Source organism: Oncorhynchus gorbuscha, linkage group LG14, assembly GCF_021184085.1.
Source record: "Oncorhynchus gorbuscha isolate QuinsamMale2020 ecotype Even-year linkage group LG14, OgorEven_v1.0, whole genome shotgun sequence".
Classification (NCBI taxonomy): Eukaryota; Metazoa; Chordata; class Actinopteri; order Salmoniformes; family Salmonidae; genus Oncorhynchus; species Oncorhynchus gorbuscha.
Genome location: NC_060186.1, coordinates 55,336,867 through 55,449,899, shown reverse-complemented (window position 1 = coordinate 55,449,899; position 113,033 = coordinate 55,336,867). Strand labels below are relative to the sequence as shown.

The 113,033-nt window shown below is 41.5% G+C and overlaps 1 protein-coding gene across 6 annotated transcripts; it reads left to right on the top strand.

Moving 5' to 3' along the window:
- Nucleotides 1–2,602: 2,602 nt before the first annotated feature.
- On the top strand, nucleotides 2,603–105,502 carry LOC123995140 (CD2-associated protein-like). Of its 6 annotated transcripts, none has more exons than XM_046298520.1 (19): nucleotides 2,603–2,852; nucleotides 39,991–40,151; nucleotides 49,568–49,742; nucleotides 50,681–50,781; nucleotides 52,334–52,454; nucleotides 52,755–52,879; nucleotides 56,073–56,160; nucleotides 56,538–56,632; nucleotides 57,896–57,994; nucleotides 58,183–58,239; nucleotides 65,077–65,113; nucleotides 66,311–66,373; nucleotides 85,740–85,884; nucleotides 86,359–86,468; nucleotides 89,953–90,065; nucleotides 90,505–90,588; nucleotides 94,262–94,521; nucleotides 94,899–94,962; nucleotides 103,025–105,502. In XM_046298520.1, the coding sequence occupies exons 1-19, from the start codon at nucleotides 2,849–2,851 to the stop codon at nucleotides 103,064–103,066; spliced, it is 1,944 nt and encodes a 647-aa protein (XP_046154476.1). In that variant the 5' UTR covers nucleotides 2,603–2,848; the 3' UTR covers nucleotides 103,067–105,502. The 6 variants fall into 6 exon arrangements, with proteins under 6 accessions (XP_046154476.1, XP_046154475.1, XP_046154473.1 ...); XM_046298519.1 differs by having other exon boundaries at nucleotides 2,604–2,852; nucleotides 39,994–40,151; nucleotides 52,692–52,879; XM_046298517.1 differs by having other exon boundaries at nucleotides 2,604–2,852; nucleotides 52,692–52,879.
- The last annotated feature ends 7,531 nt before the right edge of the window (nucleotides 105,503–113,033 follow it).

Here is a 113,033-nt window from a genome sequence, read left to right as displayed (position 1 = left end):
ATTAGACTGGTGGAAATCTGTCCTTTGGTCTGATGAGTCCAAATTTGAGATTTTTGGTTCCAACCGCTGTGTCTTTGTGAGACGCAGAATAGGTGACCGGATGATCTCCACATGTGTAGTTCCCACCGCGAAGCATGGAGGAGGAGGTGTGAGGGTGCTTTGCTGGTGACACTGTTAGTGATTTGTTTAGAATTCAAGGTATACTTAACCAGCAAGGCTACCACAGCATTTTGCAGCGATATACCATCCCATCTGGTTTGCGCTTAGTGGGACTATCATTTGTTTTTCAACAGGACAATGACACAAAACACACCTCCAGGCTGTGTAAGGGCTATTTGACCAAGAAGAGTGACGGAGTGCTGCATAAGATGACCTGGTCTCCACAATCACCCGACCTCAACCCAATTGAGATGGTTTGGGATGAGTTGGACGGCAGAGTGATGGAAAAGCAGCCAACAAATGCTCAGCATATATGGGAACTCCTTTAGACTGTTGGAGAAGCTGGTTGAGAGAATGACAAGAGTGTGCAAAGTTGTCATCAAGGCAAAGGGTGGCAACTTTGAAGAATCTGATTTGTTTAACACTTTTTTGGTTACTACATGATTCCATATGTGTTATTTCATAGTTGTGGTGTCTTCACTATTATTCTACAATGTAGAATATAGTAAAAATAAAGAAAAACCCTTGAATGAGTAGGTGTGTCCAAACTATTAACTGGTAATGTAGGTCTCCTCTGCTTTCAGTTTATGTCTGTTTCTCTGTTAGTTTAATGCTTCTCTAGCCTATGCGTGGTGGGTAGAAACCACTAATGTCCGGTTTTCATGGATACAGTATCTTCAACCTTCAATTACATCTGCTACTTAGGTTAATGTTTCTCTGACCGTGTTCTTCAAGCCAACTGCTGCAATAGGAACACTAAGTTTGACCTCTGCTGGACATCTTGGTCTTCTGAAGTTTTTGACTTTAGCCTATTGTAACTTCTCAGTGCTCAATCACCTATAATAAAACTCTGTGTATTCAGTGTTTATTTAAGTATTTTAGGCTATTGTAATATTTTGTGTGAGATCTTTTTCCAATAGAATTAATATAGACGTGAATTATACATTCTAAAGTCAAGGCAAGGGAGAGTAAGCTACACTGGAGTGACATGTTGTTCCATGGCTCTCTAAAACTAAAATTAATGATTGAATCTTTGCCTTGAAAGCCAGTCATATCTTATTGGCCATCTAGATTGCTGTTATTTTGTAAGTCTACATCTATGTCAGAGTTCATTGACATTCTCTAGTCCAGCCTATAAACCTACATTTTGGATCCAGTTTTATTCACCTTCTGAAATGCTGCACCTGAATCCTGCCTGTACCCTGATGCTTTGCAACCCCCTGACAAGACTGTAGGTTTCACTATTTTACAATTAGATACCATCATTTTCCAATAAGATTTCAGATCTCTCTAAAATATCCTTTATGGAACACTGAATTACTTGTTGTAAATTGATTTTCAACACAAGGTGGCAGCACATTCCACTAAGTGTCAAGGTTCATACTGTAACACAGAGAGGTAATGTAGAAAAGCCAGCAACCAGCAAATACAAATCCATAGTTTTCTGACAGTGGATTAAGTTGCATTAATAATATTACATATTTTGAAGTGATGTTACAGAGCCAGTGCTAATCTTCATTCTGTATTCTGCTCTAAAATAGATCTCTATGCATCATTCTGAGCCGTCCCCGGTGTCCTTCCATGTTTAGCCTTTATGTGGTTAGATTCATTTGCATAGAATTTGTGTTTACGCCGCTTCTTTATAGGATGTTGGAACTCTTGTCAAATTGATCCAATCAAGCAAATTTGTCTTCTGTACTTCATTTTACAGTGCACTTTGCATGTAGTACAGATAGGTCAAACCAGGATGTCTCTGCTAATAGGGGACAGGGGGAGACAGGTGGGAGTCACTGGGCCAATTCTACATCAGAATTTAGGACCAGGGATTTTTTCGGACCAGGAGAAACTTGGGGCCCTAGTCATAACCTGTGGTCAGAAAAAAAGCTTTAATCACAATGCAGTTTAAACTATGCATGTTTCATTACTCCCTGTCAAATTAAAGGTTAAATACCTTTTTAAAAATACCTTGAATCTGCTCCCCGTGATTTATTTTTTTGGCCAGAGTACCAAGCAGTGCCCCCTCTCTCAGTGTCATTCTCAAGTTCAAATATTTATTTCTAAGAAATATAACAATAAACGAGGATTTCTTTGTAGCCTATTTAATACAATGAAAGCATGGAATGACCCTTATAATAATGTCATTCTACCATGACCAACTGGAGAGATAAAAGTAGATCTATTTAATAATAAACATGAACATCAATCATGTTTCTGTCAATTTTGTTGTCTGTCTGATGATGCAAATGTCAAAACTAATGTTCACCAGGAAAGCAATGGTCACTGATGATGCTCAACACGGATTAAAGTGGTGGATAGAGAAAGAAATCTCCTGTCCATCACACTGTTCATGCTGTGTGCTAATGAACGGATGGCATTCCATTAGTTCCTATTTCCTCTCGCGGGACTCACATTTCTAAATATCGCGAATTCTCCTGCTGTTTATACGTGTGGCAGTAGTTTCAGGCAAGTCCAAGAAAGGTGGAGACTTCCCTGCACAATATTCATTTCAAACATAGGTTTGGTAAGCTGCTATTCAAGGCGAATGGCTTAACTTGCATATCGGTAGTGAATTTGCAAAAAGCATCTTGGCTTAGTAAATACACATAGCTAGCTAGCATTCAAGCTGCTAGCTAACGCAAGAAAACGGATAGCAGATTCCAAACATCTGATAGCGATATTGAAGGACATTATGGGTGAGTATTTTAATTTATGTGGTTCTTGTTTATCGTGATGGCTTTCCGATGTTCCCCGCTTCAAATTGCCCGTAGCCAGAAATAGGGATCCATCATCACCAACCGTGCCCGGATTTGGAGTGTGTTCCTTGTGGGATGGATCAATGTACTATCTACGTTTAGCTAGTTAAATTAGCTATTTAACATCAAGCGATAATGTCACCTAGTTAGCTTCCATGCTAACATAAGCTATATTTTGCCGGCAAGTTTGCTCAATTATCTAGCTTTGCTAGCAAGCTAACAAGGCAATTACATGGCCAGGTTTTTGCGTCAGAAGTAATGGTTACTGTATGCCTGATTTTAGATAGTTAACCAGTTAGTAGTAGCACCAGTTAGTAAAAATGTTAATGTTTTTATCGGTCCAGTGGAAAAGCAAATAGCACGCCACCTCTCCACCCCATCGTTGCTACTTATTTGCTAGTTACGCGTTATGGGGTGAAACCTAAATAAGATAAAGAAGCAACGTTTTCCTCCCTCTACTTGTTATTTTTATACAGCATTTCAAGCCAGGTTTGCCCTAGATGATATTACTTGCAAAAGTTATGGTGTCAAACCCGCTTGACACAACTCATTGACAGTCCCAGTTTCACACCCAAAGTCTAAGCAACACAGAAAACCTTCTGATAAGTGTGCGCTTGGGGGAAGGCACCAAACACATCTTCCCCATAATCTTGACATATTGCAAAGTGTGAGTCTCAAACTTGCATGTCATGAAGCCATTTTTAAAAGAGCTGTATTTGGATGTAACATTCCGTGTGAAGTTGTTCACACTGTTATGTTGTAAAAGGTTAACACGTATTTTTAAACATACTGTACACTAGTGCTGAACAAAGTACCCAAATGTCATACTTGAGTAAAAGTATATATACCTTTCATAGAAAATTACTCAAGTGAAAGTCACCCATTAAAATACTACTCGATTAAAAGTCTAAAAGTATTTTGTTCTAAATATACTTAAGTATCAAAAGTAAATATAATTGCTAAAATATACTTAAGTATCAAAAGAGAAAGTATAAATCATTTAAAATTCCTTCTATTAAGTAAAGCAGGCGGCACCATCTTCTTGTTTTTATGTTTGTATAGCCAGGGGCACACTCATTTACAAAAGATGCATTTGTGTTTAGTGAGTCTGCCAGATCAGAGGCAGTAGGGATGATCATGTGTGAATTGGACCATTTTTCTGTCCTGCTAAGCTTTCAAAATGTAACAAGTACTTTTGAGTGTCAGTTAAAATGTATGTAGTAAAAAGTACATTATTTTCTTTCGGAATGTAGTGAAGTAAAAGTAGTCAAAATTATAAATAGTAAAAGTAGTCAAAATTATAAATAGTAAAGTACAGACACCATAAAAAAACTACTTGGTGTCTACGGTTTATCATTGGGTTGTGTGTTTTCTTACCAAGGTTCAGTGTAACTAACTTGCTTTGTAGCAGTTGATATGTTTCAACATGTCAGACAGTTGTGAGCCCCTTACATTTATTGCCTGTGGCATGCTCTCCTTATTTCCATCTCATAGTTTGTATCAGGCTGCCCACTTTAGCCATATCTCTCTCTCACTCACTCACTCACTGACCCCCCCCCCCCCCCCCCAACAAAAGTGTTTCTGATCAGTGGAAATGTATGCAGATATGAGTTTGCTCTATGCTCATATGTCGGCTAGCAGTCAGTCAGTGTTTGTGTACTAGACTCTAGAGGGGTCTGGGTACAGCTGTGTAGAATGCAGGCAGCTTCCTGGCCGTCTGCTGTTTCAATGTGTAGCTTACATAACCCAGTGACATTACCGGAGAGGAGGAAACAGTCAAGGCCACGCTTGCGTGTAAGCTGCACATTGAAACAGCGGCCGGCCAGGAAGTACTTGGGTGAGGGAAACAATATTCTGGAGGTCTTTGATATCCAGCTTTATCTGGCCCAGCCTTGAGAAAATGTCCTCCTTGAGTAACTTTACTCATACACCAGGGCAAGCCCTGTGACAGTATACACTGTCTTTCTCAAAGTATTTGTATTTGTTATGGATCCCCATTAGCTGTGTCAGTTACTTGATGTTGTCATGGCTCTATGTAGTACTGTGTGCCTCCCATAGTCTGTTCTGGACTTGGGGACTGTGAAGAGCTCTTGTGGCATGTCTTGTGGGGTACGCATGGGTGTCCGAGCTGTGTGCCAGTAGTTTAGACAGACAGCTCGGTGCATTCAACATGTCAATACCTCTCCTAAATAAAAGTAGTGATGAAGTCAATCTCTCCTCCACCTTTAGCCAGGAGAGATTGACATGCATATTATTGATTTTAGCTCTCTGTGTACATCCAAGGGCCAGCCGTGCTGCCCTATTCTGAGCCAATTGTCATTTTCCTAAATCCTTTTTTTGTGGCACCTGACCACATGACTGAACAGTAGTCAAGGTGCAACAAAACTAGGGCCTGTAGGACCTGCCTTGTTGATAGTGCTGTTAAGAAGGCAAAGCATCACTTTATTATAGACAGATTTCTCCCCATCTTAGCTAGTACTGCATCAATATGTTTTGACCATGACAGTTTACAATCTAGAGTTACTCCAAGCAGTTTAGTCTTCTCAACTTGCTCAATTTCCACATTATTTATTACATGATTTATTTGAGGTTTAGGGTTTATTGAGTGTTTTGTTCCAAATATAATGCTTTTAGTTTTATAAATATTTAGGGCTAACTTATTCCTTGCCACCCACTCTGAAACTAACTGCAGATCTTTGTTGAGTGTTGCAGTCATTTCAGTCGCTGTTGTAGCTGACGTGTACAGTGTTGAGTCATCCGCCGACGTAGACACTCTGGCTTTACACAAAGTCAGTGGCATGTCATTAGTAAAAATTGATAAAAGCAAGGGGGCCTAAACAGCTATCCTGGGGAATTCCTGATTCTATTTGAGAGGCTTCCATTAAAGAACACCCTCTGTGTTCTGTTAGACAAGTAACTCTTTATCCACATTATAGCAGGGGGTGTAGTAAAGCCATAACACACATGTTTTTCCAGCAGCAGACTATGATCGATAATGTCAAAAGCTGCACTGAAGTCTAACAAGACAGCCCCCACATTCATTTTATCATCAATTTCTCTCAGCCAGTCATCAGCCATTTGTGTAAGTGCTGTGCTTGTTGAGTGTCCTTCCCTATAAGGATGCTGAAATTCTGTTATCAATTTGTTTACTGTGAAATAGCATTGTATCTGGTCAAACAATTTTTTGTTTGTAACAGGCTGATTGGTCGGCTATTTGAGCCAGTAAAGGGGGCTTTACTATTCTTGGGTAGCGGAATTACTTTAGCTTCCCTCCAGGCCGGAGGGCACACGCTCTCTAGTAGGCTTACATTGAAGATGTGGCAATATCATCTGCTATTATCCTGAGTAATTTTCCTTCCAGATTGTCAGATTCTGGTGGCTTGTCATTGTTGATAGACAACAATAATTTTTTCACCTCTTCCACATGGACTACAAATGGAATTCAAAAGTACAATTCTGGGTTAAACAGGTTTGGTGCCAAAGTTTAGGAATGGCTAGATAGGACAGAGATCATTGTCTGGCTCAATATATTTAGACATAAACAACAATCCTATTCACAAAAGCTTTATGATAAGCTAGTGTACATGCTTAATGCACTACTTATAACAGGCAGCTGACATTGACCTTCCGACCCCCATGCTATTGACTAGTTTTATCCCTAATGTGTTTTCATAATGTTAACTATCAAATCAAAGTTTATCGGTCACATACACAGTTTTGCAGATGTTATACCGATTGCAGCAAAATGCACATGTAACTGTCACTTGTCTTTGATTGAGCGCCAGTCTCAGCTGAGACAGCAATAGCTTTTATCCACATTTTCCATTACAATGATTTGGTAAATGGTAGGCTACTACTTTGTGCTTCAAATACGCCCCTCTGTTGAAATTGAAAGCAGAGTCTAATGCAGTCTTCTAGATCTATGCCCTATTCTGCTGTGTGGACCTTTGGCAGACACATCATAAGAGAGGCTTCTAAATCAGGATTACTGGACAGCAGCTCAACATTGGGTTTGGCCCGGGGACAAAAACTCTTGTTATTAGCAATCAATTTAATTGTAAATTGCGTCTCATGGCACAAGCCTAGTCTACAGCCTCCAATGACCCAGCATGCCTGGCTGGCTGTGTCCTGGATGATATTTTTCCCAATATCCCCATTGTCTGATAAACATCTCTTTCTCAAGTAGCACTTTTACAAGCATTTTCACTGGCTAGTTCCCAAGGCATGTGCAGACAGACAAAAAGAGAGAACTGGAGGATATTGAGCAATGGTGGGGGGAAACCAAAAAAGGGAAGGAGAGTTCATCTCCAAGTGCCCTCCATGCCTTGCCTAGCCTCACTTATGAAACTCTGCTGTGGAACGAATTTCTCTGGCTGGAAATACACATGACCAAAAGTATGTGGCCATTAATCATGGGCATTAATATGGTGTTGGTCCCCCCTTTGCTGCTATAACAGCCTCCACTCCTCTGGGAGTTTCTGTGGGGACTTGCTTCCATTCAGCCAAAAGACTATTAGTGAGGTCGGGCACTGATGTTAGGCGATTAAGCCTAGCTCGCAGTCGGTCGTTCAAATTCATCCCAAAGGTGTCCGATGGTTGAGGTCAGGGCTCTGTGCAGGCCAGTCAAGTTTTTCCACACTGATCTTTACAAACAATTTCTGTATGGACCTCATTTGTGCATGGTTGCATTGACATGCTGAAACAGGAAAGGGCCTTTCCCAAACTTTTGCCGAAAAGTTGGAAGCATTCTAGCTATCTAGAATGTCATTGTATGCTGTAGCATCAAGATTTCCCATCACTGGAACTTAGGGCCTTAGTTGTTCCATGAAAAACAGCCCCACACCATTATTCTTCCTCCACCAAATTTACAGTTGGCACTATGCATTGGGGCAGGTAGCGTTCTCCTGGCATCCGCCAAACCTAGATTTGTCCGTCGTACTGCCAGATGGGAATCATGATTCATCACTCCAGAGAACGCGTTTCCACTGCTCCAGAGTCCAATGGCAGCGAGCTTTACACCACTCCAGCCAACGCTTGGCATTGGGCATTGTGATCTTAGGCTTGTGTGCGTGCGGCTGCTCCGCCATTCAAACTAGTCATAAACCGATATGACATTTTTGGCCGATACCGATATCCAATATTTTACTTGCCAAAAAAAACAATAACCAATATTTCAAATTTAGGGGCCTTTTTAAGCATTCTAGTACAGTTAAATAATTAACATACGCACATGGATGCAGCGGTCTAAGGCACTGCAAGAGGTGTCACTACAGTCCCTGGTTTGAATCCAGGCTGTATAACATCCGGCCGTGTTTGGGAGTTCCTTGAGCGGCGCACTATTGGCCCATCGTTGCCCGGGTTTGGCCGGCGTAGGCCGTTATTGTAAATAAGAATTTGTTCTTGACTGACATGCCTAGTTAAATAAAGGTTACACACACCACACTGACCAAAATTTTATTTTGTTGGCATTTACGTATGCCCCCATTACCCGTAATACATAGTCAAAACCTATTTATTTTACTTGCTGTGCTGTTTTGTTGTTAATTTGTTCAGTCGTTTCTTTCTCAACCAGGATTTCTATGGAACATAGTTTGGGTCGTTACGTGTCAAATAACACTTTGACCAATCAGGACCTGAATATGACTGGACGTCACATAATAATTTTACGCGTTCATTCATTTTTTTACGTAGTTATTACTCATTGATTACGCTATCACTCGTATTTCATATGTCACAACGATTCATCGACACGTATGCTATGATGCTGGTAAAGTTGTCTCGCGCACCTACAGTGCTGGTCATTAAAAAAAAGTGAGCTAGCTCATGGATGCAAACAATGTTCTTCCCAAAAACATAGCGAAACGACATCTGTTTCAGTAGCTATAGTTAGCTAACTCACTATATAGAACTAGGTGTCATCATCTAAAATAACCGTAATTTATAAGGCAGTTCTTGTTTGATTAATGGTGGTCGGACCCATCTGTGAAAATAGCCGCAAAGTGAACGTTGCAGTTAGCCTTCAAAATAAAAGTAGGTTATTGACAGTGATGCAAATGAATACAAGTAGTAGAGTTATGCCATAATTGAATAAATCATGCTAAACGAGGTTGGAATGTTGTTATAAAATCAACAAAAGATAATTTTGTTAATTTGACAAAAATCTGAAATCACACTGGATGTGTTATACTTTAGAATTGCGTTGGGGGCATACTTATTTCACTGTACAGCCTTACTTGTGGATCAATGACATGGGGTATCAGTCTACTCAGAGAACATTAGCGTCGTAGCTCTTATTGCGGGACTCTGAAACAACTGTGGATTGAGCCACATTTATTGTCAACCTATGTGTATTGAACGCTATTCCCTAGGAAAAACAATACTGTGTGGATGTTTTTGAGTCTGATAACTCTGAGGAGGACAATGGGGAAAAAATTGCTTGGGTATTGAGTAGACTGATACCCCATTTCATTGATCCCCAATCCTTAGGTAAAGCTGTACAGTGCAATATGAATGTCAATACACACAATAGGATGACTGGGGAGGTGATTTCACACAGTCACAGTCCTGAGATAAGAGCTGCAATGCTAATATTTGTGGAAACTCTTAACAGTTGTGCAGTGTAGACTGATACCCAGTTTCATTGCTTCACATTCCAACCTTGTTTAACATTATCTAGTCTGAATATGGCATGATTCAGTTGAAGTCGGAAATTTACATACTCTTATATTGGAGTCATTAAAATTTGTTTTTCAACCACTCCACAAATTTCTTGTTAACAAACTATAGTTTTAGTAAGTCGGTTAGGACATCTATTTTACGCATGAAACAAGTAATTTTTCCAATAATTGTTTACAGACAGATTATTTCACTTATAATTCACTGTATCACAATTCCAGTGTGTCAGAAGTTTACATTAAGTTGACTGTGCCTTTAAACAGCTTGGAAAATTCCAGAAAATGATGTGATGGCTTTAGAAGCTTCTGATAGGCTAATTTACATAATTTGAGGCAATTGGAGCTGTACCTGTGGATGTATTTCAAGACCTACCTTCAAATTTAGTGCCGCTTTGCTTGACATCATGGGAAAATCAAAAGAAATCAGCCAAGACCTCGGAAGAAAATTGTAGACCTCCACAAGTCTGGTTCAATATTGCAAATCAATCCCAGAACAACAGCAAAGGACCCTGTGAAGATGCTGGAGGAAACAGGTACAAAAGTATCTATATCCACAGTAAAACGAGTCCTATATTGACATAACCTGAAAGGCCGCTCAGCAAGGAAGAAGCCACTGCTCCAAAGCCTCCATAAAAATGCCAGACTACGGTTTGAAACTGCACATGGGGAAAAAGATTGTACTTTTTGGAGAAATGTCCTCTGGTCTGATGAAACAAAAATAGAGCTGTTTGGCCATAATGACCCTCTTTATGTTTGGAGGAAAAAGGGGAAGCTTACAAGCCGAAGAACACCATCCCATCCGGGTTGCTTTGCTGCAGGAGGGACTGGTGCACTTCACAAAATAGATGGCGTCATGAGGAAGGACAATTATGTGGATATATATTGAAGCAACATCTCAAGACCTCAGTCAGGAAGCTAAAGCATGGTCACAAATGGGTCTTCCAAATAGACAATGACCCCAAGCATACATCCAAAGTTGTGGCAAAATGGCTTAGAGACAACAAAGTCAGGGTATTGGAGTGGCCATCACAAAGCCCTGACCTCAATCCTATAGAAAATGTGTGGGTAGAACTGAAAAAGCGTGTGCAAGCATGGAGGCCTACAAACCTGACTCAGTTAAACCAGCCCTGTCAGAAGAAATGGGCCAAACTTCACGCAATTTATTGTGGGAAGCTTGTGGAAGGCTACCAAAAACATTTGACCCAAGTTAAATAATTTAAAGGCAATGTTACCAAATTTTAATTGAGTGTATGTTAACTTCTGACCCACTGGGAATGTGATGAAAGAAATCAAATCTGAAATGAATAATTCTCTATACTATTATTCTGACATTTCACATTCTTAAAATAAAGTAGTGATCCTAACTGACCTAAGACAGGGATTTTGTTTTACCAAGATTAAATGTCAGGAATTGTGAAAAATGTGAGTTTAAATGATTTTGGCTAAGGTGCATGTTGTGTGGTCCTTCTGTAGCTCAGTTGGTAGAGCATGGCGCTTGTAACGCCAGGGTAGTGGGTTCGATTCCCGGGACCACCCATACGTAGAATGTATGCACACATGACTGTAAGTCGCTTTGGATAAAAGCGTCTGCTAAATGGCATTTATTATTATTATTATTATTATTATTATATGTTAACTTCCGACTTCAACAGTATTTAATGTAGGTACATGATGTAATAACGCCATGTAAAATTTTGTCCTGCACGTGCAACACAGCATTCCTAACCTAGCCCACACAATGTCTACTGTGTGGATCGAGCAGCCAACAACTCGCGCCGTCATTTGAAAAACTAAGAAAATTTCAGCGAGACAACTCAAATCCCTTAACGCCAAGAAAATGGACTTCATTGCGCTTGACAGTCAACCATTCTCTGTCTTGGGTGATGTTGGTTTTCGCGACTGGTCGAGCGTACCGGTGCTCGACCAGCACATCGGCGTTAAACTAGACATCGGGGCGATAACTATGTTGTCATTTTTAGCTAATATCAGCCGATTCCGATACGTTCACAGATATTTTGTGCGTCCCTAATTGAAACCCATTTCATGAAGCTCACGACGAACAGTTCTTGTGCTAACGTCCTCTGAAGTGTTGAGTGTTGCAACAGAGTACAGACAATTTTTACGTGCTTCAGCACTCGGCGCAGTCCCGTTATGTCAAATTAAATGTATTCATATAGCCCTTCTTACATCAGCTGATATATCAAAGTGTTGTAAAGAAACCCAGCCTAAAACCCCAAACAGCAAGCAATGCAGGTGTAGTAGCACGGTGGCTAGGAAAATCTCCCTAGAAAGGCCCAAACCTAGGAAGAAACCTAGAGAGGAACCAGGCTATGAGGGGTGGCCAGTCCTCTTCTGACTGTGCCGAGTGGAGATGTTCAAATGTTCATAAATGAATAGCATGGTCAAATAATAATAATCACAGTCGTTGTCGAGGGTGCAGCAAGTCAGCAGGAGTAAATGTCAGTTGGCTTTTCATAGCCGATCATTAAGAGTATCTCTACCGCTCCTGCTGTCTCTAGAGAGTTGAAAACTGCAGGTTTGGGACAGGTAGCACGTCCGGTGAACAGGTCAGGGTTCCATAGCAGCAGCAGAACAGTTGAAACTGGAGCAGCAGCAAGGCCAGGTGGACTGGGGATAGCCAGGAGTCGTCATGCCAGGTAGTCCTGAGGCATGGTCCTAGGGCCCAGGTCCTCAGAGAGAGAATTAGAGACAGCGTACTCCAGATATAACAGACTGACCCTAGCCCCCCGACACAAACTACTGCAGCATAAATACTGGAGGCTGAGACAGGAGGGGTCAGGAGTAGAGGTCGACCGATTATGATTTTTCAACGCCTATACCGATTAATCGGACAACGTTGTTTTTTTGTATTTGTAATAATGACAATTACAACAATACTGAATGAATGCTTATTTTAACTTAATATAATACATCAATAAAATCAATTTAGCCTCAAGTAAATAATGACATGTTCAATTTGGTTTAAATAATGCAAAAACAAAGTGTTGGAGAAGAAAGTAGAAGTGCAATATCTGCTATGTAAGAAAGGTTTCAGTTTCTTGCTCAGAACATGAGAACATATGAAAGCTGGTGGTGCCTTTTAACATGAGTCTTCGATATTCCCAGATAAGAAGTTTTAGGTTGTAGTTATTATAGGAATTATAGGACTATTTCCCTCTATACCATTTGTATTTAATTAACCGTTGACTATTGGATGTTCTTATAGTCACTTTAATATTGCCAGTGTAACCGTATAGCTTCCCTCTCTCTCCTTGCGCCTCCCTGGGCTCGAACCAGCAACACAACGACAATGCTATTAGCGCGCGCTAACTAGCCAGCCATTTCACTTTGATTACACCAGCCTCATCTCGGGAGTTGATAGGCTTGAAGTCATAAACCGCGCAATGCTTGACGCACAATGAAGAGCTCCTGGCAAAACGCACGAGAGTGCTGTTTGAATGAATGTTTACTCGCCTGCTTCTGCCTACCACCGCTCAGTCAAATACTTGTATGCTTGTATGCTCAGCCAGATTATATGCAACGCAGGACACGCTAGATAATATCTAGTAATATCATCAACCATGTGTAGTTAACTAGTGATTATGATTGATTGTTTTTTATAAGATAAGTTTATGCTAGCTAGCAACTTACCTTGGCTTCTACTGCATTTGCGTAAAATGCAGTCTCCTTGTGGAGTGCAATGAGAGAGAGGCAGGTCGTTGTTGCATTGGACTAGTTAACAGTAAAGTTGCAAGATTAAATCCCCCGAGCGTTCTGCCCCCGATCGAGGCAGTTATCCCACCGCCGTCATTGAAAATAGGAATGTGTTCTTAACTGACTTGCCAAGTTAAATAAAGATTAAATAAAGTTAAAAAAAAAAATAATCATCTGCAAATCGGCGCCCTTAAATACCGATTTCCGATTGTTATGAAAACTTGAAATTGGCCCTAATTAATTGGCCATTCCGATGAATCAGTCGACCTCTAGTCAGGAGACACTGTGGCCCCATCCGATGATTATGTGAGCTACTTTGGCCTATCAATTCGCGGCTGAGACGTTTTTGCTCCTAGACATTTCCACTTCACAGTAACAGTACTTACAGTTGACCAGGGAAGCTCTAGCAGGGCAGAAATTTGACGAACTGACTTGTTGGAAAGGTGGCATCCTATGACGGTGCCACGCTGAAATTCACTGAGCTCTTCAGTAAGGCCATTATACTGCCAATGTTTGTCTATGGAGATTGCATTGTGGTATGCTCGATTTTATACACCTGTCAGCAACGGATGTGGCTGAAATAACCAAATCCACAAATTTGATGGTGTCCACATACTTTTGCTGCCTCTACCTTGTGGTGACACACTATGATACTGTGTTTCTTTTGCCAAAGGGCCTGAGTGAGTTACTGAGCCCAGTCTTTTCCCCCTAATCTTCACCTCATTTAGCATATAGCCTTAACTTCCCTATTATGTTAGTTAGAGCTAGGCCTATACTTGGCAATTATGGTGACTCACAAGAATGTGTACACTTACTTGGGGTTATTAATAGTATGTGGAGTTGTTTGGAATGTGATGCTAAGTTTTAAGGCTTTTTCCCCCTTCTACTTCCTGCTTCCAATTGGAGAAACAGACCTGTGTTTATTTGGTGTCCTTGTCAAATCAAATTTGATTTGTCACATACACATGTTTAGCAGATATTAATGCGAGTGTAGTGAAATGCTTGTGCTTCTAGTTCCGTCAGTGCAGTAATATCTAACAAGTAATCAAACAATTCCCCTACAACTACCTAAAACACACAGAGCGCTTCAGGCTTGACTTTCAGAATGTGTGTTGTTTGTTTTATAGGGGGCTCTTGGAATCAACACCCGCTTGTTGCAAATGATTTCAGCCTATGTTTTGTAGACTACATTCACCCCAACTTAAGTCAATCAATGTTTTACATGGCATTTGTTACTATTGTGCTCATAATGTGTGAAAGCAACTGAAGTTTTTTAAAATAAATTTGGTCATTCATGCCTTTCTTACTCAAACTTTAAAATAATATAAGGTACAACCTGGTCTCAGAGCATTTCATATTACTTAATTTAGTATGATATGTTTATGTTATGTATTAATTTGTGGATGTCAATTACCCATTTTGATTGATATGTTACAAATTACAATTCATATTATATGTTATGAATGATCAAAAATTACAATATGTTTCAACATTTTTGAAATGTATAATATGTTACACATTCTAGCTAGCTGGCTAACGTTAGCTAGGCTTGGGGTTAGGTTTAAGGTTAGGGTTAAGTTTAGGACTTAGGTTAAAGGGTTAGGGGAAGCGTTAGGGGTAGGGTTAGCTAACATGCTAAAAAAGTAGCAAGTATTTGAAAAGTTGCTCAAATACTCCATTTGTCCCTGGTGGGATTTGAACTTGCAACCTTTGGTTTGCTAGACGTTCACGTTATACGCTCACCCACCCACACTGACCAACCACCCTACTTTCCAACTGGTGTGCCCATCGGGCAGTTTGTTCACTACGAGGCCAGCACCTGTGGGTCGCTGAAGCTTCCTGTGTGTACCACTGAGTGTGTGCGACGTGTGTATGTTGCCTGCCTTTCTCCTCCCTGAGACGGAGAATAAGGCTGATCACAGAGTGGCAGCCATGGTCCTGTATAATGACACAGTAGTCTAGCTGCAGAGAGATGGCTCTCATTAACTCAACCCAACTTGAAAGCGTTCTCTTCTGTAACGTTCTGTCAGGCTTTCTTCGTTAGAAGACATTGTAACTAGTAGAGCACTGACGATACCACTTCTTTAGGAAAACAGCCATAAGGACTGGAAACAAACATAATTATGTTGTCATCCAGAGTCACATTTATTTTCCAAGCTATAGAATGCAATATTTTACATAAGTAGGTTTGGTCTTCTTCGTGTCTTAATTTTTTCTATGGAAAAAATATTGCGATACTGGTATCGTCCCAGCCCTATTAACTTCTTTCAGATCAGTGGGACGCGTCCCACCTCGACAACATCCAATGAAATTGCAGAGTGCCAAATTCAAGTGAAATTACTATAAATATTTAACTTTCATAAAATCCAAAGTGCAATACATCAAAATAAAGCTTAACTTGTTGTTAATGTCAGATTTCAAAAATGCTTTACGGCGAAAGCAAACCATGTGATTTATCTGAGGACAGCGCCCCGCATACCAACACATGACAATCATATTTCAACCAGCCAGGTGTGACACAAAAGTCATAAATAACAATATAATTCATGCCTTACCTTTAAAGATCTTCTTCTGCTGGCAATCCAAAATGTCCCAGAAACATCACAAATGGTCCTTTTTGTTTGATAAATTCATTCTTTATAATAAATGTCCATTTATTTGGCGCGTTTTGATTCAGAAAATACACCTTTTCCAACTCTCCCAACATGGCTACAAAGTATCTAATGAGTTACCTGTAAACTTAGTCCAAACATTTCAAACAACATTCCTAATCCAACCTTAGGTATCGTAAAGCGTAAATAATCGATCAAATTTAAGACGGGATAAACTGTGTTCAATACCAGATGAAAACAAAGTGAATAGTGTTCCAGGTCGGGTGCACCAAAAGACTTGAGTCCACCTGGAGTGACACATTGGAAGAACAGGACTACTTCTTCATTTCTCAAAAAGAAAAACATCAACCAATTTCTAAAGACTGTTGACATCTAGTGGAATCCATAGGAACTGCAACCAGGTTCCTCATAAATATAGTTTCCCATAGAAAACACAGTGACCACAATTGTTTTTTCCTGGATGGTTTGTCCTCAGGGTTTCGCCTGCCAAATAAATTCTGTTATAATCACGGACATCATTTTAACAGTTTTAGAAACTTTAGAGTGTTTTCTATCTAAATCTACCAAGTATATGCATATCCTATCTTGAGAAACAGGCAGTTTACTTTGGGCACACTTTTCATCCGGATGTGAAAATACTGCACCCTATCCCAATGAAGTTAACTAGCCTGCTGCACAGGGGTTGGAACCAAAGTTATTTTCCAATTGTTTAATTCTGAACATTTCTATTTTTTGTTTTGACCAGCAATATAAAGTTCTCAACCGGTTTCAACCAAAAACAGTTTATAATATTGTTCCTTTTTAAACCTCTGACGTTTAAATGACTTCACCAATCGGTAGAGCAGCTTGCTATGTACATGCATTGGACAGACAAGTGAAGTGTAAGATGCAAGATGTGACTGAAATTTTGTGGGTGAGATTCTGTTCCCTAAACAGAATCTCACACCCCTGCTGCTGCATGACTGACTTTCCATCAGAGAGACAATTACCATACACTGTAGGGTAAAGAAGAGAATAAATAGCCTGACTAACTCTTCAGTGACAGAAATACTTAGAGGGGAAGTTCACCCAAAAACACTTTATAACAATTGCCTGGCTGTTTGTCAGTACTCCCAGACAGGTTTTAGGTCCATTGTTTGAACATTTAGATTTCTGATATAAAAAATATTTAACAAATGATGAATTTCCGAAATGATCTTAAATGCGTTAACTGTATATTTATTGTTACATAAACAATGATTGAATTGCCAAATACATGTGTTTTTAATGTAAAAAATATAATAAACAAAGACTTACTTTATGCTAGCTCAAAAGTCTTCCAGTAGATACTCTTCTTTGTGGTTCTAAGATGGATAATTACAGGAGGTGGGACAAAAGGAGCATTTTACTATTACTTTTCAAGAAAGGAAATCAGAACGAAAGCAAGTAAACAAAGAGATGGTACCTAGCTAGGCTAGCTGTTAGTAATCTCTGAAGTAAAGAAAGGCTGGGTGTGTGTAATATTAGCCAAAAAACTCCAATTTGGACTATCAGGTGTGACATGTCGTTTCCAGTTGATCCTGGGCATTCTGAAGAAAGTTTCCAACTCACCAGGATTGACGAGAGACAAGAAATCGGATCTTCTGTTGCATCGTCAGTCTGATGATCTACCTCCTCCATTATCAGAATTAGCTGGTCCCATTCTCGACAGCCAAAACGTTCACTGTCTGTTGTTAGAGGTATGAATCTCCCGCATCTGTACTACCAGTCACTGTGCGTTCTGGGAAGAGCCTGTGTTTTCTAGACACCGGCTTGCTTCGCTCTCTCTCTAGCGCTTTTCTCTCGGTCCCCTCATGAAAAAGATTGCAGTTAGAGTGCAGTATAGCTGTGGTATGCTGCAAGTATTGTGTACAAAATGTATTTTTTTACTGCAGTAATTTTGCAGTGTAACTACAGCTATTCTGCAATTACTGCATCCAAAATACCACTGTCGACTGCAGTTACTGCAGTTTCAAGAACTGAAGTCTTTTTTTGTAAGGGTCAGCTTGCAAATGGAACAACTCAGCCTCAGTACACTTCGGCTCAAACCGATATGGCCCAAAAGTATCATTCTGAAAATAAGGCAGGTCTCCAATTTCCTCTTCATTCTCGATCTGACATTCTTCACTCTAATAAATTTGACGAGGGCAGCAAATACTGTGAGGGAGTGAGAACAGAAAAGTATTGTTTACATCCTTCAACCATGCCCACCACGCATTAATCTACTTCCTGGATATTAATACGAAAATAACAATCAATACTGAAATAAGTTAGCTTAAAAATTGTGCTGAGAAAGTCATTACAAGGTCTATTGCGGTAATGGAGGTCAGTAGTGTGTTTGGGAGGTATTTATGATGGACTTTGACGTTACATTGGGTTTCTTTGGAAAGGCGGGGTAGAATCGGCTTATTAGGCCTACTGTACCCACATCTAAATACTCAAGCAATGGACAGACAAATGACAAGGCAAGTGTTATAAAGTGCCCAGAAGTGTTTTTGGGTGAACTTCCCGTTTTAAGACTGACTTGTTCAACACTGTTGGTTACATGTTAACAGAATTACAATTTGACTCTGTTTTTTTTTCACTTTAAAATGTATGCTAAACAAAAGCCATTGGTTTCAAAATTTAACAAACCATAACGCTATTCACAAGGACTCTCTTTAACCTTTTGTGACTAGGGGGCAGTACTTTCATTTTTGGAAAAATAACGTTCCCGTAGTAAACGGGATATTTTGTCAGGACAAGATGCTAGAATATGCATATAATTGACAGCTTAGGATAGAAAACACTCTAAAGTTTCCAAAACTGTAAAAATATTATCTGTGAGTATAACAGAACTGGTATTGCAGGCGAAAGCCTGAGAAAAATCCAATCTGGAAGTGACTCATATTTTGAAAGCTCTGCGTTCCAATGCGTCCCTATTGAGCAGTGAATGGGCTATCAACCAGATTACCTTTTCTCCATATTCCCCAAGGTGTCTACAGCATTGTGACGTAGTTTTACGCATTTATGTTGAAGAATACCCGTAAGCGGCTACATTGCGCAAGTGGTCACCTGATGGCTCTCAAAATGATTCTCGCGTAAAATACAGAGGTAGTCATTATTCCAATTGGTCCTACTGAAAAACCAATCGTCCCGGTGGATATATTATCGAATAGATATTTGAAAAACACCTTGAGGATTGATTATAAACAACGTTTGCCATGTTTCTGTCGATATTATGGAGATCATTTTGAATATATTTCGGCGTTTTCATGACTGCAATTTCCGGGCGATTTCTCAGCCAAACGTGAAGAACAAACGGAGCTATTTCGCCTACAAAAATAATATTTTTGGAAAAAAAGAACATTGGCTATCTAACTGGGAGTCTCGTGAGTGAAAACATCCGAAGCTCATCAAAGGTAAACGATTTAATTTGATTGATTTTCTGATTTCCGTGACCAAGTTACCTGCTGCTAGCTGGACAAAATGCTATGCTAGGCTATCGATAAACTTATACAAATGCTTGTCTAGCTTTGGCTGTAAAGCATATTTTGAAAATCTGAGATGACAGGGTGCTTAACAAAAGGCTAAGCTGTGTCTCAATATATTTCACTTGTGATTTTCATGAATAGGAATATTATCTAGGACTATTTATGTCCGTTGCGTTATGCTAATTAGTGTCAGACGATGATTACGCTCCCGGACCCGGGATGGGGAGTCACTAGAGGTTTTTAACAATTTCCACAGAAAAATGTACGAACACGATCTTAGTGGAAGAACTGTGCAGATGCAAACTTTGGTAATGGAATTAAGGTAAAATCTCCCTCTCCTTACAAGAAAAGATAGCAGTTTTAAAACTTCAGTAAAAGTGCAGAAAGTGCAGTCGACTATGGTATTTTGGACACAGTAATTGCAGAATAACTGCAGTGTACTGCAATTGAACAAATTTCCAGAAACTCTGTTAAATATCTGCTCTAAATTATCTGCTCTAAATTATCTGCTCTAAATTAAGATTCAAAGATGTCTGCAGAAAGAATGGGGTGTCAGCTATGACATGGAGTTTGAAAAAAATCTATTTTGGTAAGTGAAGTGGATTTACAACCGGTAACAGAATTACGGTAATGGAATTAGATCATGAGTCCCTGATCTGTACTACACAGAAATGCATAATTATGGATTTGAACGTCATTCTCCTCATGTTTCACAAATGTGCACACTTAGGTTATTTACTACATCTCCCTCCCTCTGTTGCTTTCTATTTTCTCCCTTTTGCACTCTGGTAAAAAAAATGGTGCGTGCCCTATCAAAGTCAACATTTCGGGACTCCAGGTGATCACTGTCTGTGGGGGAAGCGTTTCCTGATCACAACTCGGGTCTGGCAGCTAACACTGGACCCAGGGCGGACCACAGAAAGCACTGCGAGCTTAGTGTTTGCTGGGAACATCTTAAATACCACTGTCAGAGACTCCCGCCACATACACCCTCCCCTCAGACAGGCAGAGAGAGAACGAGTGGTTTGTAGGATGTATGAGATGTTTCAGATAATTTCAGTTGTAACCTGAAATTGAATGTCATGGTCAGTTCACCTGCGTTATCAGAACACTTTTTTTTTTCTGCCTGAGAAATGTTGAATGCTGTGTTAATGTGACCCATGAGTACAGGACAATATACTGTACTCTGCTGTACTATACCCTACATTCCTTTACTGTACTCTACCCTATTGTACTGTACTACTGTATTGGATTCTACTGTACTCTTGTGCTCTACTCACTATTGTCCATTCCAAACTTGTGAAACATACATCTATGGTCGGTGTCAGTAAGAACTGGGAGAGGTGACATTAACTGGAGAGAGAAAGGGGCATAGAGAGAGAAGACGGGGTTGTCCAGACTGTTTTAACTAGAGGTCGACCGATTATGATTTTTCAACGCTGATTCCGATTTTTGGAGGACCCAAAAAAGCCCATACCGATTAATCGGCCAATTTTATGTTTTTTTTTTTTTTTTTTTTTTTTTATATAAATGAAAATATTTTTTATTTTTTTGTATTTATATATAATAATAATGACAATTACAACAATACTGAATAAACACTTATTTTAACTTAATATAATCAAAATCAATTTAGTCTCAAATAAATAATGAAACATGTTTAATTTGGTTTAAACAATGCAAAAACAAAGTGTCGGAGAAAAGTAAAAGTGCATGTAATAGCCATGTAAAAAAATCTAACATTTTAAGTTCCTTGCACAGAACATGAGAACATATGAAAGCTGGTGGTTCCTTTTAATATTCCCAGGTAAGAAGTTTTAGGTTGTAGTTATTATAGGACTATTTCTCTCAATACCATTTGTATTTCATATACCTTTGACGATTGGATGTTATTGCCAGCCTAATCTCCGGAGTTGATAGGCTTGAAGTCATAAACAGCGCAAGGCTTGAAGCACAGCGAAGAGCTCCTGGCAAATGCACGAAAGTGCTGTTTGAATGAATGCTTACGAGCCTACTGCTGCCTACCACCGCTCAGACTGCTCTATCAAATATCAAATCATAGACTTTAATATAACAACACACAGAAATACGAGACTTAATTTCCGGATTTGATCACATTAATGACCTATCAAACAAAACGTTTATTCTTTCGGTGAAATACGTTCCTTATTTTATCTAATGGATGGCATCCCGAAGTCTAAATATTGCTGTTACATTGCACAACCTTCAATGTTACGTCATAATTATGTACAAATCTGGCAAATTAATTACTGTCTTTGTTAGGAAGAAATGGTCTTCACACAGTTTGCAACGAGCCAGGCAGCCCAAACTGCTGCATATTTCCTGACTTTCCTGATTTCTTAACAAGTAGTCAGCCTTCCACGCAGTCTCCTCGTGGAGTGCAATGTAATCGCGCCATAATCGGTGTCCAAAAATGCCGAATACCGATTATGGAAACTTGAAATCGGCCCTAATTAATCGGCCATTCCGATTAATTGGTCGACCTCTAGTTTTAACACTCTTGGTTTGACCACCAGACAACAAAGACCAAAGAAAACAGATATGAGCTAAACATAACAGTATATTTGCAAATGTATTAAAAATATCACATTGCATAAGTATTCAGACCCTTTACTCAGTACTTTGTTGAAGCACCTTTGGCAGCGATTACCACCACGTCTTCTTGGTTATGACGCTACAAGGTTGCCACACCTGTATTTGGGGAGTTTCTCCCATTCTTCTCTGCAGATCCTCTCAAGCTCTGTCAGGTTGAATGGGGAGCGTCGCTGTACCGCTTTTTCCGGGTCTCTCTCGAGATGTTTGATCGAGTTCATGTCCAGGCTCTGGCTGGGCCACTCAAGGACATTCATTGACTTGTCCCGAAGCCACTCCTACGTTCTCTTGGCTCTGCTTAGGGTTGTTGTCCTGTTGGAAGGTGAACCTTCGCCCCAGTCTGAGATCGAGTGCTCTGGAGCAGGTTTTCATCAAGGATCTCTCTGTACTTTGCTCCGTTCATCTTTCCCTCAATCCTGACAAGTCTCTCAGTCCCTGCCGCTGAAAAACATCCCCACAGAATGATGCTGCCACCACCGTGCTTCACCGTAGGGATGGTGCCAGGTTTCCTCCAGATGTGACGCTTGGCATTCAGCCCAAGAGTTCAGTCTTGGTTTCATCAGACCAGAGATTCTTGTTTCTCCATGTATTGTTTGTTGGTTTGGCAATGCCACTGTTAGCAAGAGAAATATGCTGTGAAGGATTATCACCACAGAAAGAGAATTGGAGTGAAATAGACATGCCTGGATGCTCACAAAATCATTTTAGACCCAAGCCACCCCCTGTACCTGGACTTTGAACTAATCACCTCTTGAGGGCAGGTATAGGGCATTTGTGCCAGGTGTGATATCCCACCTAAATAACTTTGGCTAATGTTCTTATCAACCCAGTAAGGTCAACAGGCTAATCTGATTGGTGGAGATGTTTGTCCTTCTGGAATGTTCTCCCATCTCCACAGAGGAGCTATGTCAGTGACTAGCGGGTTCTTGGGCACCTCCCTGACCAAGGCCCTTCTCCACCTATTTCTCAGTTTTGGCGGGGGGGGGGGCAGCTCTAGAAAGAGTCTTGGTGGTTCCAAACTTCTTCCATTTATGAATGATGGAGGCCACTGTGTTCTTGGACTTTCAATGCTGCAGAAATACAGATTTTATTGGTTCGCTTCACCAGATCTGTGCCTCGACACAATCCTGTTACGGAGCTCTACGGACAATTTGTTCGATCTCATGGCTTGGTTTTTGCTCTGACAACTATGGGACCTTATATAGACAGGTGTGTGCCATTGCAAATCTTCTCTGATCAATTGAATTTACCACAGCTCAATTTCGAGTCTCATAGCAAGGGTCTGAATGCATAAGTAAATAACGTATTTGTTTTTTATTTGAATGAATTTGCAAAAATCTCAACCTGTTTTTGCTTTGTTATTATGGGGTATTGTGGGTAGATTGAGGAAGAAAAACAATGTAATCAAATTTAGAATAAGTTTATAAAATGTGGAAAAAGTCAAGGGGTCTGAATACTTTCCGAATACACTATGTATAACAAGTAGTACATTTCATTTCTACAATTTTTGTTTAGTTACGGTAATTTCTACTAATGCATTCAATACGTTGTTAATCCAGTCTTTTACCATTCTCATTGTCGGAGTGGAGACGTTTGCAGCGCGCACAACCTATGCTACACTTGTGAGAAACAAGTTTTAGATTATTTCATTACGTTTATGGGTTTTGTCAATATAGTCATTGTCTTTTGTTTGGAGCGCTCCAGTCAATATTGAGTAAGAAAGTGCACCTGATTACCTGAAGTAGGCCTATAGGCTACCTGGCCTGCGTGCAAATGTAGGCATATAAATATGCCCATTTGGGGAGATGATTCATTGGCTTAACAAATCACCACTACGCTGTGATGCTTCTCAAAGTAATGTTTCTTCACCTCAAACAGCCAGCAAAGTCTGTTTTTACATCCATTGAGAGTGACAATAGTTCCTCAATGTATTTTAAAAATCTTTCCACCTCCTTTTGATAACCACTCGGCGTGAAGGGGAAAAATGTAATGCTCCGATCCACTGGAAATGTCATAAAATAGGCCTACCTGATTACTTTTTATCCCATGCGCAGCTATTTGTAGGTACACTATATTTACAAAAGTATGTGGACACCCCTTTAAATGAGTGGATTTGTCTATTTTAACCACATCCGTTGCTGACAGGTGTGTAAAATTGAGGACACTGCCATGCAATCTCCATAGACAAACATTGACAGTAGAATTACCTTACTGAAGAGCTCAGTGACTTTCAACGTGTCACTTCGTCAAATTTCTAATCTGGATTTGGCAGATGCCAGGAGGACGCTACCTGCCCGACTGCACAGTGTCAACTGTAAAGTTTGGCGGAGGAGGAATAATGGTCTGGGGCTGTTTTTCATGGTTCGGACTAGGCCACCTAACGCTACAGCATACAATTGCATTCTATATAATTCTGTGCTTCCAACTTTGTGGCAATGGTTTGGGGAAGGCCATTTCCTGTTTCAGCATGACAATGCCCCTGTGCATAAATCGAGATCCACACAGAAATGGTTTGCCAAGATCAGTGTGGAAGAACTTGACTGGCCTGCACATAGCCCTGACCTCAACCCCATTGAACACCTTTGGGATGAATTGGAACGCTGACTGCGAGCCAGATCTAATCACCCAACATCAGTGCCCGACCTCACTAATGCAATTGTGGCTGAATTTAAACAAGTCCCCTTAGCAATGTTGCAACATGTAGTGAAACGCTTTCCCAGGAGAGTGGAGGCTGTTATAGCAGCAAAGGGGACCAAATCCATATTAATGCCCATGATTTTGTTTGACAAGCAGGTGTCCATATCTTTGGTCATGTAATGTAGTTAGCAAAATAAGTTCTTTTTTTAGGTTTGGATAGAATTTTGATTAAACACATGACAATGATTTTGAGACACAAAGATGTTATTATAAATTTAATTAAACAGTTACATGAAAATGTGTATATGAAAATGTAACTGCACACAGATCATTAGGAATGGTAATATAAATGGAGTTGTTTTTGCTTTATGTAATCAAACAGTGACTTAAAGCTTCAGACAAGCTCAATGCATATACCTGATTTTATTAAAACAGATAGGGTGTGTCTATATATGGAAAAATACACATTTTAAAATGTCCACCAATCGATTAGTCGAAAGAACGGATGACTTTCGGATGATTTTATGATTGATTTTGGTCGGGATAGCCCTACTTTATAGGCATATCATGTTATGCCATTTTCCCAAACGATTTCATTATATTTAGAAATGCATCTAAAATACCTTAGAACCACACATATCCATGTCCTAATAAACTAATATTACCTGTAAAGACCTTAAGCATAATGTATGATTATTATTATTTTTTAAATCTCCACTTTCGAATTTTGAAAATACACTTAATTACAGTTCTTATGCTGAAATAGCAGGTATTTTTGTCAGTTGCATTAAGATCAGTGAGTTTAGTATTATGCAAGTCATTTGGGATTAACAAATGACAGTGTCTATTGGGTTACTGAATCTAAAAATAACTCCGTTAAAGCTTTAACTAACTACGGATCCTAATATTAGTGATGCAATAAGAATGTTTCTTTTTTTGTCATGTTTTTTGTCAAGTGTCAGTTTCGTGAGAACCAACCTTTTCAGGTATCTGCTATTTACTGGCTAATCAATCTAGTCTAAAGAAGACCACTATGTGGTTCATTGAGGCTCATTGAATACATTGACCACAGTTTCAAAATGATTCTCCTTTAAACAAAATCACTGTCTGCCACTTGACTTTCTTCCGATATCCAGTCATCGTTAGCCGACCACAGCACACAAACACTCCTTGGGGAAAGAAAAGACAGTCATTTGCTAGATGACTGACTTGAATATCGGGGCTGTGTCATGTTGTCTACAGCACCCTTGTAATATGCTATATCTAGTGACTCAGTCATTCATGCACCTGAAAGCCATTTGATTGGTTGTTTGCACACACACACGCAATCTCTGTTGACCGTGGTTATTTACATAGCGATGTGGGAGATAAGTAAGCCAGTACTATAGTGCAGTACAGTGTACCAGCCTGTCTCCTTGTGGAAACAAAGGCAATAGGCTAGCCCGACAGACCGATTGTTACAGACTAACAAGCCTGTAAAAATCTTAGATGAGAGCCTATTGAAATACTTTTTAAAATATGACTAAAATTCTACAATAAGCAGTGATTAAATCTTACAAATGGAAGTGTTGAGAAAATATAAGTAGGGCAGCAGATGAAAATCTTAAATGGAATTGTATAAGACTCATACCAGCCTTCTATCACTTCCTCACAGAGGCCATGTCTGGATCAATGGGACTACACTCTCTCCGTCCTCCGTCATAAAACAAGAGCTGTTAACTCATACAGAGTGAAATCCTCTCCTGTGACCCTATTCTGTCATCTGGTCCACTGTTGTTAGCATTACCATGTTAGCTAATGTGTAAGCCCAGCCACTGCTGGACTGTGCAGTCTGTTCTGCTGCTTGTGTCCTGCCCTCTCATTATGCAGGCCATGATGTTGATGAGGAGGGCAATTCACTTCTATAAATATAGGACTATAGAATAGTTTGTAGCCCAATGAGCAGCCAGCGTGTTAATCGACCTGGAGGAGCGATGCTACGATGCTTGGTGTAAACATAACTTAGCCCACACAAACGGGACCACTATACAACACAGACATACAGGAGAACAAAGAAACACCATGACGGCACACAAGCATGACACACATCAAAGCAGTCAATGATGCACACACGGCAAAACATTGCTCAGTGGCTCTGCTCCTCTGACATCATCAATGTTGGCCCAGCAGCCTGGGCTTGCTCCGAGGGAGAAAATACCGCTAATCACAGATCCATGATCAGCTTTCCCTACCCGGATCCGAACCCTCAACCATTATGACTTGAAACGCCAAGCTGGACTGGGACCTGTATGTGGAACGACTGCCAGCAAGATCCCTCAGCCTCTTTTCCTCAGGCTTCCATCCAGACACTCCGATCCTCATCCTCACTTAGGCTTGGTAAGGACATTCTGCCACTTAGCTGATAGCGAGCTCTCGCGCCTTAATAATCCATCCCACTGGCCAGCAGCCATCAATTCCCCCAGCGCCCATTATTTACCCAGGCACCACAGATAAGGCCACTTCTGCTTACACTAATCAGTGTTAGCGTTGATGGTGTAGCCTACATTGAGAAGGCGCAGCAGGGCATGAGGCAGGGTCCTGACCAGACCAGCAGTCTGTCTGCAGAGCCTCGTTTACCACTGGCCAAAGTCAGACAGTATCTCATCCTGTTGTTACACGAATAGAAATTAGGAGCTCGTCCCTCCCGTTGGGGGCCTCCATAAATTACGTTGTGGTGAAGCAGAGATAAGTGGTGGATGGAGATTGGGGACAAAAGATGCTTTCATACCACCGTGATTTGCCTCCAAGGGTCCTTTGCCAAAGGTGGCCTCGGCGGCCTATTAAAAAGGGGTCTAAAGCTAAATCATCCTCTTTTTGTCTTAGATTGTCCTGGGTTGACTTGTTCTTATTCTGCCAGAGTAATGTTCGCCCTTGAAATACCGGCGCTGCTGGAAAGTAGACAAAGAAAGCCCTCTTAGTTTTTCCTTAGGAGGAAATGCCTTGCTAAACACATTACAGCACACAGGTGGTTAGTGCAGCAGCGAGGCTTTCTTTTTTTTATAGGAAATAGTGCACATAGAACACATCTACCACTTACTTTCAATGAGAATGACATTTCCGATTTCCATGTTAAATTGGTCGGGTCACCCAAGAAGTTACATATTGCAGCTTTAACTTGAGCAAATTAATGCATTTAATAATAAATTCAATACAATTAGTGGATTTCCTTCTATGTTGAATGCATTTTTGGGGGGGGAATTCCGTTTCAATGTCTAGATTCCGTGATTCCGTCGGCATTATTCGCAATTCAGATTTTATAGGACACTTCTATTTTTGTGAAGTAGACTGGGGGCTTTCTGAATACTCCCATTAATGCGCCATGTTGACCAGTGGGTGAAACTTCCTTCCAGTTCGGTTTTATGAGATTTGAGAGTCACCTGCCTGGACTGAAAAACGGGCCAGGAGTGGAGCATGAGTCATGACTTAGGATAGGCCTACGTTACAAACTAAAGTAAATGGCCTATTTCAACCAGCTCAAAAGTATTGTCCTATTATTGGTGTACAGATTAACACACACACACACATGGCTGGATTCAAAACATATGCTCACAGTGGGAGAGAGGTCAGGACTAGCTGTTCCCTGAGTGCTTCTGGAACAAAGTGGGTCCACTGATTAAATGGGTCAGTGGGTTAATTTAATAGCACTACTACCACGTCCAAGACGAGGAAACACTGTAGACTAATACATACAGGGAGAGGTCACACACCAGTCAATACTATACTAGGATGCCAAGACACAATAGTAGTGAGAGCAGCTCATGTTGTTGAGACAGACGGGATGGGGGTGCTTCAGTACAGTACATTCCCAGAGTAGCCTAATTGCATCAAAATCAAATCGTATTTGTCACATGCGCCCGAATACAACAGGTAGACCTTACAGTGAAATGCTTACTTACAAGTCCTTAACCAACAATGCAGTTTTAAGAAAATACTTACAAAATAGTAAGAGTAAAAATTAACAAATAATTAAAGAGCAGCAGTAAAATATCAATAGTGAGACTATATGTATATATACAGGCGGTTCCGGTACAGAGTCAATGTGCGGGGGCACCAGTATTGAGGTAATATGTACATGTAGGTAGAGTTAATGTGACTATACATAGATAACAACAGAGTAGCAGCAGTGTAGAAGAGAGGGGGAAATGCAAATAGTCTGGGTAGCCATTTGATTAGATTTTCAGGAGTCTTATGTATTTGGGGTAGAAACTGTTTAGAAGCCTGTGGGACCTAAACTTGGCGCTTCGGTACAGCTTGCCGTGCGGTAGCAGAGAAAACAGTCTATGACTAGGGTGGCTAGAGTCTTTGACAATTTTTAGGGCCTTCCTCTGACACCACCTGGTATAGAGGTCCTGGATGACAGGAAGCTTGACCCTCTGTAGTGCCTTGCGGTCAGAGGCTAAGCAGTTGCCATACCAGGCAGTGATGCAACCAGTCAGGATGCTCTCGATGGTGCAGCTGTAAAACTTTTTGAGGATCTGTTAGTTTGTTGGTGATGTGGACAGCAAAATAACTTGAAGCTCTCAACCTGCTCCACTACAGCCTCGTCGATGAGAATGGGGTTGTAGTCCAAAATCATCTCCTTTGTCTTGATCACGTTGAGGGAGAAGTTTTTGTCCTTGCACCAAACGGTTAGGTCTCTGACCTCCTCCCTATAGGCTGTCTCATCGTTGTCGGTGTTCAGGCCTGCCACTGTCGTCATCGGCAAACTTTAGGATGTTGTTGATGTCGTGCCTGGCCATGAATTCATGATTGAATAGGGAGTACAGGAGGGGACTAAGCACGCACCCCTGAGGGGCCCCTGTGTTGATCAGCGTGGCAGATGTGTTGTTACCTACCCTTACCACCTGGGGATGGCCCGTCAGAAAGTCCAGGATCCAGTTGCAGAGGGAGGTGTTTAGTCCCAGGTTTCTTAGCTTAGTGATGAGCTTTGAGGGCACTACGGTGTTGAACGCTGATCTGTAGTCGATGAATAGCCTTCTCACAATGTTACCTTGAATAATGTAGGATATGTAACATTATATATCTCATATGCATACGTATATACTGTACTCTATATCATCTACTGCATCCTTATGTAATACATGTATCACTAGCCACTTTAACTATGCCACTTTGTTTACATACTCATCTCATATGTATATACTGTACTCGATACAATCTACTGTATCTTGCCTATGCTGCTCTGTACCATCACTCATTCATATATCTTTATGTACATATTCTTTATCCCCTTACACTGTGTATAAGACAGTAGTTTTGGAATTGTTAGTTAGATTACTTGTTGGTTATTACTGCATTGTCGGAACTAGAAGCACAAGCATTTCGCTACACTCGCATTAACATCTGCTAACCATGTGTATGTGACAAATAACATTTGATTTGATTTTTGTCTAGTTGTGGAGTGCAATAGAGATTGCATCACCTGTTGGTGCGGTTTGAAAATTGGAGAGGGTCTAGGATTTCTGGGATAATGGTGTTGAGAGCCATGACCAGCCTTTCAAAGCACTTTATGGCTACAGACATGAGTGCTACAGGTCGGTTGTCATTTAGGCTGGTTACCTTAGTGTTCTTGGGCACATGGACTATGGTGGTCTGCTTGAAACATGTTGCTATTACAGACAGGGAGAGGTTGAAAATGTCGGTGAAGACTCTTGCCAGTTGGTAAGCTCGTGCTCGGAGTACACATCCTGGTAAACCGTCTGGCCTTGTGATTGGTGACCTGTTTAAAGATCGTACTCACATCGGTTGCGGAGAGCGTGATCCCACAGTTGTGCGGGAACAGCTGATGCTCTCACCCATGTTTCAGTGTTACTTGCCTCGATGCAAGCATAGACGTTATGTAGCTCGTCTTGTAGGCTCGTGTCATTGGGCAGCTCTTGGCTGTGCTTCTCTTTTTGTTGTCTGTAATAGTTTGCAAGCCCTGCCACATCCAATGAGCGTTGGAGCCAGTGTAGTACGATTCGGTCTTCGTCCTGTATTGACGCTTTGCCTGTTTGATGGTTCGTCGCAGCGCATAGCAGGATTTCTTATAAGCTTCCGGGTTAGAGTCCAGCTCCTTGAAAGCGCAGCACTACCCTTTAGCTCAGTGTGAATGTTGCCTGTAATCCATGGCTTCTGGTTGGGGTACGTATTAGAGATCGACCGATTATGATTTTTCAACACCGATACCGATTTTATTGGAGGCCCAAAAAAGCCGATACTGATTAATCGGACAATTTTTTTAATTTATTTTTTATATATTTTTTATTTCTTTGTAATAATGACAATTACAACAATACTGAATTAACACTTATTTTAACTTCATATAAAACATCAATAAAATCAATTTAGCCTAAAATAAATAATGAAAAAGCTAACGTTTAAGTTCCTTGCTCAGAACATGAGAACATATGAAAGTTGGTGGTTCCTTTTAACATGAGACTTCAATATTCCAAGGTAAGAGGTTTTTAGGTTGTAGTTAATATAGTATTTATAGGACTATTTCTCTCTATACCATTTGTATTTCATATACCTTTGACTATTGGATGTTCTTATAGGCACTATAGTATTGCCAGTGTAACAGTATAGCTTCTGTCCACCTCCTCACCCCTACCTGGGCTCGAACCAGGAACACATCGACAACAACCACACTCGAAGCGTCGTTACCCATCGCTCCACAAAAGCGCCGGCCCTTGCAGCGCAAGGGGAATAACTACTCCAAATCTAAAAGCGAGTGACGTTTGAAACAGTATTAGCGCACACCCAGCTAACTAGCCAGTCATTTCACATTGGCTACACCAGCCATTAGGCTGATAGGCTTGAAGTCATCAACAGCGCTGTGCTTGCGAAGAGCAGCTGGCAAAACGCACAAAAGTGCTGTTTGAATGCATGCTTACGAGCCTGCTATTGCCTACCACCGCTCAGTCAGACTGCTCTATCAAATCATAGACTTAATTATAACATAATTACACACAGAAATACGAGCCTTTAATATCATTAATATGATGGAATCCGGAAACTATCATTTAGAAAACAAGACGTTTATTCTTTCAGTGAAATACGGAACCGTTCGGTATTTTATCTAACTGGTGGCAAGTCTAAATATTCTTGTTACATTGCACAACCTTCAATGTATGTCATAATTACGTAAAATTCTGGCAAATTAGTTCAATGAGCCAGGCAGCCCAAACTGTTGCATATACCCTGACTCTGCGTGCAATGAACACAAGATAAATGACACACTTTCACCTGGTTAATATTGCCTGCTAAACTGGATTAGTAGTTATAACTAGTGATTATGATTGATTGATTGTTTTTAATAAGATACGTTTAATGCTAGCTAGCAATTTACCTTGGCTTCTACTGCATTCGCGTAACAGGCTGACTACTCGTGAAGTGCAATGGTTAGAGCGTTGGACTAGTTAACTGTGCGGTTGCAAGATTAGCACCCCTGAGCTGACAAGGTGAAAATCTGTCGTTCTGCCCCTGAACAAGGAAGTTAACCCACCGTTCCTAGGCCGTCATTGAAAATAAGAATGTGTTCTTAACTGACTTGCCTAGTTAAATAAAGGTATAAAAATATATATATATGCCATCGGAAGAATCCCGGATCATATTCCAGTCTGAGCTAGAAAAACAATCCTGTAATTTAGCATCTGCTTCTGCTTCATTTGACCAATTTAATGTTGGCTTGTAAGCAGGACTCAGGAGGATAGAATTATGGTCAGATTTGCCAAATGGAGGATGAGGAAGAGCTTTGTATGCGTCTCTGTATGTGGAGTAAAGGTGGTCTAGAGTTTTTTTTTTTTTTTTTCTTCTTTTCTTTTTTTCCCCCTGGTTGCACATTTAACATGTTGGTCGAAATGAGGGAAAGCTGATTTAAGTTTCCCTGCATTAAAGTTCCCGGCCACTAGGAGCACTGCCTCTGGATAAGCATTTTTCTGTTTGCTTATGGTGATATACAGCTCATTGAGTGCAGTCTTAGTGCCAGCAATGGTCTGTGATGGTATGTAAACATCTACGAAAAATACATATCTCTCTAGGTAGATAGTGTGGTCTACAGCTTATCATGAGATACTCAACCTCTGGCGAGCAAAACCTTACTTAGGTATTGTGCACCAGCTGTTTTTTACAAATATACTTTGCCCGCCACCCCGTGTCTTACCGGAGGCTGCTGTTCTATCCTGCCAATGGAGTGTATTACCCGCCAGCTCTATGTTATTAACATCGTCGTTCAGCCACGCCTCGGTGAAACACAAGATTTCACAGATTTTAATGTCCCGTTGGTAGGATATACATGCTTTTAGTTTGTCCCATTTATTTTCCAGCGATTGAATGTTGGCTAACAGTACGGATGGCAGAGGCAGATTAGCCACTCATCGCCTGATCCTCACAAGGCACCCTGATCTCCTTCCGTGAAATCTGTTTCTTTCTCCTGTGAATGATGGGATGAAGGACTTTTCCTGTGTTTGGAGTATATCCTTCCCGTCCAACTCATTAAAGAAAAAATATTTGTCCAATTTGTGGTGATTAATCCCTGTTCTGATGCCCAGAAGGTCTTTTCTGGCATAAGAGACAGTAGCAGAAACATTATGTACAAAATAAGTTACAAACAAAATAGCACGGTTGGTTAAGAGCGAATAAAACGGCAGCCATCCTCTCCGGCGCCATCATATGTCTAGTCCACTGATCCGAGCCTGGACCTAATCAAAGCACAGGAACCAATGGGGCACAGGAAAGGCTCTGACTCCGATGGTACTGCAATTACCAATAACCTTATGGGGATATCTGCTGAAGTGGCCATCATTATAGACATAAATAATGAGAGGAACGGCCGAAAGCATGGCTGTACATAAAGTGATTTATCAACTGGACGATGAGCCGCCATGAGTCAGTTGAGGCTGTGGCATTTAGCTAGGACATTTCCATGTAAAAGGACCCATGAGCCAAAACGTGAAGTTCATAGGAGCATATCAAATTGGGTGTCAAATGAAAGCTAAGAGTCTATATTTTAGGCAAATGAAAACAAAGATTCATTTTTCAACCATTTTCATCTAAAAAAATCTGGCATAAGTAAAGGCTTTGATTTCTGTTAAACAGATGGACAAGGGCTCTTAAAATATCTACCAGAAAAAGTCTTAATGTATCGTAAATACAATAATGTTGACGTTAACTTCTTGATGACTCAAAATACAGTTCCCATGCAGGAACATCACTCAGCGGAATTTCAGAGCGCCACCTATAGTTTTTGATAAAACTCAAACTTTCATTAAAATACACATTCAAGGTAGTGAATTAAAGCTACACTCGTTGTGAATCTATCCACCAAGTCAGATTTGTAAAATGCTTTTCGGCGAAAGCATGAGAAGCTATTATCTAATAGCATGTACCCCCAAAATACTGCAACGTCACCTAACACGACAGATTTTGCGGTAGCCGGCGCTACCCAAAACTCAGAAATAAAATATAAAACATTCATTACCTTAGACAAGCTTCTTTCTTGGCACTTCTAGATGTCCCATAAACATCACTTTTGGGTCTTTTTTCGATGAAATTGGTCCATATATAGCCAAGATATCGATCTATGAAGACTGTGTAATCAAGGAAAAAACTGAGTTTGATAACGCAACGTCATTTTTTTAAATTAAAAAAGTCGATGATAAACTTTCACAAAACACTTCGAAATACTTTTGTAATACAACTTTAGGTATTAGTAAACGTTAATAATCTTATCAAAATGATCACGGGGCGATGTATATTCAATAGCTCCTCGTCCTGATATCGTGTCCAAATATTCCTCAACCAAAACATCCGGTCGGAGACCGGAGGAAAAGCCTTGCCTTGTGTCGGTTTGACCAAGAAACAAATCCGAGACAAATGACAAGACTGTTGACATCGTGTGTAAGCTGTAGGTATTGCAACCTCGGCCCCATTTAATGTGGTTCACGTTTAACAATTGGTTGAAGTGGCGCATGGATATATTTTCCCATTTTCAGTGATCAGATTTACCTGCGCTTTTCGATGAAACGCACGTTCTGTTATAGTAACAGCCGTGATTTAACCAGTTTTATAAACGTCTGCGTGTTTCCTATCCACACATACTAATCATATGCATATACTATATTCCTGGCATGAGTAGCAGGGCGCTGAAATGTTGCGCGATTTTTAGCAAAAAGCTGCGAAAATTCGCATGAGCCCTAACAACTGTCAACTAATGTTAATTTTGAATAAATTGTGTACCTTCTGTAGGTTTAACAAATATTGCCTTGTAATTGTGTTACTACTAAAACCCAGATACTGTACCTTCTGAGATATTTTCACATTTCTCTCCCTTATGAGGGAGGATAATGAAAGTTCACAGAAGTAATAGTAGACCTACCAATTAGTTATAGTGATTTTACCAATATCATTTTTGTTTGAATTATTAAGTGATTTAAACGGTGTATTCAGACCCCTTCCCTTTTCCACATTTTGTACGTTACAGCCGTATTCTAAAATGGATTAAATAAAAACATTTCCTCATCAATCTACACACAATACCCCATTTAAAAAAACCGAAATGCCTTATTTACATAAGTATTCCGACCCTTTGCTATGAAACTCGAAATTGAGCTCAGGTGCATCCTGTTTCCATTGATCATCCTTAAGATGTTTCTACATCTTGATTGGAGTCCACCTGTGGTATATTCTATTGATTGGTTCATGATTTGGAAAGGCACACACCTGTCTATATAAGGTTCTACAGTTGGCAGTGCATGTCAGAGCAAAAACCAAGCCATGAGGTCAAAAGAATTGTCCGTAGAAGGCTGAGACAGGATTGTGTCAAGGCACAGATCTGGGGAAGGGTACCAAAACATTTCTGCAGCATTGAAGGTTCTCAAAAACACAGTGGCCTCCATCATTCTTAAATGGAAGAATTTTGGAACCGCTAAGACTCCCTAGAGCTGGCCGCCCGGCCAAACCGAGCAATTGGGGGAGAAGTGCCTTGGTCAGGGAGGTGACAAAGAACCCGATGGTCATCCTGACAGCTCCAAAGTTCCTCTGTGGAGATGAGAATGAGATGAGAAAGGACAACTATCTCTGCAGCACTCCACCAATCAGACAATTATGGTAGAGTGGCCAGATGGAAGCCACACCTTCCTTAGTAAAAGGCACATGACAGCCCGCTTGGAGTTTGCCAAAAGGCACCTAAAATACTGACTATGAGAAACAAGATTCTTTGGTCTGATGAAACCAAGATTGAACTCTTTGGCCTGAATGACAATTGTCACATCTGGAGGAAACCTGGCACCATCCCTATGGTGAAGCATAGTGGTGGTGGTGGTGGCAGCATCATGCTGTAGGGATTAGTCAGTATTGAGGGAAAGATGAACGGAGCAAAGTACAGAGATCCTTGATGAAAACCTACTCCAGAGCACTCAGGACATCCGACTGGGGGCGAAGGTTCACCTTCCAACAGGACAATGATCTTAAGTACACAGCCAAGACAATGCAAGAGTGGCTTCGGGACAAGTCTCTGAATGTCCTTGAGTGGCCCAGCCAGAGCCTGGACTTAAACCCGATCGAACATCTCTGGAAAGCCCTGGAAATAGCGGTGCAGCGATGCTCCCCATCCAACCTGACAGAGCTTGAGAGGATCTGCAGAAAAGAATGGGAGAATACGGGTGTTCCAAGCTAGAAGCATCATCCCCAAGAAGACTCAAGTCTGTATTCGCTGCCATAGGTGCTTCAAAAAAGTACTGAACAAAGGGTCTGAATACTTATGTAAGTGTGATATTCTGTATTTTTTTTGCAAACATTTTCTAAAAACCTGTTTTTGCTTTGTCATTATGGGGTATTATGTGTAGATTGATGAGGGGGTAAACAACTGTTTAATCCATTTTAGAATAAGGCTTTAATGTTTAATTTGGAAAAAGCCAAGGTGTCTGAATAATTTCTGAATGCACTGTATGTAATGGGGAATTGTTAGACACTAACAATCAAACGCAAACAATTCACACAATGAAGTTATGAAACAATGATGTGCACAGATTTGCAGGTTCTGCATCTTAGCCACACTCGCCTCGGCAATGGATTAAAGGATCTGCGTGGTCAATCGAATGTCGGCAGTGGCCGTACAGAATTTACTGTAATACCGCCTCTGCAGAAGTCAGGGCATTCATACCTCTTTCATTTCACGTAACAGAGTAGAGCTCTTGTGAAGGATGTTGTCAAGGAACTGAGTTTGTGTTTATACAGGACCCCCCCCCCCCCACCACCTACCACCATCCAGTTATGTCAATGCGGAGCTATACTGAGGCCTCCACATTGGTACAACATTTTGGAAGCACATGGCAATGTGGTACGGAGCTCGATTTGGTCTCTGCGTGCCTGTGGAGGCTCCTCAATTGCATGAACCAAAAACTATCTTGACATATCAAACCACAGTAAAAGTAAGTGCTAATGGTAAACATCCACCATTGTCCCCATTCCCAAGAAAGACTAGCCTCGCTCTCTCAACAACAGCCTTTTGCACTGACCTTTCTTGTGATGAAGGCCCTGCAGCAGCTAGTCAAGGCCCATATCACGTTTGTGGCATGTGCTCTTCTGGATCCCCTCCAGTTTGCATACCGCACTTAAAGGACGACGCCAAGCTGTTCTTGATGGACACCATCCACAGACATCTGGAGGGCAGAAGGGCCTCTGTCAGGCTCTTATTTGTGGACTTCTCATCCGCATTTAACATCACGCAGTCTGCCATCCTTGCCAGACCTTGTCTCACAGTTCAATCACGACCACGGCCACAGAGAGTCTATGCCAATGGTAAGACACGCTACTTGCTTGCGCTGGTTCACCACGGTGTGTACGGTCACTTTTTTTATTCTCTACACCAATGCCTGTCAGAGTGGCCATACCAACCTCCATCTTGTGAAGTTTGCCAATGACACAGTCCTCTCACTCCTCTCAGACCATCAGGACTTCATTGACAGGTGTGACTGTGCTGCTGGAGTTGAATGTTTCCAAGATGAAGGAAATGGTTTTCAGCATCAGGAGGAAGCCAGGATGGACCCGGTGATCATCCAGGGTGAGGAGGTGGACACGTATAAATATATTGCTGCCATCTTTGATAACACTCTGAAGGTTGAGCAAAACAGATGCTGTCATTTTAAATTATAAAAAAAAAAACTTTTTATTTAACAAGGCACCACCTCCAAGCCATTGTGATATGCTCTAAGATCACCAGGGTGCCTCTCAGAAGTCTGGCCTCATTCTTTGAGAAGCAGGCCAGGAGGAAGGCCCATGACATCCTGGGGGACAGCACCCATGTCCTCGACACGCAGTTCCAACTGCTCCCCCCTTTGACGCTGCCTGTCTCAAGTGCCCCACCAATGGGCACAGGGCCTCATATTTTGTGCCCGAGGCTCTTCCTCGTTAAGAGGACCATTAACGAAGACCTAGGGATTATTCTAGACATAGTTTAGTAAGAACTGTAGCAACCACGGTTGTTTAGTTTCATAAATTCCACCATGCACTTAAAACTTTTGCCTTAAATGTTTTATTTATTTTAAAAAGTATACTGTCAGTCTGTGTGTTTATCCTGCCTGAAGCACCCTTTCCATCCCTGAGTAAATTTCCCCTTGGGGATTAATAAAGTTCTATTGTAAAACGGGTACACATGTCAAAATGGGGGATTTACCATACTTCTTTAAGTGGTGGGGTTACTCTTTGCTGAACACAAACTCCAGATTGTGTCTAAGTAAATTACACATTTTTTTGACTCATACTTAATCAAATAACTGTTTTACAAAAGATCTGTCCAATAGGTGTAAGCAGTGGTCCTAGTAAATAATTAACGTTACCTGCACAGCACACCCATTGACTATACATTAGAATTGGCTTATTATCATTATCAAAATGAGGGTTCTCATTACCAAAACTGACCTAAACATGAGGCGATAATGAGACATTTGTGTTTCGGTAATGAGGCCCTTACCTCAATCTGCAAGTAATGGGAGAATGTCAGTGTGGTGGTAGCGTAGCCTAGTGGTTAGAGCGTTGGACTCGTAACCGAAAGGTTGCAAGATCGAATCCCAGAGCTAACAAGGTTCTGCCCTTGAACATGGCAGTTAACCCACTGTTCCTAGGCCCCCATTGAAAATAACTAGGCAAGTCAGAAAATAACTGACTTGCCTAGTAGAATAAAGGTTTAAATACAAAAAAACAATTGAACACATCACTAAAGCCCTTCATCCAACTCTGGTTCTCAGAGTTTTTTCCCATATGAGTTTTTTAGTAATTCCGGTAATGAATAGGTCAAGTGTTGTAAATGGGGTGTTTGAGAATAAGATCCTCATTCTGAAAGCATATAAGTGAAATAATTAAATAAAAGTATGCTCATGTAAGGACTTCTCCTCTAGATTATGCATCATGGGTGAATTAAACCAAATTATTGGAGATGTTACAGCAACTTCAAAAAGTGTTAAGGTAATGAGAAACATGTCCAGAGACAGTTTTTACGCAATAAATATGACTGTTTATTTTAAACTTCAACTAGTAAACAGTTTTTAGAATTTATGGACAAACTACAGCAACATATTTAGTTTTATTCAGATAAATTAGGTTTTTAGAATATTATAAAATGACAGAATTTAATCATGCACCATGATTTTCAAACTCTTTGTTACTGCCATGGTTAAAACTAGTTTCACGAGAATCACCCAATTTAGAGACTTCATATCATAGTAGGTAGGCTTTGTTGTTTGATCCATCCCTGTTTTCTCAAAGAACGCTTTTCTTTCAATTCACACACTTGTAGGCTCAAATGCAAAAACATTCTTCAAATGCAACATGTTCGGGCTCTCGAGTGGCGCAGCGGTCTAAAGCAGTGCATCTCAGTGCTAGAGGTGTCACTACAGAACCTGGTTCGATCCCAGTCTGTATCACAACCGGCCGTGATTGGGAGTCCCATAGGTTGGCGCACAATTGGCCCAAGGTCGTCCGGGTTAGGGCTTGGCTGGGGTAGGCCGTCATTGTAAATAAGAATTTGTTCTTAACTGAGTTGCCTTGTTAAATCAAATACATTTTAACAAGCATGCAAGTATGATCAATGTCATTGAGTGAAGTGTCTGTATGCACATTTGCAGGCTTCAGGACTGTCATACCTCTACATGCCATGACAATGTGTCCAGCGATCTCTATTTTGTTATATTGGTAACTCCCTCTCACTCCCTCTCTCTCCCCCCACTCCCTCTCTCTCCCCCCACTCCCTCTCTCTCCCTCCCTCTCTCTCCCTCAATATCTCCCGCCCTCTCTCCCTCCCGCCCTACCTCCTTCTCTCCAGTAGAGGTTGTGGTTGAGTATGAATATGATGCCCTCCATGAAGATGAGCTGACCCTAAGGCTGGGAGACGTGATCAGGAATGTCCGCAGGATCGAGGAGGAGGGATGGATGGAGGGAGACCTCAACGGGAAGAGAGGACTCTTCCCTGACAACTTCGTCAAGGTGATTTAGAGCCTCTCCCCATTTTAAGCAATATTGAGACACTGACCCAAAACAACTTCCGGGTTGACAGGTACACTAACAGTATTATAATATATGCCATTTAGCAGGCACTTATTTTATCCAAAGTGACATAAGGGTGGTCCTGGGAATTGAACCTGCTATCTTGGCGTTGCAAGCTCCATGCTTTACCAACTACAGAGTACTGGTTGTACACTTGGGACTTGTAAACCCTAGTGCACCATGAAATCTGGTGTTTCTGTTGAAGACATGCGTACACTTCTCTTTCTAATAGGAGTTGTCATGGTACTCATTGCAAATTCTAAGTCACGCTAGTAGTAGAATGTTGTGATGAAGTCACAGAGAGCGGCTGCTCTTCCCTCGTCCCTCCCTCCTGGCTGTAATCCAGAGTAGTGAGATAGGAAGTCTGGCAGCTTTGAAGAGGGATATCTCGCTGTACTGAACTGAACTTTGCTCCCGGACACTGAGACTATTTTTCTTCCTCTATAAGTGCTTCTATGACTGTCTGAGACTAAATTTCTTCCCAGGAAATCATGTCTGAGTTGGAGGAGTCGGTAAGGGATTTACTCGTCTTTACTAAACGTCAACATGACAGGGTGTGTATTATAATCAACAACTGATCTTTGCCAGCGGAGGTCTTGATGTTTTGGGTGTTGGCGGTGCTGTCACAGTTTGCACTTCTGACACCTCAGAGGCTTAAATCTGTTTGTTTAGCTCTCCAAGGAGAGGAGAGAGAAAAGGAAAAAAACTCCTTTTCTCCATATGTGATTGTTGGAAATAGCAGCCAATTATGCTAGAAAAGTTTGGTATTTTTTGTGTCTGATACATTTGCTGTTTGATCAGCTTCACCACAGTGAATTGTACAAGTCAGCGTTACTCTTAGAAAGTGTTGTTGTTTCTGAGAATGGCTGGTTCTCTCTTGGGATAGAGCTGAGAGTCATCCAGAGGAGGATGTCTCTCCTTCTCTCTCCCTAATCTTAGCAGTCTGGCTCCTCCCGAGGACTCTCACCTCCTTGCCGTCACTCTTGACTTGATGGTCTTTATTTTATGGATTGAATGAATCTTAAAATAGTTTTATAGTTCAGGAGTCAGGACACTGGTCGGGATGCTGGTCTCTGTCCTGTTACATGAGTAAAATAAGTGAGATGTGTTGTTTTGTGCCTTGCTCAAGGCCACATCGGTACATTTTTCATCTTGTCAACTCGGGTATTCAAACCGGCAATTTGGATACTGGCCCAGCGCTTTAACTGCTAGGCTACCTGCCGCTTATAAGGTAGAGAAGAGACTTGCTGTCCAGTGTGAGAGAAGCAGCCAGTCAGCAGGACACACACAGCATTCCTGTCTGTCTCCTCTTCCTCTGCTGTGAAAATACCCAGTCAGCATGTGTGAACCAGGAAGCGGATGGAACGGGGATCAGCAGGGGTGAAAGTAGGTTTAATTTCTTACTGGTACGGGACACTCAGATAAATAAAAACAATGTTGGACTTTTGACTGGAGCAGGGGTCGAAGGCACTGCATCTCAGTTGAAGAGGCGTCACTACAGTCCCTGGTACGAATCCAGGCTGTATCACATCCGGCCGTGATTGGGAGTCCCATAGGGTGACGCTCAATTGGCCCAGTGTCGTCCAGGTTTGGCCAGGGTAGGCCATCATTGTAACTAAGAATTTGTTCTTAACTGACTTGCATAGTTAAATAAAGGTTACATTTTAAAAAACAACAACATATAATTGGCTTACAAAAGGGGAGACACAAATACAATATGTGACCGACCGACTCGATTTGGCCTTATGTAGCAAATTTTGAAATTGTGTTTATTATTATTTTTTATTACTTTGGATAGAAGTGGAGACTCGGAAATAGAAAATTGTATATCATACACTACAGTTGAGGAACAACGGGAAAGTAATTCTGCTTTGAAAGTTGATCAACTTGTAACCTTACTTTTGACCCATGACCCTACTGGAGAGCTCTTCTTTGTCTACACCCATTCAGCATCTTTCACACCATTTTAAGCTTTAGCCCCACCCATCTCTTTCAAGATTCACATGTGAGGCTATGTACTAAACAACCAAAGATTTGAAGACTAAAAGCCGGCTTGTACTACAGGTGTGTTCCTAAATTTAATCTGGGATGCCAGAATGCTTTGGGCATTCGTAGACTGAGTGTTGTCAGATTGACCGTTTTGTAAATTCAGAGCGTTTCTCTCTCGGGGGGTTCAGAGCTCACACTAGACGCTCTGGCTGAAAGGTAGGGTTGATCCGAGCGTCCTGGCCTAACGGCAGTCAAGCACCCAGGTTGACTGGCTAACGTTGGCTAGCTTGCTAGTGAATTCCAGACACAAATGAGAGAACAGCTCACTCTGACCATTTTACTCGCTCGAGCAGAGCTGGTTAGGCTGTTTTTATGTTATCCAGAGTGTTGGTGACTGCAACTTTGCTGCTGGCAACTATTTAATTAATATTTTTTTGCCAATGTTTCCTGACACCGGACATATTCAACAGGTGTTGAGCGTTCGTACATTTTGTGCTCAGACGAGAGTGCTCTGAAATCTGAGTAGATAGCCAAAGCGAATTTATAAGCTACGTCTATCGACAGTTCTCAGTGACATAAACATTCTATTGAAATAGTTACTTTCAGAGTGGAGTCTTTTGTTTAGACATGTAGCTAGCTAGCTAAACAATGAACCATAATTCCAACTCATAACATTACTACCCTGCATGAAGGTAGCTCACCAACCAGGCTCAATGTTAGCTAGTTAACATTAGGCTATAACTAGCAATACAAATGGCTCTGGGATTTGAATAATATTACTATACAGATCATACACCTAACGTTAGCTAGCTAGCTAACTTGAAATGAAGATGACTGTCTGACAAAATTAGAAATGTGTAATATCTGAAAATTACCCGCATATATCAATGGACGCTTCTCCCTCTCTTTCATGGATGCTATTGTTGCCCTTTGAAGATGTAATCCGGAGACAGGTGTTTTATTCAACAGCCTTCTGTGTGTCCTCTTTTTGACTCCGTCTGAATATTTGCAATCAAATGCCAGAATTTTCTCCTTCTCCTTAGCTTTCATACTCTAATTCCACTGATTTTCAAAGCTCAGTCCCTCAGAAAGTGGAGAGCAATACTTATGGAGATCTACTACATATTTTTCAAAAAAGCCACGTTAGAAAGGATTACCTACACATACTGACCAACTCATATTATAGACCGAAGCGTGCTACATGGCAGACCAATCTGAACTCCTCTCTAGGCATGTCCAGCCCCTTCATTATCTCAGCCAATCATGACATAGCGGGAAGGTTGCTCGCTTTTTCCATGGCTAAACCAACTAGGCTTGTAATTTTAAGTTGTATTCCTATTTACAGATGGCATACAAGTTTGTTATTAAGGCACATGAAAGTTCACAATGTTCCTTTTCTGAAAGGAGTCACATATGACGTCCATCTAACCTGGAGGAGGAAATTATCGTCCAAAAACTAAGAAAAGTGGCACAGACCCAATGATCAAGACGGTGAATATGCATACCCAGCGGGAATTTGGCCAATGTTCTCCGCTGGTGCAATAGCCATTTGCTTTTTGAACAGTTTTTCTGTGATTATATTTTTTTAAATTCTGATATGCCTGGCTGGGTCTCTCTGCTTTTCATTGACACTCACAACTTAACAATCATCTACACTGAACAAAAATATAAACGCAACATATAAAGTGTTGGTGCCATGTTTCATGAGCTGAAATAAAAAATCTCAGAAATGTTCCATACGCACAAAGTTTATTTCTCTCAAATTTTGAATGCAAATTTGTTTACACCCCTGTTAGTGAGCATTTCTCATTTGCCAATATAATCCATCCACCTGACAGGTGTGGTATATGAAGAAGCTGATTAAACAGCATGATTATTACGCAGGTGTACCTTGGAGTATTTCTGTCTGTAATAAAGCCATTTTGTGGGGGAAAAACTCATTCTGATTGGCTGGGCCTGGCTCCCCAGTGGGAGGCCCACCCATGGCTGCACCCCTGCCCTGTCATGTGAAATCCATAGATTAAGGCCTAATTTATTTATTTAATTTGACTGATTTCCTTATAGGAACTGTAACTCGGTAAAATCTTAGAAGTTGTTTTATATTTTTGTTGAGTGTATTTGGTCATTTACAGCTTCTTGTCATGGTTGGACTTTGCCTCTTGAACTCCAATAGTAGTTGTTCTTTACAACCTTGTAAGTGGAACAGTAGTCGTCTGTAATATGATCATTTGGTTAAAATTCAGCATGTGAAGACTTTGCAAAGCAAGTTTCAAAAGCAGGTTGCCATAGCTCTCATTTGTTCAGTGAGGTGGACGCCACTAGAGACTGGGAGCGATTCCATAGTGATTTCTTACAGCGTTCCTGGGAGTTTCTGGCAGAGTGAGTGGAGCGGGCTCTGACTGGCTGCTGTCCTAGCCCTGCTCAATGGTCTGAGCTGGAGAGGAAAGGAAGCAGGTCTCAACATGAGCAGATAGGTCCACGGAGTAGTAAAGCATACACACACACATTCACTCAGAGCATGTACTATATTGTATCAGTTATTATAGCGGTTAATGCTGTGGAAACGTTAAAGCACACAAGGTGAGAGACCTGTGTCAGCAAACTTTTAGTACAGTCGATCAATAGTGTGTTTGTGTATGAGGAGTCCAGTTGTTGTGAGTTTTTGTATGTTTATGAGGAGTCTGAGGAGGAATGACCATTTGTGCATCCTGCTTCTCAGCTCCGTGAATCATAGCGTTTCGGAGGGCGGGAACTACAAAATAGTTGATTCCATCTGGGCAGTTAAAGGGGAACCTTAGCCTACATGAACATAGCCTTTGGCTGCTTCCCCCCACGACACACTATTCAAATCTTGACATGGTTGGACTTTGTGCCTCTTGAACTCCAAGAGTAGTTGTTCTTTACAACCTTGCAAGTAGAACAGTAGTCGTCAGTAATATGACTTAACGATTTACTAAACTCAACCATTTACGATGGAGTTGCGTAACAACTGGTGTGGGTGGACTGGAGCGGCGATGTAACAGAAGTTACTTTATAGTTCTGCGTTGTTGGGAATGGGCTTGTAAGTAAGCATTTCATGGGGAAGTCTTCACCTGCAGTATTTGTTTCATGTGACCCATAAATTTTTATTTTAAAATCATGTTTTTATCCAAAACGAAGTTTTTGATTAAAACATAATTTTATGTGAAGTCTGAGCTCCAGTCCGACCACGCTAGTTGCCGCTCAACGGAGTCCCTGCCCAGCAACTGAGTTTAATCTGCTAACATAAACTTAAATGTCAGGGTTAGATGAAATGAGAGCCTACACATGGTTTGGCCTGTGAAAGTTACTTTACAAGTTCAATATGAAGGCATCATATATTTTGGCTGTATCAGTTCATGATTGTAGGTGTTGTGTTCAGGGTTGTGGCGATCATTAAATTTTGTCAGGCGGTAAATGTCGTGCAAGTAACTGCTGGTCTCACAGCAATGGACCGTTAATGAACATAAACACGTTTAGCATCTCCAGGCCTCTACACATACAAGCCGCCGATGCGTCAATCCATTTAATATAAAACATCACAATAAGTCCATTATTTATTTTAGGCAGGTCTAAAGAAACATTATGATATGAACAAAATGTATTTCAGAAGAACAGGATAGCATATGAACTAGAGTGAGTGTAAAGGTGATCTACCTCGTACCCCTGCACATTAACTCAGTACTAGTACTCCTTGTATATAGCCTTGTTATTGTTTTATCGTGTTACTCTTTCCTATTTTATTTAGCAAATATTTCTTACTTTTTAACTCTGCATTGTTGAAGGGGCTCGTAGGTAATAAGCATTTCACGGTAAAGTGTACACCTGTTGAGTTAGGCACGTGACCAAATTGTATTTGATCATTTGAAACAAGTCCTATACGCAAGAGTTATTTGACCACTTTTGTTGTGAATGAGATCATCCTTAATGTCGTTAGAAATTAGAAACATATACTGTATGGGCAGCATGATGCAACCCTATTGATGATTTCGAAAAAGTCACAAAAAAAAGCCTGCTCTCTGTTTCTTGCCTCAGGATGCCACTGTTCTCTCATCAAGTGATAATATTCTCACCCATCAGACTATTCTCAATTTAATCTGGTCTTTACTAATATGTGAAATTAATTTCAATTTAGAATATGCCCTTATCAAATGGGCAGGGACAAGGGCAGGGGGAAAAATACATGTCATTTGTATGCACTTGAGTGGCGAATGAAGGCTGCAATTTCCAACGGTTAATTTTGGTTTTACAGCTGAGCAAAGTGCCTAATATTAGCAGCTGATAAATAAATACTTGTGTGTGTGTGTGTGTGTGTGTGTGTGTGTGTGTGTGTGTGTGGGTCGTCATCTTCTTTTTAAATGGCAACCATCATTCTGTAGCTAAAGGTAATGTCAGCCTGTTCATTATGGAAAATATAACAAATGCCATGTTACTAGACTATTCAAAATCAAATACAAATTCACTGTAATTGTAGGCTAAGCCACCCTGCACTATCGATAATGATACAGTCCACACTCCAGGGCTATAACGAGAGTTTGTTTAATTTTGGTGCAGCCTATAGGCTAGACCAATTATGTACCAAAGACATCTTGAATCTTAAAAAATAAAATAATAAATCTGCTGTGCGTAATGTACTAGTAGTAGTCTATTAGGCTATGTATTGTATAATGTGACAATCTGCTTGGGCTCGTATAGGCCTATGCATAATCTCTAATATATGTATGGGGGTTCTACATGTGACATCTTTAAATGCTTTGTTTTAATCATCACCTTAGAAAGCGCTGTCAATTTCGTTGTTTGGCTTTGAAACCAGATCCACAAAAAACATGTTTTCCACTCAGTTGCAACCTTTTGTTAAATGTCAGTCTTCAAATTGTTCAATCACAATGTAGCATAACGGTGGCTTTTTAAAAGCATGATACTGTTTTGACAAGTGTTTGATGTGATTTTAGATTGCATGTGCATTGACATCAGAGTGATTAGAGGGACAATACCGGGCCACTAGTGACCTGACTGTCATTAGCGAGTTGGGTACTTACAACACATCAGCGCCATGTACAGAGCACATAGGAGATTTGACTATTGTCATGACCTGTGACTGCCGGTGTGGCGCAGGTTTTCTGCTAGGAAAGTGTTGCGCCGGACAACGTGACCCGGGGAGATTTTAGTTTACTGTCCATTTTGAGAAATTTAACGGACCCACATGCATTGGGTGCATAATCCATCAGGGCGTCCACCTACGGTGCTCAGAATGACAGAAATCACATTTAGATTATGGTTATTCTTCTTAACAGTACATGCAACTCCTGTAATGAAGCAGCCAATAAAACATCATTTTCAAACATTCACGATAAAACACTATTCTAAACCACGCACCTGATGAGAGTTGTTCCACTTGTGACAGAGATTAAAATCTCTGTTAGAAACTTAGATGCAACTACTAGGATTGTGCCTTTTTGGCTTCTGGACAATGAAAGAAAGTTGATATGAAAAGACCAGGAGAGAAATGGCACATGAGGAAGTCTTTCATAGGTCCAATAGGCTCTGGAAGTACATTTACATTTAAGTCATTTAGCAGACGCTCTTATCCAGAGCGACTTACAAGTAAATTGAAATACATTTGCCAAGTTTATATAATTACTCCTGTCTGTACAGAAACAAATAAAATCATTAGTAATACTTAGCCACAGAGGAATCATGGATCATTAGCTTCTTTAAAATGTTTTGCTGTGGATTGTTTCAAATCACAAGCTTGTAAACCACCACCATGCTTCACCATAGGAATGGTGCCAGTTTCCTCCAGATGTGACGCTTGGCATTCAGGCCAAAGACCAGAGAATCTTGTTTCTCATGGTCTGAGGCCTTTAGGTGCCTTTTGGGAAACACCACGTGGGCTGTCATGTGCTTTTTACTGAGTAGTGGGTTCCGTCTGGCCAATCTACCATAAAGGCCTGATTGGTGGAGTACTGCAGAGATGCTTGTCCTTCTGCAAGGTTCTCCCATCTCCACAGAGGGCCTTGGTCACCTCCCTGACCAAGTCCCTTCTCCCCCGATTGCACAGTTTGGCCAGATGGCCAACTCTTCTTCCATTTAAGAATGGTGGAGGCTGTCTTCCGTGTTATTGGGGACCTTCGCTGCTGTAGCAATGTTTTGGTAACCTTCCCCAGATCTGTGCCTCAACACAATCCTGTCTCGGAGCTCTACGGACAATTCTTTCAACCTCATGGCCTGGTTTTTGCTCTGACATACACGGTCAACTGTGGGATCTTATATAGACAGGTGTGTGGCTTTCCCAAATCATGTCCAATTAATTTAATTTTCCACAGGTGGACTCCAACCATGTTGTAGAAACATCTCATGGATGACCAATGGAAACAGGGTGCGCCTGAGCTTAATTTCAAGTCTCTTAGCAAAGGCTTTGAATGCTTATGAGACCAAGGTATTTTGATTTGTTTTTTTAAAAATAAATTTGCTAACATTTATGAATACTCCATAATTATAGAGCAAAAACATGTGTTGTGTTTAGATTGAGGATTTTTTTTGTATTTAATCCATTTTAGAATACGGCTGTAATGTAACAAAATGTGGAAAAAGTCAAGGGGTCTGAATACTTTCCAAATGCACTGTATGTGTGAAGATAATGTGTCTTGCATATAATTAACATTTTAGACAGGAAAGGGAGGGGTGTGTGGCTAAGATATAGGCGAGTCTCTCTCCAGAATGGTTCAGCTGTCTCTCGACAATTCTTGCGCAGTCATTGTTTCATTGTGTGAATTGTTTGCCCTTTGATTGTTTGTTTGTTTTGATCAATTCCCCATTTCACCAGAAAGTAAACGGGCATAATGGGGAATTGATAAAAAGAGAAACTCGAGTTTAGACAGAATTGTAGGTAGACAGGCTGAGTAGAAAGAACCTGAATTTTCATGTTTTTGTCATCTTTATGTATTTTTACTTAGTTGACAATGGAATTTATTGGCCTACTGCTGCATTGGTCTATAGGCTATGAGTTCCATGCCCTAATGTCTTTAGCTGCCAATAGATCTCAGTGTATCAATGTGTCCACTTGACGGAGGCCGGTGCTCACACTTTAGCTGAATTTTAACTTTTAGTTCATTTTTATCATTAGCCACGTGACAATGATTTTGAGAAACAGAAACGTTATTGAGATGGAACTGTTCCTCTTGTAATATAGCTGAAATGAATCATTGTCCTTTCTGCTGTGTGTGTGTGTGTGTGTGTGTGTGTGTGTGTGTGTGTGTGTGTGTGTGTGTGTGTGTGTGTGTGTGTGTGTGTGTGTGTGTGTGTGTGTGTGTGTGTGTGTGTGTGTGTGTGTGTGTGTGTGGTGGCAGGAGGTAAAGGAGCCCAAGGAGGTGAACGTGACAAAGGAGGAGGCCGAGGAGGAGCTGCCCCAGCGGAGAGAGAAGAGTGCAGGGAACGTGGCCAACCTGGTCCAGAGGATGAGCACCTACGGCTTCCCAGCTGGGGGCTTCCAGCCACACTCACAGCCCCGTGGACTCAAGAAGAGTAAGTTGTGTGTGTGTGTTGGCTGTGCTTTCATATTTATAATCACATGTTGTCTCCAACGAAGCACTAACTGAAACACTAGGAAGAATGCGCAGGGTCTTCCATTCATTTCTGTGAACTTAATCGACCATAGGCTACAGCCTGCTGCACACAGAGGGAACCAACACATGTAACTCTCAGAATAAACTGCTTTCAATTCATGTTTCCCAACACTGTGGGAGGAAGGAAATCAGATGTCTGTCCATTGAATTGTGTCAAATGTATTAAAAGGATTGTAGGTGCATTCTGGATATAGGCTATATTCCCTGCTTCTGTATTTGCATGTCTGGCTGCTAGTCATGGAGGCTTTTCTTCCACATTGAGCCTTTGTATAGCATACACACATTCTCTTGTGTGACATTGGTGAATAGAACTTGATTGACTTGATGTGTCAACAGCAGCAGGGTTACATGAAGGTCAAGTCCCTATCGAAATACAGCATTAAAGTGGAGATGACAAACTTCTGATAATCACATTTGTCTCTGCAGGAAACTGCCACTAGCCCATGCCTCCTCCAATCCAATGCTTTTAGATTTGTGGGAAGAAGTGAATGAGTGTACCCTTCAGAAGAAATTAGATATTATTGGGACTCAACAGCCCCTGTGTGCAGCTGTGCTTGTTCAGAGGGGCGTGTCCTGCCACAGGAGCACCTTGCTGAAAAGTCCCATAGTGCTCCTATCAGGAGAGGAGTGTTCTCCTCCTCCACTTCCTGGATCCAGACACCCTTCCCACACTGCCCTCATGCACACCAGGGTGTGTAAACATATCATAAACAAACACCCGTGCACGCGCTTCCAGGATGTTGACGCCATTAGCCGACCCATTGAGCAGCGAATGGACTGGTGTAACTGGTGTTCCCAGCCTTCTCAGGCTCCTGTCTTTTGTTGTTGTTGTTGCAGTGTCTAAGAAGCGGCAGTGCAAGGCGCTGTTTGATTACATGCCCCAGAACGAGGATGAGCTCGAGCTGAAGATTGGGGATACCATCGACATCGATGAGGAGGTGAGGCTAGTGCTTCGTTACACATTTCCATATGCTGCTCGTAATGACTTCCCTGCATTGGGTTACCTTACCTGTGCTTTATTAAATGTGTCAGACACATTTTTCTGTTTAGAGTTGATTTGTCTGTTTAAGTTGTAGAGGTTAGGATTGCATGGGAGAATGAAAGAGAAATTGCTATGCTCTTTCTGTAACCAACTTACAGCCTAATGGTGTTTACACATGACCATATTTACATTGGATGCAAATCCTAACTCACAGCTAATAGTTCTTTGGGTAGAGCTGAGCGATTAACAACATTTTTGTTGTTCTGCTTTTTGGACAACTAATTGATCTGTTCAATTATCTTAATTCCATTTTAGTTTTTTAGTCAGCTCAATGCACAGTTTTCTCTAGACATAAATTACATCAGAGCAGCTCACAGATTACTGCACCTGTACATAGCCCACCTATAATTTAGCCCAAACAACTACCTCTTTCCCTACTGTATTTATTTATTTATTTAGTTATTTATTTTGTTCCTTTGCACCCCATTATTTCTATCTCTACTTTGCACATTCTTCCACTGCAAATCTACCATTCCAGTGTTTTACTTGCTATATTGTATTTACTTTGCCACCATGGCCTTTTCTTTCCTTTACCTCCCATATCTCACTTAATTTGCTCACATCAGATATACACTTGTTTCTACTGTATTATTGACTGTATGTTTGTTTTACTCCAGGTGTAACTCTGTCGTTGTATGTGTCGAACTGCTTTGCTTTATCTTGGCCAGGTCGCAATTGTAAATGAGAACTTGTTCTCAACTTGCCTACCTGGTTAAATAAAGGTGAAATAATAAATAAACAAACATCAAGCCAAAACTGTAGGGAGTTGTAGTTTCCAACAGGCCAATATTCTGCATAGTTTAGCGTTGAAAACGTGGTAATTAACTACAATGACCATAAACTATTGCACACCTACTTGCCCAGTCTGTGTGGGGCAAAACACTGAGGGGATAGAGAGCAGTTGCTTCGTGAGGTATCTCTACCTGAAAATACATGATCTAAGTGATTGATAGTTGGTATTCAGCAGTCATAAAAGTATACCTTATTTACTTTGAACTACTAAAAAGGGGATTTTGACAGACAGCATAGCCGCAGCTCTGTAGAGGTGGGTGACTTGGAATGAAATAAAACAAGTAATCAAATAAAACAAATGTAATATACACAACAACTGAAATATAAGTCATGTGAATAAACGATTGTTAATACGTAATAACAGTAATGGGCAGTCACTACCATCATGTGACTTTTCTTCATTGTTGTATTCTGTGTTACAGCATTTAACCCACATAATACATAATTAATTGAATGTTTAAAAACAGAATCAAAACAAACAAAAAAATGTGGTTATTTTTTTATAACCAAACCGACCTAAAAAAAAGCACTAATTTCTCAGCACTAACCTTAGGCTATAGGCTAATGTTGGAACTTGGTGATGTATATGGTATATTATTCTAAGGTGATTAGATGTGTACATCAGGTATTCAGAGGGTTCTGATTGGTTGTTCCAGGTAGAGGAAGGCTGGTGGAGTGGAACCATGAATGGAAAATCGGGACTGTTCCCCTCCAACTTCGTCAAAGAGATTGAGACGAACGAAGATGAAGAAACGAACGACGTAACAGATGAAACTGGTAATAACGGAGCTAACGGAGCGTCACTCATGTTCAATCAGAGCATGGCATAACAAGTTAGAGCTGCTAAAGGGTTCTGTTTGTATTATTGTGTCTAGGTAAGAGGCTATAGTGCCTGTCTCTGTTTGTGTATGTGGGCGAGCGTGTTTGTTCTTCTCATGCGCCTATACACATGCACGTGTGTCTGCACGTTTTTGTTTTGTTCCATTCACATTTGACATTGTGTCCTTCCCACAGACGTTAGCGGTAAAGAAGCTCTGCTTCTCCCCACCCCCACCCCCCCCATCCACCCCTCTCCAGGCAACGGAGTGATCGCCCAGCCCAAGAAGATCCGGGGGGTGGGCTTCGGGGACATCTTCAGGGAAGGTTCAGTCAAGCTGAAGGTCCGCCTGCCCAGCTCAGAGGGAGAAGAGAAGAAAGACAAAGTAAGTGAGCTGAGCCAGGACTGAGAGATGCCTGTCTGAGAACTCACTTGCAGGGTGTCATGGACCTCAACAGGTCCCGATAAGGCTTAAATACTTCCCCTTAAAATAGGCCAAAGTCCTCTGAGAACTAATTCACAATTGAGAGGAAGATGGGCATGCTTTTTAAATGTCCAAAAAGTTTCCAACTGTCATATGTTACATAATAAGTATAGTACGAGTAAGGAATGTTTATGATCAGTGGTGGGGAAAAAGTACCCAATTGTCATACTTGAGTAAAAGTAAAGATGCCTTAATAGAAAATGACTCCAGTAAAAGTGGAAGTCACCCAGTAAAATACTACTTGAGTAAAGGTATTTGGTTTTAAATATAGTTAAATATCAAAGTAAATAAAATTGATAAAGTATAAATCATTATAAATTCCTTATATTAAACAAACCAGACGGCACAATTTTTATTTTTTAAATTTACGGATAGCCAGGGGCTCACTCCACTCATAATTTACAAACAAAGCATTTGTGTTTAGTCAATCTGCCAGAACAGATAGTAGGGATGACCAGGGATGTTCTCTTGATAAGTGCGTGAATTGGACCATTTTCCTCTCTTTTTTTGGGTGTCAGGGAAAATGGATGTGTATGGCGTTAAAAGTACATTTTCTTTAGAAATGTAATGAAGTAAAAGTTTTTAAAAAATAAAGTGAAGTACATATACCAAAAATAACTACTTAGGTAGTTCTTCAAAGTATTTTTACTTAAGTACTTTACACCACTGTTTATGGTTAGCATGTTGATACAGAGAGTCATATCACAAAAGTCAGAAATGGATTGCATTGACACCAGTGCTGGTGTACAAAATAATTTTACATGGGATAATATTGGTTTCTTGTTTTACATTAGCTAACATTCGGAGTTCATCCACCGTCACACAGTCAGTATTGTTTAGTGTTGCGTGAAGGAGTATTCATAGGTGTCGCTGGCCTTTTGGAATCCCCTGAGTGTTTCAGTCCTGGGAGAGGTGGCGCAGTGTAGTGTGGGTTGACTTACTTTGTCAACCTTTCCCTCTCTTCAGCTTTGTTTTGTTGGCTAATTGTTTGGGTGGCAGGCAGGCAATTTCCCTGCTCCCTCTGACTGACCTAGTTTCCTGGCGTCATATCTGAGGTAGATGTTTCAGTGTGTCTCTATGGTAGGTATTTCAGTGTTTCTGTGGAAGAAATTTCAGTGTGTTTCTGAATGAGATATTTCTGTGTGTTTCTAAGGGAGATAGACTATATATACAAAAGTATGTGGACACCCCTTCAAATGAGTGGATTCGGCTATTTCAGCCACACACATTGCTGACAGGTGTATAAAATCAAGCACACAGCCATGCAATCTCCATAGACAAACATTGGCAGTAGAATGACCTTACTGAAGAGCTCTGACGTTCAAGTGGCACCGTCATAAGATGCCACCTTTCCGACAAGTCAGTTAGTCAAATTTCTGCCCTGCTAGAGCTGCCCCGGTCAACTGTATGTGCTGTTATTGTGGAGTGGAAACATCTAGGAGCAACAATGGCTCATCCGCGAAGTGGTAGGCCACATAAGCTCACAGAATGGGACCCCCAAGTGCTGAAGCACGTAGCGCGTAAAAAATCTTCTGTCCTCGGTTGCAACACTCACTTCCGAGTTCCAAACTGCCTCTGGAAGCAACGTCAGCACAATAACTGTTCGTCGGGAGCTTCATGAAATGGGTTTCCATGGCTGAGCAGCCACACACAAGCCTAAGATCACCAGGAGCAATGCCAAGTGTCGGCTGGAGTGGTGTAAAGCTCACCGCCATTGGACTCTGGAGCAGTGGAAACGCGTTCTCTGGAGTGATGAATCATGCTTCACCATTTGGCAATCCTACAGATTAATCTTGGTTTGACGGATGTCAGGACAACGCTACCTGCCCCAATGCATAGTGCCAAGTGTAAAGTTTGGTGGAGGAGGAATAATGACCTGGGGCTGTTTTTCATGGTTTGGGCTAGTCTGGGCCCTTAGTTCCAGTGAAAGGAAATATTAATGCTTCAGCTTACAATAACATTGTAGACGCTTCTGTGCTTCCTTCTTTGTGGAAACGGTTTGGGAAGGTCCTTTTCTGTTTCTGCATGACAATGCCCCTGTGCACAAAGCGAGCTCCGTATGGAAAAGGTTTGTTGAGATTGGCGTGGAAGAACTTGACTGGCCTGCACAGAGCCCTGACCTCAACTCCATCGAACACATTTGAGATGAATTGGAACGCCGACTGCAAGCCAGGCCTAATCGCCCAACATCAGTGCCCAACATAACTAATGCTCTTGTGGCTGAAATGGAAGCAAGTCCCCGCAGAGGAAAGCCTTCCCAGAATAGTAGAGGCTGTTTATGGCAGCAAAGGAGAGACCAACTCCATATTTTAATGCCCATGATTTTTTAATGAGATGTTCAAGGAATTGGTGTCCACATACTTTTGCTCATGTATAGTATTTCAGTGCGTTTCTGGGTGAGATGTGTTTCTGAGGGAGATATTTCGGTGTGTTTACAGACAAACTGCAGCTGCACATCCAAATTAATGTTAGATGTTTTTATTTGCATTAATAGCCCTGCTAATAGCACACTGTCGATTACAGCATCCATTTAACCCCCTCTGAAACTCTTCTCTCTTCCCTCCTTCTCCCCCCCCCCCCCCCCCTTTGTCATGGCAGCGTTGGTTCAGTCTTCGTCCCACAGCTTACAAGATGGCATATTCCATTACGCTGTCGTTCACACACACTCCATCTGTAGATGCATCTCTCTCTGCTCTCTCTCTCTCTCCTCGTGACTCAACAGCTTGTGGCTCTCAATTCCTTTCATCCGAGACACAACAGACTACCGTAGGCCTGCCTGGCTCTACCACATGTCTGTCTGCTCGCGCCGCAATTAACAAAGGCTGTTCCATGTCGACTCTTTCCCATCCCAAGCTTTCTGATGTTAGTATATGTTTTAGCGTAACTCTTAACCCATGTGACATAGTCTGTAGTAGACTGGCATCTCTTCAAACACTGACCTGCACGCTGACTGACACACTGTCTGTTGACCAATCAGTGAGTCCGCTGATGGCTCTGTGTTCATTCCGGTCAGGGATCTGGTGGAGACCATCTGGGCATTGTGCTGTGCATCCAATCATGTCAGTAAATCCATCTGTGGTTTGCTTCATTTTAGCCAATCCCATCATTACCATCTGCCGCAAAGCCCGCCCATTCCAACACGACAGATTCACAGAAAGCAGAGGGGGACAGCAAAGCAAAAGGTAAGAGAGAGGGTAAATGTCCCAGTGTTTATGATTAGAAGTGACTGTTCTATTCAAAATGTAATATAGTGTTGCGTTCTCAGACATTACACTTGATCATGATAACACATGTATAGTGTTTTATTGTGATTTTGTTTTTACATTGAGGGTAGGTTTATATTGTGAGGGAATGTGTAACTACAATCACACAGTTGCTACCTAGCTAAGTGTTCAACTTTTAAAGCCAATTTCAGGGTTAGTATTAGCCAATGGGAATGGTATCACTAGGAAAAAACATATCACATCCATTACTTAACATGTGTTCATGTATTCTGTGTGTGTGGTTTGTTTGTCAATGACTTCTTGAGAAATGCAGAGTGTTGTTCCTCCTTCCTCAGTAAAAGAATACTGCAAGGCCACCTTTGCTTTTGAGTCCACAAACGAAGACGAGCTGACACTGAAAGATGGTGACGTAATACAAATATTGAGTAAGGTAAGTAAAAGCCACACTGACCAGCAACAAGCCCGTGGCCCTAGCCTATACTCAGTGGAGGAGCTTAAAGCTACTACTACTGCTACTACTTCAACAGTCTCCATTTGCTAGTCAAAAAGTTTTCAAACAGACTACATGACTGTCCCTCTTGTAAGGGAGAGGGGTAACTAAATAGAGGATCTATATTTCCAGCCATGTGTCTACACTATAAGCCTGGCAAATGGTCCCACAATTTAACACCGGGCATTATCTATTTGGTCCTGGTCAACATGGTCCTTCACAGACCGTGGTCCCCTCAGTGTGTTAATCTCACCCCCAGACCAGACCCAGGTACAGTCATCCATCTTACTGCACACTCTCCAAACCCGGCCTATCTATTTTTCCCTAGTAGCCTAGGTGAATGTTGTGAGCAAAGACTGGACCAGGACCCCAGGGACAGATTTAAGTATTTAGTCCTAATGCTTTGTATTGTGGATTTAGGTAGACCTGGGTAGTTTGTCGGCACAACGACATTTAGAAAAATAAAACTAGTTATCCTCTTATTGGACCAGTTCAGATAGTACCTCTCCATTTCAAAAAGCCCTCTAAACACAACGCTGATCACCAACGAGCACCCTGCTTTGTTTTGGAAGCAGTAGGATGAGAGGAAGCCGTTGTCATAGCAAGTAGGTGATCTACGGCAGTTAGCTTCCCTTGATGTTGGCCAGAGACTGGGGACTTGAATTTCACACCCTGAAGAAAAGCATTAATGCTGAGAACGCGGTCAAGACATAGTGCTCGTCCGTCTGGAGAGGCTGAGTTACCATTAAGAGATGATGTGTTTCTCGAATCATGGTTTGTTATTTAAGGCAGACACATTATGAAAGATCGCGTTTCGCTGTGGGTAAATCAAGATGTTTAAGCGCCATCTAGTGTCCATTAAGCAAATTGATGTTCAAGGGCTGCATTCAACTTGATTTGAAATCTAAAGGCAATGTTTCTTCGTTCGCGGAGACTGCATTCACAGTAAACGCTGCATATGTGAACACTGCATCTAACATGAAGTGAGGCTGATTTATATTGAATGAAAATAATCATTGTTTATTCAGAGGAGATGGGATAATTTATTTTGATTACAAAATGGCCTGATGCAGACATTTTAGAATGTTTCTCAGACTCCCGTCTCCTAACGGTCTATATTATGATGTTCTGTGCTTGTGTCTTAGCCTTTTCATCGTAATGTTTGAGAAGTGCTCCACCAATAAAGTTCTTGTTATGTTTCAGGACACTGGGGAGCCGGGGTGGTGGAGAGGGGAGATCGGAGGTAAAGAGGGTGTCTTTCCTGACAACTTTGTGGCTGTTATGTCAGATGAAGACAAAGAGGTAAGATAAAAGTGGTAGTGAACGCCAGAACCCATGTGTTCCCTAGTTGCCTTTTTTTCCCCTAGTAGCCTGTGTGTGAAGTCAGTCATTTGACTTATGATCATACATGTTTAGTTATAAAAACTGTCTTCATCATGATCATACATGTTTAGTTATTTTTTAAATTAAAAACTGTCTTCATGTTGCAGCCAGCTCCCACATCAAGAGGATCAGTCAAACTGTCTCCCAAGCAGGAAGCAGAAGAGGTACGCTGGGCTGTCCACATGCTTGTGTTAGAGTACATGGTGTATGTTCACAGAATTAATATGGGCCTCTTCCATTGATATAAAACACAGTTATGATGAGAGTGGTTTCCTGGGAATAATCTCCTGATATTGGATCCACCATAATGTGTGGTCTTTGTCAGGGGGCTCTAAGTCATCACTCACTTTATACTGAAACTTATGCTTTCTCTAAATATTCATACATAAGTCTGAAGTTTACATACACCTTAGCCAAATACATTTAAACTAAGTTTTTCACAATTCCTGACATTTAGTCCTAGTAAAAATTCTGTCGTAGGTCAATTGAGATCACCACTTTATTTTAATAATGTGAAATGTCAGAATAATAGTAGAGAACTTTTTCTTTCATCACATTCCCAGTGGGTCAGAAGTTTACATACACTCAATTAGCATTTGGTAGCATTGCCTTTACATTTTTTAACTTGGGTCAAACGTTTCAGGTAGCCTTCCACAAGCTTCCCACACGAAGTTGGGTGAATTTTGGCCCATTCCTCCCGATAGAGCTGGTGTAACTGAGTCAGGTTTGTAGGCCTCTTTGCTCACACACACTTTTTCAGTTCTGCCCACAAATTTTCTATAGGATTGAGGTCAGGGCTTTGTGATGGCCACTCCAAAACCTTGACTTTGTTGTCCTTAAACCATTATTTGGAAGTATGCTTGGGGTCATTGTCCATTTGGAAGACCCATTTGCGACCAAGCTTCTTCCTGACTGATGTCTTGAGATGTTGCTTCAATATATCCACATAAGTTTACTCCCTCATGATGCCATCTATTTTGTGAAGTGCACCAGTCCCTCCTGCAGCAAAGCACCCCCACAACATGATGCTGCCACCCCCATGGTTGACGGATGGGATGGTGTTCTTCGGCTTGTAAGCTTCCCCTTTTTCCTCCAAACATAAAGATGGTCATTATGGCCAAACAGTTCTATTTTTGTTTCATCAGACCAGCGGACATTTCTCCAAAAAATACAATCTTTGTCCCCATGTGCAGTTGCAAACCGTAGTCTGGCTTTTTTATGGCGATTTTGGAGCAGTGGCTTCTTCCTTGCTGAGCGGCCTTTCAGGTTATGTCGAAATAGGACTCGTTTTACTGTGGATATCGATAATTTTGTACCTGTTTCCTCCAGCATCTTCACAAGGTCCTTTGCTGCTGTTCTGGAACTGATTTGCACTTTTCACACCAAAGTACGTTCATCTCTAGGAGACAGATCGCGTCTCCTTCCTGAGCGGTATGACGGCTGTAGGGTCCCGTGGTGTTTATACTTTATACTTCAGGCATTTGGAAATTGCTCACAGGGATGAACCAGACTTTGGGGGTCTACCATTTTTTTTCTGAGGTCTTGGTGGATTTCTTTTGATTTCCCCATGATGTCAAGCAAAGAGGCACTGCGTTTGAAGGTAGGCCTTGAAATACATCCACAGGTACACCTCCAATTGACTCAAATGATGTCAAGTAGCCAATGACATCATTTTCTGGAATTTTCCAAGCTGTTTAAAGGCACGGTCAACTTAATGTAAACTTCTGACCCACTGGAATTGTGATACAGTAAATTATAAGTGAAAAAATCTGTCTGTAAACAATTGTTGGAAAAATTACTTGTCATGCACAAAGTAGATGTCCTAACCGACTTGCCAAAACTATAGTTTGTCAACAAGAAATTTGTTGAGTGGTTGAAAAACTAGTTTTAATGACTCCAACTTAAGTGTATTATAAACTTCTGACTTCAACTGTAGTTACTGAGCTCTCACAGTTTTAATCTTGTCTTTAGCTAAGACCCCTCACAGCAAATGTTCCTTCAAAAAAAATTTGGCACTGAGCAAATGTTGTCTAACTTTTTATTTGATTTAACCAAGTAAGTTCACTGAGAACACATTCTAATTTACAGCAACGACCTGGGGAATACTTACAGGGGAGAGGAGGGGGATGAATGAGCCAATTGTAAGCTGGGGATGATTAGGTGACCATGGTGGTATGAAGGCCAGATTGGGAATTTAGCCAGGACCCCGGGGTTAACACCCCTACTCTTAGGATAAATGCCATGGGATCTTTAGTGACCACAGAGAGTCGGGACACCCATATAACATCCCATCCGAAAGACGGCACCCTACACAGGGCAATGTCCACAATCACTGCCCTGGGACATTTGTATATTTTTTTTAGACCAGAGGAAATGGTGCCTCCTACTGGCCCTCCAACAGCACTTCCAGCAGCATCTGGTCTCCTATCCAGGGACCAACCAAGACAACCCTGCTTGGATTCAAGAGGAAAGCCAGCAGTGGGATGCAGGGTGGTATGCTGCTTGTTGATAGGGGTGTGGGCCACAGAAAAACTGAACTTAACACGAGGGGCCGCAGTGGCTTGCAGGTCTGCGTACCCATAGCCATACCCACACATGCAGTCAGAGACCTAGCCTTTTGGGGGCCCCCCCCGCACCTTGCAAGCAAAACATTTTAGCGGCCGTCCTCTACACATTTTGCCATGGGGCATCCAGAAAACAAGTTTGATGTAAAAGATTTAGTAATTTTATAACTAATTTCATGCATTTCTAATAATTTTGCCATGGGGTGGTGCATTTTTTTCTTCAGTTTTACAGGTAATTTCCTGCAACTCTACAAATTTTGTCATACGGTGGGGAGAAATGTTTGCAGTTTTTAATATGATTTCGGAGTGAGACGGCCTAACAAAATCATTGGGGGCCCCCGGTCGGTAGTTCAACCATTATTACTACAAGTTTAGATAGCTACACTAATTTACCAAAAAAAACATTTAGTTGACATGGCTAATTGAGAGAGAATTTTATGCACAACCAAATGTCGAAATTGCATGTTGTATATTTTACTATTCTAACTCTCAACAGGAAGTTGAGACAACTGAGTTCCCAGAAAATATATATATGTATTTTTTTGCCTGCATTCCTGATATAGGTCTACCAGAATGACATATCATCAAAAACAATGGAGGAAATGCACATTATAACGTTTCTATGATACAGCCTACAGTAGTAACCTATGCGTGTTGTTCAATGTAGCCTACGTTCAATGAGATTTGACAAAAAAAAACGCTTTATAAAATAAAATGTAATATTATCCCCATACCATTATTATAGCGAAATCAGACCCTCTGCCTATTATTCAAGCATGTCTCAAAATTCAACACTGCCCCTTTAAGACATAAAAAAGCTCTATCTGACTCGATTTTCAAGGATGGCTAGAAATGTACACGTTTTTGTGCTGCTGTAGGAAGCAATCACACCCCATTGCAGACTAGAAATGATCTGTAACTGGGCTAATAACCAGCAAAGAATATGAATAAATGTGCACACGTGGTTGTGCTGTCAATAGAATCATCAGACGATGCGCTCTGCCTACATCAAAATCACAGACAGTCTTGTTAGATTTGTTTCGGTATGTTGCATTGAAAGGTGGACAATATGTTGATTTGATCACAATTCCCACAATGGAGGGACGCATTGATTATGTAAACTAACAGGGCAAACTACTAAAGTTGTTCAATCTCGTGCATCTCTTTGCGGGCTGGTATTTCATCTGGGCGGCAGTCCTGGGGAAGCTGCGCCCCCAGCACGCGCACAGCTTAGAGGAAACATTGCTCACAGCTGTTCTGTTCAAAGAGAATTGTACACTATCAATTCCTTCTGGTCAAAAAGTATCCTCCAGCTAAATAGTCATTTGTTAAAGTTGAATTTCGGAGAATATAATTTTTAATCGTAAGTAAAGTTCCTGGTACTTGAACTAAGAGTCCTGCCCGTTGTTGCCTCACCGGCCCACACAGTGGCTGTCGTTGTGTCGTGTTACGGCCCTGTGGAGAGAACACACTGCTCTGCCCCCCCCCCCCCCACATTGGGGCGGCAGAGTAGCCTAGTGGTTAGAGCGTTGGACTAGAAAGGTTGCAATTTCAAACCCCCGAGCTGACAAGTTTACTAATCTGTCGTTCTGCCCCTGAACAAGGCATTTAACCCACTGTTCCTCGGCCATCATTGAAAATAAGAATTTGTTCTTAACTGACTTGCCTAGTTAGATAAATGTTTTTTTAAATGTAGGTCAATGGGTGAAGCAGTGGTGGAGCACAGTCTTCTGGCCCAGAGCGTTGAGAGTTTTTACTCCATAAATTAGCTCAATGTTGCCCTTTGTTTAAGGCCCTGGCCTAGGCAGAGGGAATGTGATGAGCACTGGCTCATGTGACAGTTGAGAAACGCACGCTGGTCAAATGTTCATGAGAGGGAGGGATGTTCTCAGCTCTGCTAGATGCTCAGTAGAGGGCAGCCATAAACAGATATCCATTAAGAGGTTACCAGGCCAGTTACTTTCGCTCTCTCTCTCTCTTCCTCTGTTTTCATTCTTGTTTTCTTTCTCTCCATCTCTCTCTCTCTATTTCTAAATAGTTTTTGCCAGCATGGTATAAACTCCCAGTGTGGATTGTTACAGCATACATATCCCGGTATGCATCTTTTGTGGTGCTGGCAAGGAGCATTATCAATCTGAAATGTTGCAGTATCCATCCTATTATCACTGCATGACGTTTACTTACAGGAGAAAGACTTGAGTTTTAAACCTCCTATTCCACCACTCATAGGTGACCCACTGATGCTGTTGATAAAGATTGCTAGTTCCCTTTTGACTACAACAGTTTGTCTGCAAATAATTCTCAGGTATAGCCTTAACATGGAAAGTTGCCATGGAAGTTGTAATCGCACTATAATAGAATGATCTCATTGGGCTTGTGGAAAGGCTATGAATAGAAAACCACACACTTATTGTCTAGATGCTGTCAGTGTTACTGCAGTGTCTTACTGCTTGGCATCATCTATTAAGGACTTAATGTAATTCCATAGGACAAACATTAAAGTACATTTTAACATGAGCAAGATTGAGATCAGTGTAATAATTGCGTGTTGTGTTCATTTGGAGCATGTGCTTCTCTTCTGACTCATGCTCTGGCCTCCGCATTTGATGCCTGGCATCACTCTTCCTCAGCCCTCTAGTCTCTGACACACTGATGGGCCTGAGCAAGATGCTGTGCAGATTCCTTAATCTTTCTATCTAAGGAGCAAGGTCATTTGTATATCAGTGATTCGGCCCAGTGCATTGCTCAGGCTGGATCCCTGGAACAGCTCACGTGACATCGGAATCTCTGGCACATGACTTTACAGTAAGGAAGCCCTGTGTTGCTATAGATATAACGTTTTAAATTGGAATGATATCAGGTCGACTAAAGTCGAAGCATGTTCAAATGTATTACAAATATTCCGTCAGAAATATTACCATGAATTGGGAACAATTTAAAGAAACGGATGAAGACCAAAATCATCCAAACATTGTTGTAATGGTTACAGCAAAGGGCAGTCATTCTCTGGAGCAACAAACAATTGTTGAACAGACCCTGCCTTTCTTCTTTGTTAAATGTGAAATTCATCTGAGCAATTGCCCCAAAATAATTGAATTTAGTTGCGCGCTTAAAAAAACATGAAAACATTGTCCCCTTGAACAAACAATTAACCCTAGGCATACTGTTTTTCGGTGTTCACAAACCACACCCTCGCCCCTACTAACTCGCTTGGAGGGCGCTCCGTTGTCACATGATGCTGATGGAACTCGGACGGTGACTTCAAGGGTGGCAAGGGATCAAATAAACCAATCAATTTCAGGACACACTCATGACTTGAATAATGCAATTCATGTTCCACTTTTAAATAATAAAACAAGCATGACCTTCAAAATGAGAAAATTCCCCCTGTAGATATAAACCCCCCCAGTAACAGCTAAAATAATTATTTGGGAGGTATTTCATATGTTACATGTATCAAGCCTTGAAATCCGACACATACAGATGCAGGTGACTCATAAGTAGGGATGACTACTATTTTGTGTGAAATGTAAAAATGATGCTTAAAAAAAGATGCAGTGTGTTATGGGATACCACTTCGCTCTGAAGCCTGCAGTGTAGCCGACTCGGTCAAAGTTGTTATCGAAGGGATTAATTAGGGCCTTCACCCTTTCACTCCCTCAGCTTTGGGACACCTGTGCATATGGCGGAAGCGCGTGTGAACGTCCAAATGGAGGGACAAAGGGAAGGGGGTGATTTGACACAAGGAGTAAATAACAAGTAAAAAATAACATGGCTATATACAGGGTGTACCAGTACCAAGTCGTTGTGCAGGGGTACAAGGTAACTTAAGTAGCGATGTGCATATAGTAGGGGTTGCCATACCAGGCCGTGATACAGAATACATAGATCAAACACTAGTATGGAATGGAACAATCTAATATCTCATGACAAATAAAAAATACCTTTGGTTTGACATCTGAGTTTTAATCAAACTAATATTTGAAATGGTATGTGTATTCTTTACATTAATAAGTGGTATATCCTTTTGATAAATGATTAGTCAAAAGAATGAGACTCGTGTTTCATGTCTTAGTTGAATTGGTTTTAATTAATTTCTTCTTCCTTCAATTCAAATGTAATTAAAATTTTGCGTGGTGTGGCCAATTCAAATTAGTTCTGGGTTGTTGGCCTGTCACAAGGTATTCTGGGTTGTTTTTCATCAGCCTTGTTGGCCTGTCACAAGATATCCAGGGTTGCTTTTCTTTCAGAAAAATGCTTGACTTGTTACCTTACTACGTACTGTACTTATTAACATATTCCCTGAATGTTGAACCCAATTCAGTGGGGCAAGAAAGTGCTCTTTCTCTCTGTACTTGTTGGCCATCATGGTGTGTCTGCTGGGAGTCTGATGTTTAAACTGAGGGCTACTGTATTGACCCAATTTGTGTTTTTCAGAGACTCAAGAAGCTGCCGCCACCATCAAAAAGCATAGGTAAGGCCTGTTTCATAAGGAACGTGACCATCATCAATCTCCTGTACATGAACATGTGTGGTAGTAGATCACTATCAGTTAACGGAGAGGCAGGCAGCGGGCGACTTATCTTCAAAACATCCCCACACGAGTCTTCTCTAGTACAGTAGCAAACAATATGGGCAGACAAACATAAAGGTGTACCTGTGCCTGTGTCCATTAGCATGTCCTGTCACCTAATATCATGGGCGGCAGGTAGCCTAGCGAAGGTCACTTGCTCGAATCCCTCAGCCGACAAGGTGAAAACTCCACCAGATAATTGTCATCCTCTCCAGTTCTGAATGCTTGGTTAGGGGATGCTTTATAGATTTAAACGCCACTCAAAGATTTTCATAAGTGGCAATTGCTGTAAATCTCCCGAGAGGATGCCTAAATTGGTGCGTTATTAAGAATGCCTTGAGTTGGGTGTTGTGCTACGACCCCAAGTTCAAGATTCAGGGCTAAAGAAACGAACATCTAAGACTTTCCCAACTTTGTTTTACTACCAAGTAGTACACTCAGTCCAGATCTAAGCCGAACTGCCAAGGCCGACAGAGGCGTGATGCATGTAGGGAGTTAGGATCCTTTGATTCCTGTCTGATAGCACAATGTACTCTCACATAGCACACTCCTAGGACTTTCATCCCTGCGGCTGTTAGAGGAGATACAAGACCTCTGGTATAATGGGTTTTAACTATGCCATAGATCTAGATCTCTGGAGGCAGGGAGACTTCCCTAATGCCCTCAAGGTGTAGGATTAATGACTTGTCCCATTCATTCTAACTGCTCACATATTTGTATTTATATTTGAATTACTTTTCCGAATTGAAGAAGGTACTTGGCTGTTCTATATTGCACCGGCATTCACCTAGATATCTGTCTTGTTTGGAAAAAATCATGTTTTCTCTTCTGAGGTTGTTGTTTCCGAGAGGGGTGCTAAGACTGACATATCTAGAACACCCACATCTGAAGTTACAGGCGCTTGCAAAAAGCACTGCAAAGATTTCTGTACTCTCCCTTTAGTCTGCACAGGAAACACTTGTCTCCACATCCTCCTGCCTGTCTGCAGAATATCTGTTTAGTTTGTTCTGTGTTCGAGTGGCTGTCCTCATAGACTCATGATCCACGGTAAAGAGAGGAGGACGTTACTAAACAACGGAAACATGCTTCGCTTTTCAGCTCGAAAACCCGAGGTCCCGAGCGCCGACAAGAAGCCCCAGCATCCCCATCCTGAGGATAGAGGTAAGGGTCGCCCTCTTCCCTCCCTTCCACCCATCTGCCCTTTCCCATTAAGGGGTGAGAAACCTCTCCCCCCCCTTCCCCAGCACTTGTGCCCCAGCAGATGAGTTGGTGTGAAGAAGGTTGCAGACAACACCTCCCACCTCCCAATCAGCCCCGACAGCTCCAAGGGACATGTGGCTCTCCGGATGAGAGCCCACCCCACCAATCACATCCTCTCCGATATCACATATATATTTTTTTAGCGGTGTTGCAGTTCACCCTGGCCCTATGTGTATGGGGAGTCAGTCTCATCCGTAACACCAAAGGAGAGTTTGCTCTGTTTGCCGATAGACATGCAGGTCTTGATTTACGAAGTGTTCTTCCCAAGTGTCAAGGAGATTGCCGACATTTTGCCTGTGCATTTGGACCCCACATGAATAACTTAATGAATAATATGAATAAATAACTGTGAAGGCTCAGGAAAGCTGTCCTCAAGGGTCTAGACACTAGACAGACACTTGTTGTACAGATAACGGTAGGGATCCACTTTTTGACAGTAGAACAGCATGAAGGGCGATGGTGATTATGCTAATGTGCTTTTGACCTGGTCCTGGTTCCCTCGCTACAGTGGTGACTTTTTTTCCCCTCTTTGTATAAACCTTTACTTGTTAATAATCGATGGACAATTTATCAGATTGGCCACCAGTTCACACATACTATGGATAGTTTTATTTATTTATCATATAGAAATTCTCTGATTTCTTCCCCCTATTGTGTAAGAGACATTATGTACAGTGCCTTCAGAAATAATTCGCACCATTTGACTTTTTACACATTTTGTTGTTACAGCCTGAATTTAAAATTGATTGAGATTTTGTGTCACTGGCCGACACACAGTACCCCATAATGTCAAAGTGGAACTATATTTTTTACAAATTAATAAGAAATGAAAGGCTGAAATGTCTTGAGTCAATAAGTATTCAACCCCTTTGTTATGGTAAGCCTAAATAAGTTCAGGAGTACAAATTTGCTTCACAAGTCACATAAGTTGTATGGACTCACTCTGTGCAATAATAGTGTTTAACTTGACGACTACCTCATCTCTGTACCCCACACATTCAATTAATTATCTGTAAGGTCCCTCAGTCGAGCAGTGAATTTCAAACCCAGGTTCAACCACAAAGACCAGGTTGGATTTCTAATGCCTTTCAAAGAATGGCACCTATTGGTAGATGAGTAAAAAACAGACATTGAATTAGGGCTGACCCCATTTAGTCGACGGGTCGATTGTTTGGTCGATAGGGTGTTGGCCGACCGAGATTTATTTAGTCGAGCAGTAGCAAGAAATGATAATTCATGGTGTACCATACACCGGTCTGAATCACGCCTGTCTGAGTGGACTAATCCATTGTGGAGGCTGTGGGGATGGCATAGTCAATCGCTCTAAGACATGTGCTACTGAAATTGTATATGGTTATATTACGAAAGAACAATGGTGCAAAGCTAATAAAAATAATAATTTCTCCTCCCTTCCTATAGGCAGAAACTCAAACAGGATGTACCCGTTTCAATGCTGGTCTGACCAATTTATAATCCATGCTTCAAGAATATTTTGATCACGCGGACTGACACATATTCCGGTTAGCCTCAGAAAGTAATATTGACGTATACGTTGATTCGGTGAGTTTATCAGGAAGTGCATAGGAGATGTCGTACCCACTGTGAGTATTAAAACCTACCCTAACCAGAAACCGTGGCTGGATGGCGGCATTTGCGCAAAAATGAGATCGTAAACCATCGCAATTAAACATGGGAAGGTGACAAACAAGCAACATGTCAGTATAGAGACAAAGTGGAGTCGCAATTCAACGGCTCAGACACCAGACGTATGTGGCAGAGTCTACAGACAATCACGGACTACAAAAGGAAAACCAGCCATGTCACGGACACTGACATGTTGCTTCCAGACAAACTAAACAACACTTTTGCCAGCTTTGAGGATAATACAGTACCACAGATGCGGCCCGCTACCAAGGACTGTGGGCTCTCCTTCTCCATGGCCGACGTGAGTAAGACATTTAAACGTCTTAACCCTTGCAAGGCTGCCAGCCTAGACAGCATCTTCAGAGCATACGCAGACCACCTGGCTGGTGTGTTTACGGACATATTCAATCTCTCCCTATCCCAGTCTGCTGCCCCACTATGCTTCAAAATGTCCACCATTGTTCCTGTACCCGAGAGGTTAAAGATAACTGAACTAAGTGACTATTGCCATGTAGCACTGACTTCTGTCTTCATGAAGTGCTTTGAGAGTCTAGGATCATATCACCTCCACCTCACCTGTCACCCTAGACCAGGCCTGTGCAACTCCAGTCCACGGGGACCTGATTGTTGTCACACTTTTCCCCCAGCTAACACACCTGACTCCAAAAATCAACTAATTATGATCTTGAGTTAAAAATGCAATTAGTTTAAATCAGGTGTGTTTGCTAGGGATGGGGGGAAAAGTGTAACACGAATCAATCCCCCAAGGACTGCAGTTGCCTAGGCCTGCCCTAGACCCACTTCAATTTGCTTACCACTCGACTAGGTCCACAGACGATGCAATCCCCATAACACTGCACACTGCCCTATCCCATCTGGACAAGAGAAATACTTATGTAAGAATGCTGTTCATTGTCGACAGTGCTTCTTCAACCTCCGGAGGCTGAATAAATTTGTCTTGTCACCTAAAACCCTTACAAACTTTTACAGATGCACAATTGAGAGCATCCTGTCAGGTTGTATCACAGCCTGGTACGGAATCTGCACCGCCCACAACCGCAAGGCTCTCCAGAGGGTGTTGTGGTCTGCAAACTACCTGCCCTCCAGAACAACTACAGTACCCGATGGCACAGGAAGGCCAAAAAGATCATCAAGGACAATCACCCGAGCCAATGCCTGTTCACCCTGCTACCATCCAGAAGGCGAGGTCAGTACAGGTGCATCAAAGCTGGGATCGAGAGACTGAAAAACATCTATCTCACGGCCATCAGACTGTTAAACAGCCATCAGTAACTCAGAGCGACTGCTGCCTACATAGACTTGAAATCATTGGCCATTTTAATAAATGTAATGTAGTCTTAGTATAGCGGCCTTGTATAACCACCATCGAGCTGTAGGCCTAGGAGTGCATCCTGTTTAGTCTTAATACCGTAACTTACTTATGCCTGTATTTCAATACACACTGTATGTAGGCTACTGTATCAATCAATAATGAATTTGTTCCTGTCATCACACAGCATGAGAGTCAATCATGATTTGATATGCAGTCAAGCATTTTAGTTATAAAATAACAAAGCGCCCCTTGAATAATTTGTAAACAATTAATAAACCGTTCCATGTCTACACATGGACACTCAACCTGATGAAGACAGGTTGAGCGTCATTCACTAGCACTGAGCCCAAGAACCCAGTGGAGGGGTTCTGTGTCAGTACCCTGACAGTCAATAATGTAGGAATTGAAGGCAATTTCGACTGCATCCTGTGTTAGATTGTTATTCACCATGATTTCTAGTCTTTTTGTAGTGTTACTATGGTCTTTCCCTGTTAACATTTTTAGATTCTCCCAAATCGATTTAGAATTTCCTTTGGCTTCACTAATTATGTTAATAAAAAAAGTTTGCCTTGGCCTGTCTGATTTCTTTCATCGCCTTATTTCTCAACATGGTAAACCTACGCCTGTCATGCTCCAATTTGGATCTTAGGGCTATTTTTAGAGCATAATCTCGTTCTTTCATCAATTTCCAGATTTCTCCATTTAGCCAAGGAAGAGTGCTCTTTTGGCCAGGTTTGGATTGAATTTTCTTTAGGAAACCATTTATTGTAGTCTGGATTGTGGATAGAAAAACCTGACTATCAGCTTCCACGTCTGTATAGGACAAGAGATCATTCCAGTTAATTCCCTGGGGTGGCAGGGTAGCCTAGTGGTTAGAGTGCTGGGGCGGCAGGGTAGCCTAGTGGTTAGAGCGTTGGACTAGTAACCGGAAGGTAGTCACTCACCCTGGTTGACCCTTTAACTAGCTGTCAAAGGTATTAGTGATCCGTTTGAGGGTTTTCCTACAAGACTTGTCTTCATAATTAATGTTAAAATCTCCCATTTAAGATGACCTCTTTCCCAAAATCACATTCCCTAAGCTAGTTATTAACCTGATAAAAAAACACACTTTTGGTGGAAGGTGGCCTATACATCCCGATAAGGGTAAAAGACATTTGGGGAGACGGTGTAATGTTCAGGTCAATACATTCTAGTTCATTATCACATGACCACTCAATTTGTTTACACCGGATATGTTCTTTAATGTAAATCATCACACCCCCTCCTCTTCCTTCAATCCTGTCTCTCCTGAAAACATTGTAGCCAATCACAATCACAGCAGCATATGGAGAGGTTTTATGGAGCCATGTCTCTGAGAGGCAGAGGAAGTCAAGGTTGGAGTCTGTGAGTAGATGTTGAATTTGATCACTTTTTGGAATGACACTGCGAATGTTCAAGTGCCCCCCTAGTTGTCCCTTGGGTTTAGCTCATGGGTCTCAGATGACTCAAGAGTGATTGACATATTGAAGAAAGTTGTTTTTTTAATTTTCTGTGTTTTCTGGCGGCTGGGTTTAGGCCGTTTTGATTAGGGGCAGTTCGGTAGCGCAATTAACAATCCCGCCTGCACTGGATGCGGGGAACTAATTAAAACAGCTTGCGTACCAGAAGCAGAGTCAGGGATCGCATATAGCGACTTGGGTATGTTTGAAGAGTGAAATTCCATCCTGGAGCCGGGTGAGTCGAGAGAAACCATGGGACCACAGCACTCACCCACTTCCCCAGCGGCCACAATCAGGGGACGAGGCCATCCACTGCTTTACACTACAGTGCGTATCGCTGGCTCGGTGATGTTGAGCCCAGGGTTGAGTTGCACATCCCCGGAGGGTAGTGAACAGGTAGTTTAACAGTTTCCGATAAATGTTGGACTTGTGTTTGTTACGCCTAAGCGGTTCAGTGGAATGGGGAGCGAGGTGGACTTGGTCATTATTCAGAACATTATGGTACGCTGTGTACTGTCCGCTCCACAGTGTGTTTGGTGTTGATATTCTCCGGCAGTAGATTTGTGTCATCCCAGCAAAGACGCACTGACATTATCAGCAGAGCAGCTACATAACTGACAATCATGACAAAGTACTGGAGATAAAACACATAATTGCGCTTTAACTCTTTGCATGAGTTACTTAGCTGGGGTCGGCGTACACCTGATGTTTTAGATAAAATAACAGCATTTGTTTGAGAAGCGGCACCTGCCGCACCACCCTGTCTTCCGTCAGCCATTATCCGATCTTGACTGTGCCTTAGCCAAAACTTTCGACTAATCAACTGGAACAGAATACTCCCGGTTGACCATGATAAAAAAAATAGTTGGGAACAGCCCTACATTGAATATCCCTTTGAGCATGGTGAAGTTTTTAATTACACTTTGGATGGTGTATTAATACACCCAGTCACTACAAAGGTACAGGCATCCTTCCTAACTTGCACTTGTTCCTAAACTTTTTTATAGTCCCGTACCCCTTCAAACATTCAACGTCCAGTTGCGTACCCCCTCTAGCACCAGGGTCAGCGCACTCTCAAATATTGTTTTTTGTCATCATTGTAAGCCTGCCACACACGCATAGAATACGATACATTTATTAAACACGAGTGTGTGTTTTTGTCACAACCGGGCTCATGGGAAGTGACAGAGCTCTTATAGGACCAGGGCACAAATAATAATAATCAATAATTTTGCTCTTTATTTAACCATCTTACATATAAAACCTTATTTGTTCATCGAAAATTGTGACTAACTCACCACAGGTTAATGAGAGGGCTGTGCTTGAAAGGATGCACATAACTGCAATGTTGGGTTGTATTGGGGAAAGTCTCAATCATAAATCATTTCCCACACACACACAATCTGTGCCTGTATTTAGTTGTCATGCTAGGGAGGGCTGAGAATACACTCACATAGGTACGTGGTTGCAAAGGGCATCAGTGTCTTAACAGCGCGATTTGCCAAGGCAGGATACTCTGAGCAAAGCCCAATCCAGAAATCTGACAGTAGCTTCTGATTAAATTAAATTTTCACAGAACCGCTTGTTGCAATTTTGATGAGGCTCTTGTTCAGCTATCGGTAAGTGGACTGGGTGCAGGGCATGAAAGGGATAACAAATCCAATTGTTTGTGTTATCCATTTTGGGAAAGTACCTTCGTAATTGCGCACCCAACTCACTCAGGTGCTTCGCTAGATCACATTTGACATTGTCCCTAAGCTTGAGTTCAGTTGCACCCAAAAAAATCATGCAGTGATGGAAAGACCTGTGTGTTGTCCTTGTTAATGCAGACAGAGAAGAGGTCCAACTTCTTAGCCTCAATTTTGTCCCACACATTGAATATAGTTGCAGAGAGCCCATGTAATCCTAGATTCAGACTATTCAGGTGAGGAAAAACATCACTCAGATAGGCCAGTTGTGTGAGAAACTCGTCTTCAAGTGGTCAGACAAGTGAAAATGATGGTCAGTAAAGAACTTTAAGCTTGTGTCTCAATTTTTTTTAAACTTGTTAATACTTTGCCCCTTTATAACCAGTGCACTTCTGTATGTTGTAAAAGCGTTACAAGCTGCCCATATCATTGCATATTGCAGAAAATACACGAGAGTTCAGGGGCCTTGCTTTAACAAAGTTAACCATTTTCACTGTCGTGTCCAAAACGTCTTTCAAGCTGTCAGGCATTCCCTTGGCAGCAAGAGCCTCTCGGTGGATGCTGCAGTATACCCAAGTATCGTCGGGAGCAACTGCTTGAATGCATGTTACCACTCCACTCTTTCTCCCTGTCATGGCTTTTGCGCCATTAGTACAGATACCAACACATCTTGACCACAAGTCCATTTGATGTCACAAAGCTGTAAAAATATCCTCTCCTGTTGTCCTGGTTTCCAGTTTCCATATTTGCGCCTCTTCAATGGTCCAACGTCCCTGTCTGTTGTTCAGTGCTTTCCCGGTTAAGGGGGCAGTAGCTCTTCGGCTGCATCAGATTCACAACTGTCAGTGTCCATGCTAGCTGAGCTAACAACAAATGTAGAATTACTGATGCTAGCATTGGATGTGCTTGTAGAAGCAGAACAACTTGTGTCGTTGACAGGTGCAGGTGTAGTACTGCTGGTAGTAGCAGTACTACCAACAGAGCTGATATGTGTCTCTATGGACGCGGGCCTTACTTTTTATTTTATTTTTTGCCGTTAATCAATTATCGAGCAGCAGCTACGTTTGGCTACATACAGAACGTTAGTGGAATTCCCGCTAGAGCGCTAGATGGTTGAACTTTATTTTTTGGGAGAGATAAGAGGCTACTCAGGCGAGAGAAAAGCCTCACCCGTTGGAAAATCTAAATAGACTGAAAATGCTAAGAGGGGGAAAAAAAGTACATTTAAAAAATTAGAAAATGTGAATCACATTTTTATTTGGCGTACCCATGACAGCATTGTGCGTACCCCAGTTTGGGAATACCTGCCGTAGAGGAAGGAAACAGCTCAGGGATTTCACCATGAGGCCAATGGTGACTTTAAAACAGTTACAAATGGCTGCGACAGGAGAAAACTGAGGATGGATCAAGAACATTGTCGTTACTCCACAATACTAACCTAAGTGAAAAGAAGGAAGACTGTACAGAATAAAATATTTCAAAACATGCATATGGCACTAAAGTAAAACTGCAAAAAATGTGGCAAAGAAATGTACTTTAAGTCCTGAATAGTTTATGTTTGGGGAAAATCCAACACATCAGTCAGTACCAATCTTCATATTTTCTAGCATGGTGGTGGCTGCATCATGTTATGTGCATCCTTGTCATCGGCAAGAACTTGGTCATTTTTATGATAAAAAGAAACGGAATAGAGCTAACTAAGCACAGACAAATCCAAGAGCAAAACCTGGTTGTCTGCTTTCCAACAGACACTGGGAGACAAATTCAGCTTTCATCAGGACAATAACCTAAAACACAATGTTAAATATACACTGGAGTTGCTTTCCAAGATGTATTGAATGTTCCTGAGTGGCTTAGTTAAGTTTTGACTTAAGGTGGCTCAAATCTAAGGCAAGACATTAAATCAAATCAAATGTTATGTCACGTACACATGGTTAGCAGATGTTAATGTGAGTGTAGCGAAATGCTTGTGCTTCTAGTTCCAACAATGCAGTAATAACCAACGAGTAATCTAACCTAACAATTCCAAAGCTACTACCTTATACACACAAGTGTAAAGGGATAAAGAATATGTGCATAAAGATATATGAATGAGTGATGGTACAGAACGGCGTAGGCAAGATGCAGTAGATGGTATCGAGTACAGTATATACATATGAGATGAGTAATGTAGGGTATGTAAACAAAGTGGCATAGTTTAAAGTGGCTAGTGATACATGTATTACATAAAGATGCAGTAGATGATAGAATATAGTATATACATATACATATGAGATGAATAATGTAGGGTATGTAAACATTATATTAAGTAGCATTGTTTAAAGTGGCTAGTGATATATTTTACATCAATTCCCATGATTAAAGTGGCTGGAGTTGAGTCAGTGTGTTGGCAGCAGCCACTCAATGTTAGTGGTGGCTGTTTAACAGTCTGATGGCCTTGAGATAGAAGCTGTTTTTCAGTCTCTCGGTCCCAGCTTTGATGCACCTGTACTGACCTCGCCTTCTGGATGATAGCGGGGTGAACAGGCAGTGGCTCGGGTGGTTGTTGTCCTTGATGATCTTTATGGCCTTCCTGTGACATCGGGTGGTGTAGGTGTCCTGGAGGGCAGGTAGTTTGCCCCCGGTGATGCGTTGTGCAGACCTCACTACCCTCTGGAGAGCCTTACGGTTGTGGGCGGAGCTGTTGCCGTACCAGGCGGTGATACAGCCCGACAGGATGCTCTCAATTGTGCATGTGTAGAAGTTTGGTGACAAGCCAAATGTCTTCAGCCTCCTGAGGTTGAAGAGGCGCTGCTGCGCCTTCTTCACGATGCTGTCAGTGTGGGTGGACCAATTCAGTTTGTCTGTGATGTGTACGCCGAGGAACTTAAAACTTACTACCCTCTCCACTACTGTTCCATCGATGTGGATAGGGGGGTGTTCCCTCTGCTGTTTCCTGAAGTCCACAATCCTCTCCTTAGTTTTGTTAACGTTGAGTGTGAGGTTATTTTCCTGACACCACATTCCGAGGGACCTCACCTCCTCCCTGTAGGCCGTCTCGTCGTTGTTGGTAATCAAGCCTACCACTGTAGTGTCGTCCGCAAACTTGAGGATTGAGTTGGAGGCGTGCGTGGCCACGCCGTCATGGGTGAACAGGGAATACAGGAGAGGGCTCAGAACGCACCCTTGTGGGGCCCCAGTGTTGAGGATCAGCGGGGTGGAGATGTTGTTACCTACCCTCACCAATGGCTGTCGAGCAATGATCAACAACCAACTTGACAGAGCTTGAAAAATGTTTAATAATATTGTACAACCCAGGTATGCAAAGCTCTTAGAGACTTACCAAGAAAGACTCACAGCTGTAATCGCTGCCAAATGTGGGTCTAACATGTATTGACTCAGCGGTGAGTTCTTATGTAAATGAGATTTCTGTATTTCATTATCAATACATTTGCTACAATTTATAGATATGTTTTCACTTTGTCATTATGGGATACCGTGTGTAGATGGATGTGTGGATAATTATTTTTATTTTTTTATCTATTTAGAATTCAGGCTGTAACACAAAATGTGGAATAAGTCAAGGGGTATGAATACTTTCTGAAGGCACTGTATCTCTCTGGAAGTTTCGTTGTATGTGAGCATCCCTGGTGGTTTCAGAGCAACGTCAGCTGCTGTCTGTCCTTTGAGACACTGTTGCTCGACAGCCCTCATTAAAACGTGGAGCTCGGTTCCACTGCTTTTTTTCTTCCCCTCTAATCAGGGACTGATTCAGACCTGGGATACCAGGTGTGAGCAATCAATTATCAGGTAGAACAGAATACCAGCAAGATTTGAATACTCCTGCTTTACAACAATGTTATTTTACTTGAAAGTTGTGCTGCTTTTCAGCGTCATGTTTTCTAAACAGGCATTCAGCTTCCTGACCTCAACATACTTTTTCTGGGATGTTCATGTTTGCAATTAACACTTCTTCCAGGGTACTAATCAGATAAGTCACCTATAAGTCGCCAAATAAATTAACTCCATGTGGCCTAATCTATGATTGAGAGAGAGAATGAATGGGACCGAGAGACTGAAAAACAGCTTCTATCTCAAGGCCATCAGACTGTTAAACAGCCACCACTAACATTGAGTGGCTGCTGCCAACACACTGACTCAACTCCAGCCACTTTAATAATGGGAATTGATGGGAAATGATGTAAAATATATCACTAGCCACTTTAAACAATGCTACCTAATATAATGTTTACATACCCTACATTATTCATCTCATATGTATATACTGTACTCTAGATCATCTACTGCATCTTTATGTAATACATGTATCACTAGCCACTTTAACTATGCAACTTTGTTTACATACTCATCTCATATGTATATACTGCACTCAATACCATCTACTGTATCTTGCCTATGCCGCTCTGTACCATCACTCACTCATATCTTTATGTACATATTCTTTATCCCCTTACACTTGTGTCTATAATGTAGTAGTTTTGGAATTGTTAGCTAGATTACTTGTTGGTTATTACTGCATTGTCAGAACTAGAAGCACAAGCATTTCGCTACACTCGCATTAACATCTGCTAACCATGTGTATGTGACAAATAAAATTTGATTTGATTTATTTGATTTGAATTGTATAAAATGGCTGAAGGTGCTGTTTACTATCAGTTGTCAGACTGAATGTAGGACAAAGTGTTGTGAGTGTGCTGTTAACACGGTGATGAAGTTGACACCGTGTCACTAATTGACAGCCAAGTCTATCTGGTGAAGATGTCTCAGGCCTCTCTTCTGACCTACTTTTGTGTGTGGTGGACCTGTGTACACATATTTTTCAGGTCCTTTTGTAACACGTATGTAGTTCAATTGTCAATCAATCGTGATTTAATATTACCATCCTTTTTGATGTGGCAGGAACCACATCAAATGGCATATGTAATTTGCTTTTGAGTACTTAGGGACATTTATAATGTCCCTATTTATAATAATAGGGAAATTTCATAGCACAGGGGGATTGAGGCGCTATCAATTAATTTGTGCTGTAACTATCTGCTTTTGTTTGCTGTTGTCTCTCAGCCCCCATTCAGGCTTAATAATTATTTATTTATTTAACCTTCATTTAACTGGGCAAGTCAGTTAAGAACAAATTCTTATTTACAATGACAGCCAAGGAGCAGTGGGTTAACTGCCTTATTCAGGGGCATAACGACAGATTTTTACCTTGTCAGCTCCAGGATTCGATCTAGCAACCTTTCGGTTACTGGCCCCACGCTCTAACCACTAGGCTACCTGCTGTTGCATATGTTGCACCGCCGTGCTACTTGCTGATTATTTAAGCCCAGAAGACCATAGGCCTATTTATATGTGCATAGACCTGTTTTAATTAAATATCTTCCCCTCTAATCAGGGACTGATTCAGACCTGGGACAACAGGTTTGTGCAATTAATTATGAGGTGAAAAACAGTAGTGGTAGGGACTAGGATTGGGCGATATACTGAATCCTGGGTTATTTTTTGAAATACCCTCTGTATGATTTTCCATTACAGTCAATAGTTTTTAATAAATGTGAATATTTGTACGTTTTAAATGAATACCTGCAGTCAACTTGTCCACTAGGTATTAGGTAAAACCGAGGGCCTTCGTAATTTCGCCTGTTAAATTAGTTTTAATTATATATCTTACCAATAATAGTTTCCCAAAACAGCTGTTTTGAGCCAGTCATGTATTTCTTTACCAAGTAGCACAACAACCCAAGAAGCTCTTGTTTATCTCGAGTTTCCTGCAGCGCAACTTAAGTGAGATGATCACGTTACACTTGTATGAAATTCACTACTAATATTTGCCAGCTATACATCTTATACCTATTAAGTTAACTACACTACATACAGTGCCTTTGGAAAGTATTCAGACCGCTTTACTTTTTCCACATAAGGTTAAGTTACAGCCTTATTCTGAAATTGATTTAAAACTTAAAAATACATTCTCAATCTACACACAATACCCCATAATGACAAAGTGAAAACAGGTTTTTATACACTTTTACCAATGTATATAATGTATATATAATGTACCAATGTATATATAATATTCAGACCCGAAATTGAGCTCAGGTGCATCCTGTTTCAATTTATCATTCTTGAAATGTTTTTACAACTTGATTGGAGTCCACCTGTGGTACATTCAATTTATTGAACATGATTTGGAAAGGCACATGTTTATATAAGGATCCAGCGTTGATAGTCCATGTCAGAACAAAAACCAAGCCATGAGGTCGAAGGTATTGTCCGTAGAGCTCCGAGACATGATTGTGTCGAGGCACAGATCTGGGGAAGGGTACCAAAAATGTATGTCACATCGAAGGTTCCCAAGAACAGAGTGGCCTCCATTTTTAAATGGAAGAATTTAAGAACCTCCAAGACTCTTCCTAGAGCTGGCCGCCTGGCCAAACTGAGCAATTGGGAGAGAATGGCCTTGGTCATGGAGGTGACCAAGAACCCGATGGTCACTCTGACAGAGCTCCAGAGTTCTTCTGTGGAGATGGGAGAACCTTCCAGAAGGACAACCAATTCTGCAGCACTCCACCAATCAGGCCTTTATGGTAGAGTGGCCAGACAGAATCCATTCCTCAGTAAAAGGTACATGACAGCCAGCGTGGAGTTTGGCAAAAGGCACCTTAAAGACTCTCAGACCTTGAGAAGCAAGATTCTCTGGTCTGATGAAACCAATATTGAACTATTTGGTCTGAATGCCAAACGTCACGTCTGGAGGAAACCTAGCAACATCCCTATGGTGAAGCATGGTGGTGGCAGCATCATGCTGTGGGGATGTTTTTCAGCGGCAGGGACTGGGAGACTAGTCAGGATTGAGACCAAGATGAACAGAGCAAAGTACAGAGATCCTAGATCAAATCCTGCTCCAGAGTACTCAAGACCTCGGACTGAGGCGAAGGTTCACCTTCCAACAGGAAAACAACCCATAAGCAAACAGCCAAGACAACGCAGGAGTGGCTTCGGGACAAGTCTCTGAATGTCCTTGAGTGGCCAAGCCAGAGCCTGTACTTCAACTCAATCTGTCATTTCTGGAGACCTGAAAATAGCTGTGCAGCAACACTCCCCATCCAACCTGACAGAACTTGAGAGGATCTGCAAAGAAGAGAAACTCCTCAAATACAGGTGTGCCAAGCTTGTTGTGTCATATCCAAGAAGTCTCGGTGCTGTAGTAGCTGACACAGGTGTTTCAACAAAGTACTGAGTAGGGTCTGAATACTTGTGCAAATGTGATATTTTAGTTTTCTATTTTTAATACATTTGTAAATATGGAAAAAAAACTGTTTGCTTTATCATTATGGGGTATTGTGTGTAGTTTGATGGGGGGGGGGAAATGATTTAATCCCTTTTAGAATAAGGCTGTAATGTAACAAAAATGTGGAAAAAGTCAGGGGATCTGAATACTTTCCAAATGCACTGTAATTCCAAAAAATCCCAAAATTAAATTTTGGGTCAGAATATTTATGTATATGTGATATTTAAGTTTTTGCTTTGTCATTATGGGGTATTGTGTGTAAATTGATGGGGAGGGGGGTGATGATTTAATACATTTTTTAATAAGGCTGTAACGTAACAAAATGTGGAACAAGTCAAGATATACAAAAGTATGTGGTCTCTCCTTCAAATGAGTGGAATTGGCTATTTCAGCCACACCCATTGCTGACAGCTGTATTAAATCGAGCACACCGCAATGCAATCTCCATAGACAAACATTGGCAGTTGAATGGCCTTACTGGAGAGCTCAGTGACTTTCAACATGGAACCATCATAGGATGCCACCTTTCCAACAAGTCAGTTCGTCTAACTTCTGCCCTGCTAGTGCTGCCCCGGTCAACTGTATGTGCTGTTGTTGTGAAGTGGAAACGTCTTGGAGCAACAAGTGGTAGTCCACACAATCTCACAGAATGGGACCGCCAAGTGCTGTAGCGTGTAAAAAATCTTCTGTCCTTGGTTAAAACACTCACTACCGAGTTCCAAACTGCCTCTGGAAGCAACGTCAGCACAAGAACTGTTCGTTGGGAACTTAATGAAATATCAGGGGGAACACTACCTGCCCGACTGCATAGTGCCCACTGTAAAGTTTGGTGGAGGAGGAATAATGATTTGGGGCTGTTTTTTATGGTGTGGGCTAGGTCCTTTAGTTCCAGTGACGGGAAATCTTGATGCCGCAGCATGCAATGACATTCTAGACCATTCTGTGCTTCCAACTTTGTGGCAACAGTTTGGGGAAGGCCCTTTCCTGTGTCAGCATGACACTGCCCCCGTGCACAAAGCGAGGTCCATGCAGAAATGATTTGTCATTCGGTGTGGAATAACTTTACTGGTCTGCACAGAGCCCTGACCTCAACCCCAGCTAACACATTTGGGATGAATTGGAACGCTGACTGCGAGCCTGTCCTTATTGCCTAACATCAGCACCTGACCTCAATAATGCTCTTGTGGCCTGAATGGAAGTCCCCGCAGCAATGTTCCAACATTTAGTGGAAAGCCTTCCCAGAAGAATTGAGGCTGTTATAGCAGCAAAGTGGGGACCAACTTTATATTAATGCACATGATTTTGGAACAAAGTGTTCGAGGTGCAGGTGTCAAAATACATATAGCATATCCAGCTGGGTTTTGCTAACATTAACTTAGTGCCTGACGTTAGCTTGCAAGATCAAGCTTGTTGGTAATAGCAGCAGAGACAATCCCCTCCTGTAATAAGATACCTGCTGTCAAATTTTTTTTTTTTGTGTGTGCTGCAAGCTGCGTTTTGAGATACTTGCATAACTTTATTAGCATAACTTTATTAGCTGTGTTGTCTGTCTTAGTAGTACATGTTTGCATGCGCTCATTAACATTTACCTGGCATTTAAAAACAAATGTCCCGAGCAATTAAAAACAAATATCGATAAGAGTGGAAAAGGTGCTCGTGCATTTCTTTTTCTTTATTCATAAGGATTCCCAGCGGCTACTCTTCCTGGGGTCCAAACAGGAAACAGCTCGGTAGGTAATCAGCTTCCTGACCTCAATTAACCTTCTCTGGGATGGTCACGTTTACAATTAATAATTCTTCCAGGGTATTCATCAAATAAATTAACTCCATGTGGCCTAATCTATGATTGAGAGAGAGAGAATGCAGAGTGGAACACTCAATTGTATAAAATGGCTGAAGGTGCTGTTTACTATCAGTTGTCAGATTGAATGTAGGACAAAAGGTTTGTGTGTTGTGAGTGTGCTGTTAATACGGTGATTTAGTTGACACTAATGAGTCACTGGTTGAGGGGGAACAGCCAGGGAGGTGGATCTATCTGGTGAAGACATCTCAAAGGCCTCTCTTCTGACTGATTTTGTGAGCCCAGAAGACCATGACCTAATATATACAGTTCATTCGGAAAGTATTTAGACCCCTTGACTTTTTCCACATTTTGTTACGTTACAGCCTTATTCTAACATGGATTCAATTCAATTGGGGGGGGGACAACTGAAATAGCTCATTTACATAAGTATTCAGACCCTTTACCCAGTACTTTGTTGAAGAATCTTTGGCGGCGATTACAGCATAGAGTCTTCTTGGGTATGACGCTACAAGCTTGGCACACCTGTATTGGGGAGTTTCTCCCATTCTATGCACATCCTTTCAAGCTCTGTCAGGTTGGATGGGGAGCATCACTGCACAGCTATTTTCAGGTCTCAAGGAAATTGAGACTCATCCCGAAGCCACTCCTGCGTTGTCTTGGCTGCATGCTTAGGGTCGTTGTCCTGTTGGAAGGTGAATCATGAGCGCTCTGGATCAGGTTTTCATCAAGGATCACTCTGTACTTTGCTCTGTTCTTCTTTCCCTCGATCCTGACTAGTCTCCCAGGCCCTGCCGCTGAGAAACATCCCCACATCATGATGCTGCCACCACCATGCTTCACTGTAGGGATGGTGCCAGGGTTCCTCCAGACGTGACGCTTGTCATTCAGGCCAAAGGGTTCGACCTTGTTTTCATCAGACCAGATAATTGTTTCTCATGGACTGAAAGTCCTTTTTGTGCCTTTTGGTGAACTCCATGCTGGCTGTCATGTGTCTTTTACTGAAGAGTGTCTTCCTGGCCACTTCCTACCTTAAAGACCTGATTGGTGGAGTGCTGTAGAGATGGTTACCCTTCTGGAATGTTCTCCCATCTCCACAGAGGAGCTCTGTCAGAGTGACCATCGGGTTCTTGGTCACCTCCCTGACCAAGGCCCTTCTCTCCCGATTGTTCAGTTTGGCCAGGCGGCCAGCTCTAGGAAGACTCTTGGAGGTTTCAAGCTTCTTTCATTTAAAAATGGAGGCCACTGTGTTCTTCGCAACCTTCAATGTTGCAGAAATATTTATGTACCCTTCCCCAGATCTGTGCCTCTACGCAATTCTTTTCTCGGAGCACTATGGACATTTCCTTCGACCTCATGGCTTGGTTTTTGCTCTGACATTCACTGTCAACTGTGGGACCTTTATATAGACATTCAATCAATTGGATTTACCACAGGTAGACTCCAATCAAGTTGTAGAAACATCTCAGGGATGATCAATTGAAAGCGAATTCCGCTCAATTTCGTGTCTCATAGCAAAGTATCTGAATATTGATGTAAGTAACATTTCTATTTGTCTACATTTCTAAAGACTTGCTTTGTCACTATGGGGTAGTGTGTGTAGATTGAGGGAAATGTTTTATTTAATCCATTTTAGAATAAGACTGTGTAATGTAACTAAATGTGGAACAGTTAAGAGGTCTGAATACTTTCTGAACGCACTGTAATATACAACTAACTCTAAAGTAAATGTCCTGTTCTTTGGGCTATGTTTTAGGTATCATTTTCAGTTTTGGCATATGTATTTAGATTTGTTTAAGAGTGTCTGGTAATTGACTCTAATCTAAATGTAGCCTAAATATTTTTATTAATACGTTTCTTTCATGTATGTAAGCTTACTTTTTGTTTTATCCTCAAAGCACCCTTAGTTTTTATATATATATATTGTAGCTCCAGGTAGGGCTGTTACGGTGACTGTATTAACGCCACACTGGCAGTCACGAGTCATGACCACAGTCAAATTCCACGTGACCGTTTAGTCTCGGTAACTAGCTTCTCCAAGCTCTGATGCTGCTGCTGGTCATTAGTAGCCTACCAAACTCGTTAACTGCCTGGTACTCAGCACTCTATTGTCCCTCTAATCACTCTTACGTCAATGCAAATGTCTTAGAAAATCTAATCAAACACTTAATGAGAGCCCATGAGCTCATGTTGCTCAAATATTTCTATAGGCTATGCAATTGCATGAGAGAACAAGAGTTTTGATGTTCTCTATTAAAAAGAGGATCCCATCAGCTTCTATAGGCTGACTATATATTTATTTCTCAACTTTCCTAATATTAAACACATTGGTTCTCTTTACAACAGCTTACCTGGCTGGCATGATAATGAACTATGTGAAAAGTGTCCTCCATTAGGTATTTAAATGCATAGATGACATGTATTTTCTTTCCCCCTGGCCATGTTTCGAGACATGTGCATGACAATGTTCCATTCTAAATAAAATAAAAAATTGCACATTATTTGGTATTTGTAAAGACTAGATTAAATCAAGAACAGTCTGATGGGTGACTATTAGCGTATCACTTGTGAATGATGTCCAGCTTGTGTGCAGTAAAGGCAAGAAACGGCACATGCCTTTTTTTTTCTTTTTTTTGACTTTTTCAAATCATAGTCGCACACCTCATTTAGCCTAGCCCATAGGCCTATATTTTTTTTATAAGAATTGTTTCACAACTAAAGTGGCCAAAACACTTAAATGTAAATGTAATTAAGCACATTAATCTGCTTTACAACAGGTATAGAGCCTGACTAGCATACGTGAGTTTCAAGTTTGGGGAAGATCATTTTCACCATTAAAATGTACTTTTTAAAATAAAAGCTTTGCATTTGCAGTCATTTTAGAAAATGGTGTTTTCCCACTAATTGATTGCATTTTGGAACATTCACATGTATTTACTGCACTTTACAATGTTAAGAAATAGGCTAATAGTTTATCAAGCATTTAAGCTAAATGTTCTGATCTGTTGCATCAGCCCCATTTGCTTTTGAATATTTTTTTTTTTATGCAAGTGGTTGTATTAATTTGGGATCTTATTGCATCCCACAACTGTCCCAGACAATGTTTGTAAGATTTTATTCTATGCAGGATAGTAGAAAGACATAGGCTAGTACTTTTGCTGTTTGTTAGGCCTACTTATTTTGTTGGCTGACGAAAAGTAAATGTGGACAGTTCTTCCAACCTCTGAATTGGATAAGGACGCGCTCAGTTGTGTCCTTAGGGGAGGGTTTGGCCGGTCATGATTTCCTTGTCCCATCAAACTCCAGCGACTCGTTGTGGCAGCCGGGAAGCTGTTTTCATTCGCCAGCTGGACGGTGTTTCCTCCGACATATTGGTGTGCCTGGCTTCTGCGTTAAAAGGTCATTGTGTCAAGAAGCAGTGTGGCTTGGCAGGGTCGTGTTTCGGAGGACGCATGGCTCTTGACCTTCGCCTCTCCTGAGCCCGAAGGGGAGTTGCAGCAATGGGACAAGACTGTATCTACCAATTTTGGTATCACAAAATTAGAAAAAAATAACTTGCCGTGTCCGGTCACTAGCAGTCCTCAGGGTGGCTGAAAAATGTTCCTTCGCCGTGGCGTTCCCCCCTTTCCAATGATGACCTCAGGGCCACCGGGACCCTTGTCTCTCTAGAGCTAGTAGAAATATATGGCAATTTTTTTCCCCCTTTCAAATCAAAGAAGTACACTTTTTCTTGTTTGGCCTAACTAATCGGCCTCAATGCATATGACACATGTTTCACAGGATTGTTTGTTTATTTCTCTTTGAAAAATGAAGAATTTCCCTAATGAGATTAAGGGTTGGCTATGAGATTACGGGTTGGCTACTGCTATTGTGGAGTATACCTTGGGACAGATGCTAACATGTCCTGGCTGCTGAGAATGAAAAATTAAGGCACCTAAAACAACCATCAACCTTTCTGGCTTCGTGCCATAAAACTATAAGAAATATTTGATCACAATGATCATGCTGATTCAGAATCAATCTCTCTCTCTCAAGGTGACAAGACAGACCACAAAGTGTCAAAGCCTACTGCCCCTCTGGTCCCCCCCAAGAAGCCCGTACCCCCGCCAAGCAAGGGAAGACCAGCCAGCCTCCCTCCAAAACGACCAGACAAGCCTCTCGCATCCTCCCCAGGGTCCAAGTAAGTTTCCCCGTACTTAAGCCCGTCTTTCTTTTCTACCATCTCTCCCTCCGTTCAAACATCCATTCGGCCGATGTGTGAGCCGTCTAGGGTCACATATTGGGTATATACACTGCACATTGAGGAAGGACAACATTGCCTAGTCTGACTCATGCCTCTATGTTGCATAATGATGTTTGTATAATAATGTATAATAATAACCAACAAACCAATGTGTTTTGTTTCTTTGTTTGTCATGCCTTTAGACATTTTATTCACGCTGAAATATGCTATTTTCTAAATCTACAGGTAATAAAGCCCGAATCCTTTATTTTTCTAGGCGCACTAGTGCTCCTAAATAAAGATTCCAGGTCGCATAGCAAAATATCAGGCACATATGTGAATAAAATTGTCTCGCTGTACCACTACCACTACTGTTTACAACAATTACTAATGGTACTACTGTTACTGATGATGGGTTTCCCCCCTCTACAGGCACAATGGAGAGGTGCCTTCCACGCGACCAAAGTCTGACATTGAGCCAACATTACCCACTAAATCAAAAACGCTGTCCGGTGACTGGGGGGACAAAGCCCTTGACATGGGTATGTATGGCTCTGCTGAAGTGAACTTTTATTTTGAGGACATTCTGAGCATTAAGACCTTGAACAAGACATGCAGTGAAACGGTCATTTGGGGTCCCGAACATATACACTTCACTTCCACAATTATAAAGCTCCATGATAACATTATTATACTGAACAAAAATATAATTGCAACATGCAACCATTTCAAAAATTTTACTGAGTTACATTTCATATAAGGAAATCAGTCAATTTTAAATAAATGAAGTAGGCCCTGGTCTATGGATTTTACATGACTGGGCAGGGGTGCAACCCTTGGAGGGCATAGGCCCACCCACTGGGGAGCCAGGCCCAGCCAATCAGAAGGAGTTTTTCCCCACAAAAGGGCTTTATTACATACAGAAATACTCCTTGGTTTAATCAGCTGTCCGGGTGGCTGGTATCAGACGATCCCACAGGTAAAGAAGCCAGATGTGGAGTTCCTGGGCTGGCATGGTTACACGTGGTTGCCACGATACCAGTATTATGGAAAACAAAAAAAACATGAAGTGGACTAAATTTCCTGAGGAAAACAGTCCTATTGTTGGAAACAAACAGCCTTATGTTGTCACCCAGAATCACACGTTTCTTTTCCAAGCTATAGCACGCTATATTTTACAAACAGCAAGTTTTTTTTAAAGGACCAAAGAGTTTAGCCTGTTTTGCCTTTTTGCCAAGGAAAATCAGGTATTGTATGGTATCGTGACAACTGCAATTGAAAGCATGGGGTGTTTCCACACAGGAAGTTCCAGACACTTGTAGAATCTATGCCACGGTGCATTGATGCAGTTCTGGTTGCTCGTGGTGGCCCAATGCCCTATTAAGACACTGTTTGCATTTCTTTTATTTTGGCAGTTACCTGTAGCGGCAAAAAAGGGAATATAACGTTGCGTTTAAAATTCGGAATTACACAATTTTGTGTTTACTGTACAACATCTAAAGACCTGCATCACTATACTGAGAGCTTGGCTGTTTCTAAAAGGATGTTTTTTTCAAGGCCCCCATACTACACAATAAGAATGACAATTTGATTTGATGATGTGATTTGCTGTATGGAGTAAGTTTCTTAATTAAAAACATGTGACATCACAAAAGGTGCCTGCAATCTTCTATATAAAAATTGAGATTTGGTTGTAAAAAACAGCTCCTTTTAAAAGCTGTAATCTGTAAAGGTGAAAGGGCGCCACTGGTCACCCCAGCACTTTTGTTATTGTTTTGTTGATGAAACTGAGGAGAGGAGCATCCAGCATGGTGGAGATAAAAACATTGCAGTATATACTATGCTGTTCTATCGCGCATGCAAAGATGTGCAATGATGTCCAAATTTTGTTTTTTTATGGTTTAATAAAATAACAGTATTGGTTGTCTGGAGTAACTTCTTTTTTTAAATATTTTTTTTAAAACTCAAAATAGTTCAAAGTGCTTAATTAATTTGAAAGTGGAGTACTAGTAGCTACTGGGGATTGCTCCTCCTGCTGCAACAGGATGTTGGAGTAATGGCTCCAAGAGCAGAAAACACTGACCTAAAGGGAGGGCAATGAGCTCAAAACCCTTATTCATAATATGGTTTTCATTTGGGTTATTCTTATTTGGACATTATTTAAAATGTTGGCTTCCAACTTTTAAAAGGTGCAATACGCTTTTTGTGTTCATTAAGAACTTAGCAAAACTAACATTATGCATATTTTGTGATTTGTTTGCCCTTTTGAAGCATATCGGTAGATTGACAATGATTCTCTATCACAGATGAAAATGGAGACATATTTAAACTCTGAAACGCATGGGTTTAATGTCAGTCACTGCTTCCTTTTTAAAGCAATTCAGGTGTACTTTGACACATTACCAAATGCTCTTAGGTATGTGGACAGCTTTGCCCATTAAATACATAATTACTTTAAAAAAATATATATATTTTAGAGTTGTTGTTGCTAATGTGTTGATTTAATCCTCTAAACCCGTGGAAAGATCTTTTTTCAGCTTGTGTCCTGAGTTCAGAGGGATAAAGGAGGATAGACGGAAAGGGGAGGTTGCTTCTGTTTACATCCTCTCGTTTCACGCCATGGACAATCACAAATAGGAAAAACATTAAGAGAAGAGCTTATAGGAAGAGAGGTGAGGACAGGTGAAGACGGGAGTTTAGGTGAGGCGAGTTCTCAGAATGTAGGTGGGGGGCCGATGCCGAGAACAATGAATCTGGCAACGTTTTTCCACTCCTCAATTGTCCAGTGTTGTTGATCATGTGCCCACTGGAGCCGCTTCTTGTTGTTTTTACCTGATAGGAGTGGAACCCAGTGTGGTTGTCTGCTGCAATAGCCCACTCGTGACAAGGACCGACGAGTTGTGCTTTCCGAGATGCTGTTCTGAACACCGTTATTTGCCTGTTTGTGGCCAGATTCTTGCCATTCTCCTTCGACTTCTCATCAAACTGTTTTCGCCCACAGGACCTCCGCTGACTGGATGTTTTTTGTTTGGCGCACCATTCTCTGTAAACAATAGACACTGTCGTGCGTGAAAAGCTCAAGAAACTGGCCATTTCTGAGATACTCAACTGGCACGCTTAGCATCTACGAGCATACCACGCTGAACGTCGCTTAGGTCACTCGTTTTGCCCATTCTCGTGTTCAATTGAACAGTAACTGAATGCCCTGATGCCTGTCTTGTCTGCTTCATATAGCTAGCCACAGCCATGTGACTCACTGTCTATAGGGGTTAACCATTTTTGTGAAACGGGTGGTGTACCTAATAAACTGGCCAGAGTGTATAGAGTACCTTGCAGTACAAAGTTTTGATTGATTTTTAGTTTAGTACTCAGCAGCATTTGCCTGTCTAGCTAGCGAACAAACATTTTGAAAAAAATAGCTCAAATTGGCATTGCCAACAAAAGGAAATGTTTTCACAATATGTAAATATACACTACGTAAAAAACAGCTCTACCCTCGACAGAGATGAATCATCCAAAAAACGAATACAGATAGCTTGCTATGGCCCACTGCCTAATAATGACAGTGTGGAGGATAGGGAGTCGTGTCTGTGAGCCATACCACTAAAAGCGACAAAATAGCTGCTAAAACCATGATGGCTCTCAGCTCCAGAGGTCATCAGCCCCATGGGCTCAGGGCATGAAGACAAACACGGAAACACACTCCTCATTCTCCTTTACCTCCATCTTCACTCCTCTGGGAGTTCTGCAATCTTACTTAAGATCCTGTCTATAGTCTTTAAATAGGGCTATATAGTGCTTACCTAGATTGTAGTGATGGCTTTGTGTTATAGTGATTGAAGATGGTGTCATACTGTGTGGCAATGTTTCAAAGTATACAATTCTCAAAACCGTCTTAAAGTAACTGTCCAGTGTTTCCATATTTCTATGAAATATGACCTATAATTAATTACAAAATGTGTAAAATCGTTTTCCTTTAAAAAATGGTTATCCAAATTGTTATCTTTTTTCTCTTCCTCTGTGAAGAACTGATGAGCTTTGATCTGTCGTCTACCTCTGAGAAGCTGTTTCACCCCACCGCTAACAGGCCAAAGATGCCAGGCAGGAGGCTGCCCGCTCAGTTTGGAGGAGGCCACTCGGTGAGTACACACACCGTGAAATATCAACATGCTACGGAGAACACACAACTCTGCACACCCACACGCCATGTGTTAATCTTGCTCCATACATTACATTGAGACATCAAATTCCTCTCAGAATTTCCACATGCAGTTTCTCTCTGTACATTAAATGTAAATCACCATATTCCTTATCTGCACCTCATGATGGGTTGGGGTGAGATAGGAACAGGGTAGTAAACGTCCAATTGAAAAGACATTTGACTTACTTGAAGGGCTGAGAGGAGACTTGTCGGTTCGTTCCGATTTGTCTTTGATTGACTGAGTTCCCTGAAGAGTAATATGAAAGCTCTCCATTAGAAACGGGGGAACATGACAAGCCAGAGTGTTTCAGTCAGTGTCTGGCAAGGTGTGTCATAAACTGAGCAGACCTGTTGTGATTTGTTTTCTGTCTCCTCAGCTAAACAAGGACATCAGCGTGGAGAAAACCTTAAAGTTGGACGAGGAGGAAGCACCCAAACCAAAGTTGATAGACACAAGAAAGGTAACGATGACATTGACGTGTCTGTACCGTATTGAACTTGTATGTTTGGTACACCAAGAACCATTCCAAAACAACTATTTTGTATGTATGGATCAATGTACATTAGATCTATCTCAGTTCAGACACTTGGTCATTCGTCCCAAATCCATCCTATTGCTGCCAATGTTTTCCCTCAGTGGAGAATTCATACAGTGTACACAACACCCCAAAAGAAGAACAGCAAAGCATATGTCTCAGGTTTGACTATAGAAATGAACTAATACATCCCATGAAAAATGGCCTGCAACCATCTTGTTGTTTTTAGTTAAGTCATAGATGCGTCTTGGAGACCTCTCTCAGTGCCTCTGAGTAATCCCTCACTAATATGTCTAAATTGTCCTCTTATCTTGATAAACCCTGATCCCTCCAGTACAGCACAGTCGCAAGCCTGGCGTACACACAACAGTGTTGTGGCACATCACTAAGGACTTAACATGGTCCATACACACCCGTGCAGTCGTGAAGAGGGCATGGCATCGGCCTCTTCCCCCTCAGTAGGCTGAAAAGATTTTAGCATAGGCCATCAGATCCTCAGTGTTCTACAACCGCACCATCGAGAGCATCTCGACTGGCTGCATCACCGCTTGATATGCCAAATGCACCGACCTTGACCGCAAAGCCCTACAGAGGGTGGTGCGGACAGTCCAGTGGTCCTTCTGTAGCTCAGTTGGTGGAGCATGGCGCTTGTAACGCCAGGGTAGTGGGTTCGATCCCCGGGACCACCCATACGTAGAATGTATGCACACATGACTGGCCATGTTGGCATATATTATTATATATTATATTACTGGGGCCATGTTCCCTGCCATCCAGGATCTCTATATAAGGCGGTGTCGGAAGTAGGCCTGAAAATCTGCCAAAGACTCCATCCATCCATGCTATAGATTGTTCACTCTGCTACCATCCAACAAATGGTACCTGAGTATCGGCTCTCGGACCAACAAGCTCAGAGACAGCTTCTACCCCCAAGTTATTAGACCGCTAAATAGCCATAATAACCCGAACTACCTGCACTGACTCTACGCACACTCACTAGACCAGTGGTCACCAACCTTTTTTAAATCAAGATCTCTTTGAGTCAAAATGCATGTTGAGATATACCGCTTTTAAACATGACTTCAAAAACCTAAGCCTATTCAACATGAACCTAATTAAAAACACTTACTTAGAAATTAGGTTTTGTAGTAGGCTATATGGCTAATACATTATCACTGCATATTGGCTATGTTGAATTGCCGTGCCACGAGCATTAGTGAGGTCGGGCACTGATGATGTGCGATTAGGCCTGGCTCTCAGTCGGCGTTCCAATTCATCCCAACAGTGTTTGATGGGGTTGAGGTCAGGGCTCTGTGCAGGCCAGTCAAGTTCTTCCACACCGATCTCGACAAACCATTTCTGTATGGACCTCGCTTTGTGCACGGGGGGCGTTGTCATGTACACTACGTTGTCATTGTAAATAAGAATTTGTTCTTAACGGACTTGCCTAGTTAAGTAAAGGTTAAATAAATAAATAAAATAATGCTGAAACAGAAAAGGGCCTTCCCCAAACTGTTGCCACAAAGTTGGAAGCACTGAGTTGTCTAGAATGTTATTGTATGCTGTAGCATTAAGATTTTCTTTCACTGGAACTAAGGGGCCTAGCCCAAACCATGAAAAACGACCCCAGACCATTATTCCTCCTCCAACAAACTTTACAGTTGGCACTATGTATTCTCGCAGGTAGCGTTCTCCTGGCATCCGCCAGATGGTGAAGCATGATTAATCACTCCAGAGAACACATTTCCTGTGCTCCAGAGTCCAGTGGCGGTGAGATTTACACCACTCCAGCCAACGCTTTGCATTGCACGTGCTGATCGTAGGCTTGTATGCGGCTACTCGGCCATGGAAACCCATTTCATGAAGCTCCCGACAAACAGTTCTTATGCTGACTTCGCTTCCAGAGGCAGTTTGGAACTTGGTAGTGAGTGTTGCAACAGAGGACAGAAGATTTTTACGCGCTATGCGCTTCACCACATGGTGGTCCCATTCTGTGAACTTGTGTTGCCTACCACTTCGCGGCTGAGCCGTTGTTGCTCCTAGACGTTGCCACTTCACAGTAACCGCACTTACAGTTGACCGGGGAAGCTCTAGCTGGGCAAAAATTTGATGAACTGGCTTGTTGAAAAGGCATCCTATAATGGTGCCATGTTGAATGTCACTAAGCTCTTCAGTAAGGTCATTCTACTGCCAGTGTTTTCTAATGGAGATTGCATGCTTGATTTATACACCTGTCAGCAACAGTAGTGACTGAAATAGCTGAATCAACTAATTTAAAGGGGTGTCCTCATACTTTTGTATATATAGTGTACCTCAAACACATTTATCTGGTACTGTATATCGCGCCATTTATTGAATTTTTGGTTTTCACCCGTTGTATTTGGCGCATGTGAAAAATAACACTTGATTTGAGTCAAACGCTCTAACGCATATATTCGCACACATTCACTAAACCATTCTCTTCCATTCCTACACACACACACTCAGGTCCAGTGTAAGGCAGGTGGTTCTCATTAGCACAGGAGGCTAGGCTACAGTCACACTGGGACACTCTGTCAATAACTTCGATAGTTGTCCAGCAGATGCGAGATGAAGCGCATCCTCACTTTTCTAATGAAGACTTCATTTCCATCCACGTGGTGTTTGTCTTGTTAGTGTTTCCCCAGATGCGAAGCGGGAGACTGAGGGGAGTACAACGCCCTCCACATCCATGCTATTAGAATGTTCATTCTAGAACCTCTCCTTTCTCCACAGACCGTACAAATCCCCAGGGCTCTCTATAGTGAAGGCATGCTGTCTTCATCCTGTTATTCCCAGACTCACACCAACCCATTAAACACAGGCGGCTAATTGTCACCTTCCAGTTTGCATGCGGCTTTCACTATAATTGCATTGAGGAGATGAGAGATGTATGTGCTTCACGTCCCATCTTATCGTCCACATTAAGGCACACCTTGTATTATTGGCTGATAGACCATGGGCTGGATGTTGTGGGGTAACTTCACAGTGGAGATATCATGATTTGGGAGCAATAAGAGCCCTTGTGATGGTCTGTGTGAGGAGACCAGCCCCACTGGAGGCCCTTTCAAAGGACCCACCAGACCCGTCATTTATCAGTACCACTCAAATCGAGTGAATAACCCCTGCACATCAAGCCCCATTACTGTGGGCTCAGAACTCCTATAGGTTGAATTAAAGATGTTGACCCTCTGACAAAAATAAATAAATGAAAACCATATCCCCCAGGCGATGGGAGGTTGAAGATCACAGTATTAAAGCACCCCTGACATAACTTCAGAAGGAAACACATGGAATGAATTGTGTTCAATCTAAATGTTCCGCAGCTTCGGTAGGTACAATAATGCTCAACAACAGCGTGATTAAAATGGCTACTGTAGCTCCCTCCTATGCAGTGATGTCTCGTGGCTAAAGACTAATGTATGTTATGACCAGAAACATTGACTTGATTCATTTTGAGCAAAGAAACAGACTTCTAATTAGTCAAAATCATTCAGAAAGCTTAAAGGAGTGTCACAGCCAGGACAAGAATATTTACGATCCCCCTGTCCAGCTAACAGTATGTGTCTGGTGTCCACAGCCTTCCATGCACAGCTCACACTCCCAGTCTCCTGTCCTTAAGCCCAGCCCATCCCTGTCGGAGGGGTCAAAAGCCTACCTGGTGTCGTTCCCTGGCTGCAGAAGCCCCAGCCCTAGCTTCAGCCGAAGCCACAGCCCAGGCCCCGGCACAGAGCCCAAGCCCAAGGCAGAGCCAGAGGAGCAGAGGTCTGAGCTGGAGGACCTCCAATCCCAGATGAAAGAACTGCTGCTGTCTGTGGAGCTCCTCAAGACGCAGCAAATGTAACTAACTACCACTTTCCTTAGATTATGTTGTTCAGTTCCTACGTATTGCGCTCAAACTCTGACTTTAAAGGGATAGTGCGTCGTTTTTGCAGTCGAGCCCTTTTTTCCAAGCAAATGTTGCATTGTTAAGATCCTTTAGCTTCATCATTATCAAAGCTAGCAAGAAATATCAGTCAACAATTTTTCTTTGTGTACCTTTTTCAGAATAACATTGTATATAGTGCCCTATGGCTTGTTTTAGGGAGGTATAGACGAGTCACTGTTAGAACTGGAGTGAAGCCTGGTCGGACAGAGCTGATGGTGATGTGATCTTATCGTTGAGCAGATGCTAGTCAGGCAAGCACTGATGTGAATGTCTTGGCATTGCGTTGCAGGAGAGAGATGGCAGAGCTAAGAAGCGAGCTGGATGAGGAGAAGTTGAAACGAGTGGCCCTGCAGGTAAATTGATCACAATGTCCATCTTTACATCACAGCTTGTCACAGTGTGTTAGCCTGACGGGTCCAGTCAGATGGTGAGAGATGGGCTGGAGAGAGTGAGAGGTATGAACACACAGTACTATTGAACACACCCATGCCGAGTACACACGCACACACACTGCGGGATGCTTTATGGCCCTACCCAGGGAGAGACCCAGCCTACCACAACTTTGTCCATCCTTTTCCCCAGGAGCAGTGAAGGGAGGCAGGCCTGTGTAGACCCCCTTCTGGGCCCCAAGCATACACACATCCACCCCGCTAAAGATTCTCTGCCCTCTCCTCCCTCCTACCTCAACCCCCTGTTGCTGCGTCCACGTGTTGATTTACAGAAGCACTGCAGAGGTCTTATTTAAGACTGGGAACTAAAGTATCTGTCTGCATTCATTCAGAAATAATCCATAGCTTTCTTCCTTAATTTTTGTCTTATCGATTTCTTTTTTCTTTTTTCCCCCCAATCTCTTTCCTGTTCTCCCTCTTTCCCTTTGTTTCTTTCGCTCTCTCTCTCTCATATCTTTGTATTCCATTTACGTCTGAGTGAGAGCTTTTCTCTGAATGCAAGAGATGTTCATATCGTTGCAAATTTCTGCCATCTTCAGTCAACCTGCCTATTAGTATTCAAATGACGGTCAGCATGAAATTATGAATTAGAAGGCATGCTGTGGGTCAGTGTGCCACAGCCTCACAGTAATGATTGGTTGTGGTGACTAGGATTGCAGAGTTACTGGAATCTCCTGTAATTTTGATAATTTATACTTGCATAACTTTTACATTTATTCATATATATAGTATTACATTATTTTAAATATCAGTGTCCATATTGGGTTTCGAGTGGCTAGACCATATGGTTCAAGAGAAAACAGTGGCATTATTTTCAAATAGCTCGGCAACTCTTCCAATTTAGCTCGGCAACTCTTCCAATTTAGCTCGGCAACTCTTCCAATTTAGCTCGGCAACTCTTCCAATTTAGCTCGGCAACTCTTCCAATTTAGCTCGGCAACTCTTCCAATTTAGCTCGGCAACTCTTCCAATTTAGCTCGGCAACTCTTCCAATTTAGCTCGGCAACTCTTCCAATTTAGCTCGGCAACTCTTCCAATTTAGCTCGGCAACTCTTCCAATTTAGCTCGGCAACTCTTCCAATTTAGCTCGGCAACTCTTCCAATTTAGCTCGGCAACTCTTCCAATTTAGCTCGGCAACTCTTCCAATTTAGCAACTCTTCCAATTTAGCTCGGCAACTCTTCCAATTTAGCTCGGCAACTCTTCCAATTTAGCTCGGCAACTCTTCCAATTTAGCTTCCAATTTAGGCAACTCTTCCAATTTAGCTCGGCAACTCTTCCAATTTAGCTCGGCAACTCTTCCAATTTAGCTCGGCAACTCTTCCAATTTAGCTCGGCAACTCTTCCAATTTAGCTTCCACTCTTTTAGGCAACTCTTCCAATTTAGCTCGGCAACTCTTCCAATTTAGCTCCAATTTAGGCAACTCTTCCAATTTAGCAACTCTTCCAATTTAGCTCGGCAACTCTTCCAACTCTCTTCCAATTTAGCAACTCTTCCAATTTAGGCAACTCTTCCAATTTAGCTCGGCAACTCTTCCAATTTAGCTCGGCAACTCTTCCAATTTAGCTCGGCAACTCTTCTTCCAATTTAGCTCGGCAACTCTTCCAATTTAGCTCGGCAACTCTTCCAATTTAGCTCGGCAACTCTTCCAATTTAGCTCGGCAACTCTTCCAATTTAGCAACTCTTCCAATTTAGGCAACTCTTCCAATTTTAGCAACTCTTCCAATTTAGCTCGGCAACTCTTCCAATTTAGCTCGGCAACTCTTCCAATTTAGCTCGGCAACTCTTCCAATTTAGCTCGGCAACTCTTCCAATTTAGCTCGGCAACTCTTCCAATTTAGCTCGCAACTCTTCTTCCAACTCTTCCAATTTAGCTCGGCAACTCTTCCAATTTAGCTCGGCAACTCTTCCAATTTTAGCAACTCTTCCAATTTAGCTCGGCAACTCTTCCAATTTAGCTCGGCAACTCTTCCAATTTAGCTAGCAACTCTTCCAATTTAGCTCGGCAACTCTTCCAATTTAGCTCGGCAACTCTTCCAATTTTAGCAACTCTTCCAATTTAGCTCGGCAACTCTTCCAATTTAGCTCGGCAACTCTTCCAATTTAGCTCGGCAACTCTTCCAATTTAGCTCGGCAACTCTTCCAATTTAGCTCGGCAACTCTTCCAATTTAGCTCGGCAACTCTTCCAATTTAGCTCGGCAACTCTTCCAATTTAGCTCGGCGGCGGCAACTCTTCCAATTTCGGCAACTCTTCCAATTTAGCTCGGCAACTCTTCCAATTTAGCAACTCTTCCAATTTAGCTCGGCAACTCTTCCAATTTAGCTCGGCAACTTCTTCCAATTTAGCTTCCAATTTAGGCAACTCTTCCAATTTAGCTCGGCAACTCTTCCAATTTAGCTTCAATTTAGCAACTCTTCCAATTTAGCTCGGCAACTCTTCCAATTTAGCTCGGCAACTCTTCCAATTTAGCTCGGCAACTCTTCCAATTTAGCTCGGCAACTCTTCCAATTTAGCTCGCAACTCTTCCAATTTAGCTCGCAACTCTTCCAATTTAGCAACTCTTCCAATTTAGGCAACTCTTCCAATTTAGCTCGGCAACTCTTCCAATTTAGCTCGGCAACTCTTCCAATTTAGCTCGCAACTCTTCCAATTAGCTCGGCAACTCTTCCAATTTAGCTCGCAACTCTTCCAATTTAGCTCGGCAACTCTTCCAATTTAGCTTCCAATTTAGCTCGGCAACTCTTCCAATTTAGCTCGGCAACTCTTCCAATTTAGCAACTCTTCCAATTTAGCTCGGCAACTCTTCCAATTTAGCAACTCTTCCAATTTAGCTCGGCAACTCTTCTTCCGGCAACTCTTCCAATTTAGCTCGGCAACTCTTCCAATTTAGCTCGGCAACTCTTCTTCCAACTCTTTTAGCTCGGCAACTCTTCCAATTTAGCAACTCTTCCAATTTAGCTCGGCAACTCTTCCAATTTAGCTCGGCAACTCTTCCAATTTAGCTCGGCAACTCTTCCAATTTAGCTCGGCAACTCTTCCAATTTAGCTCGCAACTCTTCCAACTCTTCCAATTTAGCAACTCTTCCAATTTAGCTCGGCAACTCTTCCAATTTAGCTCGGCAACTCTTCCAATTTAGCTCGGCAACTCTTCCAATTTAGCAACTCTTCCAATTTAGCTCGGCAACTCTTCCAATTTAGCTCGGCAACTCTTCCAATTTAGCTCGGCAACTCTTCCAATTTCTTCTTCCAATTTAGCTCGGCAACTCTTCCAATTTAGCTCGGCAACTCTTCCACTCTTAGCTCGGCAACTCTTCCAATTTAGCTCGGCAACTCTTCCAATTTAGCTCGGCAACTCTTCCAATTTAGCTCGGCAACTCTTCCAATTTAGGCAACTCTTCCAATTTAGCTCGGCAACTCTTCCAATTTAGCAACTCTTCGGCAACTCTTCCAATTTAGCTTCAATTTAGGCAACTCTTCCAATTTAGCTCGGCAACTCTTCCAATTTAACTCTTCCAATTTAGCTCGGCAACTCTTCCAATTTAGCTCGGCAACTCTTCCAATTTAGCTCGGCAACTCTTCCAATTTAGCTCGGCAACTCTTCCAATTTAGCTCGGCAACTCTTTAGCTCGGCAACTCTTCCAATTTAGCTCGGCAACTCTTCCAATTTAGCTCGGCAACTCTTCCAATTTAGCTCGCAACTCTTCCAATTTAGCTCGGCAACTCTTCCAATTTAGCTCGGCAACTCTTCCAATTTAGCTCGGCAACTCTTCCAATTTAGCTTCCAATTTAGCTCGGCAACTCTTCCAATTTAGCTCGGCAACTCTTCCAATTTAGCAACTCTTCCAATTTAGCTCGGCAACTCTTCCAATTTAGCTCGGCAACTCTTCCAATTTAGCAACTCTTCCAATTTAGCTCGGCAACTCTTCCAATTTAGCTAGCAACTCTTCCAATTTAGCTCGGCAACTCTTCCAATTTAGCTCGGCAACTCTTCCAATTTAGCTCGGCAACTCTTCCAATTTAGCTCGGCAACTCTTCCAATTTAGCTCGGCAACTCTTCCAATTTAGCTCGGCAACTCTTCCAATTTAGCTCGGCAACTCTTAGCAACTCTTCCAATTTAGCTCGGCAACTCTTCCAATTTAGCTCGGCAACTCTTCCAATTTAGCTCGGCAACTCTTCCAATTTAGCAACTCTTCCAATTTAGGCAACTCTTCCAATTTAGCTCGGCAACTCTTCCAATTTAGCTCGCAACTCTTCCGGCAACTCTTCCAATTTAGCTCGGCAACTCTTCCAATTTAGCTCGGCAACTCTTCCAATTTAGCTCGGCAACTCTTCCAATTTAGCTCGGCAACTCTTCCAATTTAGCTCGGCAACTCTTCCAATTTAGCTCGGCAACTCTTCCAATTTAGCAACTCTTCCAATTTAGCTCGGCAACTCTTCCAATTTAGCAACTCTTCCAATTTAGCAACTCTTCCAATTTAGCTCGGCAACTCTTCCAATTTAGCTCGGCAACTCTTCCAATTTAGCTCGGCAACTCTTCCAATTTAGCAACTCTTCCAATTTAGCTCGGCAACTCTTCCAATTTAGCTCGGCAACTCTTCCAATTTAGCTCGGCAACTTCCAATTTTCCAACTCTTTTAGCTCGGCAACTCTTCCAATTTAGCTCGGCAACTCTTCCAATTTAGCTCGGCAACTCTTCCAATTTAGCTCGCAACTCTTCCAATTTAGCTCGGCAACTCTTCCAATTTAGCTCGCAACTCTTCCAATTTAGCTCTTCCAATTTAGCAACTCTTCCGGCAACTCTTCCAATTTAGCAACTCTTCCAATTTAGCTCGGCAACTCTTCCAATTTAGCTCGGCAACTCTTCCAATTTAGCGGCAACTCTTCCGGCAACTCTTCCAATTTAGCTCGGCAACTCTTCCAATTTAGCTCGGCAACTCTTCCAATTTAGCTCGGCAACTCTTCCAATTTACTCTTCCAATTTAGCAACTCTTCCAATTTAGGCAACTTCTTCCAACTCTTTTAGCTCGGCAACTCTTCCAATTTAGCTTCCAATTTAGCTCGGCAACTCTTCCAATTTAGCTCGGCAACTCTTCCAATTTAGCTCGGGCAACTCTTCCAATTTAGCTCGGCAACTCTTCCTAGCTCTTCCAATTTAGGCAACTCTTCCAACTCTTTAGCTCGGCAACTCTTCCAATTTAGCTTCCAATTTAGGCAACTCTTCCAATTTAGCTCGGCAACTCTTCCAATTTAGCTCGGCAACTCTTCCAATTTAGCTCGGCAACTCTTCCAATTTAGCGGCAACTCTTCCAATTTAGCTCGGCAACTCTTCCAATTTAGCTCGGCAACTCTTCCAATTTAGCTCGGCAACTCTTCCAATTTAGCTCGGCAACTCTTCCAATTTAGCTCGGCAACTCTTCCAATTTAGCTCGGCAACTCTTCCAATTTAGCTCGGCAACTCTTCCAATTTAGCTCGGCAACTCTTCCAATTTAGCTCGGCAACTCTTCCTCTTCCAACTCTTCCAATTTAGCTCGGCAACTCTTCCAATTTAGCTCGGCAACTCTTCCAATTTAGCTCGGCAACTCTTCCAATTTAGCTCGGCAACTCTTCCAATTTAGGCAACTCTTCCAACTTTCTCTTCCAATTTAGCTCGGCAACTTCTTCCAACTCTTTAGCTCGGCAACTCTTCCAATTTAGCTCGGCAACTCTTCCAATTTAGCTTCGGCAACTCTTCCAATTTAGCTCTTCCAATTTAGGCAACTCTTCCAATTTAGCTCGGCAACTCTTCCAATTTAGCTCGGCAACTCTTCCAATTTAGCAACTCTTCCAATTTAGGCAACTCTTCCAATTTAGCTCGGCAACTCTTCCAATTTAGCTCGGCAACTCTTCCAATTTAGCTCGGCAACTCTTCCAAGCTCTTCCAATTTAGCTCGGCAACTCTTCCAATTTAGCTCGGCAACTCTTCCAATTTAGCTCGGCAACTCTTCCAATCGGCAACTCTTCCAAGCTCGGCAACTCTTCCAATTTACGGCAACTCTTCCAATTTAGCTTCGGCAACTCTTCCAATTTAGCAACTCTTCGGCAACTCTTCCAATTTAGCTCGGCAACTCTTCCAATTTAGCTCGCAACTCTTCCAATTTAGCTCGGCAACTCTTCCAATTTAGCTCGGCAACTCTTCCAATTTAGCTCGGCAACTTCCTTCCAACTCTTTTAGCTCGGCAACTCTTCCAATTTAGCTCGGCAACTCTTCCAATTTAGCTCGGCAACTCTTCCAATTTAGCTCGGCAACAACTCTTCCTTCCAACTCTTTTAGCTTCGGCAACTCTTCCAATTTAGCTCGGCAACTCTTCCAACGGCAACTCTTCCAATTTAGCTCGGCAACTCTTCCTCTTCCAATTTAGCTCGGCAACTCTTCCAATTTAGCTCGGCAACTCTTCCAATTTAGCTCGGCAACTCTTCCAATTTAGGCAACTCTTCCAAACGGCAACTCTTCCAATTTAGCTCGGCAACTCTTCCAATTTAGCTCGGCAACTCTTCCAATTTAGCTCGGCAACTCTTCCAATTTAGCTCGGCAACTCTTCCAATTTAGCTCGGCCTTCCAATTTTCCAACTCTTCCAATTTAGCTCGGCAACTCTTCCAATTTAGGCAACTCTTCCGGCAATTTAGCTCGGCAACTCTTCCTTCCAATTTAGCTCGGCAACCCTTCCAATTTAGCTCGGCAACCCTTCCAATTTAGCTCGGCAACCCTTCCAATTTAGCTCGGCAACCCTTCCAATTTAGCTCGGCAACCCTTCCAATTTAGCTCGGCAACCCTTCCAATTTAGCTCGGCAACCCTTCCAATTTAGCTCGGCAACCCTTCCAACAATTTTTTCACAACTGCCACCAGTTTGTCCCCAAAACATTTACAACAAAAACATATTGACAGTCAAATAAATAAGTGTGATTTTTTTTAAAGGATATCTCATGTTGAAACCCTCATACTAAACACCAATGGTATTCAGTTTGTTTAGGATAATATTTTACAGATTTGTCATTCTATTTTTACATTTTAAAATTGTTCATAAATTTGACATGTGATAAGGCCACACAGAGGGTCAAAGATGATTAGACACCTGTGATAATCTGAAGTACCCAAAAAAGCCTCTAGATGTCATGTGATCATTCCATATATTCCTTGAAAGTTACCAAAATTCTGCTAGTTTACTAGCAAAATTTGAAAGTTTCCAGTAATATACTATTGCTTTGCATTCCTAGTGGTGACTCATGATTGAATTATATTATTCCTGTCATTGATCATAGCTCTGTGCAGCCATTTTAAAGTGAATATCCTGCAATTCTACAAATTACGCCATGCAGCTGAGAGAAAATGTTGAAGTATTAAAGCTAATTTCCTATGACTCTACATATTCTGCCATGGCGCTAAGAGAACGCATTGCCGTTTTAAAACTAGTTTCCTGCAATTCTATGCATTTTGCCATTACTAATGCTGTGTTTTTTTATATTCAAACATAATACCAAAATCAATTCTGCTAAATTTGTTTTTAGAATTTTAAATTCTTCCGGTCTGTCTAGCTTTTACTTTGGTTATTGTTTGTTCTCAAAGATTATATTATTTTTTTAAAGATATAGGTCCATTTTTTTTTCTACACTTAAAGCGTTTTTTACATCCTGGAAATTACATATATTTTTTAAATAATAATTCCACTGTTTGCACTTAGGCGACCAAAAAAAACACTTACACAGCCCACCCAATTATTACAATGACAGAAGAATCCCTGCTATGCTATGGATGGGATTCATTTGCATCACAAGTGGATATAATACATTATTAAATTCAAGAGCTGATGCATACTTCCATGTGAGGCTGTTAGCTACGATGTTATCAGAATTGTATCTGATGCTGGTTTCGCATGAGAACATTTGTTAAATCTGACGCTGTGTGTGTTCCTGCCTGCCTTTCAGATGGAGATAGAGAAATTAAAGAGGACCGTTCAGTCGACGTGAAGTCTGACCCAATCAGCCTGGAACATCATTCACCGATCTGTCTTTCCCTGACCCCGCTGGGCAGAGACTCAGGAGGGGGACGATGGCATTCCTATAAACCTTTTAGATATCAACCTATTCCACATTTGTAAGATTTACATTTTTGCACATGAAGGTTTTCTAGTTATATAAAGGTGTAATTAAATACGGATGTATATGTTTTTTTGTTACATTCTAGTTTCTGTTTTGTTTTGCCAACACAAATGATTGAGGCCTTTCTACTGTGCTGGACTGGCATTCTCTATGGGAATGTGTGAGGATTGCTCTCAATACTACTACTGATTCTGTATGAAGCGATGGTTTTTATTAGCGTTTGTTTTCTTATTTTTTACGACTTCCAAGTAGTTGATTTTTAAGTATCCATGTTAGCATCTTTAGATCATAATGAATGATATTGTGATTTGTCTGTTGCTATGGCGGTGTTGTACTCCATTGCTTTGGCATTAGGGAGATTCTTTTCTTTTTTCCTAACATTCCTATCCAGGGTATCACTATTGTGCCTGTTAAAAAAATCTTAGTGTTAATATTGGTAGCTTACATTTATCAAAAGGTTTAGGCTTGCTGCATGATATATTTTTTTAAGTCTACTGACGATGTGCATACACAGAGGGCCGTTTTTCTCTTGTACAATTTATGAGAAGGTTCTCCCAGAAAGAGCAATTTGAGTCATTGTACAGGTGTATAATATAGATCCTATATTTAGTACCATCAAATACAGCCAATAATAGCCATACTTGAAAAGAGCACCAGTGATTTACGGGCTAAAACTCCATTTTATTTCATGCCACTGTAAAGATTGTGGCGTACTCATTTATTGTTGTTCTCCTGTACGCCAAATGCTCTGACCCCTCTTTTATGAACCATATGCAGCTCTCTCCTACTCTTTCTCTGTAAAGGAAAGCCATGTGTACTTTAAAGAGTGAGCAATCTCTTTCCATCCTCCCAGGTGAGACCTGAAGTCCTGTATAGCAGTGACCTTTTGTGTGTCTGTTTCCATGTTGTCCTGAATGTGTCACATGTCTTTATGCTTTGACCAAGTACAAACATGGAGCGTGGAGGTTAACTGGACAGTACACAGTAGCTCTGCCATTTCTCAGTACTGTAAGTGAGAGGCTGAATGGAAAGGCATTAGGGAAGAGATCTACTTCATACAGAATGGTTAAGCTCTGCACCTTACTTATGCACCGCCAACACCACTGTTTCTCATTGAAACATCTGTTGTGACTGTCGAATGGTATTGGAGGACTCTGACACCCTGCTAGAGTTTAAGTTGAAAGCCTTAAAGATGGACCCGACATTAGCGTGAGTAGGGTGAACTCCTGGAAGGAGATCACACAAGGTGTTTTTGATGGTATACATTCTGTGTACCGCTCAGACAAATCATGAAAGAAATCGCCTTTGATAAAAAAGCATCGGTTGCATCTATTTTATGCAGCAATTTGATGATTCTTAACGTGTTACTTAACCATGATGATCAGAAGGATGTTTGCCTCGACTCCAGATCCTCCTGAACACTATGGATGGCCTTCTGTCTGCATCCTTCTGCATATTATATTTTAGCAAGTGAATTATTGCTTTACATTTTGAGTATATAGTACCAATCGAAGTTTGGACACACCTACTCATTCCAGGGTTTTTCTTTATTTTTGCTATAGTGTAGAATAATAGTGAAGTGAATAAATAGTGAATAACACATATGGAGTCATGTAGTAACCAAAATTATTAAACAAATCAAAATAGATTTTAGATTCTTCAAAGTTGTCACCCCTTGCCTTTACTTTGAGGAATCTAAAATGTATTTTGATTTGTTTAATACTTTTGGTTACTACATGATTCCATATGTGTTATTTCAAAGATATATATATATATACTGATCTCACAAAATGTCTTATCCAGGAAATATGTTGTCCTTCACAAAAGTACACCAAGCTGTGTACTATCCTCAGGCTTATCTTATCCCTTAAAAGAAAGCATTCCTGATCACGGGCTGTGTGTCCATGTGTATATGCATGGAAGGAAGCCTGGGAGCCTGTGTGTGTGTCTGAGGTTGGATTTTAGGTTTGTAAGTGTGTTTAGCCTTGTTGACATGCTGATCCCCAAAGCAATAAGAATCTGTAATGTCTCGTTTCCATCCCCCCCATGTTTCACATGGCTGCATTCTAAGTTGAGGTTGACTAAAGAGATAATCATGCAAAGGTATATACAGTATGTATATATAAAGAAAAGGCTATCCATGTAACGGTTATTTGGCTTAATTACTGTACATTCCATTATTTGATGCAAAGAAAATAGGAAATATGTGCACATTTAACATCTTCCAGTGATCTTGTTTACATGTGCTGTGAAATTGCATGAAATTAGTTTTTTTTCCTAAATGAATAAATATCTTTATTTACACTCATGAGTACCAGGTTATTTTATAATAATTTGTTATTGTGTTATGTGATTTTTGTCCACTGGTTGAGCTTGATCTCGTCTTTCGTAGGTACAGCACACCCTCACGGGGGGTCCTTTTCATGGCTTGGTAAAGCCAGAGGACATGTTTACTCATCAGTAAATGGAAGCAGCAGAGAATATTGACACAGAGCTGAATTGATAGACTCCCTTGCTCTAATAGCATGTGGACCTATGTTGGAAGCATATAGTAGCTCTCCTGTCTAGGATGAATCAGAGCTGACTTTATACAGTGCATTCGAAAAGTATTCAGACCCCTTGATTTCTTTCCACATTTTGTTACAGCCTTATTCTAAGATTGATTCAATAGTTTTTTTCCCTCATCAATCTACATACAATATCCCATAATGACGAAGCGAAAACAGGTTTTTAGAAAATGTCAAATGTATTCAAAATAAACTGAAATCACATTTACATAAATATTCAGACCCTTTACTCAGTACTTTTATTGAAGCACCTTTGTCAGCAATTACAGCCTAGAGTCTTCTTGGGAATGATGCTACAAGCTTGGCACACCTGTATTTGGGGAGTTTATCCCATTCTTCTCTGCAGATCGTTTAAAGCTCTGTCAGGTTGGAGGTGGAGCGTTGCTGCACAGCTATTTTCAGGTCTCTCCAGAAATGTTAGATCGGGCGCTGACAGGGCCACTCAAGGACATTGAGACTTGTCCAGAAGCCACTCCTGCATTGTCTCGGCTTCGTGCTTAGGGTCGTTGTCCTGTTGGAAGGGGAACCTTTGCCCTAGTTTGAGGTCCTGTGTGCTCTGGAGCAGGTTTTCATTAAGGATCTATGTACTTTTTTTCTTTAATATATCCCTCAATCCTGACTAGTCTCCCAGTCCCGCCTCTGAAAAACATCCCCACAGCATGATTCTGTCACCACCAAGCTTCACCGTAGGGATGGTGCCAGGTTTGCTCCAGATGTGACACTTGGCATTCAGGCCAAAGAGTTCGATGTTGGTTTCATCAGACCAGAGAATCTTGTTTCTCATGGTCTGAGTCCTTTAGGTGCCTTTGGTACCCTTCACCAGATCTGTGCCTCGACACATGTCTCGGAGCTCTACGGACAATTCCACAAACTGTCAACTGTGGGAATTTATATAGACTGGTGTGTGCCTTTCCAAATCATGTCCAATCAATTGAATTTACCACAGGTGGACTCCCAAGTTGTAGAAAGATCTCAAGAATCATCAGTTGAAACAGGATGCATCTGATCTCAATTTTGAGTCTCATAGCAAATGGTCTGAATAGTTATGTAAGTAAATAAGGTATTTCAGTTTATTTTTAATACATTTGCTAACATTTCTAAAAACCTGTTTTTCGCTTTGTCATTACTGGGTATTGTGTATAGATTGATGAGGGAAAAAAATACTTTCTGAATGCACAGTAGCACCCTACAGGGTAGATATATTGGAAACAGAGTTCTGCAATTAAATGGTGGGAAACATATTTTTACGCATAAGCTACATGCATATAATGATAATAATAATAATATATGCCATTTAGCAGACGCTTTTATCCAAAGTGACTTACAGTCATGTGTGCATACATTCTATGACATTGGACAGATCGAACCTAATCAATGTGGATTCTTGGAGCACTGCTGTCCTGCAGAGTGAGAGTGACTGTCAGAGGCTACAGTCAATTTCCCTGACACCGTCACACAATAGCAACAACATCCAATGTCCTAGCAATGCCACAATGGCAATTTGCAACACCTTTTTGTCCTCTGTTCTCGTCTACTATCTGAACTCTGACCACGTTGTCTATTCTGAAAGCAATTTGCCGCACTCCACTCATAAGGAAAAGGGGGACAGTGAGTCTCCCAGAGACAAAGGCGGGTGTCTTACTGCCTCACGCATCTTTGTCAGCTTGACAATAGCAGCTGTGAGCACTTAAGCCCTCCATACAAAAACTCTGGTTCAGGGGATTGACTAGCATCATGGCAGAGAGCTTTTCATTTGGTAACACTTTACCCCCAATCCTCCTACTGGAAGCCCAACACAACATGACTGGTATTGTGACACCATGTGCAAAGGATTGTGTAAATACAGTTTTCAGTGCGTGGAATGTCAGTGAGTGTGATGCCTAATTAGTATTTATCTTGTAAAAGAGCTGTATTTACTTAGGCTAAACATGAGGAAAGATCACAGCATGAATGGTTATAGTACTAGCTAATTAGATTGTCTGAGAATACCTCATTGATGTGTTAGAGGGCATAGTAATAGTAGCTTCAAATGAGCTTGTTGACCATGAAAGAGACATGGAGTGTTTTGCCATAGTAATTTTGCTCATGAGCATCAAGATGTGGTGCTACAGTGTGGTTGTCAATGGCCAGCTAAACTCTGATATTTCAGTATAATCCAATACATTACTAAGAAATGTTGTTGAAAAACATGGCCAAAAGTCAAAACTATTTTAACATCCTAAGATATTTACAAGTGATATGGGATATTTTTTTAAAATTTGTACAGTATTTGACCAAATACAATAATACCCTGTTTGGTTGCCCTCCCCACTCGACAGATTTACCTGCTAGTTCATTAAACAGACATGTTTCATGTTCCAAGGTGCCCATACAAGTGTTGCTCTCCTGAACCATCTGTGTAATTGATATTTCATAACAAGCAGCCTGTTTCGTAAACCGGTATCTGATGCTGTATTGAAGAGGAAGCTTTTATGATAATTGCCAGCCAGGATTACACGGGGTGCAATTTCTTACATTTGGAAGATTGTCTGCATTTATTTAGAGAAAAAGATTGTAGGCATGTATGACAGTGTGCAAAATGTGACATGACGTAATGCACTTGTTACGTTGAATAACAAAAGACAAATGATGAATAAGTATGAGATTCTCACATCTTCGTATCAGGTTTTGTCTCGTTTCTCCTTTCTCACTGTTTATTGTTGATGTTACGGCTGAGCCACAGGCTTTCCATGTGTTGTGTTGTTCCTGTGGGAATCAGCTGACGTTCCATTTGATAGACCCGCTAGTTCAAATGAAAGCGTTTCACTCCACTGGTCTTAGCAACATGGTAACTGCACACACTCACTTCGAGCACCACCCCACTGCTTGATGACTGCACGCTGCTACCTCTCAGGATTGGATTTTTCTTGCTTTTGTTCATCAAAAGAATTCCTCTTTATTCCGCTAGGACTGAAGTTCACTGAATCTCACTGGGTCCTCAGGCATAGCTGTGGAGGGGTTTTCTGTTCATTTAAACTATTCTTAAAGTGTTTGGGTGTACAGGGTTCACGGAGGGCTGATTTGTCTCTAACCATGGGGCACCATTGCCTTTCAAGCCTTACACATTCTGTTAAATATTAGGATTGTTTGTCACTAATCATTAGCTCAAGTTCTTGCGGACAGTAAATATGAAATTCTACTTTTACCTCTCACAAAGACTGTCATGTTTCTGTCTAACTGTAATGATGACGTAGCCTGATGTTATAGTGATGTAATAATAATAATAATAATAATATATGCCATTTAGCAGACGCTTTTATCCAAAGCGACTTACAGTCATGTGTGCATACAATCTACGTATGGGTGGTCCCGGGGATCGAACCCACTACCCTGGCGTTACAAGCGCCATGCTCTACCAACTGAGCTACAGAAGGACCACATGTACAGTATGTATGCCTTGAATTTCTTCACATTTTATTGTTACAAAATGGGATTCAAATGGATTTGTCATTTTTGTCAACAATCCTCACAAAATACTCTGTCAAAGTGGAATAGAAATTATATAATTTTTTAAAGATAAATCAACATTATCTAAAATAGCTTGTCTAAATTATTTCAGGAGGAAAATTTGGCTTAGCATATCACATGGACTCTGTCTGTGAAATCATAGCTGGGTTGACATAACTTTTTTTTAAACTAACCCTTCCTCTGTCCCCCAGACATGAATCTGTAAGCGTCCCTCAGTCAAGTATTGAATTTCAAGCACAGATTCAACTACAAAGACCAGGGAGCTTTTCGAAAGCATCAGAAAGAAATGGAGTGATTGGTAGATGCTTAACATCAACAAATCAGATATTGAATATCTCTAAGCATGGTCAAGTTAATAGTTATGCTGTGGATTATGTATTAAGCCACCCAGAATCATCAAAGATAGTCGTACTTCTCAACTGAACAGCAGGACAGGAATGAAATTGATGTTACCATGAGGCTACTGGTGATTTTAAAACCGCTACAGAGTTCAATGGCAGCGATGGGAGAAAGCTAAGGTGTGCACATACATTGTAATGACTCCACAATAAATACCTAAATGATGACAGAGTGAAAAGACAAATATTCCAAAGCATGTATTTTGTATGCAACAAGACACTAAAGTAATACACTTTTTGGCTTAAATGCAAAGCCTTATGTTTGTGGCAAATCCAACTGCCTCCTTATTTTCAAGCATGGTGGTAGCTGCATCATGGTATGGGTATGCTTGAGATCGGCAAATACTGGGGAATTTTTCAGGATAAAAAGAAACAGAACGGAGCTAAGCACAAGCAAAATCCTAGAGGGAAAACCTGATTAAGTCTTTACGTCAGAGACTGGGAGAGGGATTCACCTTGCAGCAATCTATACGGGAGTTTCTAACTAAGAATACAGTGAATGTTCCTGAGGGGCCAAGTCCGGACTTAAATCTGCTTGAAAATCTATGGAAAGACTTGACAGAGCTTAAAGAATTTTGAAAATAATAATGGGCAAATATTGCACAATCCAGGTGAACAAAGCTCTTAGAGACTTAGAGATTGGGAGAATGTCATATGGTCAGTTTTTGGTAAAAACTCGTCGTGTTTGAAGGACAAAGAATGCTGAGTTGCATCCAAAGAACAACATACCTACTGTGAAGCATGGGGGTGGAAACATCATGCTTTGGGGCTGTTTTTCCAGGACGACTGATCCGTGTAAACAAAAGAATGAATGGGGCCATGTATCGTGAGATTTTGAGTGAAAACCTCCTTCCATCAGCACGGGCATTGAAGATGAAACGTGGCTGGGTCTTTCAGCATGACAATGATCCCAAACACACTGCCCGGGCAAAGAAGGAGTGGCTTCGTAAGAAGCATTTCAAGGTCCTGGAGTGGACTTGCCAGTCTCCAGATCTCAACCCCATAGAAAATCTTTGGAGGGAGTTGAAAGTCCGTGTTGCCCAGCAACAGCCCCAAAACATCACTGCTCTAGAGGAGATCTGCATGGAGGAATGGGCCAAAATACCAGCAACAGTGTGTGAAAACCTTGTGAAGACTTACAGAAAACATTTGACCTCTGTCATTGCCAACAAAGGGTATATAACAAAGTATTGAGATAAACTTTTGTTATTGACCAAATACTTATTTTCCACCATAATTTGCATTTAAATTCATAAAGAATCCTACACTGTGATTTTTCTGGATTTTTTTCTCATTTTGTCTGCCATAGTTGAAGTGTACCTATGATGAAAATTACAGGCCTCTCTCATCTTTTTAAGTGGGAGAACTTGCACAATTGGTGGCTGACTAAATACTTTTTTGCCCCACTGTATAATCACACACACATACAGTGCCCCCGGGAAAGTATTCAGACCCCTTGGCTTTTTCCAAACTTTTCCCAGCCTTATTTTAAAATTGATTTAATAAAAAGAAAACATACCCCATACACACAATTCCCCATAATGACAAAGTGAAAACAGATTTTATGGCAAATGTATTACAGATTGAAAAAACACATACGTAAATAAGGTAAGTATTCAGACTCTTTTCTATGAGACTCAAAATTGAGCAGGTGCATCCTGTTTCCATGGATCATCCTTGATGTTTCAACAATTTGATTGGAGTCCACCTGTGGTAAATTCAATTGATTGGACATGATTTGGAAAGGCACAAACCTGTCTATAGAAGGTCCCACAGTGGACAGTGCATGTCAGAGCAAAACCCAAGCCATGAGGTCAAAGGAATTGAGTGTAGAGCGCCGTGAAAGGATTGTTTCGAGGTACAGATCTGGTGAAGGGTACAAAAACATTTCTGCAGCATTGAAGATCCCCAAGAACACAGTGGCCTCCATCATTCATGGAAGAAGTTTGGAACCACCAAGACTCTTCCTTGCACTGGCCGCCCAGCCAAACTAAACAATCGGGGAAGATGGGCCTTGGTCAGGGAGGTGACCAAGAACCCGAAAGTCACTTTGACAGAGCTCCGGAGTTCCTCTGTGGAGATAGTTGATATTCTGGAAGGTTGTCCTATCTCTGCAGCACTCCACCAATCAGGCCTTTATGGTAGACTGTCCAGACGGAAGTCACTCCTCAGTAAAAGACACATGACAGCCCGCTTGGAGTTTGCCAGAAGAAGTGACGCTTGAATGCCAAGCTTCTAGAGGAAACCTTGCACCATCCCTATGGTGAGGCACAGTTGTGGCAGCATCATGCTTTGGGGATGTTTTTCAGCGGCAGGGACTGGGAGACTGGTCAGGATCGAGAGAAAGATCAACAGAGCAAAGTACAGAGAGATCTTTGATGAAAATCTGCTTCAGAGTGCTCAGCACCTCAGACTGAGGCGAAGGTTCCCCTTCCAACAGGACAACGAACCTAAGCACACAGCCAAGACAGCGCAGGAGTGGCTTCGGGACAAGTCTCTGAATGTCCTCGTGTGGCCCAGCCAGAGCCCGGACTTGAACCCGATCGAACATCTCTGGGAGACCTGAAAATAGCTATGCCTTAATGATCCCCATCCAACCTGACATAGCTTGAGAGGATCTGCAGAGAAGAATAGGAGAAACTCCCCAAATACAGGTGTGCCGAGCTTGTTGCGTCATACCCAAAAAGTATTAAGGCTGTAATTGCTGCCAAAGTGCTTTTCTTTATTTTTTTTAAATTAGCAACCATTTCTAAAATTCTGTTTTTGCTTTGTCTTTATAGGATATTGTGTGTAGATTGAGGGTGGAGGGGAACAATTTAATCCATTTTAGAATAAGGCTGTAACCTAACAAAATGTGGAAAAAGTCAAAGGGTCTGAATATTTTCCAAAGGCACCGTATATTATTTAACCCTACCACCCCACCCCTGATTGGAGTAAACTAACGGACCTTAATACCTCTCCTGCTTCTTACAGCTATTTTCTTTTACATATACAGTACATATAGTTAACTAATCATACATGCATTCCTAATTTACTGTTTCTGCAAGTGCAGGATTTTCATACACAGCTGCCAATCTCCCATTCATTTTGATCTTAACTCCAACCCTCTAATGTCCACAGATTAACGCATGTTTCCAGGTATAATACCATTTTGCTATTTGCTTTTTCAATGCAGTAAATCCCTCCATTTTAATGTGATTTTACGTTAGTCACGAACCTCCCTATATGTTACATTTCTACTGATATTTCCTTAAAAATAAATACTTTAACCAGGAGTATAATGATATTTCCCATTGACTGATCGTGTTTTTTCAATTTAAATTATGTCCTAACAATACAGTTTGCAGGTCCATCTGAACCCTG

Coding starts and splice junctions, on each gene's coding strand:
- LOC123995140 (XM_046298517.1), top strand. Junction 57,995..58,182: donor TGTCAGATGAAGACAAAGAG/GTAAGATAAAAG, acceptor TTCATGTTGCAG/CCAGCTCCCACATCAAGAGG. Junction 66,374..85,739: donor TCCCCATCCTGAGGATAGAG/GTAAGGGTCGCC, acceptor CTCTCTCTCAAG/GTGACAAGACAGACCACAAA.